General features: G+C 40.2%; 1 protein-coding gene across 1 annotated transcript; it reads right to left on the bottom strand.

Moving 5' to 3' along the window:
• Positions 1-11255: 11255 nt before the first annotated feature.
• LOC126175710 (tyrosine decarboxylase-like) lies at positions 11256-79249 on the bottom strand. Its single transcript, XM_049922643.1, has 4 exons — positions 79122-79249; positions 78399-78938; positions 26257-26446; positions 11256-11763 (listed from the first exon to the last, which is right to left on the bottom strand). The coding sequence occupies exons 1-4, from the start codon at positions 79191-79193 to the stop codon at positions 11462-11464; spliced, it is 1104 nt and encodes a 367-aa protein (XP_049778600.1). The 5' UTR covers positions 79194-79249; the 3' UTR covers positions 11256-11461.
• Between the last annotated feature and the right edge of the window lie 51647 nt (positions 79250-130896).

Here is a 130896-nt window from a genome sequence, read left to right as displayed (position 1 = left end):
ATTCGAACCTGCGACCATAGGAGTCGCACAATTCCAGACTGAAGCTCCTAGAATCACTCGGCCGCTCCGGCCGGCTTGCCATGAGGAAATGAAGTTGATGAAGTGTCGAGCATAAGTAAAAGTGATGTCATACAGATTCCAAATGAAGTTTCAAATTTATTAGTTATGGAGATTTTTCTAGTGGTACCAAAAATTGCAGTCAGAAGTCGGAATTAATAATGAAATAAAGAGCAAGATTTGGAAGAAGATAGGGCATTTGTCAGTTAAAGAAAAGAAGATCTTAGCGCCTGTTTTATTGGAGTATGCAGATCTTTTCCGAGAACATTCAAATTTACCTGTCACTCATCTGGTTCAGCATTATATACATACACCGAGTGAGGTGGCGCAGTGGCTAGCATGCTGGACTCACATTCGGGAAGACGACGGTTCAATCCCATGTCCGGCCATCCTGATTTATGTTTTCTGTGATTTCCCTAAATCGCTTCAGGCAAATGCCAGAATGGTCCCTTTGAAAGGGCATGGCCGACTTCCTTCCTTCACTAATCTAATGTGTCTGATGACCTCACTGTCTGGTCTCCTTCCCTAAACAACCCAACCCCAAATATACGTACTGTAAATGCAGTTGCGATCACTCAGAGACCTTATAGAATACCATTTACGTAGAGCTAGTAGAAGGAATGGTTAAAGAACAACTGGAAGCCAGAATTATAGAACCAAGAGATCCTACAGATCCACCATAGTGTTCATCTGGTTGTCATTGTTAAGAAGAAATATGTTTCTGGAAAATTGCAGTTCTGTTTTTCCGTGGGTTATCATACTCTGAATCCAGTACCCACACCAGATATTTACCCCATACAAAACCTGGTACAAACCCTGGATTACTTGGGCAGATGTTGACTTTTTTCGGTTTGTGATCTAACAAGCAGATGTCATCAGCTGACAGTGTATCCAGATGCAAAATTAAGTGAACTACCTTGAACAGCTTATAACTAGTGAAGGGGTCTGTTCTGATTCAAAATTAATTGAAGCTGTCAAGAATTTTCTGGAACCATAGATTTTAAAGGAATTACAATCATTCTTGGGTTTGGCAAATTTATATAGGCATTTCAAAGCCGGTTATGCAAATATAGCATGCCCAATGACACAGCTACCGAAAAACGGAACTACATTCAGTTGGTCAACAGAATGCAGGAGAGAAATGGGAGAACTTCAAAGTGCCCTGACCACATCTTCAGTGTTAGCCTATCCAAATTTCAGCAAGCCCTTAATTCTTTCAACAGATGCTTCAAATTTTGCTGTTGGTGCTATTTTGTCTCAAGAAATTGATGGCCATGAACACTGAATACTATTTGCTTCCATATAATTAAACAAAGCAGAATGCAATTATACTACAACGGAAAAGGATCTATGTGCTTTTGGTTTTTGGAATAACAAATAAGAGACATATTTTGACAGAAAGAGAATTCACAGCGATTATAGACCGTGCTGCACTGAAATAACCATTGAGCTTAAAGGACCCAAGTTCTAGATTAACAAGGTGGGCTTTCAGACTGAGTGAGTTTCAATTTAAAGTTGTTCATCGGCCTGGCAAACTACATGTAAATCCTGATGTGATGAGCTGAAAGGAACGTTTCTGTGTTACAATAAGTCACGTGAAAGAGTTAAAAGCAGCTCATGAGGAGGATCCACAATGCAAAATATGGAAAAATCCTCAATATTTTGTTGAAATAGGTGGGTTTCTGTACATGATCACTAGTAAAGGAATCCGCCTAGTTATTCCGGAAAGCATGAGAGAGCAAATTGTGATGGAACAATATGATTCTTTATGATCTGGAAGCTGTGGTAAGTAAGCAACAAACATTAAAATAGCTGAGTTATATTGGTGGCCAAGATGTAAAGCTGACGTTCTTGAGTTTGTTTCACAGTGTGATTCCTGCAACAGACAGGATAATTCGGGAAAAATTAAGGCAACCATTACAAGAACTGCCAGACACTAATGACAGACACATGGACTTGATGTCATTGGACCTTTGCTTAGACTAAAAATGGGAGTAAATACATATTGACCATGTTAGATAATTTCTCCAGATATCTTCTCATGATACCGATACCTGATCAGACTGCAAGACTGTGACTAAGGTTTTTATAAAAGAGTGGATTCTAAAGTTTGGATCATCATCAAGCATAATGAGTGACCAAGGATTAAATTTCATGAGTGAATTGCTTAGACAAACTTGTAAGCTAATGCAAATAAAGCAACAACTAAGAACTACACCCAGAAGGAAATGGCCACACTGACCAAGTTCACAGAACAATCATTAAGATGGTTAGCCACTACATAAGCAGCAAGCATGACAATTGGGATGTGTATCTTCCACACATCATGAGCACTAACAATGTGAAAATATGCATGTCAAATGGCCTAAGTCCATACAAAATTCTATATAAAAGGAGGTTACATCCACCCTTGGACTTTGCATGATCAACTATATAATAATAAATTAAAATATAACAATAATATATATGTGTATAAATAATAAATACGTCTTCTCTCATGAAAACAAATCAAAGGCAGTTTAGTCTGTCGTAAAATCAGAACTGGGGATGAGAACTAACAACAAAGTTATTTCCTAAATTAAGGTGGGAAATAAAACTATAACAAATCCTTCTCTGATTTTAGAATCTTTTAACAATTTTTTTAAATAAATGTATCAAAATAAGTTGCAGATGTGGATGGCTATACCAAAAAAGTACAATTAGGTCAGAAGGCAGAAGAATGCTTTAACAAATTTAACACCTCAAAAACAAAAATGGTGGGATGGCATACCTACTAAAGTAGTTAAATCAGCTGTCAGGATAATAACTCACCTCCTTTGCACATTAATCAATAAATCACTCGAAGAAGGCCACTTTCCAGACGCCCTGAAGCATGCAGTGGTAAAACCTTTGTTCAAAATGGCTCAAGAGAAGATATGGGGAACTACCGCCCAATCTCTATTCTCCCAAATTTCTAAAAAATATTTGAAAAGTGGTAGTAATGAAAATAAAAAATTTATAAAATATCAAAGACACTGTCAGATAATCAATACGGCTTTCAGAAAGGTAAAAACACAATAGACGCCATAAATCAGTTTGTGAAAAAAATTTGTTCCGTCTTAGACAAGTCTAGAAAAGTTGCAGGATTGTTCTGTGACCTCACAAAAGCATTTGATTGTGTAAACCATCAACTGCTCTTGTATAAAATGGAAAAATACGGAACTGGAGGTCGTGTTTTAGAGTGGTTCAGGTCATACTTCAGAAAGAGAAAACAAAGAGTAGTTATTATTTCACGAGGCGTTCCACAAGGCTCAATTCTGGGTCAATTTTATTCTTACTTGACACTAAACATAAATTCACAATGTTTTATTCGCTGATGATACGTCTGCCCTCATCGAAAGCAATCACTCAGAACAAAGTCCCTCAACTGTCACAAACCTACTAGACAGTTTAGAAGACTGGTTCCAACTAAATGGGTTAAAATTTAATATTGGAAAAACACATTTACTTCATTTAAAACTAAAAACCCTAAGATAAATTAAATTCATATTACCTGCAGAAACCAAAAACTGAAAGAATCACATTGTGTTAAATTTTTAGGAATACATTTGGATCAAAATTTATCCTGCTCTTCACATATAGAATACTTAGCAAATAAGTTAAACAGCCTTACTTTTGCTATGAGATTTTGTCATAATGAACTAGCATGGAGATAAGAAAAGTAGTTTATCACAGCTATTTTGAAGCTGTTATAAGGTATGGACTTATCTTTTGGGGTAATACAAGCAAAATCATTAGAATATTAAAATTACAAAAATCAATATGTGTAACGCAAGACCAAAAGAATCTTGTCGCCCACTGTTAAGAAATCTAAAAACATTAAGTGCCCCCTGTTTGAACATCTATGAACTGATTATTTTTGTATACAGTAACCCTAAGTTATTCACATACAACAATTTTAAGCATCAATACAGCACTAGAAATAAGACAAACTTCATGCTTCCTACTCACAGGTTAAAGTTATATGCACAAACCCTAGAATATATGGGCATGAAAATCTACAACATGCTAAAAAAGAAACAAATAAACAGCATTGAGCTAGGGCAACTGAAACCAAAGTTGCACAAGTTATTAGTGGAGAAATGTTATTCCTCCGTAGAAGAATTTAAGAATGATGATGTAGAAGTCTGAGCAAGGAAACATCATTAGCAGTTTTGTGTCAAATAAATCATTGTAAAATATGTTCACTATGTAAACGCATTATATATTACTTTGTAATACATGGAAACTGGAGTGTTTATATATTGTTTTTGTAATACTGTATATACAAATTGTAATTGTAATGTAAATGTAATGCTGACGAGTCCCCAGTACATCAGATCTGTGATTTGACTCTGTATGTTAGGGATAATAAAAATTCTGATTCTGATTCTGACTGCTGGAATCAGCAATGAATACCTAAAGGAATTAGTACACAATCTAAAGCAGGCATGGAAAGAAGTGAAATGGCAGAATCATCAACCTTTTTTGCAGGAAGCAAAAAAACATGATTGCCAAGCAGTTACACCAAAGTACTGAGTTGGAGTTCTTGTCTATCTGAGTAATGCAGTGTTAAAGAAGAGTCAAGTCGAAAGCTCCAGAAGTTTTGGAAAGGACCGTATCCAATCTTGGAGGTGCTGCCACGAGTCACTCTTAAGTTCCAACTGCTTTTGCGTTTGATTGTCATTCATGTCAACTTTGTAAAGCCATTTCTGGGTAGATGTCCTGTAGCATCATGAGATGATGACAAGGAGTGACCTAGGGGCTGAACAGCTGTTCCTGAATCCAGGAGACGAGCAGCGTGAGGTCACAATCTAGCCTTTGAAGCCAAAACATCACTATACACCAAGTAATCCAGTCCTAGAAACCCCTACAATCTTTGTAGACATGTGTAGTGTGAGTGGATGTAAAACAGGTGTTTATTTCTCAGCTGTGAGCATACATGAATGTGTTGTGCAAATACAGATTGCAGCTGTTGCATAAAGTGTGCAAGTGTAACTAAATCTTATTCCACATGTTACCACGAGAGACACATTCATATTATATTCATTGTTTAACTCTAGTGTTTAGAAATAATTCATCATGTTTATGGTAATTCTAATTTTTGCTATGATCATGTGTTCTGTTAATGATATAGTGGTAGTACCATAGACAAGAGGCGTTTTGTTTGAACCACGATCAGACATGGTAGTTTCAACAAATAATGCTAAGCTTGTACTGAAATACAATTTGAGTGAGATTCAACAGTAATTCAATTCTATTTATAAGCAAATTGATTTGATTCATTCAGTCAAAGATAATGCCATCGTTATGGAAATTGGAATATCTTGGTATAAAAATTACCACAAAATGCAGGTAGATTCTACATTTACTAATTATGAAAAAGAGATTAACTATTTCTTAAATTTTTTGCCACACAAAATCTTGATTAGGTGCAAATGTGCCTGGTTTGATTTTGGAAGAAGTGTCCTTTGTACTGTATTTGGGAATTTAACAAGCCGAGATCTATGAGACTTTAAAGACAAAATTGTAGCCTTTGAACAGCAGTCAAGTATGAATTCAATTAAACTGTCTAATGAAATAACTGTATTAAGGAATATCAAACCTCATAAATACCTTACAGTGCTTCTGTAACTGATCCGAAAACCAGGGCACTACTTGGAATGGCCCCTTAACTGCACGTCCTGTGAAGCCTTTGCTTTGTCGTAGCATGAAGTCTCAGTGACCTAAGTGAAAGCTGTTTTCAAGGATCATGCACATGAAGTACACTACTCAGCACTAACACTTAAGTGGCTCTTTCCACATTTATTCACACTGTAAACAACATGACTGCCAGGTCCAGTTTGAGATTCACAAGTCTTATACAGGTAGTCATTTTCCTTGCTTCTGTCTCCAGACACAAACTTAGTAACACCATCTCAGTGATGCATCACAGTAATCATCAAACACAATAACAGCTTGACACAGTGGTAACATGATGAATCAAAACAATGGAAATGATAATATTTTCAATGAAGCCCTACCACTGAATGAATCAAATGGTACATTAATCACTGTATAAATCCAAATGTTAAGTGGTAACTATTTGGACACATACTTTCGCATATATGCATTATTGTGCATAGGTGTTATATCAGTGGTTGTCGGTCAAGACTTTTCACTACAAAGATGTTGCTCAAGTTAATTCAGACAGCAGGCTAATTGGATGTGAAGGCATAGATTTTCACAGCTAGGTTAAACATAGATGCTTCATGGCTGCTAGCATGTCCAAGGTTTATTACATGCAAACTGACACAGATGTAACAGGTGTGATGCTTAGGCACAGGGAGAGATGACATCACAGTTACAAGTAGTCTGTGTGAGTCAGTTATGTTGGCCACTGATGCATTGTGTATATGGATGGTGTTAAGCCCCAGAGTTTAAACTAAGGCCTGAAGATGGTGCACTAAATTGCTGAATCTGGTAGCTACACAATAAGTGACATCATAAAGACAACTGTAGGTGTCTCATTTTCTTACATCTTTTGACATAGGTGTTGGCTGCAAACCTTTGGACCACGAACTGAGGATTTTGGGTAGGGATCAACTATTTAAAGACTAGCATATAAAGATATGTATTATTTTTGGAAATTACATGATTGTTTGAAAAATGGTGAGGTTAAATATGCTAATCCAAATGGATTATACAGGGTGAGTCACCTAACTTTACTGCTGGATATATTTCATAAACCACATCAAATACTGACGAACCGATTCCACAGACCGAATGTGAGGAGAGGGGCTAGTGTAATTGTTTAATACAAACCATACAAAAATGCACGGAAGTATGTTTTTTAAAACAAACCTACGTTTTTTTAAATGGAACCACGTTAGTTTTGTTAGCACATCTGAACATATAAACAAATATGTAATCAGTGCCATTTGTTGCATTGTAAAATGTTAATTACATCCGGAGATATCGTAACCAAAAGTTGATGCTTGAAACCTCCGACGTTCAGTTGCGTGTTGTAACAAACTCGGGCCACGGTCGGCGAGCAGCATCTGCAGGGACATGTTTACGATGAAGACCGTGTTTACGAGTGTGGCTGTAGTGCACTGTTGTGGTTTGGTCTAGCTGTCGCAGTGTCTGCATGTCGTGCTTGCTGCTATTGTTATTCTGCATTCGTCTCCGCACACAGACCAACTGTAGTACATCATGTTACCAGACGTCTGTGATAGTGTAGTGTTGTAGGAACTGTGACCACGGTGTATTCGAACTCTGAAAAGGCGGAGATGATACTCATCTATGGTGAGTGTCGACGAAATGCAGCTAAAGCCTGCAGGGTGTATGCAGAACGGTACCCAGACAGAGAGCATCCAACGTGCCGCACATTGCAAAACATCTACCGCCAACTGTATGCAACAGGTATGGTCGTAGCACACAAACGGGTCCATAACAGGCCCGTCACAGGAGAAGCTGGTGCAGTTGGTGTGTTAGCTGCTGTTGTCATGAACCCACACATGAGTACACGGGACGTTGCGAGAGCCAGTGGACTGAATCAAAGTAGTGTCATGCGCATACTGCATCATCACCGCTTTCACCCGTTTCATGTGTCGCTACATCAGCAATTACATGGTGATGACTTTAATCATCGAGTGCAATTCTGTCAATGGGCATTAACAGAGAATGTGTTGCAGTTCTACCTGTTTACTGATGAAGCGGGTTTCACAAACCACGGGGCAGTGAATCTAGGGAACATGCATTACTGGTCCGTGGACAATCCTCGCTGGCTCAGACAGGTAGAGCGACAGTGACCGTGGACTGTAAATGTATGGTGCGAAATCATTGGCAACCACCTCATTGGTCCTCACTTCATTGCAGGGGCCCAAACAGCTGCAACATACATCGCCTTTCTACAGAATGGTCTGCCAACATTGCTCGAAAATGTCCCACTGGAAACGCGATGTATGTGGTATCAGCATGATGGTGCACCTGCACATTCTGCAATTAACACTAGGCTGACCCTTGACAGGATGTTCAACGGGTGTTTCATAGGATGTGGAGGACGCATAAATTGGCCAGCCCATTCTCCTGATCTTACACCTCTGGACTTCTTTCGGTGGGGTACGTTAAAGGAGAATTTGTACCGTGATGTGCCTACAACCCCAGAGGATATGAAACAACGTATTGTGGCAGCCTGCGGCGACATTACACCAGATGTACTGCAGTGTGTACGACATTCATTATGCCAGAGATTGCAATTGTGTGCAGCAAATGATGGCCACCACATTGAACATCTATTGGCCTGACATGTCGGGACACACTCTATTCCACTCCGTAATTGGAAACGGAAGCCACGTGTGTACGTGTACCTCACCCTTCATGGTAATGTACATGTGCATCACTGAAAAAGACCAATAAAAAGGAGTTAGCATGTGGACATAATGTGCTGTTCCAGTCTCTTCTGTACCTAAGGTCCATCACCATTCCCTTTGGATCCCTACGTAATTCGGTGCTCTCCGATACACACGATCGAACAGCGGAGGAGTGGTTCTCAAGCGTCAACTTTAGGTTACAATATCTCCGGATGTAATTAACATTTTACAATGCAACAAATGGCACTGATTACATATTTGTTTATATGTTCATATGTGCCATCAAAACTAATGGGGTTCCATTTAAAAAAACGTAGGTTTGTGTTAAAAAACATACTTCTGTGCATTTTTTTATGGTTTGTATTAACCAATTACACTAGCCCCTCTCCTCACGTTCGGTCTGTGGAATTGATTCATCAGTATTTGATGTGGTTTACGAAATATATCCAGTGGTAATGTTAGGTGACACCCTGTAAACTGAGGTAGTAATTTGATTTGTGAAATAACGTAGGGATTATGAAATTACGAAAGTTAATAGAAGCATTTTAAGCATTCAAATCAGGAATGCCTTATCCTTTACTATGATGGCTGTTTTGGAAATTGTTTAGATTGTAATAAATTATGCCAAGTCTCAATTATCAATTTAATCAATTAGTAAAGTATTTCACATTGTTCCTAAAATTATAGCAATAAAAATGTAGTGTCAAAGTTTGGAATCTAACAAACATAGAGGCAAAATCTGTAATGGAAAATTAGGATGGGCCTGACCTTTATGTTAATTATTCTGAAACTTAATTAGCTTTGTGAAAATTAAAATATGTTGCTGAAAAGTTGTAATTCCAGCCTTTCTAATGGTAATTTACCTAACTATGTGGATTAGTTTACCAGAAATTTCACGTGAAAATTGTAGTATTACTTTCAGTTATGACTAACTTTTCATTATTCACTTCCATAATTGCCATGCAGGCAGGGTAGCCTGATTTGGTTCCTGATATTGCTAGGGATTTTCCTTTGGTGAGATGGACGGGATGGATTGCACTCATGAGACCAACTGAGAAGCTGATTGACTGAGTAACAATGGTTCCAAGGTCAAGAAACACCCCCCCCCCCCTTCCCAATGACTGGGAGAGCTGTGTGCTGACCACTTACTCCTGCATACCACGTCCAATGACACCACTGGCAGAGGATTACAACGCAGTTGGTCAGGACTAATTGGCCCATTTAGGGCCAGAAAGTGGAACTTTATCTTACCATACCGTAACTTCTAAGTACATTACAAGAATCAGCATCCTGAATAATGAATCAAAATGTGGAAAAAGCTTAGCTATGTTTTTGAATATCTGAGCATCTACCACATGTTTACTACTTAGAGAATGCAAAAATTCAGAACAGCAAGTAAAGGCAAGAAATTAATTACTGTCAGGAGTTGAAGTCATAAGAGATGGAGTAGTGCCAACTTACTATGGCTCAACATCCTTTGCTCACATAATACTAATGGCTTCAATCTCTGCTATTCCCATGACCCACACCCCCACCTCCACCATGCCCTGGGACCCAAATTTCACCCATCCTACATCCTATATTCTTCCACACAGACTCCCCTTCCTCTGTTCTGATATCCCTGCCCAATCCACCTCTGTGTGTCATTGACATTGAATGCTGCTCAATTCAGCTTGTGCACATTTTGCATCCTTCTGTGTGTGACCTATAGCTCATAAAAGGATCCATTTGAATGCTGACAAGTTTTCAGTGTTGTTTACGTACTGTCAACAACTCAAGAGCTCCTCTATTCAGTGAGTTGTTACCCTGTCTCCAAAGCTAGTTACTAGAACTTCCAATTACAATATCAGTAACAATATAATTTGGTAAGCTGATCGATATAATTTCATCTGGAAGATGATGGTACAAACGCAAATTTAGGCATTCCTTTACTTCCCTAAATCACTTCAGGCAAATGCCAAGATGGTTCCTTTGGAAGGGTGTGACCAATATCTTTCCCCATCCTTCTGTGCTCTGAGTTTGTGCTCATTTATGACGGGACATTAAACACTAAACTCCTCCTCCCTTATCCTTGGTATACTTTTGTAAAAAGGTATGTCATGGAGACCACTCTGTGTGCAGTTGTGACTGGGACTGTGCCTGTAACTGTGTATCTGACCTTGTTCTTTGGTTGTCTTATGTCTGAAAAGAAAATGAAAGAAAAAGTCTGAAGCAATGTTGTCAGATTATTTGGAACTAAAAATCCCAGAATCAGACAATTCTGCTCCAAATGAGTACTAAACAAGACTTTTTCTAAAAAATTAACATATTCACCACTTGCATGTATTGGGGGTGATTTGGTTATTCGGCCAAGTAAATCATCCACTAAATGACTACATTAAATTTTGGATGTGCAGCTGATAAGAAACTATAAAGTTGGTTGAATGGTATATGGCCAAAAATTAGAAGAAAAAATTGAATTAATGCAGCTGCACACCTTTAATTTAATCGAGCAGTTATAAAATCATGAACACATGAAGTTGCACCATCTGAACTAATTTTCTTAAATTTTTTAAAATTATGTTACATTTTGATGGAATGGGAAAGCCAGGCAATATCGTATGAATGTATGGCGCCATGACCATACTGTTTCAATCGCTGCATGTATTCACAAACAAAACACAATGAATAAGAAAAAAGTGTGCACAGAAGTAAGGATAAGTATTTTTAACCATTAAGAAATACCTGATTTTGGTGGGATTCTTCAGGCATACAACATGGTGTCCAGTCACCTCAGAAAAGGTTGGGATTCTTCAGGCATACAACATGGTGCCCAGTCACCTCAGAAAAGATAACAGTTTACCATGGATCTGTTTGATAAATCAATCTATTCAAAAAAGAAAAGAAACACAGGTTGTTTTGATGTTTATATTTACGGGATTTTTGTGGCATGATTTACAGTAACAGTTCAAAATTACTGCAATGTTACATTTGAAAGGGGCACAAAACTTGGTTAAAATTTTTTTGACACTGAACTACTGCCATTAGAAACTTCACGGTGCAATACTATCACGTTTGTCATTTATAAGTCCAGCAACATCAACCATCTTCACAATGTTTTCATTACTTAGTGGCACCAAAACTGGTATATGACAATCACTGAGTGATGGCTGCTCTGCTTGCTGCCTGTAATCTGACAGTGGAACAGTCCTAGTATGGGCATATTTACCCACTAAGTTTGTCAGGGTTTTACGTTCTTTAGAGTCCATTTTCCTTACACCTGGATAATCTTCCTGGTTTTTAATATGCATCTCCAGATGTGTGGTACTGTCTTGTATGAATGTCCAAGCAGTAACTGGCAGAGAAAGAAGAAGTTTTAAATGACAAATGTAGCACACATTAGGTTAGTAAAAAGAAATAAATACTTGTAGGCTATAACCAAGTTATACTGTTCCTAAAATATATTGATATTTTTACTGTTAGATCTTTTGAGAAGAAAATAAATATGTCTATTTAGTTAAAAGTGAAAATGTGGGCATTTATTATGAATGGGTGTTCAATAGCTATTATAAACTGATGAGACAAAACATTATGACTATCTGCTAATAGTGTGTCTGTTTGTCCATTGAATGCAATACAGCAGTTATTGACATTGGTCAAACAGTTTGAGTAAATTACAGATCAACTGGCTGTGGACGAGAATCTGGCACCTGATAACATCCCAGATGTGTTCTGTCATGTCCAGATAACATGAATTTGGTGGCTAGGACATAAAGGTGAATTCATCATAATGTTTCTCAAACCACTGTAGCAGGATTTCGGCACTGTCATTCGTTTGCATGTTTTATATCTGTGCATGACCACTGATTTGGTATAACAATAAACGTAATTAATCCAAACAGGAAACTTGTTTCCTTAAATCCACAAACCAATCTCTATGATCCCATGCCCAATGAAATCATAACTGACAATCTCACTGAGTCAAAACTGGAACATGTAAGAATCTTCTGGTTGCGAAGCCCCATGTTCAACAATGTGTGCTGAACAGTGCACTCTGAAACATTTGTACATGCACCACCATCATTTTCTTTATTTCAGATCCATGAGGGATCTCTGCCTATCCTGAACATGGAGCAATCACATACTGTGATGAGACATGGATGTCCAATACCTTGTCATCTGCTCATGATTTCATCTTGTTTCAGGCACTTTCTATTGATTCTCATGAAAGTAACTTCTGAACAGCTCATCAGCTTTGGTGTTTTCAAGATGTTTGCTCACAGACACCAGCCCATAACAATCTGCCCTTTGTCAAAGTTGCTTATCTCAGTGGAGTTCCAAATTTGCAGCTAATATCAATACTATAATATTCCTCATTTGTCCCTGCACCACCAATACACTTTATGTACTGCATCATACACTCATAATGCCACCAAGCAGCATTCAGTCTCTTGGTCAGCACTCATCATAATGTTTTGGCTCATCAGTGTATATCGACTTCAAGTTTAAAAATTTTATGTTCTACAGAAGTCCCCAGTAGAGCCTGATTATTTGTCAGATAATTTGTACTATAGATAAGCTTATTAAGAAAAACTTTGTATTGTGGTTACATAATACTTCATGACTCTCAAATCTTTTATAATTTTACTGCTTCAGTTCTCAAGTGACAGTGTCTACAGTTATTATATTCACAGTCAATGTTTTCCACAAAATTTTCTTGTAAAATTCTTTGTGTACCATTGAAGTAAAATCTTTTTGTTAGTGAGTAGCCCAGAAACAGCTAGTTTAACAAAACTTTAAAAATAAAGAAAAGAAAAAAAGTAATCTTACAGCATAGTAATGCAGCACTTAATTGAAACATCATAATGTATAGTTCTATAACACACAGATGACATCAGTGCTTTGTGAATGGGCTGTGTAACACAGAAGGCAGTAATAATAAAAAAATGTGCTCTGTTTGTTTGAGGGGAACATGTAAAAAACTGGCTAGTTGTACATTTTCAAGTGCTGCTGTTTCTGTGCAATTTTAATAATTACTTCTAAATAAACATAATGACTCCAATATAGTTGTAATGACAGATGGCTCCATTCTGTATTTGGATGAATGTGAAATAAGTGTACATATTGACATTTTCATTATTTCTTGTAATTCAACTGATAAACATTGAACATTTGTTGTTTGAGCAATAATGTTGGAAGTTATAGAGTAAGAATTGGCTAATTCTGGATCATAGACAGAAATATCAATCTGGCAGTAGTATGAATAGCATAAACGTTTAGCTATGATACTGTGTGGTGCATTTTTATTACTTTTCTATGCCTACTAATAATGTTGCTGTTGTTTACATTTTATTTGTTTTTGTCTTGTCTTGTTTGGAAGGAAACTAGTGATGACACTATATTTCTTCTTACAAACTCCAGTCAGTCATGTACTTCCTGTGTTATTTATGTTGTTTTAGTTATTTCTCATTCATCTTTAAGCATATAAAAGCAACCAAAAGAATGACTGTGAGTACAAATGCACTTATATGTAAAAATATATGTAAATGTTACGAAAAAGATAAGGTAAGATACGTATATTTATAGGCCAGTACATTTTCTTATCAAAATACAATTTGTCCACGAACATTGTGTTACATATTCATTACAAACACTATATAAATGAAACAACATTAGTCATCTGGAGGCCACTTTTCAAATTCTTCTATTGAATAAAATGTTTTTCTGCTGACTTATTTTTGTGTGATGTCTCTGTTTCTATGCTAGATACATGTTAAATAACTTAAACTCATATTTGCATAATGACCTTGAGTTTACTCTGAATCTGGCAACTGAAGTATTAGTATATTGTTTTTGTATGTATCATTTTGGTGAACAGACTGTCTACATTTATACTCTGCAAATCACTGTGAAATGCATGGCAGGGGGTACTCCCACTGTACCAGTTATTACAGTTTTCTCCTTTTCCATTCATGCATGGAGCATGGGAAGAATGTACTGTACTCATGGAGTCTTCATTTAAAGCCGGTTCTTGAAACTTTGTAAGTAGGCTTTCACAGAATAATTTACAACAATCTTCAAGAGTCTGCCAATGCAGTTTCTTCACTACATCTATGATACTCTCACAAGGATAAAACAAAACTGTGAGCATTCATGCTGCCCTTCTCTGTATATGTTCAATCTCCTCTGATAGTCCTGTGTGGTACAGTTCTGCACACTTGAGTAATATTCTAGGATGGATCACACAAGTGATTTGTAAGCAATCTCCTTCATAGACTGAGTAACCTAGAGTCTAGCCACTGCTTGGCTCATGTAGACTCTATGGTCTACACATTTTTTTAATCAGATTTGTATGTTGTTATGTCTATTACTGATGTGTAAATCTACATTCTAGAAAAGAGTTAGCGACCCTTTATATGGCTGTCACTCTTTGCATAATTAACGTGTTCCAATTGGCTTAATTTAATTTTATATACTGAGTTAAGAAAGAAAGAGACAAATCAGACAAGTGGTTCTGTAGACATTAGTACCTGTTTTACACCTGGTACTGAATCTCAAATGGATATTGCTGAACATAGAATCACATTTAAACATGGTATCTATTTTGTGATTAATAATGACTAGTTTGCATATTATTTACAATAAAAATAATTTTACAAACATATATTAGGCCTATTGAAAAATTAGTTTATTAAAGATCTTTTCTTTTTCTATGCACTGCTGACAACACTAAGAGTTGTGGTGACTGTTAAATAGCTTCTTCTGATTCAGTTCACAATTTGCAACACCTTCTAAGCTTTTCATGTTAATTTAGGTTATAGAAGCATGGATTTTCCTGAATGTACTTATAATCAAAATGAAATTCTGCTTTCATAAAACGTTTTATCCCACACTTCACCCCCTTAAGGGGTGAATTTCCAGAAACAATGAGACAAATATTTATCTATTTTCAGTCACGATTTCACATACACATTTTCATAGCACTAATTTTAAAAATGCCATCATAATGAAATATTTTCGTAAAACTTTTTGTCCCCTGTTTCACTGTGTTAGTGATGGAATTTTGAAAAACTTTTTCTCAATTATGCCTACAGCATAAGTCAACACCCTTTGTGATTTAATATAACAAAATATTTTCACAAAAATGTTCATAATTGAGGAGTTGAATTTCCAAAATCACTGAAACACGTATTTTTTTAATTTCCAACCAAGAATCCAAATACAAATTATCATATTTAGATTCAAAAATGCTTTAATAATGAAACAGTTCCATACAAACTTTCATCCTCTACTTCAGCCCCTTAGGGGTTGGATTTCCAAAAACACTGAAACAAGGATTTTTTTCCCCCCTAACAGAGAAGTCAAATCTCAGTTTTCATAGATGTAACCTTAAGAATACTTAAGTAGTTCTTTAGTGATTATATATTCAAAAGATTTCACTCCCTTAGGGGCTGAATTTTCACAAATGCTAAACCACACTTTTTTTTCTGACTGAGAAACAAAATACCAAGTTTCATACTTCTATCTTCAAAACTGCATTAACAGTGACATATTTTCACAAACGATTTGTTCCCTGTTTCACCCCTTTATGGCTGGAATTTTAAGAAATTCCATCTTAAACAATGTCTACAGTGTATGATCAACACCCTTCCAAATTTTGAGTTTCTATTGTTACTAGGCAACAATGAGTTGTTGTATCAGTCAGCACATTTCCTTTTGTATATGGAGATTGCATTTCCCCAGTAGTCTACCAATAAACCATATTCTACCAGCTGCTTTACTCATAACTGAGCCTGTGTGCTCATTCTATTTCGTATCAATACAAAGTGTTGTTGTTGTTGTGGTCTTCAGTCCTGAGACTGATTTGATGCAGCTCTCCATGCTACTCTATCCTGTGCAAGCTTCTTCATCTCCCAGTACCGACTGCAGCCTACATCCTTCTGAATCTGCTTAGTGTATTCATCTCTTGATCTCCCTCTACGATTGTTACCCTCCACGCTGCCCTCCAATATTAAATTGGTGATCCCTCGATGTCTCAGAAGATGTCCTACCAACCAATCCCTTCTTCTAGTCAAGTTGTGCCACAAGCTCCTCTTCTCCCCAAATCTATTCAATACCTCCTCATTAGTTATGTGATCTACCGATCTAATCTTCAGCAATCTTCTGTAGCACCACATTTTGAAAGCTTCTATTCTCTTCTTGTCTAAACTATTTATCATCCACGTTTCACTTCCATACATGGCTACACTCCATACAAATACTTTCGGAAATGACTTCCTGACGTTTAAATCAATACTCGATGTTAACAAATTTTTCTTCTTCAGAAACGCTTTCCTTCCATTGCCAGTCTACATTTTATATCCTCTCTACTTCAACCATCATCAGTTATTTTGCTCCCCAAATAGCAAAACTCCTTTAATACTTTAAGTGTCTCATTTCCTAGTCTAATTCCCTCAGCATCACCCGACTTAATTCGACTATATTCCATTATCCTCGTTTTGCTTTTGTTGATGTTCATCTTATACCCTCCTTTCAAGACACTGTCCATTCCATTCAACTGCTCTTCCAAGTCCTTTGCTGTTTCTGACAGAATTACAATGTCATCAACGAACCTCAAAGTTTTTATTTCTTCTCCATGGATTTTAATACCCACTCCGAACTTTTCTACAACCCTGTCTCACTCCCTTCCCAACCACTGCTTTCCTTTCATACCCCTCGACTCTTATCACTGCCATCTGTTTTCTGTACAAATTGTAAATAGCCTTTCGCTCCCTGTATTTTACCCCTGCCACCTTCAGAATCTGAAAGAGAGTATTGCAATCAATATTGTCCAAAGCTTTCTCTAAGTCTACAAATGCTAGAAACGTAGGTTTGCCTTTCCTTAATCTTTCTTCTAAAATAAGTTGTAGGGTCAGTATTGCCTCACGTGTTCCAACATTTCTACGGAATCCAAACTGATCTCCCCAAAGGTCGGCTTCTATCAGTTTTTCGATTTGTCTGTAAAGAATTCGCGTTAGTATTTTGCAGCTGTGACTTATTAAACTGATAGTTTGGTAATTTTCACATCTGTCAACACTTGCTTTCTTTGGGATTGGAATTATTATATTCTTCTTGAAGTCTGAGGGTATTTCGCCTGTCTCATACATCTTGCTCACCAGATAGTAGAGTTTTGTCAGGACTGACCCTCCCAAGGCTGTCAGTAGTTCCAATGGAATGTTGTCTACTCCGGGGGCCTTTTTTCGACTCAGGTCTTTCAGTGCTCTGTCAAATTCTTCACACAGTATCATATCTCCCATTTCATCTTCATCTACATCCTCTTCCATTTCCATAATATTGTCCTCAAGTACATCACCCTTATATAGACCCTCTATATACTCCTTCCACCTTTCTGCTTTCCCTTCTTTGCTTAGAACTGGGTTTCCATCAAAGCTCTTGATATTCATGCAAGTGGTTCTCCTTTTTCCACAGGTCTCTCTAATTTTCTTGTAGGCAGTATCTATCTTACCCCTAGTGAGATAAGCCTCTACATCCTTACATTTGTTCTCTAGCCATCCCTGCTCAGCCATTTTGCACTTCCTGTCGATATCATTTTTGAGACATTTGTATTCCTTTTTGCCTGCTTCATTTACTACATTTTTATATTTTCTCCTTTCATCAATTAAATTCAACATTTCTTCTGTTACCCAAGGGTTTCTACTAGCCCTCCTCTTTTTACCTATTTGATCCTCTGTTGCCTTCCCTATATCATTCCTCAAAGCTACCCATTCTTCTTCCACGGTATTTCTTTCCCCCATTCCTGTCAATTGTTCCCTTATGCTCTCCCTGAAACTCTGTACAACCTCTGGTTCTTTCAGTTTATCCAGGTCCCATCTCCTTAAATTCCCACCTTTTTGCACTTTCTTCAGTTTTAATCTACAGTTCATAACCAATAGATTGTGGTCAGAGTCCACATCTGCCCTTGGAAATGTCTTACAATTTAAAACCTGGTTTCTAAATCTCTGTCTTACCATTATAATTTATCTAATACCTTTTAGTATCTCCAGGGTTCTTCCATGTATACAACCTTCTTTCATGATTCTTAAACCAAATGTTAGCTATGATTAAGTTATGTTCTGCGCAAAATTCTACCAGGCGGCTTCCTCTTTCATTTCTTACCCCCAATCCATATTCACCTACTATGTTTCCTTCTCTCCCTTTTCCTACTCTTGTATTCCAGTCACCCATGACTATTAAATTTTCGTCTCCCTTCACTACCTGAATAATTTCTTTTATCTCATCATACAATTCATAAATTTCTTTGTCATCTGCAGAGCTAGTTGGCATATAAACTTGTACTACTGCAGTAGGTGTGGGCTTCATGTCTATCTTGGCCACAATAATGTGTTCACTATGCTGTTTGTAGTAGCTTACCCGTACTCCTATTTTTTTATTCATTATTAAACCAACTCCTACATTACCCCTATTTGATTTTGTATTTATAACCCTGTATTCATCTGACCAAAAGTCTTGTTCCTCCTGCCACTGAACTTTGCTAATTCCCACTATATCTAACTTTAACCTATCCATTTCCCTTTTTAAATTTTCTAACCTACCTGCCTGATTAAGGGATCTGACATTCTACGCTCTGATCCGTAGAATGCCAGTTTTCTTTCTCCTGATAACAACGTCCTCTTGAGTAGTCCCCACTTGGAGATCTGAATGGGGGACTATTTTACCTCCGGAATATTTTACCCAGGAGGACACCATCATCATTTAACCATACAGTAATGCTGCATGCTCTTGGGAAAAATTATGGCTGTAGGTTCCCCTTGCTTTCAGCTGTTCTCAGTACCAGAACAGCAAGGCCATTTTGGTTAGTGTTACAAGGCCAGATCAGTCAGTCATCCAGACTGTTGCCCCTGCAACTACTGAAAAGGCTTCTGCCCCTCTTCAGGAAGCACATGTTTGTCTGGCCTCTCTACAGATACCCCTCCATTGTGGTTGCACCTATGGTACGGCTATCTGTATCGTTGAGGCACGCAAACCTCCCCACCAACGGCAAGGTCCATGGATCATGGGGGAGTTACATCTAGGTATTCATATGAGTTGTCAAATCCCAACTGTGATTCATTGACATTATAGTCATATGATACTATGTCTTTTTATTTTGTGAAGTGCACAGTTTTACATTTCTGAATGTTGAAAACTAGTTGACAATCTCTGCACCACTTTGAAATCTCATCAAGATCTGATTGAATATTTACACAGCTTGTTTCAGACATTACCTCATAATAGGCAACTACATCATCTGCAAAAAGTCTGTAGTGCACACTCAAAGTTACATCTACATCTGTCAGTGACTCTCCATTCAAGATAAATTGCTGCGTCCTCCCTACCAAAAAATCGCCAGTTCAGCCACAGATTTCACTTGATACTTCATATGATTTTACTTTGTGCAACAAGTGTAGGTGTAGCACTGTCAAATGCTTTTCAGAGATCAAGAAATATTGCATCTATCCAACTGCTTTGATACAAAGCTTTCAGTATGTCATGTGAGAAAAGTGTGAGTTGGGTCTCACATGATCATTGTTTTCAGATTCTGTGCTGGTTGGCACAGTGGAGGACATTCTGTTCTTTTTAAAAAATACAGCTGGTATTAGAAAACATGATCATCATGATGGGGTTTGCGTGGTCTGCAACCAGTGTATGATACACCTTGGCCATCATGGTGCCTTGCATGAGCTCCACTGGGCCCATGAACTCCCATGTGAATGTTCCCCAGAGTATAATGGAGCTGCCACCGGCTTGTTGCCATCCTGCAGTACAGATGTGAAGGAGCTGTTCCCCTGGAAGACAATGGATTTTTGCTCTCTCATTGGCATAATGAAGAAGCTACCAGGATTCGTGCTACCATGCAATGCTCTGCCACTTCACAAATGTCCAGTGCAGATGTCACGTGCTCATTTCTGTCATACTTGCCTATATCAGCTGTGGAGGTCCTTTGTTAGGAATGTTCAGTGCACTGTGTGTTCTGACACACATCTAATCTGTCCAGCATTAACTTCAGATATTAGTTCCACCACTGTTTGGTGCTTTGCGTGTTTTAGTAGTCTGACCAGCCTATGACATCTGACATCTCTAATGAGGGGTGGCTGCCCTACCCCACGTCATCTGGATGTGGTTTCATCATGGTTTCACCACATGTTGAAGATACTCACCATAGAACTGCTCGAACACCTGAAAAGTCATGCAGTTTCTGAGATGTTCTTGCTGAGCCTCCGTGCCATCAAAATCTGCCCTCCATCAAACTCATATAGATCATGTGCCATCCCCATTCTACACATGGGCAGCACACTCACTGATATTATACATGTCATGCATATGTCTGGCTAGCAGTCATTCCTTGTCAGGTGATGCTAGTATCGTCTTGATGTGTTTATATCAACAGTCAGTGGTCATAATGTTCTGGGTGATCAGTGTATACTGCCCACTCAGCTATGGATGTGGACGTAGTCACTATTATCTGACATAAAATCAATATTAGTGTCTCCACAAACATTGAATCTTGAGTAACCTTGTTACAATTATTGCAAAGTATTTTATGAATATTAATCAAGCTTGAATCAAGCAGAAGTAAGCATTATTTAGAAGAGAAGATTTTCTCATAGTTGTGAAGTCAAATGTAGCACTAAGGCAGAAGTTATAAAAAGATTTACTGTGATGATTATGGTAACAGTTTATGAATTTTAATTGTAGAGATCTAGTAGGTCTTGCTGATGTTGAAGGTGCATGTATTTGAATTTTCCAGGTATAGTATTACTGTATGTGTGAATTATGTTATTTGCAACAATATTACAAAAAGGATGATCGCTACTCACTATATAATGGAGATGTTGAGTCACAGACAGGCAAAGAAAAAAGACTGTCAAACAAGTTAGCTTTTGGCCAAAAAGTCCTTCTTCTGAATTAGACAAGATACACATGCACACTCATGCAACTGCAACTCATACACATGTGACCATTGTCTTTGACTGGCGAGGTCAAACTGCAAGTAGCTGCACATGATGGCAGAAGCAATCTGGGCGGTGGGTGTAAGGAGGAGGAGGAGGGATAGCATGGTAGGGATGGGGGATGGTAAAGTGGTGCTTGTGGGAGCATATTGGGACAAGGCAGCAAGAGTGTAGGACTGCTAGGTGCAGTCCAGAGGTTAGACAGTGGGCAGAGGAGGGGGCAGTAGAAAAAGAGAGAAGTGAAAAGACTGTGGGTGCAGTGGTGGAATAGAAGCTATGTAGTTCTGGAGAAGAAACAGAGAAGGGGATAGGTGGGTGAAGGACAATGATTAATGCAGGCTGAGGCAGGAGGGTTAAAGGAACCATCCAGCCAACAGGAGCATTTCCCTCATCTACATCTGCATAGATACTCTGCAAGCCACCACACAGTGCATGGGTGGAGGGTACCCTGTACCACTACTAGTCATTTCCTTTCCTGCTCCACTCGTAAATAGAGTGAGAGAAAATCAATTGCCTATATGCCTCTGTCAGAGCCCTAATTTCTTGCATCTTATCTTCCTGGTCCATAAACGCAATGTATGTTGGCAGCAGTAGAATATTTCAGCAGTCAGCTTCAAATGCTGGTTCCCTAAATTTTCTCAATGGTGTTTCTTGAAAAGAAAGTCACCTTCCCTCCAGGGATTCCCATTTGAGTACCCGGATCATCTCAGTATTGTTTGAACCTAACAGTAACAAATTTATCAGCCACCCTCTAAATTGGTTTGATAGCTCTCTTCAGTTCAACGTGGTATAGATCCCAAACACTCAAGCAGTACTCCAAGAGTAGGCTGCACCAGCATCCTATACATGGTCTCCTTTATAGGTGGACTACTCTTTCCTAAAATTCTGCCAATAAACCAAAGTCAACCATTCGCCTTCACTACCACAGTTCTCACAAGCTTGTTCCATTTAATATCACTTTTCAACACTGCACCAAGATATTTTAATTACTTGACTGTGTCAAGCAGGACACAAGTAACACTGTATCCGAACATTACAGGTTTGTTCTTCCTACTCATCTGCATTAACTTCCATTTTTCCAACATTTAGAGATAGCTGTCATTCATAACCCATCTACAAATTTTGTCTAAGACATCTTGTATCTTCCTACAGTCACTGAACTTCGACACCTTACCATACACCAGAGCATCATCAGCAATCAACCACAGATTGCTGCCCACCCTGTCCACCAAATAATTTAAGTATATAGAAATCAACAACAGTCCTTCACTCTTCCACACTCCTGACAATACCCTTGTCTCCAATGAACACCTGCCATCAAGAACAACATACTGGACTGTATTACTTGAGAAGTCTTTGAGCCACTCACATATCTGTGAACATATTCCACATGCTTGTACCTTCATTAACAGCCTGCAGTGGGTTGCCATGTCAAATGCTTTCTGGAAATCTCAGTAACAGCCAGGACAGGTTTAACTGAATCACATTCTCTGCCAGGATTTCGACTGCCTCTTGTCATGCTCTGAAATGAAGAATGTCCTACCCACTATCCTCCCCACTCCTCACACAGTGGTATACCACCATCCACCAAATCTACACAATATCCTCATCTATCCCTTCACAACCCATGCTCCCAACCCATTGCCTCATGGTTCGTATCTCAGTAACAGACCTCAGTGCAAGACCTGTTGCGTACATCCACCCCCATCCTCCCAGACCAGTCACAAACATCACCTATCCCATCAGAGGCAGGGCTACCTGTGAAAGCAGTCACATGATTTACAAGCTAAGCTGCAACCACTACACTGCATTCTATGTGGCCATGACAGCTGACAAGCCATCTTCCCACATGAGTGGCCACCGAAAAACTGTGGTCAAGAAACAGCTGGACCACCCAGTTGCTGAGCACACTGCCCAACACTTCTTCATTTTAATACCTACTTCACAGCCTGTGCCATCTGGATCCTCCCTACCTACACCAGCTTTTCTGAATTGCACTGGTGGGAACTCTTCCTGCAATATATCCTACATTCTGGTAACCCTCCTCACTTCAATCTTCATTAATCATGGTCCTTTACCATATATTGCTTTCCATCTTCCTAATCCAGCACCACACAGCCCTCTACTCCACAAATGCACCCACAGTCTTTTTACTTCTCTCATTTTCTGCTTCCCCCTCCTCATTGCCTTACTGTCCCCCTCCCCTACCCTGCTGTCCCTGCCTCTCCCTGCTTAAGCCTCCTCCTTACCCTCACCACCCAGGCTGCTTCTGCTATCATGCACAGCTGCTCACAGTCTGGCCTCGGCAGTGAGACACAGTGGTCACATATGCGTGAGTTGCATTAGCATGAGTGTGCATGTGTATTTTTTATAATTCAGAAGAAGGTCTTATTGGCCAAACGCTAGCTTGTTTGACAGTCTTTTTATTATGCCTATCTGTGATTCAACTTGTCTGCTGTATGGTGAGCAGCAATCTATCCTTTACATAATATTGTCATTATGCCATCCTGGATTTTCCATTCTTATGTTATTTTTGTTGTTCTTAAATTTTAATACCACAAAATGCCCACTATCCTTGTAAAAGTAACCTATGGATGCATAAAACTATTACTTCCACTATTGCTGCTATTATGAGGTCTTGCTGATGTTGAAGGTGTGAAATGTTGCAATATTGAGAGAAAATCTCTTGAATTTAGCACAGACAGTAGTATGATAATGATGATACAAAACTGATATTGTGTGCTATGTTGAATTTGATGTATCCTGTATAAGTAATGATGTAATATTTTAATGCCACACTTCAATGGACCCTGTAACTGGAAAACACTGAAATTAATATGTTTGCTACATGGAGAAAAAGAAATAAATTCAGCAATGTAGAAAAAGACAGATTCCTACATACTATAATGAAAACATGTTGCTTGAGGCATACAATTCAGTAGTATATTTTATTTTAACATAATCTGCAACAAGCAGCTAATCCTAATGCTGCACTGGGAAATCAGTTAATTAAAAGTTATAACTAATTCAAAATCGTCCTCATTACATAGTAAGAAAATCCTTGTGAGCTAGTGCATATTTATGGACACAGTGACACCACTAGTTACCCAGATTGGAAAGGCAACCCTCAAGTAATGTATTTCAATTCTGTGAATGAAAGTAATTTATGAAACAATTAACATTCCTTTTCCGAAATAGCTATATTTTTCATTGCAGATTTTGTCTCTGTGCTTGTTAGGTTCCCACCTTTGTCATAATACTTTTGTAGATCTTAATTTTATGCACAAGGTGATATAGTTCATTAATTGATTAGGTCACTAATTAAGTTTTTCCATAATGTTCCTGAAATTTTCAATATAGAGGAAACTCCTGATGCTGTTGCCTATGTTGACCTCCAGCTTGTTCTCAACATACAGAGAGGCACATGTGGATTGTGACATTCATTCTGCAAACATTTTATGAAGAATGTATTGTCACTCTGATGTTTACTATTGAGATCAAGGACTGTCAGTGCAGCCTCAGTAGCCAAGGTTTGTAAATGAACATGTGAGGTTTGAAACTAATGACCTAATATAAATACTGCAACTGTTGACAGAATTGTTAATAAAAGCTTTATGAAATTTAAGAAAGCTGCTGGTTCCCTGTCAACAAAATGTTGAAACTGGAAAAATGGTAAATATTTATATGGATACAAGCCAAACCTTGGAATTATAATTTAGCAAGCAGGATCATTCCAATAAAAAATAATGTGCTTACAATAAGAATGAATACTAACTTAACAACCAGAAAAAGATAAGTAAAAAGAGTACTTTAAATTACTTAAATTTATGGAAAAACCACCTTTTTCTTTAATTTGTCGTCAAGTAGCTGACTGGAGGAATAAAGTATGGCCTCATGAGTTACAATTTCACCTCTTTTCAAATGCTGCAATGTGTCAGAGGCACCAATGGTCCAATTGCACACATAATCTGCATGGTATGTAGGGTATAGTTGAGGCTGGAAGGTCTTTCGTAATGCTTTTCATACCATGGCTTGGGCCCACTCATTCAGATGGAGAGAAATCAACATTTGGTGATCAAGTGCTGTCCTTTTTTCTACATCTTACTGGTGAATGTGCTGTGTACAAATTATTTAATAATATTCCTCAATCTGTTCAAGAATTACCTGAACAATTATTGAAACAAACAATTCGTGACTGGCTAGTCCTCCACCCATTCTATGATATAAGAGAATTTAGCAACTGTAATATAATGTTAACAACAAACTTTTTGTTTCTTTCAAATTATTAATTGTATTTTAGTATGTATATGATGCTGTCTATTGCTGTAATGGCCGAATGACAATAAAATTATTATTATTATTATTACTGTTATTATTGTGTACACCTTATCTTCCTATATGACATAAGCCATATGCTCATAGGGCTGCACACATAGGTTCTGGTTTGACAAACACTCAAGCACCCTACCACAGCCATCTTAATCTCATAGAAAATCTCTGGGACAATTTGGAACAGCAGATGAAATATAGTATTCAGAATTCACACAATTTGGTAATTTTGTGCATCCTAATCATCAATGAGTAGCTTCAACTCTACCTCTCTGCTCCTCAGCGCCTGCTCTGTGTGGTAAGTAGCAATCTATCCTATTTCATATTATTGTTATTCAGTGGTAGATTTCCCATTGTTTTGTTCTCTGTCTGTCTGTGTGTGTGTGTGTGTGTGTGTGTGTGTGTGTGTGTGTGTGTTAAACATATTTAAAATTAGTAACAAAAGAATGATAAATTATTATATCATAACTGAATTATTAAAAATGAAGAGAAAACTTTGTGTTCACACTAAAGTTGATATAAACACTCACGTATCATCTCCTCTGTTGCATACTCATAGACTACACAAAATCGGATTGAGAAGCAATCATGTATATGTGCAGGAACCATATGGAGTTCTCCTGTACTGTTGATATAAGCTAACAGGAGCTCTGTCATCTCATCTTCTGTTAGCGCTACATCAACATTCAGTTTAATAAGTCGGAAGCATACTAGACTCATCTGGAAATGAGAGTTACATCATACTTATCTGCAGCCATACACTCGGTTTACAAGTCAAATAATCTCTGAAATGTATTTACAACAAAATGAAGACAATTATAATATGCAAAATATTAATATTAAATAAATATGAGACAGAATTGCCAGTACTTACCTTAAGGAGAAGAAACATTTAATACATCAGATAGACATATATAAAAGTAATGTTGATCACAGTAACTTAGTTATCATAACTATTAGTTAATTTCTCGAAGAGGAGAGAGGGGCAGATTGAAAAGGTTAAAAATAAAGGATCGGCCACTCAGAACCCAGGATCAGAGAAGTCCACTTGTAGTGAAGATGAGAATTGACAAAGATAAGGACAGAGGCAGCTAAGAGAGTAGGGAGTCAAATATGGTATGTTGGTAAGTGTGTTACCAGCTTCAGTACAATGATGATAATGACAGGATGGGAAGTAATGATAGTGGGAAGAGAAATGAAACATGCAATTAACCCTTAACTTATGAGGTATGGTCTCTAAGACAATACGAGAATTTTTAAACTCACTATCCAAGGTCAAGTATTCTCCCTGCCCACCTTAAATCACCAAATACACTGTGGTTTATTGTCAGTTGCATTTTCTCTGTTTGTTACTGATATGTGTTGTTGCTACTTGGGGTTTACTAGACTGTGTTTCATGAACTACGTACCTATTTTTTTCAGTATGATATATAGTGCATTCACAGGAATGTGTCAATTTTAATGATCTTAAGTGTAATAAAAGTATTAGGTAGTTGATGAAGGAAGATGTCAAGGATACAGATAAAAAATAGGTGGAAAGATGACTTTGCAATAGACAGTGATCAGGGGGCCTTTCAGTTTCTCCAATAAAATACTTAAAGCGTTAGTTAGAATCACATTTGTTTAGATTAGATTAGATGTACTTTTCGTTCCAATTGACCCATAGTGAGGAGATCCTCTGGGATGTGGAACATGTCAAAAAACAAGAAAACAAAATAAATATTTACAAAATGTTAACAAATATACTAATGTACTTTCCACAGATCCCAAATAAAGCTGTCAGTTCTTCTAAGAAATTCATCAGTGGAGATGGAGGAGTTGGCCACCAATAAATCCTTTAGATTTTACTCAAACTGAACTTTAGTATTAGTTAAACTTTTTATGGCTGCTGGAATGTCAATGAAAATGTTTATTGCTGACTAGTGGACATCTATCTCAACCAAAGTAAGTGACTTTAAATCCTTGTAAACATATTTTTATTTCTAGTATTGATTCCATGAACTGAGATGTTGACTTGAAAAAAAGATACATTTTTAAAGATAAATTTCATTAAGGAATAAATATGTTAGGAAGCAGTAGTTACTATCCCCAGTTTCCGAAACAGCCCTCTGCAGGACATTCTTGAGTCCACCCACTAATAATTCATATTGTACATATCTGGGTTTGGAAAACTTTAGCTTGGCTTGATGAGTTAACCCAGAAAATAATCCTGTATGACATTATTGAATGAAAGTAACCATAGTACACTAGCTTTCTTATTTTTATATCACCTATGGCAAGCAACATTCACATTACAAACAAAGTTTTGTTATTAATGTCCATGAAAATTTCATTATCCAATCTTTCTAAGGCAATACTTGATTTATTATTTATTGCAATGTTTATATCATTTGCAAACAAAACAAACTTGGCATCTGGTACTATTACTGATAAAAGATCATTGATATACGCAAGAAAAACTAATGGCCCTAAGATGAAACCTTGCAGGAGACCACATGTTATTGATTCCCAGGTGGATGATACCTAACAGTTTAATACATGTCTCTTTCCTATTGATACTACTTGTTTTCTGTCAGAGGTATAGGATCTGAACCTTTTTGCAGCATTTCCTTTTACACCATAACATTCTAATTTACTTAAAAGGATACTGTGAGTTACACAGTCAAATGCCTTTCACAAATCACGACGTACATCAGCAGCCTGTAATTTATTGTCTAATGAATTAAGTACATTCTCACTGTGTGTGTAGGTAGCCTTCTCAATATTGAAATCCTTTAGAAATCCAAATTGTGACTTGGATAATATTTTATATGTGATCAGATCTTTTTCAAAAATTTTGAAAAAGCGGTGCTAAAGAAAACTGTAGAGGAACTCTGCACTGCATGTCAATTTTCACAGACTACTTTATGAACCTACTGAAAGCAATTTTTGTGCAAATTTAAACCCACAAATTTAGCATTATGTGAAAACTTACTTTCTACAAAGGTATTACAATTCTTCAAAGTTTAAAATTCAATTCTCTATTGTTCATTTACGTGTACTATTTAAAAAAAACATCACAAAAGTATGTGGTTTTGCATATTACTACATATAATCAACATGGGGTATTTAAATAACACTTATACAACAGTGAAAATAAATATTATATAACTTAACCCTTGAGTGGCACATTTTTTACAACGTGAGCAGGCACACAGTATACTTTGTACACATATCAAGAATAGCTGCCTTTATGTCACCAAAATAAATTTATATGAACAATATTATTGTTTCGTATTAGTTTCATTAAACAACAATAAAATAAACTTACATTATATGAGTTAAATCACTGTTTAATCAAACTATAATAAAATAAATTTTCATAATATCAGTCTATTGGCACATAGAAGAAGTGTTATCCCACAGTAACCACCCACTCAAAGAATTAAACAGTGCAACTGCTTCAGGTTTCAACCAACTGCTTATCTGATTGCCAATTATCTCATAGACAACTCCCTCATTGTGGGTTTGTGCTAATAGCTCAGAATGTGGGTAATTTTCTTGCACAGATCATAATTTTTTTACCTAGCATGCTGTTTATTTTACATTACTGCTGCTGTCTTGGATGTATAACAACACAACTTATCACAGTGTTATCTGAAGCAATAATGGAGGAGTAGATATGGGCTTGCAACTGTAAAACAATGTGGGATTTTGGTTGAGTTGTAGCCCAAGGAAAACACACTTAATATTGTAAGACTTGATATATTTCATATCGGTAAGTACAAATATCCACATTACAGCAAGTCATAGGCACAAGCCATTAGGTTAAAGAATCAAAGATCTTGTCATGGCAGACATATGTTGTTCGTACATATGGATGCCACACAGGAACCCCCCTCCCCAGATGTCCATCTGGATGTTCTTGCAGCAGGGACCACACTGGGAGGTCGATGTGGAACTCCTGTAGATGGTGTGGGTGGACAAGGCGTCAGCCTGTGCATGAGGATTGACTGGTGTGGGGAGAGACTGTGTCCCGCACATGATCAGCTGGCAGCATCCAAAGTGTAACCCTCCCTAGGGGGATCATCGTAGTGTGAAGGAGTGTGTGGTTGACCCCTCGCGGAAGTGGGTGGAAGCCAGTGATCCACTAATGAACCAGTACCCTGGTTGGGTGGGGTGAGTTGTTTTGCAGCAGGTGAAGATGTAGTTGTCGTTGATAAGGATGGTGACATCCTCCACACTTTCAGGCGGGAGGTCGGAATTGCAGAACCATTAGAGGGGGTAACGGGGAAGAGGCAGAGAGAGAGGGTGAAGACCTGAGAAACAGCGTTGATGGTGATGCAGGCACATGTTCAGGTAAGGGCCACAACAGTAGCTCTGAGGGGCCATAGGTTGAGTGCGAGTCCTCAAGGCTTGGAAGCTGCACAACGTCTTCGGGTGTGAGACACTGAGTCGAGGTGTGCCAGTTTCATGCGGTGGAGAGAAATAGTGAGTGATGAACCTTTAACCTGGATGTCCATCATGTTAGCACTGCAGTTTATGATCTTTATGATCTTGTATGGGCCTGAACATGATGGGGCAAGTGGAGCCCAGATGGTGTTGTTGGCCGGCTACTGTGGCCGAGTGGTTCTAAGTGCTTCAGTCCGGAACCGCGCTGCTGCTATGGTCGCAGGTTCGAATCCTGCCTCGGGCATGGATGTGTGTGCTGTCCTTAGGTTAGTTAGGTTTAAGTAGTTCTAAGTTCTAGGGGACTGATGACCTCAGATGTTAAGTCCCATAGTGCTCAGAGCCATTTGAACCATTTTTATGGTGTTGTTGTGGAGAAAACTTGATTGAAATATCAGAGGGCACGGAGGATCGTGGAGGAGGCAGAGGGGTAGTATGGCTAGAGGGGGGCATCAGGAAAATGATTGGAAAATGCATTTGGTTCCAGCTTATGAAGTCGGGAAAGGAGGCGGGTGCGTCAGGGGGGGGGGGGGGGGGGTAGGTTGTAACAGCTCCCCAACCATAGGCCGAGGAGTACCCATGGAAGGACCTTGGTCCAAAGACTGTTGTAACATGGCAGTGCTGTCTTGAAAGTGCAATGCCACCATTCTAAGAGTCAGTTTCCTTGGGGGTGGTAGGCAGTTATGTGACATTTGTTTATACCACACAGCTGGCAGAATTGGGCGAAGAGTGGTGATTAAAACTGCCAGCCCTGGTCAGTGGTGATCGTAGCAGGGCAGTTGAAGAGGGAAATACGAGCTCCAGATGTATGTGGTTAAAGTGGCCAGATGGAATGTCAAATTTGTGGAGAGGAGGAACAATGTGCCTGGTGATGTTGTTGTGCTGGCAGGTGATGCAATTCCAGGCCCAGGTCTGACAATCACGTTTCATGTCTTGCTACACAAATTGTTCGGACATGAGGTGTGTCGATGACTTAATTTCAGGGTGTGCTAGAGAATGTAGTGTAACAAACACTGAATGGTGGAAGGGGGTGGGTATGAGGCGGTGGAGGGTGCTGGTGGAGGAGTTGCACCTGACTTTCACTCAATTTTGCTTTGGTGTAACAGCCAACACAAGAGTGGGGTTGTGTATGGCATCTGCTACTGGTTTATCATTGGTCAGGTTGTGTGAAGGTGGTCCATCAAGGCAGTAGTGATTTACCACCTCATAAACTGCTAAAAATTTGTGGTCGAAGGCTGAGTATTTTTGTTGAGATTGGATGAGCAAGGGTGACGACTCATGCAAGAGAGTCATTCAGGGCCTGGAAGGTTGCGCACATTGGTTCAGTCCACGGAACAGGGTGCATCCCTGAAGTCTGCTTGCTGGTGAGGGTGTTAGTGAGGGTGGCCTGGGTGTCAGCTGCTGCAGGCAAATGACAACAGTAATAGTTTATTGTTTCCAGGAACAAACAGAGCTCTTTGTATGAGGTAGGTAGTGGCATGGACAAGATTGATTGCACCTTCAATCCAGGAAGGTGTATACCAGTGGCTGAGACTGTATACCCCAAGAATTGGACAGATTGTTGGCATAGTTGCAGTTTGGCAGTGTTAATCTTTACTCTGTTAGATGAGAGAGTGTCCTTTACTATCGTGATGTGGCATTCATGATCTTGCGCAGATTTGCTGAAGATCAGGATACCATCGAGATATATGAAACAGAAGTCATACTGGAGCAAGAGATAGTCAATAAAGCTTTACCATGTCTAGGCAGCATTTTTTAACCCAAATGGAATGAAATGGTACTTGTACAACCTGACAGGGATGATAATCACCGCTTTCAGAATGCCCTTGGCTGCAATTGGGATTTGGTGGTAAGTGCATTTGCAATCCAGTATGCTGAAAATTGTAGCACCAGCAAGAAGGTGAGTGAAGTCAGAAATGTTCTATACATGATAATTGTCCATCACAGTTCTAGCATTGAAGCATCTGTAGTTGCCACACATATGAAAGGAGCTGTCCTGTTTAGGGTTGAGGTGTATGAGTGATGACCAGTTACTATCAGACGGCTGTAAAATTCCCACCTCAAGAAGTTCCTGTATTTGGTGGCGTGTATTTGATGGCGAAGTGAGCATAACTTGAGTGGGTCAAGTCGGTGAGTCTTGTGGCGAATAGCTGGGCCCTCAGACATGTGATATGGTGAACAGTTCCATTCATGACAATGGAAATTGCATGTTCAATGGCTGCTTGTGGGAGGGCCATGGTGTTGGTTGAATTTTTAGGGGTGCACATGGCTTGAAAGCAACATAGTTGTCTGCTTGAGAGGGAATGGGAGCAAAAAAGTCACATGTTTATGCCAGCACAGTTGGCAGTTTGTGAGTGCCGAGCATGTGGTGAGTGTGAGCGGTGTGCATAGACTTCTATCATCTGTAGTGCCCGAGAGAGGCACGCCCAGTGGTGGTGGTGCTGCTGGCGTGCATAGACTCTCGAGCAAGCCTTGCAAGGAGGTGCCAGAGGGGAGGAATGTTTATCAACACACTGGGTGGGCACGAGTGTGGCAGGGGGGGCTTGGTTGGAGCCCAGATAGCTGGATTATCAAGAGGCGTGCGAGTGTCAGTTTGCAAAACAGGTGAGACATTGAGTGCAACACACTAGATGGGGGCGGGGGAGGCAGAGGTAACACTGTGTGAAGACTGGAGTCACACAATATAGGTGTGGTGTCGCTAACCTGTGTGCTGTTGTTGGCAAAGCTGTCAGGTGCAGCAGAAGAAGGCTCAGGTGTCGGCGCTGCCAAGCAGTGTGAGTTAGTGCGGGCTGTGATCACAGCAAGCTCATCCTTGTCACGTGCAACGTGATATTCCAAAATGGTGTTCTCACAGCAGAGGGCACACATCTTGACACTTTCTAGCTGGACACGATTCGTGGGTGCGTGAGTCCTGCTGGTGAGAGCCATGCACTGACTCAGTAAACAGTTAATAGCTTTTACATTTGGAGAAGCTGGCGGAGGACATACACACAAGATGTGAGAATTAGAAGTGTAGTGGAACAGAGAACCTCAAACAACATTTGCTGACAGTTGGTGGTGAGATAAGAAGTTGATTCCCAGGATTGGTTCTGCAATGTCCACCACATGGAAGATCTAGGGGAGGGAGAGGCTGTTAGAGAGGCAGAGTTGAAGCCCAATGGAGCTGCAGGTCTGGAGTGTAGGTGAGTTCACAGATCGCAGGAGAGAGTGTGTGCATGTGAGGGGGCATGGGACTATCAACTTAAGTAGAATTGAGATGTCAGCACTGGTGTCCATTAGGAAGTTGCGACTCAAAGAATAGTCTTTGACGTAAAGGCCGCCATTTGATGAGATGGAGGCATGGATGGAATGTAGCGTGGGTTGGTGCTTATTGGACAATTGGCTTTTCAGACGCTTGCATGGAGGGCGGTACTTTTTAGCATCATTGCCGAATATGGTGTGGTACCAACAATGAGGGTATGTTGGGAGAGGAGGTAGCCATTCGTCCTCGATGTGTTCAGTTTCGTAATTCTACATCTACAACTACATTTATACTCCGCAAGCCACCCAACGCTGTGTGGCGGAGGGCACTTTATGTGCCACTGTCATTACCTCCCTTTCCTGTTCCAGTCGTGTATGGTTCGTGAGACAAACGACTGCCGGAAAGCCTCCGTGTGCGCTTGAATCTCTCTAATTTTACATTCATGATCTCCTCGGGAGGTATAAGTAGGGGGAAGCAATATATTCGATACCTCATCCAGAAACACACCCACTCAAAACCTGGACAGCAAGCTACACCACGATGCAGAGCGCCTCTCTTGCAGAGTCTGCCACTTGAGTTTGCTAAACATCTCCGTAATGCTATCATGCTTACCAAATAACTGTGTGATGAAACATGCCACTCTTCTTTGGATCTTCTCTATCTCCTCTGTCAACCCGACCTGGTATGGATCCCACACTGATGAGCAATACTTAAGTATAGGTTGAACGAGTGTTTGTAAGCCGCTTCCTTTGTTGGTGGACTACATTTTCTAAGGACTCTTACCAACAATTAATTTTATATGATCATTCCACTTCAAATCATTCTGCACGCATACTCCCAGATATTTTACAGAAGTAACTGCTACCAGTGTTTGTTCCGCTATCATATAATCATACAATAAAGGATCCTTCTTTCTATGTATTTGCAATACATTACATTTGTCTATGCTAGGGGTCAGTTGCCACTCCCTGCACCAAGTGCCTATCCACTGCAGATATTCCTGCATTTCACTGCAATTTTCTAATGCTGCAACTTCTCTGTATACTACAGCATCATCAGCGAAAAGCCGCATGGACATATGACTGAGGCACAATATGCAGTGGCTCAGTGGCTGGAGAGTGCACGTGCTGAGTGTCAGGTGGCACAGCAGTCTTAGGAGCAGAGCGCAGCCTGCTCCTGCCAGCAGCCAGGTGAACTGCTGGTTCAGGTGTGCCAACCTGTAGCATGAGCTCCTGGTGATGGCAATGGTGTGTGAGTGAATAGACCTAGTCAACAATCCTCACACATGAACTGATGGATTCCTGGGTGTGGGAGAGGAGATGAGCCTGTACATATGTAGGCAGTTTTGATAACCACATGGTTTCATCTGGCATCATCTGCTCACTGACCAGGAGGCAAACCTGGCACCAAAGTTGGCATCGGGTGCAGTCGCCGAGATATTCCTGGTACAGTAGATTTGTGGGGAATAAGAAGAGGCGTTCATTGACAGTCTGTTTCTCGAAATCGTACTTTGAAGTTAATGGTAGCAGCAGAAGTTGGTTGCAGATCAGGTTTGTGTGCCAGTGCAGATGAGCCATGAGGCACAGGAATTTTGAATTGTTATTAGTGATGTGGTACAGTTCGAACAAGTTCTCCACCAGTGCACATCATGTTGTTGTGTTGTCCTTGGATAGCGAGGGTGGGGTCGGTAAGCAGCCTGGTGGTGGAGATGGGGGCACATCTATTTCTGTATCTGAGTCCCTCATATCACTTGTATCATGTGGATGCTGGACCTGTGCAGTTGACACCGACACCACCGCGTAGGGTGCGGGCAAGTAGTCTGTTGGAGCTGATGAGTATGGCACCAAAGCACTAGGAAATGATGTTGTAGAAATGTCTGATGCAATGTTCGCAGTGTGGAAGTCTGATGCGGAAGTCATGGCCAGTGCCATGTGAAAAAGTTTACTTGCAATGGCCGCAGGGAGGGGGGGGGGGGGGGGGGGGAGTAGAAAGAGCAGATGTGCACAGAGGAGCACAGTTAAATGTTACCACAGGGCTGTCGATGTGACAAGCCAGGGCATGTTTGGAGGTGTGGAAACTACAGTTAGTATCACTACATGGCACATTGTTCACATCAGGTGGGGGCCCATAAAGTTCACTGAGGGGCCGAATAGTCACTGGGGGAGGAAATGTACTTGAAAATTTTTGTGATATACATTGGGCATTGTCCACTTTGTAAACTGGTAAAGCGGTAAAGCACTTGGGTGTCGCAGTACACATAGCAGGCATACTTGCACTATGAGGAAACGGCATGTGAATTCTTACTGAGGGTCACCTCTGTGGGATTTTGGTTGAGTTGTAGCCCAAGGAAAACTCACTTAATACTGTAAGTCTCGATATATTTCATATCAGTAAGTACAAATGTCTGCATTACAGCAAGAGATATGGTGAACTGAACAAGCAAGATGGCATGGGCCGTTAGGTTAAAAAGTCAAAGATCTTGTGATGGCAGAGATATGTTGTTTGTACTTGTTAACACCACAACAACAGTGGAAAGGTATAAGACAATGTTATTTGTAGCTGGCACACTTTGTACACATGGACATCCCTCAAGGGTTAAAGTAAAATTTTAAAATGATTTATGCCTTCAATCTCAGTTTAAACATAGGGTCCCATTATAGAGAAGTCACCCTTGTGAGTTAAGGGTTCAGAATTACAACAGCAGATACAAAAATAAGGGAGGATGGGGAACAATGGTGATAAAAACAGTGGGTGAACTAAAAGAGGTGGGGGGAGGGGGGATGTGGCAACAAAAACTAAATTCAGGATGTTGTTGGAGGAAACATTCCTATCTCTGGAGTTCAGGGAAGCTAGTATCAGATGGGATGATCCAATTAGCACATGTGGTATTTATTTATTTTTTAATTTATTTATCTCCTGTTCTGTGATCCATGTTGTGACACTATCACAGGATATGGAACGTGTCAATTTTACAAGCTTTTGGCCAGAATTTATGGTAATACATACAACAAAACAAAAACAGTAAACAGTAACTTAGGTCCCACTACAAAAAAAAAAAAAAATACATTTTAGAGATAGATAGAGATTACAATACAAAAAACAGTAAACAGTAACTTAGGTCCCACTACAAAAATACATTTTAGAGATAGATAAAGATTACAAAATAATAGTGTTACAGAGAAATAAATATTGCAAAATATATGTTTACAATAAAAATATTTGGTATTACAAATACAAATTTGGCCATACATTTGCAATTTACAATACAAGAAATGTTAAACACTGTAGTTCAGGAACTCTTCTAATGTATAAAATGATCCTTGCAATAGGAAGTGCCTTAAGGTTTTTTACTTCCCTTGAGCCATGCTGTACAGCAGACCTGTTCACTGCTCCGCTCATGTGAGCAGGCTCATGCTCATGCTGCAACAGTGAACAAATGGGCATGACTAGTGGCAGAGGAAGGGGAGGTTTGGGAGGAACCAGAACAAGGTAGCTTCACATAAGAAATTGTTCACAATGAGTCTATTCTATGGCCCTTAATGTTCATTCTTTGCTGATATGTTGCTTCGTGGTGGCTTGTTATTGCTTTTGTCGCAAATTTATTTCCTAAGACTGCTGCATTGATGAGTAATAACAATGAAATGAAACATACTTTTCTGCTAATTGTCAAAACAAATAATGTGGGGTAGCTAAGTATGAAACATGATACTTGTTGATTAATGCAGCCTTATGATATATGTCTTTCCAAACAAAGTTTAAATTAACATCAATCTATATTTCATGATTATTTTATTCACATGTTACATATAATAATATTGGATGCCAGGAAATATTAATTATTTTTGCTTTTGTGGATCTCAGTTGTAAAGCTGGATCCAATCATTGAAAATCCACAGTGCAGAGTGACAAGTAAGAAGCAGGGTGACACATAAGAAACCAGTTATGGAAGCTTATTACAATGATTGATACTAAAACTCTTCATTCTTTTAAGCCGAGTAATCATCCAGATTTCAATTGAGATGATAATTATAATGTCACAACAATGATACAACCAGAGACACTGACCTTCTGGGTGATACAAAATATAAATAGCTATGAAACATCAACACATCTAACTTATGGTATCGATTGATAGGAATGTCAGACATTTTCATATTTAGTTGTAATTAACACTTAATGAAATCATGTAATAAAATGTTGCTCATTTTCGACTGTTAGCCAAAAATGCCTAGAGTAACATGTAAACTGCTACTGTCAATCTACAAAAAAATTTTGTACTGTACTTCTTTAATTTTCAAAGTAATTAAAATAGTTTGTTAAATAATGCAGCCTGAAACATCTCAGTAAAATTATCAAAAAGTACTTATAGTTTGAAAGATAGAACTACACTTCAATCTAATAGAAAATTACATTTCTATGTAAACTTCAGTAAAACATTGTAATTTGGATGAACTGTTAAGTGAATTTGAAACTATTATGAACATATGTAAAATTGTTTTGATGTGGTAACTTTTAATTGTCATTTAAAAAATGTAACTTTAACAATGAAATAATTGTTTGGAAACATATATAAGAATAGGAGTTGGCTTGTTGGACATAATTGTTGATCAGAGGTTTTGTGACACACCACCAATGTTGCTTTGTGCAACAGAAAGGAGTGAAAAGTATAAAGGTGTATCTGTTCCTTAATCTACATAGCACACTGAATGGACCTAAAATGTGAATCCAGTTTGTAGGAAGAACTCCAAGACAATGAGCAGATATCAAGTTAAGTAACCTGAGATTCACCACCCACATAGACTGTTCATATTTCCTCATGTTTAAAGTTGAAGCAAGTTTATATTATTTCTACTGTAGCAAGTTAACAATATATTATATTCTTTTAGAAAAGTAGATGTTATGTCACAAAGTGATTGGAATATTTGGAATTAATCAGCAGAAACATCTCAAGGGGAGAGTTGTAGTTGCCTTCTGCCTGCTGTCCCTGTCACATCTTGCATCTGGGTATCACATTTTGCTTTGATACAGCTAAGTATTCTCTCCACTGCCTTGCTGAGTTTGAAGCCTGTAAGACTGTATCTCTGTCTCAAAACTTATCAGTGGTAGCCAGGTTTGCTGGTGACTTGTAGGGCTGCAATAAGTGGTGATGGTGCTCATGTTCTATACATTAATCTTTAATTGTGTATATAATTTGTCTGACACAAGTTTTTCTGTATTCATACAGAGTGTGGTACAGCCCCATTTTATTGAGACCAAGATCATCTTTCACTGTCCTTAACAAAGAATCATGTTTTGGGTGGCAAGTGGAAAACTGGTGTTTTGTGGTATCTCCACAGTAATCTGCCATTTTTTTCAATGATTTATTGCCAGCAAATGGTATGAAAGCAGTGTTCTTATCTTCTTATTCCATGTTTTCATCTTCTGGATTGTCTTGGGGCTCTTGCATTGCAGAGCCATGCAGATCTGTCAGTTGATGTATCTAGTCTCATGGGAGATGGATTCAGGATGCCACAGCTCTGCCATCAGACTTTGTTCATCCGAAGTGGAGTGTGCTAGAGTGCTGAGCCTGCTGCTCTTCTATGAGGAATGGTGGCATCTGGAGGCATGGAGTTCTAAATCCATATGCATTGCTTACACTGCACACTGTGGGCAAGCAAGCCATCAGGCCTACACTGAACTACAATGTCAAGAAAAAGAAGTTCACTATCCTTTTCTAATTTGATGATAAATGGATGACTTTGTGGATGGATTTCAAATGTTCTAAGAAATTTTGTAGCTTTTCAGACAATGTGGCTACATGACAAATATCCGGCAGCACATCTGAGAATGGTGGTAGCAGAATATACACCAGAAAAGTTTTTTGCTTTTCACAATAGGATATTACTTTCTGAACACTTCTAATTTGAAGACAAACTTCCAAGTTAATGTGTGTCAGTAAGCTTCTGTGCATGCATGTCATTCCCTTCGCTGCAAAAAATAGTTTCTCACACCATTTTTTCAATGATTTATTGTCAGAAAATGGTATGAAAGCAGTGTTCTTATCTTCTTATTCCATGTTTTCATCTTCTGGATTGTTCTTGGAGCCCTTGCATTGCAGAGCCATGCAGATCTGCCAGTTTCTGTATCTATTCTCATGGGAGATGGATTCAGGGTGCCACAGTTCTGCCATCAGACTTTGTTCATCCAAAGTGGAGTGTGCTAGATCAGAGACATAGTTGCAGATAAAAACTTGTAAAACTGTGGAAATTTATGCTGAAGAAGATATATATGCAAGTCTACAAGACTTGTTTTATTATGAAACTTAGCCACTAGTCACTTGAATCAGCAGTTGTCTTGTGACAGCCAGAGCGAGAGCACCAGCAGCAGCGAGTACTGTTTGTATAAAGCGTTTATTTTGCATTTTGTTTACGACCTTCCACTAAGGAAGGGATTCTATTTGTGTTTATCTGCTCTGCATAGTAACTAACAGTTCTTGATAAAACTTTACGTAGTTTTCGTGTTAGATTTCTTAGTGTTTTCTTGATCGTTTAGAACAGAAAGCGCCCTAAAACCGTCTTTTGTTTGTTTCGCGGCCGTTAGCCACTAGTCACTTGAATCAGCAGTTGTCTTGTGACAGCCAAAGCGAGAGCACCAGCAGCAGCGAGTACTGTTTGTATAAAGCGTTTATTTTGCATTTTGTTTACGACCTTCTACTAAGGAAGGGATTCTATTTGTGTTTATCTGCTCTGCATAGTAACTAGCAGTTCTTGATAAAACTTTACGTAGTTTTCGTGTTAGATTTCTTAGTGTTTTCTTGATCGTTTAGAACAGAAAGCGCCCTAAAACCGTCTTTTGTTTGTTTCGCGGCCGTTAGCCACTAGTCACTTGAATCAGCAGTTGTCTTGTGACAGCCAGAGCGAGAGCACCAGCAGCAGCGAGTACTGTTTGTATAAAGCGTTTATTTTGCATTTTGTTTACGACCTTCCACTAAGGAAGGGATTCTATTTGTGTTTATCTGCTCTGCATAGTAACTAACAGTTCTTGATAAAACTTTACGTAGTTTTCGTGTTAGATTTCTTAGTGTTTTCTTGATCGTTTAGAACAGAAAGCGCCCTAAAACCGTCTTTGTTTGTTTCGCGGCCGTTAGCCACTAGTCACTTGAATCAGCAGTTGTCTTGTGACAGCCAGAGCGAGAGCACCAGCAGCAGCGAGTACTGTTTGTATAAAGCGTTTTTGTACTTATTTGCTGCGCTTAGCTTTTAAATAGTTTTTCTGGGAAAACCTAGCGTAGTTTTTGCGTCTCGTATTTCAGTGAGTGTTTCGTGATTATCAGAGTAGCTCATCAGAAGATTATCTTGGGAATTTGTCACCGTATAGGGTAGGGTAAACATAGTCATGTGTAGGGACTGTGGTTGTTGTGAGCGGACGCAAGGAGAATTGGCCACTCTTCGGGGGCAGGTGGAGGCTTTGTCTGTTAGGCTCATCGAGCTCGAGGCGCAGGCGTCGGCTCGTAGTGGCGTTGGGGCAACTGTGGTGAGACCTATGCCTACTTCGGTGGCCTTGGAATCACATGGAACCCCTGATGTCGCTGCGTCTTCCGGCAGTGAGCATCTTACTGGTCAGCCATCACTCCAGGGTGAATGGCGGACAGTGGTGGGCTCGCGCATGCCTGGCCGAAAGGCGAAGGTGGGATCTGGCCGCGTGGCAGCTGCCTTACCCCTTTCCAACAGGTACGGGGTGCTTCCTAGTGGTGATGACATCGTTTCTGAGCCACCACAGGATGCCTCGCCTGTTGGGCCAGTGGCCGATTCTCCGGCAAGGTCCCGACAGTCACAGAGGGCGGGCCTATTAGTTATAGGGAGCTCCAACATTAGGCAGGTTATGGAGCCCCTCAGGAAAATAGCGGGTAGGTCGGGGAAGAATGCCAGTGTGCACTCGGTGTGCTTGCCGGGGGGTCTCGTCCGTAATGTGGAGGAGGCCCTTCCGGCAGCTATTGAACGTACTGGGTGTGACCGGCTGCAGATAGTAGCACATGTCGGAACGAATGACGCCTGCCGCTTGGGTTCTGAGGCCATCCTTGGTTCCTTCCGGCGGCTGGCTGATTTGGTGAAGACAACCAGCATCACACGCGGAGTGCAAGCTGAGCTTAATATCTGCAGCATAGTGCCCAGAGTCGATCGCGGTCCTCTGGTTTGGAGCCGTGTGGAGGTTCTAAACCAGAGGCTCAGACGACTCTGCGACTATAATGGTTGCAAATTCATCGACCTCCGTTATTGGGTGGAGAACTGTAGGGCCCCCCTAGACAGGTCAGGTGTGCACTACACACCGGAAGCAGCTACTAGGGTAGCAGAGTACGTGTGGCGTGCACACGGGGGTTTTTTAGGTTAGAGGGACCCCCCCCTTGGGCGAAACGATAAAATACTTGACGGCTTACCAGAGAGGACATTATCATCGTTGATAAAGAACGTCCGTCCTCAGAGACCAAAAACAGGAAAAGTTAACGTAATATTGGTAAACTGCAGGAGTATCCAGGGCAAGGTTCCTGAATTAGTATCTCTTATTGAAGGAAATAGTGCGCATATACTATTAGGAACGGAAAGTTGGTTAAAACCGGAAGTGAACAGTAACGAAATCCTAGACACAGAATGGAATATATACCGCAAGGATAGGATAAACGCCAATGGTGGAGGAGTATTTATAGCAGTAAAGAATTCAATAATATCCAGTGAAGTTATTAGCGAATGCGAATGTGAAATAATCTGGGTTAAGCTAAGTATCAAAGGTGGGTCAGATATGATAGTCGGATGCTTCTATAGACCACCTGCATCAGCAACCGTAGTAGTTGAGCGCCTCAGAGAGAACCTGCAGAACGTCGTGAAGAAGTTTCGTGATCATACTATTGTAATAGGGGGAGACTTCAATCTACCAGGTATAGAATGGGATAGTCACACAATCAGAACTGGAGCCAGGGACAGAGACTCTTGTGACATTATCCTGACTGCCTTGTCCGAGAATTACTTCGAGCAGATAGTTAGAGAACCAACTCGTGAAGCTAACGTTTTAGACCTCATAGCAACAAATAGACCGGAACTTTTCGACTCCGTGAATGTAGAAGAGGGTATCAGTGATCATAAGTCAGTGGTTGCATCAATGACTACAAGTGTAATAAGAAATGCCAAGAAAGGAAGGAAAATATATTTGCTTAACAAGAGTGATAGGGCACAAATCGCAGAATATCTGAGTGACCACCATCAAACGTTCATTTCTGAGGAAGAGGATGTGGAACAAAAATGGAAAAAATTCAGAAACATCGTCCAGTACGCCTTAGATAAGTTCGCACCGACTAAGGTCCAAAGCGAGGGGAAAGATCCACCGTGGTATAACATTCATGTACGAAAGGTACTACGGAAACAAAGAAAGCTTCATCATAGGTTTAAGAGTAGTCGAATCATAGCTGATAAGGAAAAGCTGAACGAAGCGAAAAAGAGCGTAAAGAGAGCAATGAGAGAAGCATTCAACGAATTCGAACATAAAACATTGGCAAACAATCTAAACAAGAACCCTAAAAAGTTTTGGTCATATGTAAAATCGGTAAGCGGATCTAAATCCCCTATTCAGTCACTCGTTGACCACGATGGCACCAAAACAGAGGACGACCGAAGAAAGGCAGAAATACTGAATTTAGTGTTCCGAAACTGTTTCACTGCAGAAAATCGTAACACGGTCCCTGACTTCAGCCGTCGCACGGACGCCAAAATGGAAAATATTGAAATAAACGATATCGGAATTGAAAAACAACTGCTATCACTTAGTAGCGGAAAAGCATCCGGACCAGACGAGATACCCTTAAGATTCTACAGTGATTATGCTAAAGAACTTGCCCCCTTTCTATCAGCAATTTATCGTAGATCGCTGGAAGAACGTAAAGTACCTAGCGACTGGAAGAAAGCGCAGGTCGTTCCCATTTTCAAAAAGGGTCATAAATCAGATGCGAATAATTATAGGCCTATTTCGCTTACGTCAATCTGTTGTAGAATAATGGAACATGTTTTGTGTTCTCGTATTATGACGTTCTTAGATAATACAAATCTCCTTCATCATAACCAACATGGATTCCGCAAACAGAGAGCATGTGAAACTCAACTCGCCCTATTTGCCCAAGAAATTCATAGTGCCGTAGACACTGGCGAGCAGATTGATGCCGTATTCCTGGACTTCAGGAAGGCATTTGATACGGTTCCGCAGTTACGTTTAGTGAAAAAAATACGAGCTTACGGAATATCGGACCAGGTTTGTGATTGGATTCAGGATTTCCTAGAAGAAAGAACATAACATGTCATTCTTAACGGTTCAAAATCTGCAGATGTAGAGGTAATTTCGGGAGTACCGCAAGGAAGCGTGATAGGACCTTTATTGTTTACAATATACATAAATGACTTAGTTGACAACATCGGTAGCTCCGTGAGGCTATTTCCAGATGACACGGTTGTCTACAAGAAAGTAGCAACATCAGAAGACTCGTACGTACTCCAGGAAGACCTGCAGAGGATTAATGCATGGTGCGACAGCTGGCAGCTTTCCCTAAACGTAGATAAATGTAATATAATGCGCATACATAGGGGCAGAAATCCATTCCAGTACGATTATGCCATAGGTGGTAAATCATTGGAAGCGGTAACGACCGTAAAATACTTAGGAGTTACTATCCGGGGCGATCTGAAGTGGAATGATCACATAAAACAAATAGTGGGAAAAGCAGGCGCCAGGTTGAGATTCATAGGAAGAATTCTAAGAAAATGTGACTCATCGACGAAAGAAGTAGCTTACAAAATGCTTGTTCGTCCGATTCTTGAGTATTGCTCATCAGTATGGGACCCTTACCAGGTTGGATTAATAGAAGAGATAGACATGATCCAGCGAAAAGCAGCGCGATTCGTCATGGGGACATTTAGTCAGCGCGAGAGCGTTACGGAGATGCTGAACAAGCTCCAGTGGCGGACACTTCAAGAAAGGCGTTACGCAATACGGAGAGGTTTATTATCGAAATTACGAGAGAGCACATTCCGGGAAGAGATGGGCAACATATTACTACCGCCCACATATATCTCGCGTAATGATCACAACGAAAAGATCCGAGAAATTAGAGCAAATACGGAGACTTACAAGCAGTCGTTCTTCCCACGCACAATTCGTGAATGGAACAGGGAAGGGGGTATCAGATAGTGATACAATAAGTACCCTCCGCCACACACTGTAAGGTGGCTCGCGGAGTATAGATGTAGATGTAGATGACTGGCTCTGTTAATTCTAACTGGAGATAGGCACCCTACATTTAAATGTTGCAAATTTATGTTGATGTCTCTGATCTTTGGCTTGAAGTTTGTAATCTGGCCATCATGGTGCTTTCATTGATTTAAAATGAGCTGCACTCTACCTTAAGCACTACACTGGAAGTTTATATGCTTGTTTCTAAGGCTACAGCAAACCTGACAGATTGTTCATCTGGAGACAGCACTCAGTTTTTCCCAGGCAGCAAGTGAGTATGAGCACTCATACTCACCCAGCAGCCTCCTGAACAGACCTGTTGCAGAGCATGTTAGGTAAATGAGTAATGGCTGTTCCCAAAGTTCTTCTATGAGGTGCTTAGCCAGTTTGTACATGGCCATGCTGTGCAGTGGACACAAGTTATATGATAGAAACAGATGTGCTTACACAAGTAATTCTGATTTTGATATTTTAGGCTGGAGTAGGTGGTAATATATGGGGATGATTTTAAAGGATGGGTTTTGCACTAGCTATAAAGTGTGTATTCATGCAATCTGTAGAGCAGTTGCCATTAACTTACTATGGACAGTCAGTGATCATTCATTTCAGCCTAGCTATTTTCCAGCGTATGTAGCACCTTCACATACCAGCACATTATATACTGTATTCAACTTTTTCTGTGTTCTTTTATAGTTTATTTATTAAATTCAGTGGAAGTATTTGTATTTAAAAGGTGTAGTTTCACATTTCAGTAACTGTAAAGCATAGATTCACACAATCTGTAGCACCGTTGTCATTTGTTTCTTTTGGACAACCAGTACCATCTGCTGCAGAATAGTTAGATGCCAGCCACTGACTGTGATTCATCAGCAGAGCAGCAAGTTACATATTTAGATTTTTCAGTGTTTTTTGTAGTTTAATTCTTAAATTTCACATGCATTCCTTTATTGATGATGTGTAATATCACATTTTAGTAACTATAAAGTTAAAGGGATCACCAATTTAGTACTGGAGGGCAGCTTGGAGGGTAAAAATCGTAGAGGGAAACCAAGAGATGAATTCACTAAACAGATTCAGAAGGATGTAGGCTGCAGTTGGTTCTGGGAAATGAAGAAGCTTGCACAGGATAGAGAAGCGTGGAGAGCTGCATCAAACCAGTCTCAGGACTGAAGACCACTACAACAACAAAGTGTATATTCACACATTAGGTAGCACAGTTGTCAATTCTTTTGAATTGCCAGCTATCAGCTCAGTAAGGTGTTAATCTTCAATTGTAACACATCAGGAATGTAGCAAGTTACATGGGTCTACACCTGTGTATGCTTTTATAGTTAAATCTGAAGTTAGTAGTTCTAGAATGCATGTGCATGCCATGTGGTGACACAGGAGGAGCTGGTCTGTGTTTGTGAACAAGTGAGGGTGCTTTTGGCCATGGTCAGCCATTTTTGAGCTGCTGTCTCAGTGTGCAACAGTGGCAGAGAATCAAGCATGTCACATGGGATGTTTTACCCATGTCCTCTGCTATCCAGGCACCTTGCAGTGTATCCACACTGGTGAATCAGTGGGTGGTAATCGATTTGTTGGATGCAGACACTTACTGTGTTGCTCAAGGGAGTCAAAGTGGGGGCCAGCTGTCTGGTCTCACCCATTCACCCTGTGAGTTGACAAGTGCCCACTCACTCAGCAGGGTCTGAGCAATCAAAGCAGAATAGGATGTGCAGAGTGGTTGTGGGCAAGGAAAGCCTAGGAGATGTTAGTGGTGCAGGGGTTGGATTCAGTGGTGGAGCAGATAAATTTGTCACAGATGCCGAGGCTGTAGGGATGCAGACACTTACTGTGGAGCTTGACAGCTGTCAAAATCTAAGTATTGTTACTTATTGGTTGGTTTTATGTGGACTAAGGTTTGGATCTGGGATTCAGTGAAATGGGAGTTGTAATGGGACATCCTCATCTAACATCACTTTATCTCAACAGTAGTTGTCGATACAAGTATTATTTTTTGAATTTTGGACAGGTCAGTATTATCTCAGTTGCTTTTATGAAAATTTGCGTATAATTTTCTACACAGTATGTTATATTTCAAGCTCAAATTTATGAAAAGGAATTACTTGATAAAATATTTTAGTTTTGATGTTATAATTGATAAGTACTAGTTCTGAATGTACAGTTAAAATTATTTTTTAGAAACATTTGAAATTACAAATTTCTATTATTAATTACAGAATCCTGTACTGTTTACTATGTTTATTTCCTTATTCAGTTGTGAAATAATAATCAGAATTAATAATGTAATGAAAACTAGTAGGAATTCATTTGCTAAGAAAAATTGTAAACCCTCTGGAATATTGTTATTTCCGCAGAGTGGGGGTGTCATAAGCTTACCTCTGATATGATCATATGCATTTTTGTATATTAGGTGTAAATGATGTAATTTCAGCTTTGTTAATGTGAAAAATCAAAATACTCTATGATATACTAAAATGTGAAAAAATTTGTGGAATTTATTTAGTTCAAACCAAACTTAAGGACCTGATGTTAGATTTTCAGCTTCAAGAATCAGACCCCTAGACAAGAAGAACTGGAGCCATTTCAAGATAAGAAGCTGAGTAAACTTGAAAGTTTTCTGTAATCTTCACTCCACTCAAATCTTCATAAAAGACTTTGCTTATTAATTACTTGGATTGAGCATTATTTAATGTGGACAATAGATGGAAAAAGGAAGGAAAGGGGAGATTACAGAGTCTATATGAAGGAATGTGCTTTGGGTTTGTAAAAGGGCTAGATGAATTTCAGTTGGGAAAAGAAGCTATATTGTTGCTGTAAGTGGAGGAGATCTCCTTCAATACAAATCTAGACCACAGAGCATCATTGCTAAATCCATACCAAGATAGAGGTCCAGCCCCAAAGTCTTGAATAATGCATCTTTCAAAGACCCATGGTAAGGTCAGCATAGGAAGGAGTCAGCCTGGTTTCCGTGGCTGTCCCTTTAATATATTTATAGATCTGGTCCTGAAATGTGTAAAAATGAAGTTTGCTAGGATGACAACAAATGGGACCTGACAAAGTGCTTACCAATGTACTATATTTGTCCTCCTAATCACTGTGATACCTCGTCCTCATTTCGGTCTACTTCTGCCTCATTACAGGTGGATTCCTAACATCCTGATGTCTGTGTGATCTATCTTTCTTTTTTATTTTCCCAACTTTATCCCATCCCCACTCCATCCCATACCCACTCTATCCCTCTCTCATTCCCAAGGAAGGAACTAATAGTTCCAAAAACTATGATAACATCAGCACTTTTACATTTATATGTATCTATATAGTACTAAGCACTTGACCTCCTGAAGATAATTGTGGCAAGTAATGACAATTATTTAACCTTCACGTTTGTCACCTCCTGCTGCTGTTTGCTGAGTAGATTAATTATTTTTTGATAGAATTGGTTGTACTTTCCAAGATTAAGACTGAAATTTAATCACTCAAAAACTCTACAAAATGTTAGTAACCCTTTGTAAGTTAACAACTTTAATTTTATTTAACTTTTTACAGGAAGGAATATTGTTTTTTACTATTTGGGAAATATTTGGCATGCAGACTGCCTAGATCTAATTGGTAGGAATCAACAGCACCTGCGACAGTTAGTGCCATAGTGATTTCCTTATGTTTGTCGCCAGCTGATGTTGATTGCATTGTTGTCTGCTTTGTTGTTCAGCTGTGCTACCACTGTCTTTGTTCTCCATCTACGTTTATGTCTACATGGCTACTTTCCAAATCACACTTAAGTGTCTGGCAGAGGGGTCATTGAACCACCTTCACAATAGTTATCTGTTACTCCACTCTCGAACAGTGCATTGAAATAATGAACACCTACAGCTTTCCATGTGAGCATTGATTTCTCTTATTTTATTATGATGATCATTGACATTTATCTTTTTTGTGTTATTTTCATTGCAAATTTTTTGAAAATGAGTGGTGACACAGTTGCTGGTCCATCATGGGGGTCATCTTCTACTCAATCCCAGAAAAGGAAGTCTTTTATCAGGAGCTAATGGAAGCTAATGGAATGCAGGTTTCTGTTGCCTGCAGTGTCTACTTACAGTACATGAAGGTGGAGTTTGTTCCCTCCCACATACCACCTATCTTCACTTCATGAACTACCCTGTATCCCTGCTCCATGCAACCCCTGGTTGCCACGTTCCAAGTTATAGTTTGCAAGTAATATAATTAAAAATGTAATAATTCATTCACATATAACCAATAAACAGCATTTGACTGACAGAATTAGGTGAGCTCTGTACTGTGTTAAAGCTAGTATCACCAAGCATGGGCAAAAATTGCCTGTGCATTTTTATCTTATCGAAGAATCATAACAAATATCCTTCTATGTTTATAGGCCATTTTCCATCTGCTTTTTGCCTTATAAGTACTATAGCATGCATTTATCAAGTTAAAACATTAAAAATTAGGAAAAAATACAACTTTTATGCTTGAAGGCATATTTTGCCCTGGACTGATACTGTCTATGACCATAATTCAGATTGGATTAAATTTCATTTGGCAACCTTGAATGTGAGTTTTATAGTGCACTGTTGAGAGTCTAATTGATGAGTTTAATTTTCACTGAAAATTTATAGGCTAATAATTATTATTAGCAGTTTGTCACAGTAGAGAAAATGTGTTTCTTGTAGAGACAAATTTCTTTAATGAAATATAGAGGTTTGAATGAAACAGAAATTCTTGCTGAACTTTTAGTAAATGATGAATTGTAACAGTTCAATTATTTCAAATTTGATCACTCAGTAGCTGAAGAGGATTCAAAGGAAGAAGAAACAGAGGTCAATGAAGAAACAAACCACACAGGTAACACTCCAAATAAATATGTTACAAGTTCTGGTAGAGTGTACCTTGCCAAAGCTCCAAGACAGTGTAAAAGGGATTTTTCTCTCTTCAAAAGTTATCATACATTTTCTTCCACCTTCTTTCCTCCTGTTGCTATTATATTACTTAAATATAACTGGTTTTCTCCCTTTGGTCTGAGATTGGAATTTGTTCTTCTTTTCCGTACATATTTTTAATAATCGTCCAGATTTTTCCTGATGGGAATTAATAACTGCTTTCACCATTTTATAGCAATATTTTTAAATCAGTTGTGCCCTGATTACATATTCCTTACTCATAGTATTTATTTTTGATTCTATGTCTCTATTAGTTTTAATCTAATTTTTAAGGTCAACTTCATTTTTGTCCGTTTTTTAAATTTAAATTAAGATGTCATTTTTAAATTCCTTTTAAGTTTTCACCAGTTTCTACCTTACTATAGTTGTCCATTTTAAAATGTAATCTAATGAAGTCGCTTTTAATAACATTTAATATCATTAGCAGCTACATGGGTAGCAGGTCTCTGTGGCATGGATTTGGTGGTAATTTTGGTTAGAGGCTGTAAAGGAAACATAAAGGTCCTTCAGTCTCAAAGGGTGCAGGACAAACACAGGAAGAACATAGATTGAGGAACCATTGGTGTAACAGTTGTAAACTGTCATAACTGTGTTGGTAAAGTACCAGAACTTCAAGGGCTAATAGAAAGCACTGATACTCAAATCGTTATAGTCACTGAAAGCTGCCTAAGGACTGAGGTAAGTTCAGCAGACCTTTTTGTGAAGGACCTAATGATTTTTAGGATGGATAGGCTAAATACAGTTGGTGGTGGCTTATTTTTTCCTGGTAGAAGTAGTTTATCTTGTAGAGATATTGAAGTATATAGTTCCTGTGAGTAAGTATGGGTGGAGCTCATTCCTGGCAACTCGAATAAAATAGTAATTGGATCCTTTTTTTGACCTCCCTACTCGGATTATATGATTACTGAAAAGTTCAAAGAAAAATCTCTCTTACAGTTATAGTTGGTGGTGACTTCAATTTATTCTTAATATGTTGGCAAAAAATACATGTTTCATTATGGAGGTACACATAAAACACCATCCAAAACTGTGCTAAACACATTCTCTGAAAATTATTTGGAGCGATTAGTTCATGAACCGACTCAAATACACTCCTGGAAATTGAAATAAGAACATCGTGAATTCATTGTCCCAGGAAGGGGAAACTTTATTGACACATTCCTGGGGTCAGATACATCACATGATCACACTGACAGAACCACAGGCACATAGACACAGGCAACAGAGCATGCACAATGTCGGCACTAGTACAGTGTATATCCACCTTTCGCAGCAATGCAGGCTGCTATTCTCCCATGGAGACGATCGTAGAGATGCTGGATGTAGTCCTGTGGAACGGCTTGCCATGCCATTTCCACCTGGCGCCTCAGTTGGACCAGCGTTCGTGCTGGACATGCAGACCGCGTGAGACGACGCTTCATCCAGTCCCAAACATGCTCAATGGGGGTCAGATCCGGAGATCTTGCTGGCCAGGGTAGTTGACTTACACCTTCTAGAGCACGTTGGGTGGCACGGGATACATGAGGACGTGCATTGTCCTGTTGGAACAGCAAGTTCCCTTGCCGGTCTAGGAATGGTAGAACGATGGGTTCGATGACGGTTTGGAGGTACCGTGCACTATTCAGTGTCCCCTCAACGATCACCAGTGGTGTACGGCCAGAGTAGGAGATCGCTCCCCACACCATGATGCCGGGTGTTGGCCCTGTGTGCCTCGGTCGTATGCAGTCCTGATTGTGGCGCTCACCTGCATGGCGCCAAACACGCATACGACCATCATTGGCACCAAGGCAGAAGTGACTCTCATCGCTGAAGACGACACGTCTCCATTCGTCCCTCCATTCATGCCTGTCGCGACACCACTGGAGGCGGGCTGCACGATGTTGGGGCGTGAGCGGAAGACGGCCTAAAGGTGTGCGGGACCGTAGCCCAGCTTCTTGGAGACGGTTGCGAATGGTCCTCGCTGATACCCCAGGAGCAACAGTGCCCTAATTTGCTGGGAAGTGGCGGTGCGGTCCCCTACGGCACTGCGTAGGATCCTACGGTCTTGGCGTGCATCCGTGCGTCACTGCGGTCTGGTCCCAGGTCGACGGGCACGTGCACCTTCCGCCGACCACTGGCGACAACATCGATGTACTGTGGAGACCTCACGCCCCACGTGTTGAGCAATTCGGCGGTACGTCCACCCGGCCTCCCGCATGCCCACTATACGCCCTCGCTCAAAGTCCTTCAACTGCACATACGGTTCATGTCCACGCTGTCGCGGCATGCTACCAGTGTTAAAGACTGTGATGGAGCTCCGTATGCCACGGCAAACTGGCTGACACTGACGGCGGCGGTGCACAAATGCTGCGCAGCTAGCGCCATTCGACGGCCAACACCGCGGTTCCTGGTGTGTCGGCTGTGCCGTGCGTGTGATCATTGCTTGTACAGCCCTCTCGCAGTGTTCGGAGCAAGTATGGTGGGTCTGACACACCGGTGTCAATGTGTTCTTTTTTCCATTTCCAGGAGTGTAGTAAATGATTGTGGAAACACCTTGACATCTTAGCAACAAATAATTCTGAGTTAATAATAAGCTTCAAAATGGATGCAGGGATTAATGAAAACATAGTTGTTGTAGTGAGTATGAATAACCTAACTCCCAAATTTACCAAAAATAAATGAAAAATACATCTATTTAAAAAAAAGATAAAAATTTACTTGATGCCTTCTTGAGAGACGATCTTCACTCCTTCCAAATTAACAATGGAAGTGTAGACCAGATATGTCCGCAATACAAAGAAATAGTATCAACAGCAACTGAAAGATTTATACAAAATAAATAAACAAACAATGGAGCTGATCCTCCATGGTATGCAAAACAGTTCAGAACATTGTTGCAGAAACAATGAAAAAAGCATGCCAAATTTACTTGGATACAAAATGCCCAAGATTGGTGATCTTTTACAGAAGCTCTAAATTTAGCACAGACACTTATAATAGTTTCCTCAATGAAACTTTGTCTGGAAATCTAGTGAAAAATACAAAGAGATTCTGGTCATTTGTAAAGTATGCTAGCGGCAAGACACACTAAATGCTTTCTCTGTGCAACAGAGAAAGCAGAGTTACTAAACAGAACCTTCCAAAATTCTTTCAACAAAGAAGAAGAAGAAGTACATATTCTAGAAATCAAATCAAGAACAGCTGTCACCATGAATAACTTAAAAGTAGATATCCTTGGAGTAGTGAAGCAACTTAAATCACTTAACAAGTCTTCTGGACCTGACTGCATACCAATAACATTCCTTTCAGAGTATACTGATGCAATATCTCTATGCTTAACAATCACATATAACTGCTCGCTCAACGAAAGATCCATACCTAAAGACTGGAGAATTACATAGTTCACACCAATATTCAAGAAAGGCAATAGAAGTAATCCACTAAATAATAGGACCATATCATTAACTTCAATATGCAGCAGGATTTTGCAACATTGTGTTGATTCATTACCTTGTGAATTACCTTGAAGAGAACAGTCTATTGACACATAGTTAACATGGATTTAGAAAACATTGTTCTTGTGAAACAAAACTTGCTCTTTACTTACATGAAGTGTTGACTGCTATCAACAAGAGATTTCAAACTGATTCTTTATTTATAGATTTTCAGAAGGCTTTTGATGCTGTACCTCACAAGTGGCTAGTAATCAAATTATGTGCTTATGGAATATCACTTCAGTTATGCAACTGAATTCATATTTTCTGGTCAGAGAGGTCATAGTTCATAGTAACTGTCAGAAAGGCATCAAATAAAATAGAAATGATTTCTGGCAATCCCAAAGATAGTGTTATAGGCCCTCTGCTGTTCATCTACATCTACATCTACATGAATACTCTGCAAATCACATAATTGACTGGTACAGTGTTTATTGAACTACCTTCATAATTTGTAATTTATAATTTTATTTATGCTGTAGATCATAAATTATGTGCAGAGAAGCACATGATGATATAGGACTAGTCAAAAATGGAGATGAGATGATATATGGTTAACCTTCTAGTAGGCGTGCATTTTTTTATTGCACGAGCAGATACGCAGCACATTTTGTGTGCCAATTCTGCTGCTCATTTCAATAGTTACTTTCACATGCTCTCATGCTAGTATTAATATTATTTAGTCTATTGTTTTTAAGGGTAGCCACAGTATCACTCAAAATTATATTAATAATATCACAAAAACAAATTTTATTGTGCAAGTAATACAAATAATTTATTATGAGCACAGTGGAAAATACTAAGAAATAATGTTACATATCTATCCAAGAAATGTCTATACAATGTTGCTCACTTATAGTGGGAAAGAATGTTTTGTTATTTAACATGTTAATAATACTTTATTTAGAAAAGATGATATGCAGCTAAACACATAAACGACATAGTTCTATAAAGCCTGTGAGTATATTTCACTGTCAGCATTGAAAATTAACATATTCATAGTGAATGCCTACAGAAACCATATTATAACAGCTTGCAGACAGGCCATGTTCGCTACTTAATAATTTACAAGATGTTGAGGTTCAAATCACTAGTCATCTGAGTCTGCAGGTGTAACTTGACACTTTTCATAGGTGTAACAAACACTCGTATGTTTCCTGCAATCAGAATTATTACAAGAATCACACTTTATTCTTGTGTTAATATTCTTGGTCTTTCCACAAATAACATAACATGTCCATTTATTAACCAAATGCTTCTCAACTTGCTCAGCTGTTGTCCAGTACCTTTGAAGGGACAGCAATATGTCCTTGGGAAAGCTCTGAATTTTAGCTCTTTCTATTAGATGTGGTTTCATGAGTTCATAAGCCAGGTTCTTCAGAAATACTCTTCTTGGAACCTTTTGATTTAGTCCATCTGAGTAAAAAAGTATTTGGGGGTTGAGACCACCTATCTACAGTACAGTGAAAAAGATTACCAAAGGCCACCTTCTCATTATACAAGGCATGGAATGTGTACCACACATATGGTCAACTGTATCAATGCCACCCTTAGTGGCAGTGTAATCTCACGCAATCTCTGACTTTCGAGAATCTTCATCAATAGTACCTGAATCATGCATAGTTGACAACAACAAAACAACCTTGTTCTTCTTCAGTACGTATGAAACCAATGTCAAATCATTTTTATATTCAAAGAGAGATGAACCAGGCACTCAATTTTTCTAAGGCAGGAATTCCAAGCCACTTTCTCATTTATTCTTTCTGAGTGTCCCAACACATAAGCCTTTTACCTAATAGTGACATAGCCAAGGGGCAAATTGTATACCAACTGTCCAGAGTTATATTCCTATTGGATCCCTCTATATGACTCATAAGTCTATGAGCTACACTCCTGGAAATGGAAAAAAGAACACATTGATACCGGTGTGTCAGACCCACAATACTTGCTCCGGACACTGCGAGAGGGCTGTACAAGCAATGATCACACGCACGGCACAGCGGACACACCAGGAACCGCGGTGTTGACCGTCGAATGGCGCTAGCTGCGCAGCATTTGTGCACCGCCGCCGTCAGTGTCAGCCAGTTTGCCGTGGCATACGGAGCTCCATCGCAGTCTTTAACACTGGTAGCATGCCGCGACAGCGTGGACGTGAACCGTATGTGCAGTTGACGGACTTTGAGCGAGGGCGTATAGTGGGCATGCGGGAGGCCGGGTGGACGTACCGCCGAATTGCTCAACACGTGGGGCATGAGGTCTCCACAGTACATCGATGTTGTCGCCAGTGGTCGGCGGAAGGTGCATGTGCCCGTCGACCTGGGACCAGACCACAGCGACGCACGGATGCACGCCAAGACCGTAGGATCCTACGCGGTGCCGTAGGGGACCGCACCGCCACTTCCCAGCAAATTAGGGACACTGTTGCTCCTGGGGTATCAGAGAGGACCATTCGCAACTGTCTCCAAGAAGCTGGGCTACGGTCCCGCACACCTTTAGGCCGTCTTCCGCTCACGCCCCAACATCGTGCAGCCCGCCTCCAGTGGTGTCGCGACAGGCATGAATGGAGGGACGAATGGAGACGTGTCGTCTTCAGCGATAAGAGTCGCTTCTGCCTTGGTGCCAATGATGGTCGTATGCATGTTTGGCGCCGTGCAGGTGAGCGCCACAATCAGGACTGCATACGACCAAGGCACACAGGGCCAACACCCGGCATCATGGTGTGGGGAGCGATCTCCTACACTGGCCGTACACCACTGGTGATCGTTGAGGGGACACTGAATAGTGCACGGTACATCCAAACCGTCATCGAACCCATCGTTCTACCATTCCTAGACTGGCAAGGGAACTTGCTGTTCCAACAGGACAATGCACGTCCGCATGTATCCCGTGCCACCCAACGTGCTCTAGAAGGTGTAAGTCAACTACCCTGGCCAGCAAGATCTCCGGATCTGTCCCCCATTGAGCATGTTTGGGACTGGATGAAGCGTCGTCTCACGCGGTCTGCATGTCCAGCACGAATGCTGGTCCAACTGAGGCGCCAGGTGGAAATGGCATGGCAAGCCGTTCCACATGACTACATCAAGCATCTCTACGATCGTCTCCATGGGAGAATAGCAGCCTGCATTGCTGCGAAAGGTGGATATACACTGTACTAGTGCCGACATTGTGCATGCTCTGTTGCCTGTGTCTATGTGCCTGTGGTTCTGTCAGTGTGATCATGTGATGTATCTGACCCCAGGAATGTGTCAATAAAGTTTCCCCTTCCTGGGACAATGAATTCACGGTGTTCTTATTTCAATTTCCAGGAGTGTATTTCTGATGTTGAATTTGAGACTGCTTAAGGTCCTTTGGGCTGCTTTCCACAATATATCTCCAGGTTGCTAAAAAAAAAAAAAAAAATGCTTTCACATCACAATGCAAATATCTTAATGCCATATTCAGCAGGTATGTTTGGGATGTATCGCACAAATCCACAAAGACAACGAAAAGCTTGAAATTTCTCATCAATGGCTACAAACTCACCAATGCTGTACGTATTTTTGCAGTTGGTTACAAACTCATCCAGAAATGAATGCACTGTGGCCAACTTATCAGATCTTCTCCTCTCTTCTGTTGTGCTTTTATCATAGAAATGAATACACTGCAGCAAGAATAGAAACTGAATGAAGCTCATCACAGCTCTTTCAATTTCAATTCCTGAACCATCAGTATTCCACAGTTCCGTTACATTTGTGTGGTTAACTTTCTTCATTTCTAAGAGATAAAGTAACCCATGGAGTGCAAGTATTTCACTACTCGTTGTTTCTTTTTGGTCTCTTTCTCTCTGATAATCAGAAAATTCTGGTCTGAGCTAAATATATTTGTTTGTATATTTCACAATAGTATAGATCATTTCCATGTCAATTATCTTGAGGAATTCAGAAATCGTGGTTGTTACATCTCTGGAAATAGCCTTGGGTCCAGGAAAAATGTTTACAATATTTTTCCTTCTCGCTTTGTTGTGGCAGAGCTAGGACTTTTCCTCCATTTAGAAGTTTTGTCTCTTCCAACAAACAAATCACCAATAGAACCTGATTGATAATTATTGTCTTTATTTTCATCTGACTCATACTCTTGTTCACTTTCAGTGTCATTGTCACTATGAGTAATTACCTCCACTTCCTCACATCATCTGATATAGTGTTTACATCTATTGTAAAATCTGGATCTTCATTCAAGAGCCATTTGAGTTCCTCGTTAGTTGAATGGTTTCTTGCTCTAAAATAAAAATTTATATTGAACATAGGCCATAGAAATGTTGTTAGTAAAATAACCACTATGTTCAAAGGTGTAAAAAAGTACTTACACAACCAGTTGCACAGTGCACTGAGTGCGACAAAAGTGACAGCATTACACTGAATTCTTTGTTTAACAAATTACTTAGCATCGACAATTACTGCACTGCACTAACAGTCATCAGAACAATAATGAAGGAATACATTGGGTTTCAAAGGTCTCCACTGTGGCCAACATGTTGGATATGCTGATTATATATATTTGGCGCACTTTGTGTGCCAGCATGTCTGCTCAAGGGTTAAAATGATTATGACAGTGATGTTATAATGATACAAATGTACATACAATACATGTGTAGTACCAAAAAACAGAAGAGCGTATAGGTGGATATCTTGTGAAAAATTCAGAATTGCACACTATTTCTAAATACGTTCACATTATTAAGGGAAAGGAACATATAAGCAAATAACATGGAAATTCAAAAGTGTTGTGACTCGCCGATTATTCAACGTGCCGCCGCGCAATTACGCACGTCCTCTACGTGCGGCGCTGTCTGCCAGCCAGGCAGCAGCTGCGCCACCTAAGCGGCCAGCCGAGCAGCGGCCGCTAGACTGAGACGCAGTGTTTAATCGAATGCCGACTTGTACACAGGTCAACTTACTCAGTGACTTATATGTGTTGTAGTGTTGTCTGAAATATGTGTTAAATTTGAAGATATAAAATTGGCGACGAGGATGGGATTTTTCCTTTTCACCGTTGACTCACAGGGTTCCATGGCTACTGTCGAGCAGCTCTTGCAAAATCTCCTTGAACAGCAAGCGCTTCTAACAGCGGCGATTCGCGATTTCGTCGCAGCGTCCAATGCGGGGCGTTTCTCATCGTTGGCTGTACCTCCTTTTCCACCTTACGACGAGATGGCGAAAGACTGGTCTGATTATGAAAAACGTCTTCGACAGCACTTCTTGGCATTTCATGTCACGGACGAACAACCATGTAAGTCTCTGTTCCTTTCCTGGATTTCACCTCTAATGTATCGGTTGTTGTCGCAATTGGCTCCTTTGAAGGATCCTGCGTCTTTGTCCTTTGCTGAAATGTGCTCACTTCTGTCTGTCTATTTTCAAAAGCAAACGCATGTGGTAGCCTCTCGTGTTGCCTTTTATCGTTGTCAAAAACAACCAAATCAGTCCTATCGCACTTGGGCTGCTGAACTTCACGGCCTCAGCCGAAAGTGTCAATTTGTTACTGACGTTCACAAAGAATCCTATGCCAATTCCATGGTACGGGATGCTATTATCCCATCGGCACCCGACAAAGAAGTTCGGCAATGTGCCCTTCAGTTGGCGAATCCGACTCTAGATGAAGTTCTCTCCATTGCGCAGTCTTTTGAAATTTCTCACGCCGCTGGGGCGCAAATAGAAGCGTGGGGTGACGTCGGGGACATACAACCTCTGTGCGCTGTTGACGACGCGTGCAGCGCGTCCCCGCCGGCCGACGTGGCCGCAGTGCGCTCCCACGCGCTGCCTTGGCCTAGCCGTAAACAACCCACTAAGAAACTGCAGCAAAATCCCCGGCAACTTCCTTCATGTCCGCGGTGTTTAACAAAACATTCACACGAAGATTGTCCCCAACGTTGGGCTGTGTGTCACAATTGCAAAAAGAAAGGTCATGTGTCTTCCATTTGTAAATCCGACCGCATACATGATGTTCATGAACATGACGCTGATTCTGATTCTGTGTTGTCTGTCAATTGCACTTCTTCCCTTTCAGGGAAGTTATTCCTCACTGTCCAAATCCTTGGTCGAGATGTTCGCATGCAAGTGGATACCGGTTCTGCTGCCACTATAATTAATTCTCAGACGTATCTTCAGCTGGGTTCTCCACTCCTGTCCCCTGTCACTCGGCAATTACGGACGTACAATAAACAGAATATTTCTCTCTTGGGACAGTTTAATGCTGAGGTATCTTACAAATCGGTCGTTCGCACTGTTCCCATATTTGTGGTCGACCAGAGCACCGCAGAAAATCTTTTTGGTTTCGATGCCTTTCACGTTTTTGGGTTCTCCATAGATGACTCTGTCAATATTGTCTCTGACACTATTCCTTATGCTCATCTGGATTTCTTGTCGACGACATTTTCGTCCCTTTTTTCTCCTGGGTTAGGCCGTGCAAACGACTTTGAAGCTCATATCACGCTCAAACCCACTGCGCGGCCTAAGTTTTTTCAGGCTCGGCCCATTCCTGTGGCCCTTTGGGATCAGGTAAAACAGGAGTTGGATCGTCTCACGGCTTCAGGGGTCTTGCTTCCTGTCACTTCCAGTGAGTGGTCCTCTCCTGTCGTTGTAGTTGCTAAGCCCAATGGTGATATTCGTCTCTGTGGCGATTTCAAAGCCACTGTAAATGCTCAATGCCTCATCGACACTTACCCTATGCCCCGTCCTGAAGAACTGTTCACTAAACTCGCTGGAGGACAGTATTTTTCTAAAATTGATCTGTCGGAAGCTTATCATCAACTTCCTCTCGACGCTGCTTCCCGGCAGTTTCTGGTCCTTAACACGCCTTTCGGCCTCTATCAGTACCAACGCTTGCCATTTGGGGTTGCTAGCGCCCCTGCTCTCTTTCAGCGATTCTTGGAACAATTATTGCTCGCTGTCCCGGGGTGTATCAATTACATGGACGACATTGTTGTCACTGGCTCCACCACTGAAGAACATCTTCAAAATCTCCGCACACTTTTTAATGTCTTACAGACTGCCGGTCTTAAGTGTAATCTTCAGAAATCACAATTTTTTCAGGCATCTATCACGTACTTGGGGTTTCAACTCTCTCGGGATGGTATTCGTCCGCTTCAACACACTGTTGCTGCGATCGATGCCCTTCCTCGCCCTACATCTGTTAAGGAACTGCAGGCTTTCTTGGGGAAAATAGCATACTATCACAAGTTTTTACCGTCTGCGGCATTGGTGGCTCAGCCGTTGCATCGCCTGTTGCATAAAAACGTGCCTTTTCACTGGTCCGCGTCATGCAAAGCGGCTTTCCAGAAATTGAAGACTATCCTAAAACAGGCCCCGTGCCTGGCTACTTATCGACCTGGCCAACATCTTGTTCTTGCCACAGATGCCTCTCAATACGGGGTCGGTGCAGTCCTTGCGCACCGTTTTTCTGACGGTTCGGAACAACCCATCGCTTATGCCTCCAAAACGCTCACGGATGCCCAACAAAAGTATTCTCAAATTGAGAAAGAAGCTCTGGCCATCATTTATGCTCTTCATAAGTTTGATGTTTTTCTCTATGGCTCAAAATTTCATCTTGTTACGGATCACAAACCGCTTGTTTCCTTGTTTCATCCATCAACATCACTTCCCGACAAGGCTGCACACCGCCTCCAGCATTGGGCTCTTTACTTGTCCCATTTCAATTATGAGATTCATTTCCGACCAACGGCTCAACATGCGAATGCTGATGCTTTGTCTCGCCTTCCCATGGGTCCTGATCAGGCATTCGATAGGGACGAACTTTTGTGTTTCCACCTGGATGTTGCCGAGCAGCGGCTTGTGGACGGGTTCCCCATCACAGGGGACAGGCTGGCGGCTGCTACGGGTTCGGACCCTACCCTCTCCCGGGTTTTACGCTGTATTCAGAAGGGTTGGCCAGATCACCCATCCGCTAAGACTTCTGATCCGTTGCGGAACTACTACACTTTGCGCTACCGCCTCACAGCTAGGGATGGTGTTATCCTCCTCTCCACTGACAATGCTTCGCCGCGTGTTGTGGTACCTGCATCTTTGCGTGCTTCGGTCTTGCGCCTCCTTCACCAGGGTCACTGGGGTGTGTCTCGCACAAAATCTCTGGCACGCCGTCATGTGTACTGGCCTGGCATCGACTCTGACATCGCACACATGGTCGCTGCCTGCGGCCCTTGTGCGTCACAGGCCACTGCCCCGAAGTCATCTTTGTCACCGTGGCCTTCGCCTGAGAAGCCCTGGGAGCGCATTCATGCTGACTTTGCGGGACCCTTTTTAGGTACTTATTGGCTCCTCATAATTGACGCCTATTCTAACTTTCCTTTCATTGTTCGTTGCACGTCCCCTACCACCGCGGCAACCACCAGTGCTCTGGCCCGCATTTTTTCTTTGGAAGGCCTCCCCTCTACTCTTGTTACTGATAATGGTCCGCAATTTGCCTCTTCCAACTTTGCGGATTTTTGTGCTCGTCACGGCGTTATGCATGTCACGGCCCCGCCGTTACATCCACAATCCAACGGTGAGGCTGAACGACTGGTCCGCACATTTAAGGCTCAGATGCGGAAACTTCTGACTTCTTCTGCTGATGATGACGCGCTTCTCCAGTTCCTGGCGTCTTACTGCTTCACCCCCATGGGCGATCACAGCCCGGCTGAGCTCTTACATGGCCGACAGCCCCACATGCTACTTCATCTTCTGCGGCCTCCCACCTCACGGCCGCGGGTGCCTTCACTTGGCCGGTTCACCGCCGACAACCTCGTCTGGGTGCAGGGATATGGCAGGCGGCCAAAATGGAGCCCGGGCCACATCTTACGACACCATGGCAGACGCCTGTATGAAATCCAGACAGACACGGGCGTTGCAGTGCGTCATTCGGACCAGCTTCGGCCTCGGGTGCCAGCAACGCCTGTTCCGAATGCCGCCACACCACCTTTGGCTCTACCTGATGCTCGGGATCTTGGCATCTCTCAATACTCACAACGCAGCCCTCTCACCGTCATCACGATGCCAGCACCAGAACGGACGCCACCAGGAGACGTGCCCATGCAGGAACCGGAGGACCGTCCTCTGTCAGAGTACATCTACTCGCCTCCTCCTCCAACAGATGCCAACACATCGCCCATGTCTCCTGTCATATCAACTGGACTTGCCGCAATGGGCCGATTGGTGCAGGGGGCCCCAGCAGATTCAACCCCTACGTCTCCTCTCATCTCAACCCGTTATCATCGGGGACACTTCCGTCCGTACGGGAAGCCTCCTCCTCGAGACTTTACGGCGAGTCAAACGACGCCTATGGACGTTAGCCATCTCCAGGACACCTCCATCAAGACCAGTGCAACAATTTCAAAGGGGGGAAAAGCGTTGTGACTCGCCGATTATTCAACGTGCCGCCGCGCAATTACGCACGTCCTCTACATGCGGCGCTGTCTGCCAGCCAGGCAGCAGCTGCGCCACCTAAGCGGCCAGCCGAGCAGTGGCCGCTAGACTGAGACGCAGTGTTTAATCGAATGCCGACTTGTACACAGGTCAACTTACTCAGTGACTTATATGTGTTGTTGTGTTGTCCGAAATATGTGTTAAATTTGAAGATATAAAAAATAGTATTATGTACTTTTAAATATCCATTTCTGAAGTAAAACAGTAAAGTTGACAACTTCTGTATCAAGATGTTTGGGTCTACATACAAAATACAGAATATGGACAGAACAAAGTTTTATATTTCAAAATATTCATCTATACTGTAACAACACTTTTGCAATAAATATTTATAGTCAGTAGTTTTTAATTTTAAAGTGCCTTTTATTGTTTCAATGTTATTAGGTAGCTCATTGTACAGTTTGTTTCCTGTTTGCAGTGGTCCATTCTGTTTTAGTATTGTGTATGCATGTTGAACACCTATATCAGGGGTGGGCAAACATTGCACGCAGGTCATGAGTGCACAGCGAAGCACATGTGCTGCTGGCATGCAATTGTCGACCTGGGCAATGGCAACAGCCAGCATGTTGCGGCAGTGTAGTACCAGGCTAAAGCTGCAGAAATGATGTGAAGCGACCAATACATAGTGAATGTTCTATTTCAAGAACCAGAAAATGCAGAGTGAATCAAGGAAATAAAGAAGTGGAGATGTGCTATCTTTTAAAAAGGAATGAGAGAATCAGTTTTTCTTTGTGCAAAAATGTGAAAATTCGAAATGTTTAATATGTGGCAGTATTCTCACTCATCAGTGAAAGTTTAGTATTGAACACCATTATAATAAATTTCACAAGGATGAGTACAATTTAATGTTGGATTCTGAGCAGATGGGGAAATTGACTGAGCTTAAGAAGAGCAATCTGACGATGCGAGATGAATCTGACATAAGTTGCTGTTGTCATGAGAGACATGCAAATTTCTTTTGTCATGTCTCTCATCTAACTGATTTAACATTTTATGAAGCACTGTTTTCAATTTTTCAGGATGACAACAATGATGTCCCATGGTACGTGCAAGTTATAAGATCGCACTTAATATAGCAAGAGCTGGAAAACCATTTGCTGTGCATCAGTGACACTGCTGATTTACTTTGCCCGCTGAATCAAATCAGTTTTGAGCTATCTCTCTTTCTCGGCTGACTGTAAGCCATTGTATAAGTGCCATGGCAGGTTACATTTATTATCAATTAAGGAGCACAGTGCAGGAGTTTATTGCATTTTCCATCACACTTGATGAGTCCACAGATATTTCAGACACCGTGCAATTAGTGATTTATGTCCATGACGTGGACACTGCTCTGCACATAACAGAGGATTTTTTAGATATGATATCTTTAAAAAGCATGAGCACCAGTGTGGACATCCTAAAAGCCTTTGAAGAAACTGTCGATTCAGGTGACATTTGGTGTCAGTGACAACAGATGGAGCACCTGCAGTGAAAGGGGAACTAATGAGATATTTTGGATTACTTATATATTTAAAAAAAAAAAAAAACTACAGCATACACAAGACTCATTGTACAACATCCGCTGCATTTTGCACCAAGAAGTACTCTCTGCAAAAAGCAGCAAAACTGGGGGATGTCATGCAAGTGGTTATTTGAGCAGTTAATTATTTGAGATCCCATGGGCTTACACATAGTAAGTTTCACACATATTTAGCCAAAATTGGGGAAGAGTCCGGTGACATACCACACCACAGTGAAGTCAGCTGGTTTAGCCACGGTAAAGTACTCAAAAGATTTTTTTGAGCTGAGAATACCAATAAATCAGTTTTTAAAGGACATAGGAAGATACAACCCCAAGTTAGATGATCCAGAGTGGGATGCCAACCTTTCATTTTTAGTGGGCATTACCGGACACATGAATGCACTGAACACAAGTTTGCAAGGAGAAAATCAGCTAATTTGTGAAATGGCTGAAAAGGTGCAAGCTTTCATTAGCAAGTTTGAGCTGTGGGAATGACAGCTCTCACCAGGGAATGCAGTGCATTTCCCTACTCTGTGTACTGTGTGAGAACTGAATTGCAAAAAATATGTTTCCGTACTTAGTGCAATAATAGAGGTATTTCTCAAGTGATTTGGGGATATATCATATTTATTCCAAGCTTTTGAATGGTTCTCGAGACCATTTGTTGTTTCTGTAGATGATATTCATCTGAGTTTGCAAATGGAATTAATAGATCTACAGTGTAATTCTCATCTGAGAGACAAGTTCCTTTTGGCAGGATGTGTAATAGACTTTTATCATGACTTTCCACAGCAAGAGTTTCCTTGTCTCCATCGTGAAGCCGCAAAGATAATGTCAGTGGTTTGCTTGACATACGTTTGTGAGAGATTTTTTTTTCTTTTTTTTCTTCTTTTTTTGCTGTTATGAAAATTAATAAGTCTCAGTTAAGATCAAACATCAGTGATGAAAATTTATGTAACTGTTTGTGTTTGTCGGTATGTAGAAATTTTGTTCTAGACATTAAACATATTGTTAACTCCACCTGTGATAATTAAATAAAACATATTGTAGGTAATAGGTACTCTTTCAAACCAGGATTTCTTTCAAGCACTCCTACTAACCTTATTCCTTCATTCAAAAGAGCAATCTAGGAAACAAAACGCATTACAGAGGGAGGAACGGAGAGACGGTATGGTGGGGAGCGGAGAGAAGTGGGTGGCCAGCTTGCCCCTGTATGCATGCAGAGCACCTGTTAACTGCACACGTGGAAGTGCACTGAACACGTGCAGGATCGCGTTTTAGTACTCGAATAGTGTTAAATCGCGTAGTCTCCTTCCGCCGCCGAGCAGTGTGTCAGCAGTGCACAAGTGGCAGCATTACTGCATTTACTAGGCAATCTTGTATTTTAATAACCGTTTCAATTTTGTGTCATTTTGTTTGCGCTCTCTGTAGATTAGTTCAGACGTTCTTTGCACAGCAGTTTTTAGCATGGATAGGGACTGCAACTGCTGTGTTCGGATGCAGGCTGAGTTGGCATCCTTTCGCTCCCAGCTTCGGGCAGTGTTGGCTTCGGTCACACAGCTTGAGGCTGTTGCCAATGGGCATCACTGTGGGGGTCCGGATGGGGGTTTGTCGGGGACGGCCAGCTTGTCCCACGCATCCCCCGATCGGACTACGACTGTGGTTGCCCGGGATACTACCCGCATTGAGGCTGATCCCTCACCTGTGGTAGAGTGGGAGGTCGTCTCAAAGTGTGGCAGGGGGCGAAAGACATTCCGGAGGGCTGAACGGAAGGCCTCTCCAGTTTGTCTGACGAACCGGTTTCAGGCTCTGTCTCAGGCTGATACTGATCTTCGGCCTGACATGGCTGCTTGTCCTGTTCCAGAGGTTGCCCCTCAGTCTGCAAGATCCGGGCAGTCGCAGAGGGTGGGCTTACTGGTAGTTGGGAGCTCCAACGTCAGGCGCGTAATGGGGCCCCTTAGGGATATGGCAGCAAGGGAGGGGAAGAAAACCAAAGTGCACTCCGTGTGCATACCGGGGGGAGTCATTCCAGATGTGGAAAGGGTCCTTCCGGATGCCATGAAGGGTACAGGGTGCACCCATCTGCAGGTGGTCGCTCATGTCGGCACCAATGATGTGTGTCGCTATGGATCGGAGGAAATCCTCTCTGGCTTCCGGCGGCTATCTGATTTGGTGAAGACTGCCAGTCTCACTAGCGAGATGAAAGCAGAGCTCACCATCTGCAGCATCGTCGACAGGACTGACTGCGGCCCTTTGGTACAGAGCCGAGTGGAGGGTCTGAATCAGAGGCTGAGGCGGTTCTGCGACCGTGTGGGCTGCAGATTCCTCGACTTGCGCCATAGGGTGGTGGGGTTTCGGGTTCCGCTGGATAGGTCAGGAGTCCACTACATGCAGCAAGCGGCTACACGGGTGGCAGGGGTTGTGTGGCGTGGACTAGGCGGTTTTTCAGGTTAGAAGGCCTCGGGCAAGTACAGAAAGGGCAACAGCCTCAAAGGGTGCGGGGCAAAGTCAGGACATGCGGGGACCAAGCAGCAATCAGTATTGTAATTGTAAACTGTCGAAGCTGCGTTGGTAAAGTACCGGAACTTCAAGCGCTGATAGAAAGCACCGAAGCTGAAATCGTTATAGGTACAGAAAGCTGGCTGAAGCCAGAGATAAATTCTGCCGAAATTTTTACAAAGGCACAGACGGTGTTTAGAAAGGATAGATTGCATGCAACCGGTGGTGGAGTGTTCGTCGCTGTTAGTAGTAGTTTATCCTGTAGTGAAGTAGAAGTGGATATTTCCTGTGAATTATTATGGGTGGAGGTTACACTCGACAACCGAGCTAGGTTAATAATTGGCTCCTTTTACCGACCCCCCGACTCAGCAGCATTAGTGGCAGAACAACTGAGAGAAAATTTGGAATACATTTCACATAAATTTTTTCAGCATGTTATGGTCTTAGGTGGAGAGTTCAATTTACCAGATATAGACTGGGACACTCAGATGTTTAGGACGGGTGGTAGGGACAGAGCATCGAGTGACATTATACTGAGTGCACTATCCGAAAATTACCTCGAGCAATTAAACAGAGAACCGACTCGTGGAGATAACATCTTGGACCTACTGATAACAAACAGACCCGAACTTTTCGACTCTGTAAGTGCAGAACAGGGAATCAGTGATCATAAGGCCATTGCAGCATCCCTGAATATGGAAGTTAATAGGAATATAAAAAAAGGGAGGAAGGTTTATCTGTTTAGCAAGAGTAATAGAAGGCAGATTTCAGACTACCTGACAGATCAAAACAAAAATTACTGTTCCGACACTGACAATGTTGAGTGTTTATGGAAAAAGTTCAAGGCAATCGTAAAATGCGTTTTAGACAGGTACGTGCCGAGTAAAACTGTGAGGGACGGGAAAAACCCACCGTGGTACAACAACAAAGTTAGGAAACTACTGCGAAAGCAAAGAGAGCTTCACTCCAAGTTTAAACGCAGCCAAAACCTCTCAGACAAACAGAAGCTAAACGATGTCAAAGCTAGCGTAAGGAGGGCTATGCGTGAAGCGTTCAGTGAATTCGAAAGTAAAATACTAGGTACCGACTTGACAGAAAATCCTAGGAAGTTCTGGTCTTACGTTAAATCAGTAAGTGGCTCGAAACATCATGTCCAGACACTCCGGGGTGATGATAGCATTGAAACAGAGGATGACAAGCGTAAAGCTGAAATACTAAACACCTTTTTCCAAAGCTGTTTCACAGAGGAAGACCGCACTGCAGTTCCTCCTCTAAATCCTCGCACCAACGAAAAAATGGCTGACATCGAAATAAGTGTCCAAGGAATAGAAAAGCAACTGGAATCACTCAACAGAGGAAAGTCCACTGGACCTGACGGGATACCAATTCGATTCTACACAGAGTACGCGAAAGAACTTGCCCCCCTTCTAACAGCCGTGTACCGCAAGTCTCTAGAGGAACAGAAGGTTCCAAATGATTGGAAAAGAGCACAGGTAGTCCCAGTCTTCAAGAAGGGTCGTCGAGCAGATGCGCAAAACTATAGACCTATATCTCTGACGTCAGTCTGTTGTAGAATTTTAGAACATGTGTTTTGCTCGAGTATCATGTCGTTTTTGGAAACTCAGAATCTACTATGTAGGAATCAACATGGATTCCAGAAACAGCGATCGTGTGAAACCCAACTCGCTTTATTTGTTCATGAGACCCAGAAAATATTAGATACAGGCTCCCAGGTAGATGCTATTTTTCTTGACTTCCGGAAGGCGTTCGATACAGTTCCGCACTGTCGCCTGATAAACAAAGTAAGAGCCTACGGAATATCAGACCAGCTGTGTGGCTGGATTGAAGAGTTTTTAGCAAACAGAACAGAGCATGTTGTTATCAACGGAGAGACGTCTACAGACATTAAAGTAACCTCTGGCGTGCCACAGTGGAGTGTTATGGGACCATTGCTTTTCACAATATATATAAATGACCTAGTAGATAGTGTCGGAAGTTCCATGCGGCTTTTCGCGGATGATGCTGTAGTATACAGAGAAATTGCAGCATTAGAAAATTGTAGCGAAATGCAGGAAGATCTGCAGCGGATAGGCACTTGGTGCAGGGAGTGGCAACTGACCCTTAACATAGACAAATGTAATGTATTGCGAATACATAGAAAGAAGGATCCTTTATTGTATGATTATATGATAGCGGAACAAACACTGGTAGCAGTTACTTCTGTAAAATATCTGGGAGTATGCATGTGGAACGATTTGAAGTGGAATGATCATATAAAATTAATTGTTGGTAAGGTGGGTACCAGGTTGAGATTCATTGGGAGAGTCCTTAGAAAATGTAGTCCATCAACAAAGGAGGTGGCTTACAAAACACTCGTTCAACCTATACTTGAGTATTGCTCATCAGTGTGGGATCCGTACCAGATCGGGTTGACGGAGGAGATAGAGAAGATCCAAAGAAGAGCGGCGCGTTTCGTCGCAGGGTTATTTGGTAACTGTGATAGCGTTACGGAGATGTTTAACAAACTCAAGTGGCAGACTCTGCAAGAGAGGCGCTCTGCATCGCGGTGTAGCTTGCTCGCCAGGTTTCGAGAGGGTGCGTTTCTGGATGAGGTATCGAATATATTGCTTCCCCCTACTTATACCTCCCGAGGAGATCACGAATGTAAAATTAGAGAGATTAGAGCACGCACAGAGGCTTTCAGACAGTCGTTCTTCCCGCGAACCATACGCGACTGGAACAGGAAAGGGAGATAATGACAGTGGCACGTAAAGTGCCCTCCGCCACACACCGTTGGGTGGCTTGCGGAGTATAAATGTAGATGTAGATGTAGATGTAGGATTCCTCCCCGCCCCTGATGTATATCCTGCTTTCTCCTTGTGTTGTACAGGTGGATACTCTGGTTAGTCAATACAAGACTGGTTATTTTGTAAGCTTTCCCTAACAAATATTATTACTTTTAAGATATATAGATATGGTAGTGGAAGGTTGCAAAGTTTCTTAAATAAAGACTTCCATGAACTTCTTGCGGCAGCATTTTCTATGGCTCTTACATTTCTCTTTTGGCATATAAAACAACTTCTGCTGGCAGATGCATTTTCCCAAAAGATTATGCCATATCACAGTAAATATTCTGCCTGGGTGAAGTATACATTTTTAGCACATCTTTCGATGTGCAACCAGAAAGAATTCTGAATAGTATAACAAATGGTATTCAATTTTTTGTAATGTATTCTGCATGTTGGATTCATCTTGGATCTTCTTGGATTCATATTCCAAGAAAATTTGTAGAGCTTAAATTTTCAAGGGTTCTGGTGAACAACTCTATGTCTGGTGTTATTCTCTGTTATTCCACTCCCTAACACCACACAAAAAAATGAGCCCCTATATCTTTCTGTGCAAACTCTGATTTTTCCTATTTTATTACAATGATTGTTTCTCCCTGTGATGGTCAGCATCAATAACATATTTTAACATTAGAAGGAGAAAGTTGTTGATTGAAACTGCAGTGAGAAGATCCCACTGCAACAAGAAATGCCTTTGTTTTAATGATGTCCACCCCAAATCCTACATCATGTCTGTGACACTCTGTCCCCTATTTCTTGATAATATGAAACATGCTGCTCTTCTTTGAACTTTCCTGGTGTACTTCGTTAATTCTAGCAGTTCTCCAAAAGTGGATATACAAGCATAGTGTAGGCAGTTTCTTTAGTAGATCTATTGCATCTTCTAAGTTTTCTGCCAAAAAAATGCAGCATTTGGTTTGCCTCCCCACAACATTTTCTGTGTATTCTTTCCAATTTAAGTTATTTGTAAATGTAATTCCTTTCATTGAATTTACAGCCATTAAGTTCAATTTTTATCTATATAAGTGATTTAGGAGTCAATCTGAGCAGCTGTCAGGTTGTTTGCACATGATGCTGCCGTTTATCACTTAGTAAAGTCGCCAGAAGATCAAAATAAATTGCAAAATGGTTTAGAAAAGATACCTGTATGGAGCAAGCAATTGACCCTAAATAATGAAAAGTATGAGGTCAGCCACATGAGTGCTGAAAGGAATCCATTATACTTTATTTACAGGATAAATCAGTCAAATCTAAAGACCATAAATTCAACTAAATTCCCAGGAATTACAATTATGAAGAACTTAAATTAGAAAGAATACACATAAAATGTCATGGAGAAGGTGAACTGAAACTGTGTTTTATTGGCAGAATACTTGGAAGATGCAGTAGATCTGCTAAGGAAACTGCCTACACTACGCTTCTCTATCCTCTGTTGGAGTACTGCTGTACAGTGTGGGATCCTCAACAAATAGGATTAACAGAGTACATCAAGAAAGTTTAAAGAAGGTTAGCATGTTTTGTATTATCAAGAAATAGTGGAGAGAATGTCATGGACATGATACAGGATTTGGTGTGACATCATTAAAACAAAGGTGTTTCTTGTTGCATTGGAATCTCCTCACTAGATTTCAATCACCAACTTTGTTCTCCAAATGCAAAAAATATTTTGCTGATGCTGACCAACATAGGGAGAAATGGTCATCATAATACAGTAAAATAAATCAGATCTTGCATGGAAAGATATAGGTGTTTGTTGTTTCTACATGCTGTTCAAGAGTGGGGTAATAGACAATTATTGTGAAGGTGGTTCAGTGAACTCTCTGCCAGGCCCTTAAGTGTGATTTGTAGAGTATCCAAGTAGATGTAGATATATTTCACTCATGTTACTCAGTGGATTAAATAGCCAATCATCGTTAATATTTAAGGGTTTGTATCCTAAATGTCCTCCCAATTGTGCCATTGATGCTATTTAACTTCACTCAACATTCCTACATCAGTTTTTCCATTGCTAATGTCATAGTATTTGACATGTCCTATGTCCTTGTATAAAGAGATATACAGATGAATAAAGTTAGTACTACTACTACTACTACTACTACTACTACTACTACTACGTAGGTGATGCATTTGACATTTTATCAATAACCTGACTGGAATTTAATTTGTGATAAAAGGTAGATTGTTCTCATTTTGTCCCACTATCATCAGGAAGATCACTTTTAACTACCATATCTTTTTTGTCATCAAGTCCTAGTCTTTGGTCCCTATTTTCAAACACACCCTCTCTCTCATGTTATGTCCAGAACAATGGACTGCAGTCCATCCAATATGACTGCCATTTTGTTATTTCCCATTGGTTGGTTCCAAACATAACACCATCCTTATTTTCATATGTCTCTTTTATTACATACACAGTTTTAAATTTCAATAGTAACAGTTTGAGTTATTTATAAATATACACTTCACAAGTCCTTAAAATGTTCCTACCACTTGCATTTTGATTGACTGTACTGAGTCTCACACAGTAAGTCACTGTATCGGAATTTACTACCCTGACTCTAACATTAGTTCCTAGGTAGTCCTAAAATCTTGACACTGTAACTGGAAGGATTTGTAATCTGATTGTTCAGTGAATGATGCAACTGTATTGAGATAAACTTGAAATAATTCCACACGTATTGATTCCTTTACACAAATTGATGCTCAACTTCATCTATTAAATTCATGCATAGTTTACACAATACAGGCTAACAAATACAGATAACAAACTTTTAACAGTGGCACTATATTTAAGGAACATTTCCATAAAAGACTTTAGCTCCCAAGTATCTACACAAAACAAATCTCCATAAACAACAATCTAACCCTTTCCATGGTGCATTTTTTCTAGTAACTTAGCAAAGATAGTTTTTTGCTATCCTATTAGAAGTGTTTGAAACTGACTATATTTATTTTTTGATAATTTTATTTTTGTGATTTCGGACCAAAAACTATATTGGTAAATATATCACCATGCAACCATTGTGAGGTATTAGCACTATTGGGGTAAATGTATTTCCCACTTCCCTTTTGTGAGCTGTTATGTGCTGCCATTACACATAAAAAATAATGAACAGTGTTTTCTGTTTTCGTTTTATGTAGGCATTTTCTTTTACTTTATTCAAAAATAATTATTAGCAATGTTAAAGTTTACTTACCACAGTGTAGAAACAGTCCTTGAAACTTTATCACCCAGTAAAGGTATGAGTTGATACAGGCCACAATAATGTATATTGCAGAAGTGAAGCAATGTGTTCTGACAATAGTAGCGATCCCGTGACACTGACAATAGTAGCGATCCCGTGACAATCAGAAGCTGATTGCTGTAGCAGTTTTTGTACTACCACAAGAAGTCAGGCATAGATAGAGATGGTAAGATGCATTCCCAAAAGCTTTGGGATCCCCTAATATGGTGGTGAGTATGCTTTCCAAGGACCACAAATGACAGATTAATATTGTGTAACTATACTTCCCAAGCCCCTGCCAGAAAGTACTTTGGTGGTAACAATACTTACCAATAACCAGTCCAACACCATTGTTTATTGGGATATATACTTCCTACAGGCCTGAAGGCAATATTTCAAAACAAACAGAAACTAAAGCTGGTGCAGCAGACTGCCCCTAGATGCCAGGAGTGTACAGAAGTGGTAACACATATTCCCTTAAATGCTGTAAAGAAATATATTTAGTGCAAAGTGTATCCCCCACAACCTGTGAAAGGGTTAAAAGAAGACCATCAAGTGTTGATAGTTCTCAGAGTGAGTCATGCAAAAATTTAACAATAAGAAGGTAAAAACATGAATATCAATTGGAGACTGGTTGACACAGTTCATGTACATACTTTGTGAAGATGAACAGACAAACTGGTTACAGCACAAACTAATAATAGATTCTTACTTGCAATGATCATCAGATGTTAACCAGTTGATAACTGGATATGGACTGACTTAAAGAACTTTTGCAAAGATATTTATGATGACATTGTCTGTCTTAGAGATGTCAACAGTTTAGGTAACAGACACTGACTAGTGAAATTTGTAAATAAATTTGATTTAAGATGGAAAACAGGTCAACAGTGGTGGTGATGGAATCACAATGAGCCAAATAGCAATTTGGGTGGATAACTAGAAAGTTGAGAAAATGGGATGTACTATATTGTTTATACCATACACTTGTGTGGGGATATGCCAATATTCATGAGGAATTATGAATTTTCCTAATTTGATTGATTCCTAGATTAACACATTATTCCTACAACCAAAAGTATTTCCTAGTTCACAAAAAAATAGTGCAGCATAATTATGACATTAGTTCTTGGAATTAAACATGCTTAAAGCCAAATTAATGAAAGTATTTTCTGAAGGGTGGAAATTTTAATTACAAATTACTTTCTAATTAATAACTTTTATGGAAAAGTAAACCATTTATTTGAAACATGAAATTAGGGCTTTCAAATGAATTGTTGAAATAAGCAGTCATTAGGTCATGATATTTTTATGATCACATGGTTCCTGAACACAGTAAATTAGAAATTTGTCTTAAGCATTTACTGATAAGCTAAATATATTATTGGAATTCGTCGAGCTCAAATAAAGCTGTGCATTACAAATTTTAATGAAAGATAGCTTCGATAGGAATACTGATATTTTAAGGAAGTGTGGTATCATCACTGCAAGTATAAAAGAAAAAGGAAACAAATAAGTGAGGAAAGAGTATAATTATATAAAATGGAGTTATTCCATTTTGCTGCATTTCAACCTCCCCCTCACTTCTGTCCACCCTCATCCTCATCCTCATCATCCCAACATTTCCCACATTCTGGTGCCTAAATGACCTGCCACTCCTTTTTAGCCCTCTTGAATCTATACCTCGCCTCTTCCAGAGGAATGAACTATTAGTTTCAAAAGCTAAGACATGTACCAATTTTACATGTCTTCATGAGTTTGCTAGACAATTTGTCTCCTGAAGGTAAGCAACAATTCTGTCTCATAATTTACTAGTTTCCATGATTTAATATTCCTTTGATTGAGATACCACATTTCATCATTTAAGATGGTAAATAGCACATTAAATAACAAAAGAGAAAAAAGTTACAAGCATCTTAAAATTTCTTCGTAAGAACAGATTAAGAGGCAAATAACATATGCATACAGTTAATAATGAAAACAGTGCATTCTGGAAGTAATGTCACAGGATGTGATAAAGAGAGCTGGGAGATATAAGATTAAAAAATTAAAGAGAAAGATTTTTTAGAGATAGAGATAGAGAGAACACACATATTGTGAAAGTTTATCTAATTTAAGGAGATTTTTGCTAACTTCAAACCTATGACAAATGCCCTTTACCCTCCTTCATGAATTCCCTTCTACAGTAAAAGGGTGTCCTACAGGAAGTATGAGAAATGGAAAAACCTATTTCATAATTGCATAAATGGAAAATAAAACTGGCACATGTGGAAATATGCAGTTCACAGCTAGCTTGTTCCTTTTTGGTTGCTTGTGTAACTGTTCCAGTATTTTTTGTATGAGCAGAACACTGCTTTTTCAATTGGTCCAACATAATTCATTCATAACTGAAAGTTTTATTTGAAATGTGAATACCAAATTTGTTGGAAAATGGATATATTCCTAGGTCCCATATCTTTTCTCTGGTATTTTTAATTACCAGAAAAATTGCAAAAATTTGACATGTTAACATTTCCATTTTGGAAAAAATGAAATCTATGCCAAGCAGGTCTCCTTTTTAGTGACACTGATGCAAAGAGAATGGAAACAGTTTTAACATTATGTCTTTCACTTTACATTATTTCTCCAAAAGGAGAGGTATCATTTCAACTCATCAGTTTAGTTATGATTAAATCAGAGACCCATTTGACATTTTTCACTCAGACTAAGGCCTCATGTTTCACTCCAACTAAGGTCTCACTCACACTCCAAGAAAGCTGCTTGCTCATCTTCCTCCATAGCCAATAGATATTAAGCTAGTTCTCAGATATAACAGTTCACTCAAAGGCTGGCCTTTATAGCAGTGAGCTGATCAGCATTATTCTGCTGATGTTACTCTTTGGGTTGAACAGTGTGTTGGCTGGAAAGATGTCAAAAACAGGTGAACAATGCACTATTTTTGCCAATCAAAGAAAGTAATGCCAGGAGGAATCAAGTCATGTACAGTAAGTTATTCTGCTTCAGATATACACTGGTGTCCAAAATTAAAGCAACAAATGGAAATTTTACAAAGTTGCCTTTATTTTGCCACAAAATTATATAAACTGGCAACAGTGAAGTAGAAACAGTGTAAATAATACAGAAAATAATCAACTGTAACATGCATAATGGTAGACAAAAATCTTAACGGATTTGCACACACATTCTGACAACTGGTTAATATGCTCAGTATGAGGTGTGATCACCTCTGGCACCAATACAGGCCTGTGAGGCAATAATGTCCATTCTTCCCACAGAGCTACTCACAAGTCTTGGAGAGTGGTTGGTGGATGCTGACATGATGCAACCCATCCCCCTTGCACATTCCGGATATGCTGTATGGGATTCAAATCAGTAGAGTGAGCAGGCCATGCCATGTGTGCAATGTGCAACATTTTCCGTTTCCAAAAAAACATCAACCACCCATGCTCTTGAGGTAGAGCATTATGGTCCATCAATATGAATTCTGGGCGCATAACAATTTGCAACAACCATACTTGAGATCCCAAGATTTTCTCACAGTACCTGACAGAAGTTTAATTTTCCTGATTCACCCGTACAACTTTGTAAAGAGATGTTTGAGTGGTCAACATAATCCCTGACCTCACCATTAGGGATCCTCCTGAATATTGATCTCTTTCCACAGTGTTCGGGTCTCAAAATTATGATCCATGTGCCCTCCAGATGTGAATCTATCAAGAATCACTCTCCAGACCAAACTGGGACTTATCTGTGAAATGAACATTGGCCCACCATCTGACCACCCAGGTGTCATGTTGATGGCTTGACTCTAGAAGTTCCTCTCTGTGAAGAAACACCAGAGGTAAATAGACAGCAGGTCTCAAACAATAAAGGCCACTCTGCTGAAGCCTTCTGTACACTGTTTACCTCAATACAACATGTCCAGGGAATGCTGGAAGGTCAGATGGCAGTTGCAGTGCAGTACTGAGGCAGTACTGTCATGCCCTTGCAGCCGAATAACAGTCCACTCTTTCTGATGGCATACATGTTCAGCCCTGCTCAGAATACAGTTTTGGTCTCTATAAACTGACACCTCATCCAAGAAACAACAGAACAATTCACATTAAGCCATCAGGCCACTTCAGTTTGCACTCTCCTGCTTCCATTATTCCTATGGCCCTCCATAGCAGAGAGTCTGTACACGTCTTCTCTGTGTCATACTGCACCATCTGCGACTGCGTACACAGTGATTGTGGATATGGGACTACCCTGCAAACACTACCCCATTTGATAGATGCCCTGATGCCATTTCTGGTATGGTTGTCTGTTGATCGCAATGCCATCTTCTGTGTGGAACATTATTGTGATGACATCTGTTGACAGTTTATAAGATTATATTGTGAATTAGTAACAGGAAGGGGAAACAGCAGTTTGTTGCTTTAATTTTGGGCACTGGTGTAATTAACTATGGTACATTTATAATTTTCATATAGCAAAGATTGCAAAAAATATAGAGAGACATGTAACTGGTAGCACTAAAGATGCCTTTGTTAGAACAGGAATTGTTTCTTCGAACATTCTAGCACAAATAAATAGAACATAACAAAATGAAACAAATGACAACATTCAAAAGTGGCCACTTCTGTGCTACAGTACTATTTTAGCACAAAATATGGTAGTGACCAAAGAAAATCCCCAATGGCCTGAAGTTGTTAGCTTTCATTTATGTCCCATTCAATCCATAAAATTTTGAGAGTGGATTAATAAAAGATTGAGAAAAGTTAAGATGGTGGTTCTTTGCTTCGGGTGTTTTACTTTATCTGCCCACACTTGAGTAAAATGCACAGAACATTCATGCAACCAAGTAAAACTGTGAGATAAGATGTTGCTCAACTCACATGTCACACTGCACCGAATATCAGTCTGCCGTCAGAGCATTGGCACATCATTGGTTCTGCACATTGTTGTTTTGTGTTGAGTTCATATTGATAACACCAAGTCTCATCATTTGTGATCATTTTTAACAGAAAAGAATTGGCCACTTAGTAGCATAAAAAAGTAGGAATGAATACTGCAAAGATAGGTACATAATTACCATGATCCCCGAGGTGATATTTGTGTTTAAATGCAGGGAAGCAGTGCTGTCACTAAAACTTTTTACTGGAAAGCTCTTCATTGTCTATGGAGGTTAATCCACAGCAAACACAAATGAATATTAACTTTAAGCTTTTCCTGAAATACTGATGAAAGGTACATTTTTAGCCACTTCCACCAGTAGTTGATTTCTCATACTAATATCTTGGCTCAGAACTATTGTAAGACATTTGCACAGTTCATAGCAAAATATGAATGAAAGAAACACGCTAAAACCAAAATCAGCAGTAAAATTTAATTTATTATGAATAGGAAAGTCATCATTTATCATCATAACACTTAATGGTGCTAGAAAATTTCTTGCTGAGATATGAATGGGCTGTATTGAATAATCTGCTATCTAATACGGATTTAGATCTGAGGGGAGGAAGTTTCATCTATTTTGAGAAATGAAGAAGTGGATGGGAGGCCAGAATTTTGACAGAAAGAAGGTGCTGGAGGTAATTTTGAAGAATTGGTTAAACATTTAGTAACTACAGTGGTATAAGAAAACTAGTGCCACTGCTGAGATACAACATACTGACTATTTTATGAAGGCATGGCTTTAAAGGTGTGCCTAATTTACCTTGAAAAGAAAAAAAGGTGAACATATTACTCTGATGGACATTAAACAGATAATGTTAACTTAATAAAATTAGTAACAAATATGAAGAACTAACAGCTAACCTACCTTTACATCATTCATTACTTCAAATCGACTGTCTTTTCTGACAAGTGATTCAAACAATGATGCTAAATGGCAATGCCTTCTAATGTAGTGCTGCAAGCCTTTTATTCCATAGGATCGCATTACAAACCACAATTTCAGTACACGGAATCTACGGGAGAGAGGTGTTCCCCAGTCATGGAAATTAACAGTTCCATCCATCCATTCATGTTCCAAGTAAAGGGGATTCACAGAAAGTGCTTCAATAAATTGCTGATAGTCTTTTAACCATATACAGTTACAATCAAAATTCACAAGAAACCATTTATTTGGATTAACATTAATTGAATGAGCATCTTCAATTCCACTTAGCAAGTATCTGAATTCTCTACAAACAAATGAACTGCCTCCATAAGCAGCATCAACATGCAACCATATCAGAGGATATTTTCTGCAGACCATAGCAATTTCCTTCAAGTTATCAAATGCTGCTTCACCTGTTGAACCTAGTGTTGCTACCACACAGCACGGAATAAGCCCAAGCTGCAGATCTTTTTCTATTGCCTGCAAATACATATCAAAAAGGAAAAGAAATGTTTCAAACTCAGATAAGAAAAGAAGCATTATATATATGACATTATTCCCTCAAATAATAATCTAAGCACAATAAATGAGAAACCACACAATGGAACAGTAAATTTTACGATAACATACAAATCAGTTTTTTTCTTCATGAAATTTGCTGACCTGCTGTAATGTATCACCCCGCAAGGAACATTTTTCATCAACATCCAGAATACGCAGTCTTAAACAAGCCATTTTTGCTCCTTTTTCTGTAGATGAATGAGCTGCCTTTGATGTATAGGAAACTAGATTTTTCAGTACGTCCCATTCATCACTGAAATTATAATTTTCTTTATCTTCCAAACACAGTTTAATGGCTTGGTAACGAGCTGCCATTATTGCAGCAAAGATATTTTCACTTGCTGACCCCTGCACAAAACATGGCATTCAGAAACAAAATAGGAAGTGCTAAAACTCAAAAAGTGACTGACAAGTTTACTTATGACAAATTGTCATTCTGTTTCATTGAGAAAAATACCAAAAGTTTGTGAAACAATTTTTTTCCACACATGATTAGAAATCAGAGCTTTATTTACACATACACAAAAGCAGAAGCCTTAGAGTCTAGTCAAAGGAAGAAAAACCACTAAAACATTTTTATGTAGCATAGCCATTGTTTGAAAGACAGTGTGGCAGAAAATATAAGATACAGTGTATTAATAGAAACACTGATAAAGACACTCTAAGACAAAAAGCTGATGCACCATGAAGGAATTATCTGAATAAGATGGAAATCAGTGGATGTGGTGTACATGCACACACAAACAAAGATTACAATTTCAGAAAAAATAATCATTTATTCAGGAGAAAGAGCTTCAGAGACTGCGCAAGTTAATAAAGCTTTCCACCTCTGGCCCTTATACAAACATTTATTCAGCTTGGAATTGATTGACAGAGTTTCTGGATGTCCTCCTGACAAACATCATTCCAAAGTCTGTGCAATTGGCATGTTAGATCATCAAAATCATGAGCTGATTAGAGGTTCCTGCCCTTAATGCTCCATACATTCTCAATTGGAGAGAGATCCAGCAACCTTGCTGACAAAGGTAGGGTTTGGCAAGCACAAAGACAAGCAGTAGAAACTCTTGCTTTGTGTGGGTGGGTATCTCACTGAGATGTAAGCCCAGGATGGTGCCACTGTGCTGTGGATGACAACCAAAGAGGTCTTGCTATAAAACAAAATGGCACCCCAGATCATCAAATCTCATTGTCAGGTCGTATGGCAGACAACAGTCAGTTTGCTATCCCACTGCTGTCCAGAGCATCTGCAGACACTTCTATAGCCTGGAATTTTATTGCCTGTAATAGAATTTCCTTCATTAATTTCCCACTTTGAACTAAATCCCAATGACCAGAAAAGACATGTCTGGAGACTCCTCAGACAGCAGTGGGATACCAGTCTGAGTGTTGCCCACCATATGACCTGACAATGAGGAGTGTCATTTTATTTCATAGCAGGACCCCTTTGGTTGTCATCTGTAGCACACCTATGGCACAGAAGTATGCTGATGATATTACACAACTGCTCTGATGATACTGCTCTTCATGGCAAGCCATCCTAGGCTTACATTTCAGTAGATTACACATGCCTGGACATGGCAAGAGCTTTTATTACTTTGTCATAGAGTTGAGCAACAATGTCAACAGCTCTTACACAAATGAATGTCACAGCAAACTGATTTTATACAGAACCAGAGAGGCCACATTTGACTGAAAAGGCTTCATGCTTTACAGATATTTGTCATTCATCTTTAGTGCATATGGTAGTTACTCTGTGACAGCATCAGCCCTGTTTTATGCATAGACTTAATAATGTCATAAAATGACATACTGTACCTCATGTTTCTTGTTACTACCACAAGAGGCAACACTTTAGGACACAAGGATATATTCTTGTACTGGTGACACTGTTATGCGAGAGATGGCAAAGCCATTTGGTTAGACATTCAGTAATTATGTGAAGAATCCATGTACATTGGGTTTAGAAGTTATGACAATTGTTCTTGTGTCGCATATTACAGCTGGATCATTTGATATATAATATTTTTCACACAAAAGGTGAGTAAACACTTCCTTAGCATTCATTTTAAGAATATTTCTTGGTATTTAGGACTGTGTATTTATGATTACTGTCACTGTATACAGAATGATGTAACTCCTATCTTTCCATTCATTTCTGTTGACTGTAATATAACATGTAGTTCATTATTATTATTATTGTTATCATTTGAGTAACAATGGTTATAAATCATAAGAGAATCAGTAATGGCCAAGTCAGGAGGTTCAGTGAGCATGTAGAAGGCTCTTAATAATAAGCAAATGGGTTGGAAGTTTCCCTCAGAAATGTTCAGAGTTCCTCAAGCTAATTTAAGAAGGAGAGTACAAGACAAGAACAAGCACATTGTAGGGAGTCAATAATGGTTAGATGGAGTCCAGAAAATGCTCCAACAGAGCTAGAAATTGAGCAATTACATCACATTAAAGACCTTGAATCCAGGCTATGGAACCTGATATCTGAGTTAGCCACTCTCTCTCTCTCTCTCTCTCTCTCCTTCTCTGCAGCCAATAGGCATCACTCTAGGAGAATATGGAGAGGCACAGGGTCAGCACACTGCCCTTCCAGCATTTGTCAATTTTTGTGACAGGAGCCACTACTTCTCAGTCAAGCAGCTGCTCAACTGATCTTGAGGAGGAAGTTAGGGTCAGTTAAACCAAACAACATTCCCATTTTGCAGTATTTCATTTGTTCACCTAAACACATCAAAGGCTTACAAAGAACTGACGTGGTGGAACTGCACAAAGATAATGTTTAGCTTAGTTCAAAGACAATACTCAGGTTGATGCTTGTGTTGACCTCATCGGCGTCGCATAGGGCCTCCCCCCACCCCCACCCCCTCGCCTTGACAAAGTGTTGTTGGGGAGCTGTGTGGGTAGATATCGTGAAGGAAGGTTCAGCCACACCAAACAACACTCCCATTTTGCAGTAATTTGTTCATTCACCTAAACACATCAAAGGCTTACAAAGAACTGACATGGTGGAACTGCACAAAGATAATGTTTAGCTTAGTTCAAAGACGATACTCAGATTGATGCTGGTGTCGACCCCATCGGCGCCACAATCTCACAAGGGCAGTGTGCACCCTCCTTGCTAACAGTGCTCAGAAGACCTGGATGGTGACCTATCCAAATGCTAAGCAAGCAGAACAGCAATTAACTTTGATGATCAGACAGAAACTGGTGTTACCACTGTGGCAAGGCCATTGGCATCTGAGCTATCCAAGAGGAATGAAATTGGCAATCGATTCAGCAAGCAGACATTCATGGCAGGTAAATACCTATTTAATTTAATCACACAAACAATAAGCATTTAATAACCTACCTATAATTCATTAACCATATTTTTGAGATGTTTACATGTGATGTTTGAAAATAAAACTGAATATTTTTAAAAGCACTAAACATATGCCATTTTGTCAAACAACTCTCATGACATGATATTGTATAAACTTCCAGATAATACAATGTAATAATCACACAGGATATAATATAGTTTTCTTCCATAAATCACTGCGAACCTAATAGCTTTAATGTTAACTTCCAAAAAATGAAGCTTATGTGCATTTTCAACTTCTCGCAGCGTAATGAATAATCCATTAAATTTCGGGCATGCAGCCGCGCAAATAAAATTTCTTCTACTGATATTTCGGCCGCGTATCGTCCGGCCATCTTCAGAGCGAGTCACAAGACTGACGACAAGGTGCCAAGCGCGGCCTTATATGCTCCACTGCAGCGGTACTGCGCATGCGGATCACAGATGCTGCGCCGCCTGTGGCGAAGGTGTACGGACATTCGATGTGCTTATCGATCTTTGATCGGCGGCGGTGACACGGTGGCGACTTCTCTGCAATTTAATTACTCCAAGAGCCGGATTCCATGCTTTGTCCAAATTAAAACCATTATATCTGTTTATTAAATTGTTGGCTAGGAAGCCATAGAAATTTGATTACCCAACAATTTAATAAACAGAGATAATGGTTTTAATTTGGACAAAGCATGGAATCCGGCTCTTGGAGTAATTAAATTGCAGAGAAGTCGTCACCGTGTCACCGCCACCGATCAAACATCGATAAGCACAGCGAATGTCCGTACGCCTTCGCCACAGGTGGCTCAGCATCTGTGACCTGCATGCGCAGTACTGCCGCGGTGGAGCATATAAAGCCGTGCTTGGCACCTTGTCGTCAGTCTCGTGACTCGCTGTGAAGATGGCCAGATGATACGCGGCCGAAATATCAGTAGAAGAAATTTTATTTGCGCGGCTGCATGTCCAAAATTTAATGGATTAATGAAGCTTATAATTCAAAAAATGTACCCACAGTAGAAGTTTTCCAATATGATATGTCATTTTAGGAACACTTACCCTCTAATAACTAATTTTGATAATACATTATATATGTTATAAGAGACCTAATAATTGGAGAAATAGTAATGTAATAGTTATAATATTAATAATTATTACTGATGTTTTTGAAATTATAAGCTATGTTGACACATTTTTTTTATTACTGTTCTCTCTGAATCATATTTTTGTTAAATGTTTTCATATTTAAATACAAACAAATTATACTTGACCATCTGTTTGAACATAAATGAAAATTAAAATTTAGTGTTGTGTGAAGAATGTTATTGGGTCAGTTTGTCATTGTATTGGATGTGTCAAGTTCTGTACTAAACTAAAAGTATGTACCACTAACCAGTTCCTTTATAGGTCATTATTATTATATATCTCACTCTTTAAGAAAATACATCGTGATACAATGACCGATTACATAGGTAATTCATGGGGTCACTCTGCAATAAACACTATTTTTTAGTAGTTTGGTTACAACTTCATAATGTGAAAAATTACTGTTCTTTAGAGGCCTAGCAATTTTTGTGATTTTTTCTTGCAAAACCTTGTGTCTGTTCATGGAGTAAGCAATGTCTAAATAAATCTAATGGTTTTTCTTACAGTTGTTAATTATTTTATTGTTTGTTTTCTGTACCTTTTAGGAAGAATTTATTGAACTTATTAGCCAATGGTTTGAATCTAATATGATGTGTCTTGAAATTACCATTACCATGGAGTTGAACATCATTTGCCTTGACAGAGTTTATTCATTGCATGCCAAATATTATGCCATATCAGATTTGCTTTGTTTTCATAGATTTATATTTTTGTGTATAACTGATGGGTTTGTTTGTTGACCCATTGAAAAGAAAATGAGATTTATATTATTTTAATAATAGTTTAGAGCAGAAGTAACTTTATCATTAAGTATAAGCCCTTAGTAAATTTCTTTCATTGTTCATCCTGTAAATTCCCTCTGAATAGTATAATTGCATTTACATTTGCCATTCTGCAAACTCTTTATTAGCTAAATCTGTCACACAATCACAGCTGAGCCCCATCCTCATGGTGTATGGTATGGTGTGGTGCTCGTGTCTCAGCTGGGTTGCTGGGGATGGAGGATGCTCATAGGAAGGTTCGGTGGAGGACAGTGATGCAGTGATATCTTGATGCTATTGTACTGGCTTACATTGATTGATGTACATGCCTTTCTTTTCTCCTTCTAACTGGAGAGGCAGTTTCCGGAAACCATGCCGTATGACTGGGTAGAGATCATGGTAAGGTGCCTCTACAAGTTTACAGAATGGACCTTGATGAAAAAAGATGTGTTTTATCATAGCCAGATATGCAAAAACAAATTTGGTTTGTTTGTCTTGGTGCAGAGTAAGGTTTGGCTGTAATTCTTCCATCTTCTTCCTGAGGTTTGCTACAATTCCAGGCATGGCAGACAAGAGAAAGAATTCACCTGGCAACTGCAGATGTTCATCATACTTGAGTTCTGCTGTAGATACTTTACAATTCTCCTTCAATTCAATATACAGTACCTACGGAAAGTAAATACTCAGCAGAGTACTATTATTTTGAAACAGTCACCACAAAACTAACTGTTTCAAAAAAGTAGAAAGTATAAGAAATGACACGTTGTTACATAGTAGCCATGGAAGAGGTGTGCGACAGATCTTGCAGAAAAAATTAGCTAACAGTTACCAGGTCATAAGCTTTTTCAAACCTGGTGCTTGTCTTAGCCTAGTGACAGAGAATACAGGATCATTGTGCAAGGGTTTTACAAAGGAGGATCATGTTGTGATAGTGGGTGGAGTGGGAAACAGTATTGGTAGGAATCAGGTCTATGATATTGAGTCTGACCTGATAAAAACAACACCTAAAAGAAACCATACAAATATTGGCTTTGTTCATGGTTTGATGCAGTATGATCATCCCTAATTGAACAGCTCTGCCAAGAGGGACAATATGGAATTAGATCAGGTGCCTTGTCAGGCATTGGTTTGGTTCCTGATGGTACTATTGATAAGTGGGTATTTACAAGTCATGTCTTGCATCCCAATAGGAAAGCGTAAATTGACCAGGACGATAGTAAAATCTTTAAGTGGGGGAGGGGAAATGCAGCTCATGGGTGTACCTCTTTTTTATGCTAAGTGTTAAAATGTGTAGAGAAAGTAAAATCCAGCCATTCATTAGAATATGCAAGGCTGTATATGGAAGAGGGAACACCTATGCATTTTGATAAAACTGAATTTCAACCCATCTAGCCTACTGAAATTAGGGAAATAATACGTTGACTCAAAAATAAAAACTTACATGGAACTGATGGTATTTCCAAAAGAGTACTAAAAGCTTGTTCGCAACAGATAAGTAGGATTCTCAGCCACATATGAAGTAAATTACTGAAACAGGGCACTTTTCCAAATAGAATGAAATATGCTATTGTTAAACCATTGCATATAAAATGGCGTAGGTCTGATGCTAACAACTACTATCCAATCTCACTTCTGACAGCTTTATCCAAAATTCTTGAAAAAGTAATATATTCAAGACTAACATCACATATTTGTAAAAGTGAAGTACTATCAAAATGTCAATTCAGTTTCAGAATGTCCTTTCCACCGAAAATACTATACATGCTTTCGCTTTCACTGAGCAAATATTAAATGCTCTAAATAACTAAACATCATCCACAGGAATTTTTTGTGATCTCTGAAAGGCTTTTGACTGTGTAAATCATGAAATTCTTCTAGATAAGCTTAGGTATTGTGGTATGAGTGGGACAGTGCACAAATTGGTTAATTCATATTTAACTGGAAGAATGCAGAAGGTTGAAATTAACAGTACAGATAGTATGCAAAAAACCAGCTCTGACTGGGGAGGTATCAAGAATGATGTTACACAGGTTTCAGTGTTGGGTCCCTTGTTGTTCTTAATATATATTAATGACTTGCCACTCTGTATTCATGAAGATGCAAAGGTACATCTGCATCTACAGAGATATGCCACACTCCACTGTATGGTACCACTACTTGTCATTCCCTATCCTGTTCCACATGCAAATAGAGTGAGGGAAAAATGACAGTCTGTATGCCTCTGAATGAGCCCTAATTTCTTGTACCTTATCTTCGCAGTCCTTAACCAGAATATACATTGGCAGCAGTAGAATCGTTCAGCAGTCAGCTTCAAATGTCAATTCTCTAAATTTTCTCAATAGTGTTCCTCAAAAAGAATGTCATGTTCCTGGCAGGTATTCTCATTTGAGTGCCTGAAGCACCTTCCAAAAAAGTACATGTTGTGTGAACCTACTGGTAATGAATATAGCAGCACGCCTCGGAATTGTTTTGATGTATTCCTTCAATCTGACCTGGTACAGATACCAAACACTCGAGTAGTAATCAAAAATAGGTCACAATAGTGTCCCATGTCTGGTCTCCTCTACATGTGAATCATACTTTCCTAAAATTCTCCCCAATAAACTGAAGTTGACCATTCACCTTACCTATCATAATTCTCACATGTTTGTTCCATTTCATATCACATTGCACAGTAGCCTAGATATTTAAATGACTTCACTGTGTTAAACAGGACACTACTAATACTGTTTCCAAACATTACAGGTTTGTTCTTCGTACACATCCACATTAACTTACATTTTTCCACATTTAGAGTTAGCTGCTATTCATCACACCAATTAGAAATTTTGTCTAAGTTGTCTTGTATCTTCCTACAGTCACTCAACTTTGATACATTACCATACACCACAGCATCATCAGCAAAAACTGCAGTGTGTTGCTCAACTTGTCCACCAAATCATTTATGTACATGGAGAACAGCAGCAGTCCTACCACACCTCCCTGGGGCATTGCTGATTATACCCTTGTCTCTGATGAACACTCACCATCAAGGACAACATGTGGGTTCTATTACTTAAGAAGTTCACAAGCCACTCACATACCAGTGAGCTCACTCCACATACTTGTATCTTCATTAACAGCCTGCAATGGGCACCATGTCAAATGCTTTCTGGAAATCTAGAAATATGGAATCAGCCTGTTGCCCTGCATCCATAGTTCACAGTATACCATGTAAGAAAAGAGCTAGCCGAGTTTTGCACAAGCAGTGTTATCTAAAATCATGCTTATTCATCGACATAAGCTTCTCAGTCTCAAGAAAGTTTATTATGTTGAAACTGAGAATATATTCAAGGATTCTGCAGCATGCCAAAGTTAGAGATATTGGTTTGTAATTTTGTAGATCCATTCTTTTACCCTTCTTATACAGGGTGTTACAAAAAGGTATGGCCAAACTTTCAGGAAACATTCCTCACACACAAATAAAGAAAAGATGTTATGTGGACATGTGTCTGAAAACGCTTAATTTCCATGTTAGAGCTCATTTTAGTTTCGTCAGTATGTACTGTACTTCCGCCAGTTGGCCCAATTGAAGGAAGGTAATGTTGACTTTGGTGCTTGTGTTGACATGCGACTCATTGCTCTACAGTACTAGCATCGATCACATCAGTACATAGCATCAACAGGTTAGTGTTCATCACGAACGTGGTTTTGCAGTCAGTGCAATGTTTACAAATGCAGAGTTGGCAGATGCCCATTTGATGTATGGATTAGCATGGGGCAATAGCAGTAAGTTTGTATCGAGACAGATTTCCAGAACGAAGGTGTCTCAACAGGAAGACGTTCGAAGCAATTGATCGGCGTCTTAGGGAGCATGGAACATTCCAGTCTATGACTCGCGACTGGGGAAGACCTAGAATGACGAGGACACCTGCAATGGACGAGGCAATTCTTCGTGCAGTTGACGATAACCTTAATGCCAGCATCAGAGAAGTTGCTGCTATACAAGGTAACATTGACCACGTCACTGTATGGAGAGTGCTACGGGAGAACCAGTTGTTTCCGTGCCATGTACAGCGTGTGCAGGCACTATCAGCAGCTGATTGGCCTCCACAGGTACACTTCTGTGAATGGTTCATCCAACAATGTGTCAATCCCCATTTCAGTGCAAATGTGCTCTTTACGGATGAGGCTTCATTCCAGCGTGATCAAATTGTAAATTTTCACAATCAACATGTGTGGGCTGACGAGAACCCACATGCAATGTGCAATCACTTCATCAACACAGATTTTCTGTGAACGTTTGGGCAGGCATTGTTGGTGATGTCTTGATTGGGCCCCATGTTCTTCCACCTACGCTCAATGGAGCATGTTATCATGATTTCATATGGGATACTCTACCTGTGCTGCTAGAACATGTGCCTTTACAAGTACGACACAACATGTGGTTCATGCACGATGGAGCTCCTGCACATTTCAGTTGAAGTGTTCGTACGCTCCTCAACAACAGATTCGGTGACTGATGGATTGGTAGAGGCGGACCAATTCCATGGCCTCCACGCTCTCCTGACCTCAACCCTCTTGACTTTCATTTATGGGGGCATTTGAAAGCTCTTGTCTAAGCAACCCTGGTACCAAATGTAGAGACTCTTCGTGCTTGTATTGTGGACGGCTGTGATACAATACACCATTCTCCAGGGCTGCATCAGGGATTCCATGCGACGGAGGCTGGATGCATGTATCCTCGCTAACAGAGGTCATTTTGAACATTTCCTCTAACAAAGTGTTTGAAGTCACGCTGGTACATTCTGTTGCTGTGTGTTTCCATTCCATGATTAATGTGATTTGAAGAGAAGTAATACAATGAGCTCTAACATGGAAAGTAAGCGTTTCTGGACACATGTTCACATAACATATTTTCTTTCTTTGTGTGTGAGGAATGTTTCCTGAAAGTTTGGCCGTACGTTTTTGTAACACCCTGTATACAGGAGTCACCTGCACTTTTTTCGTTACTTGGAACTTTGTGCTGGGTGACAGATTCACAATAAATGCAAGATAGGTAAGGCCAGTGCCATAGAGTACTCTTCATAAAATCGAATTGGGATTCCATCTGGACATGGTGATACATTTGCTTTCAAATCTTTCAGTTGCTTCTCTATGCCAGCTATGCTTATTAATATTTTGCCCATACAAGGCTTTGTCTGACATCAAAGATGGTATATATTTGCATGATTCTCCTGCATGAACGATTTCTTGAATGTGAAATTTAAATCTTCATCTTTCGTTTTGCTATCTTCAAATGTCACACCAGTCTGGTCCACAACAAACTGAATGGAAGTCTTAGACCCACTTAACAATTTTACATATGAATTTTCCCAAGTTCTCTGCTAGATCTTTTACTAGTGTATGATGGTCGTAGTTGGGGTATGCTTCATGAATAGATCTTTTACTGGCACTAGAAGCTCTACTAACCTTTGCTTGTTGTTATTTGTGCATTCTCTTTAGATTTGTGAGTGCAGCAGCATCTGCTTTCTCAGCATCATATGAATTTTGTTATTAAACCACGGTGGGTCTTTACCATCCCTTATCCATAACTTTCCAGACCACAATTTGCAATGTGCTTAAACTTCACTCATAATTACTCTACATCCAGCTTACTGGAACTAAGTGATATCAGTTCACTTTCTAAGTGACATGCTAACAACTGATTATCTGCTCTATCTAGCACAAACACTCTCCTAGCCTTCTTGACTGATTTATTAACTTTTGTAACCATAGTTGATATAATTACATCATGATTGCTAATCTTTGTTTCTATATTGACACTGTCAATAAGGTCCAGCCTATTTATAGCTATGAGGTCTAAGATATTTCTGTTGTGTGTGGGTTGCTGAGCTAACTGCTCAAGACAGTTTTCAGAAGACTTGTTCAGAAGTATTTTGTATGACTGTCTGCCTGTTCCCCCAGAATGAATCCATAGGCATCCAAGTCACATCCCAGTTTATGCTTGGTAGGTTTAAGTTGCCTCAAACTAGTTTTTGCACACTACTGACAATAGACTATCTTTTAATGATTCTAGAAGCTAGTTATTTTTGTTGATGATACAAGTATAATAATCACACCCAACAAATAATAATTAGCTGAGGAAATTGTTAATAGTATCTTTCAGGAAATTAAGTGGTTCTCTGCAAATGGACTCTCACTAAATTTTGAGAAAACATGGTACATACAGTTCTGTACAGTAAATGGCATCACCATTGATAAATATAGACTTGAACAGTTGTTGTTAAGGCAGAGTATTCAAAATTCCTGTGTGTCTGCATTCATGGTAAACTGAATTGGAAGAAACACATTGATGATCTGCTGAAGCATTTGAGTTTAACTACTTACTTTGTTAGGGTTATTGCACATTTTGATGATAAACATATCAGCAAATTAGCCTGCTATGCCTGTTTTCATAGGCCCTCATATTTTCGGGTAACTCATCATTAAGAGAACAAGTAGCCATTGCACAGAAGTGTGCAATCAGAATATTAGCTGGAGCCCACCCAACATCACATTGCAGACATTTATTTAAGAAAAAAGGGATATTCACAATACCTTTGCAATACAAATGTTCACATATGAACTTGAACTTTGTTATTAATAACCCATCCCAGTCCAAAAATAATACCAAAGGGCATAGCTACAACCCTAGAAGAAAGTATGATCTTCACTATTCTTCATTAAATCTGACTTTGGCACAAATAGTGGTGAATTATGCTGCTGCAAAGCTCTTTGGTCATTTACCAGACAGCATTAAAAGTCTGATAGATGGCCAACCAGCATTTTTAAAAAATTAAAATAGTTTCTGAATGACAACTCTTTCTCCTCAATAGATGAATTTTTAGATGTGAAGTAACAATTGTACAAAGAAAAAAAATTGTATTGTGTAAAAAAATCTTGTGTTAAACTGACACATTCAACATCATCATCATCTTGGACAGTTTCCAGCCACTGGCTGGGTCTGTCGGGAACACAAGCCTCTCCATCGTGTTCTGTCTTTCCACCATTCCCCCTCTTCCACCTTCGTCCAGTTCTCTCCTCTTCTCGTCACACATTCCTTCACTCCCTTCACCCATCTATCTCTTGGTCTTCCTCTGGGCCTCTTCCCCTCCAGTTGCAGATCAAACATCCTCTTAGGAATTCTTCCCTCATCCATTCTCTTCATGTGTCCATACCACTGCAGTCTTGATTTTTCTATCCTGTCCTGTACTGGTTCCTCCTTTAGTCTTTCCCTCACATACTCATTTCGCAATCTGTCTCGTCTTGTTACACCCAACCTGCTCCTCTGGAACTTCATTTCGCTAGCCTGTATTCTACTTTTGTCGCTTTTGTGCATTACCCATGTCTCACTTCCGTATGCCAATATGGGGACAAAGTAGGTTCGGTATATAATTCCCTTGGATTTCTGTGGCACCTCCTTGCTCCAAATAAGCCCCCTAATGCATTTGTAGAACTGCCCTGCTTTTCTGCACCTTTCATTTATTTCCATTGCGTTTCCCCCCTTACTTTCAATCACGCTTCCCAGGTACTTGAAGTTCTCTACCACTTGTAGTTTTTCCCCTCCACAAGTTATATCCACATTTGGCCTATTCGTCTTCCTTGTTGTGACAATTATTTTACTTTTCTTTGCAGAGAAATGCATTCCATATTGTGCTGCCGCTGCCTCCCATGCATCTAACTGCTCTTGCACCTCCTTCTCGCAATTTCCCCATAACATCAGGTCATCGGCAAAAAGCACTGCTTTCATTTTATGATCTCCAATTGCATCTGACACTTGCTGTAGGATTTCATCCATAACAATAATAAACAATAAAGGCGAAAGTGCACTTCCCTGTCGCAGCCCATTTTCCAGCTTGAACCATGCAGTACATTCCCTCCCCACTTTCACACAACTCTCACTTCCCTCATACATTTTTCTGACTTTTCGTGTTATCTCTTCATCTATCCCTTTTGCGTTCAGCACATCCCAGAGCTTGTCCCTACAGATACTGTCATACGCCTTCTCAATATCTAAAAAGGCCATGATTAAGTCCTTCCCGTACTCATAGTGCCTTTCCTGCAGTTGCCTTACCGCAAATATGAGGTCCGTTGTTGATCTTCCCGGTCTGAAACCATACTGCTCCTCTTGCAGTCTACTTTCAATACTGCTTCTTATTCTCTTCTCCAGGATCTTTTCATAGATTTTTCCACAGTGGCATAGCAGGGTGATTCCTCTGTAGTTCTCACATCTCCTTTTATCCCCTTTCTTGAAGATCGGGACTATAATTCCTTTCTTCCAATCCTCAGGAATTCTGTTCTCCTTCCACACCACCCTCAGCACTCTGTATAGCCACTGGGTTCCTACTTCTCCTGCTGCTCGTATCATATCCACTGTTACTTCGTCCCAACCTGGTGCCTTGCCCCCTTTCATCCTCTTTATGGCTTCTTCCACTTCATTCCAAGTTAGATCATCAATTTCCCCACTATTATCATCGTCTGCTGCCTTAGGCTCTCCATCGCTGTTAGTTACCCGCTTGGCGGCATTCAACAGATCTTCAAAGTACTCCTTCCAAATCTTTTTGAGCTCATGCATTTCCTCCACAACTCTTCCATTATTATCCATGATCCTCAGGCACTCGCTTCTGTCCTTCCTCTTATTTCTTACCATGGTGTAAAGTACTTTTTTGTTCCCTTCACTGTCCTCTTCTAACATTCTTGTCCATTTTTCCATCCACTTCTTCTTCTCCGCCCTTACTATGGTCTGTGCCGCTTTCTTGCTTTCCTTATATTTTACCCTAGCTTCCTCTGTTCGGGTCTGGAACCATTCTCTGAAGGCTTTGTTCTTTCGAAGTACTGCCTCTTTACATATGTTGTTCCACCATGGGGTTTCCTTACTTCTCCTCTTTGTGCTAGTTCTTCCGCACACAATCTCAGCTGCCTCAACTAGGGCCCTCTTAAAATCTCCCCATTCTTCTTCCACTGTTCTCTGATCTTCCTTTGGCAGCTTCTTCCTGATCAGTGTCTGGTACTGGGTCCTCCGTTCATCCTCTTTCAGCATCCATGTCTTCAACCTTTTCTCCTGTATATCTGTTGCCCTCCTATCTTTTTTCTCTCTCAGGGTGGCTACCAACAGCCGATGGTCACTGTCTAAGGCCTCAGATGGAACGACCTTAACATCTGTGAGGCTGCTCATCATCTGCCTATCCACTAGTACATAGTCTACTACTGAAGTTTGGGACCAGTCCCCACTGTACCAAGTTATTTTGTGACTACTTCTCTTCTTGTACCAGGAATTTGCGATCGTCAGCCCATTCCTCTTGCAGAATTCCAGCAACAATTTTCCTTCTTGACACATTCAACATCATTACAAAATAACATATTCATGGTTTATGAAACAAATATTAATGTAATGTAATGCAAAGCCATACAGTCATCAAACAGTGGTGATCTATGATCAACGCAACCAAATGAGCTATTCAACTGAAAGTAAATATTTGCATCTCCCTCTGTTCTAGCCACTTCATGAACCTGTCAGTCACTGTCAGGTAGCAGTGCAAGTTGTAAGAAACAGGTAGGAGGTCAATGGAGTGGAATGGGTCCTGGAGGGGGAAAAAAACCCCTCATTATTCTCCTTATGTAAACAAATCACTTGGCCTATCATTCTTGTGTAAGGAAACTACATTCCAATAAGCCACTCCATTGCTTATTTATGACCCTAATGCAACCAGATAAGGTACATATGCTTTTAAGTTATGCTTATGCAAGTCCAAGTTATGACCAGATGCTTTTAACCCTGTCTTTTTGGTCATAATTTGTAACCACTATAATAACATAACTGCCTTTAGCGTTATATTAATTATCATAGTTTATGACCCAAAAAATGGCTGTATCTGCTACCCCACTTCTTTCATCAGGGATTGTTATCCTACTGGCACAATTTAACACCTAACACCAGCCCCCTCATCACTTACCATGGTATGGTGTCCCTCATCTAGAGACGGACTCTTCATTCATGCTCTGTATGTTGGTCGATCACTGTGAAGTGCCAGCAACAGCACAATTAGTCATTACCCCCAGACAAAATAAAAAGAAGAAGACTGACAATTTTGAAGGTATTACTAATCCTTCCATCTCTCTCATTATTGACTATGAGTGTTTTCATTACTATTATTTCTTCCACAGTGCAATGGGACCCTAATGATACAATGGACCAACAGCAGCTCACAATGAACCTGCCAGATTTAGGGAATTAGGACAAGCAGCAACTGTTCCCTGATTTCAGGCTTCCACTACCACAACAGCAGAGACCACTTGATTAATATCAATACCAGCCACTGCCCTTTAAATGGTTTTTATTTCATTAATGACTCACAATGAGCCCATTTTAGCATACTGGTATCATCAGGTGCTCTTACATGTAATATCATTGCTACCAGTAATTCTAAAAAAAAGACAGGTCATGACAGCAACATTAATAATTTAAGAGCACCTGATGATGGCAATTTGCTGAAATGAGCTCTTGTGAGTGTTTTATAAAATAAAAACCATTTAAAGAGCAATGTAGTTGGCTGATATTCATCATAATCATGTCATTACAGAGCATATTTTGCACTGCAGGCCCCAAAGAACAAAAGCAACCACCTGGTCTATCATTCAACTCTGAGTCTGCAGCACAGCAGCAACAGTGACCTGTGGTATACTGGAGCATGACAAACAAGAACTCTTCTTTCCAGACCTTTGAATTCCTGCTGTCATCATTCCTGACACCACTTATCAAATGATAATGAAGGCATATCTCCCCCATCAAAGTGCTTCTGGTTGCAGTGTACAATATAAATGTGAGTGGGAATTATTCTGTAAGCACACCTTCTAGTGTTGAGTTCAACATAATGTTAGTGTTTGAAGATTGTAATTTAGTGGCAAGAAAGTAGTGCTTTCCTATGAATGGTACAAATTATACCTTAATTCTGCCAAGATAACTGCAGTGCTCATACCTCAAACAGCTCCAGTGTTACTGGGCTGTTATACATTATGTGTGGGGGACTACCCAAGAACAATTAAAATATACAACAATGAGAATATCATGCTGTGCACTCACTTTCAATGATTGACAATCAGAAATGTGATGTGTAATAGGTCTGCCATCCAGTGTGTTCTGAATGACCATCTCAAGTGGTGGAAGTATGTACATGGATGTTTTGAAAATTTATGGTATGTACTCACGAAGCCTACCCATAAAACACTTGAAAGGACATTTTTGCTACTAATTTTGATGCGTTCTGTGCTTCTATACGCAGTATATATAGTGGGCGCAAGATACTGTGGCCACTAGATGTGCAGTCAACTGGGTAAGCATGGGGAGAGCGGCAATAGTAGTGGTTCACTCAGAGCACTGGAGGGGAAGTGCCATTGCAAACTGAAGCCCACACTCACACTTTTTGTAAATATTAAGTGGGATTCCGCCATGCCCACACTTGCATGGTGACTATTCAACAAGATCTATTGTCACCTCTGCTTTCATTAGTATCTAAAAGGAATTCCGCCAAAGATACAGTGATTTATTTTTGCCTGGCTTGTTAGCCATCTGTAATTTTCGAGAAACATCATGAGTGTGGCGAATTTGAGTAAAACCCACACATGACAAAATTTGTTTCTTTTGCCAAAACACATCATAGTTTACAGTGTCTCACCTTAATAACATGTTGGGCAGACACAATTTCGAGAGAATTCTGAAGCAGTGGTTTATTAAGTGAGGAACTGAGGAAAAGTAAAGTCCACTGAATAAGCCTGGAATTATTGGAATAACGTCTCTTTGCATGCTATCATTTACTAGAATCTCATTTCATTATCTGAAACTGTTTATGAAATATGAGGAATAATGTGGATATCACTGGCTTTATCACTGGTGCAGCATGATCACAAAGGAGTGTGCTACATGTGATCAGTTTTCTTGAGATTGGTGACTGGCAGATACCTGCACAAAAGTCTAAAGAAAAATTCAATATGTTAGCTCAATTTTGTATACAACAATGTATTATGTAATATGCACCAAGTGTAAAATCATAGCGACCTATGTTTTTCACTGCACACTTTTGCATATTTTGCACACTGTCTTTTCACATAAATATCACAATAACTATGATCATTAATGAAATGATGGGCATATAGTCATGAACATGATGTATAAAGCTATAAGTAAAGCAAAAATGATTTTTTTTTTACCAAACAGTTTCTGTAAAATCATTTGAGAAAGACTGCAGCGTGTGCACCTATGTCTGTCATCACTGACTGGCCAACAGGTGGAAAACACTCACCGGTCTCCCCTTCCAAACAAACAAATGAACTTGCCCAGTGCTTTGGTCAGACAATGTTTGCTGGCTGGCTTTGTAGCCATTTCCCAATCATGTAAACACACTGCTGCTGCAGTGGCAGTCCAGTATTAACAACAGCTTCATTCAGTTTGGATTCAGCAATGTCATGTAGAGGCATAAAACACTCTGATAGAATCAGGATAATGCCTTTACTTTTAGCAGGTCACACACAGGAATATGTTGCAGACTGGATACACGTCACTCAAAGTGGTGTGTCTAAGGTGTGGAGAAAGTACAGAGAGATGGGAAATGTGAATGACAGGCCTCACAGTGGTCGTCCTCATATGACAACACCAGCTGTTGACTCACAGGTGCCCAATATCAATGGCCAGAAATATTGGAAATGACTTCACCCAGACAACAGGGTTTCATATCTCAGATCAAACAGTGCATAGAAGATTGTCAGGGTGGTCTTCATTCCTGGAGACCAATGAGAAGTTTTGCACTGAACCAACAGAACGAACACAGTAGAAGGACCTGGGCTCTTGAACATCGACATTGGACCATTGCAGAATTGAATAACATCATTGTTGCTGATGAGACCAGGATTGGTTTCTAAACAGAATCTAGACATGTTAGGGTTTGGAGAAGCAAACACACAGGAATGCCAGTTCATTCAGGAAGTCCATCAGTTTACAGGTGGAAGTGTAATGGGAGGCAATAATGATGGGACAGCAGACCACTCTAATTCCCATGTATGGTGATTAGATGGGTCGCTGATATATCCAAGAGATCCTACAAAAGACTGTAAGGCCCTACAGACATAAAGTTGGAGACAACTTCATCCTAGCTGATGACAATGCAAGACCGGACTATACTCTCAATGTCTCGGTATCTTCAAGGATGCAACATCATGCAAATGCAGTGGCCAGCACAGTCTCATGACATGAACGCAACTAGGCATTCATGGAACCATTCAAAGATGGCCATTGCACAGTGCCTAAATCCTTCTGACAATCTTCAGGACGTTACTGAAGCTGAAGATGAAGTTGATGGTGTCATCCACAGCATGACTCGTTGAGTGGAATAACTCATTTGTGTGTGGGAAAGACATACTCACTGCGAAAGACTGACAATAAACATAATGAAATTAAGGTTTTCACTGTTTTTGCATTCGAGGTCAACACTTAGCAGAAAGCCTCCTTTGTTTTGTAATGAATTTTTTGTAACTAACCAAAATCATTCGTGTTTTCACAAGGAATTATGTTTATTTTATTAATAAGGTATTGTACAAACCTCAGTGGGTGTACTATAAGACGTCATTGTAGTAAACACTATGATATTCCAATTTTTGTTGAGGTAAGTAATCATAAAATCTGTGCATAATGTTATGTAAAGCAGGTGTCAGTTATCCTGGAAATAAATAATATTCAACAACGTTTAAATTATAGCACTCGTCCACAAGTTATTAATAAATTTCAAGAAGTGGCTTGCACACATTTTTAGGTTTAAGCCAATCAAACAATTACTACGCATTAACATTCCCCTTCTTGTCAAATCAATAGTCTTCCATTTGCAGCATCATGACATATTCAGAAATAATTTGCTCCACAATGTTTAGGACATTTGGGTTTAGCAGACTATTTGAAAACATCAGTGCACCACAGGCATTGTTTTCCTTTAGCAGCAATTTAACTGATGACTTCAAAGTGCTGAATGATGCTCCATTGTTCAATACTTGTAGTACTACACTTTTTAACATTACTTAAATTAACAACTAATCCTACTGCTGTGCAATAATCACCTTTATCATCGAGTACTATAACCTTATTCAATTCTTCAGCCAGAATTTACACAAGTAATAATGATGAAATGACTGTGGAGCTCAGTGTGTGCTTCTTGTATACCTGAAAGCAAAGATGGCATGCATTTTTTCATGTTTTAAAGTTGCATACACTGTTGTGAATGTTGTATATTGACAGCAGTTGAAGAAGGATTCTCCCTGTGGCATAAGAACTCTCAGTGTGTGAGCATGTCGAAACATACAGCATAGTTCTCCTTCTCCTTCACCTCAATGCAGGTAGCAAGTAAGTATTAGTAGTGATGGCTGTGATGTTAGTAGAAGAATGTAGCCACACATATAAGTATAGATTTTCTTTCCTTTCTTTTTTGTGCAGGTGAGGTGAATCCATTACAGCAAACCAAAGTAAAAAGAATGCTGTTTAATTCAAAATATGGTTTAAACAGCAGTGATCCCAAACACATCAGTATGGGTATTATGTTGGATTCTGAGTTAATTCCAATGGTGGTTTTTTAAAATCCTCAATACAGTAATATGAAAGTCACATTATCTCTGGTTGAGTAGGTTGATCTATGTGGTACCTCAATGCAAATTGTTGCCAGATTCAATTGCTAAAACTCTCTCAGTGATATTAGGGATGCTGAGGACTTCTCACAAATGGTTAAACTTTTTAACAGGAGAGTGCGCAGTCACCTGTGAGAGCAAACATTTTAAAAAATTTTGTGGGCCAATTATGCAATGCAGCATACACTAGACATGTGTGTACATACTCTACATGAAAATATGGACTAATTTGATGCAGTTAGTGCACCAGACTCTTCATATACTGAAATAAATCATTGGACAGCTCTATGACTCATGCAGTGCATAAATAGGTGGAATTATGTATGCCCTAAACTATGTTCTTATTTAAACATGTCCATATATCCAACTATATGACTGAATGCTTCCACACCACTGAAGGGACATCTCTACAGAATCAAGGTTGATGGAATTTAGAATAACTGAACTGTGAGATATGATGGATTTGCACATCTCCAATGACAACGTCATATGTACAGTCACTCTATCACAACTAGGCCAGGCCACATCCTGCAATATAATGAGACTGCTGTATATGCCATCCCTTGTGGGAATGGATGAATAATAACAGTACCACCTAATGGCAATGTCTTCAATGTGGGCAAGGGCCACAGTGGCATGGGGATGTCACAACATGGAAGCAAGTGACCCTTGTCACAGGAGGAGGTACCCACTGGAAATGGAAGTCCACCTGTACCTAGCCAGCCAGCACATGCAGCCTTAGCAGGTGGCCTTGCATTGTAAAACGCAATAAGGTTGTCAGCCCTTATCATTTAAAAGGCACAGCTGAACAGTGGCACAGACCATGGTAACATAGTGCAGAGCAGAGTAAAACTCGCTGTAACATTAGTTCAGTTATGTGCATGCTGCAAATAGCAGTTAGATTTGCTTTTAATTTTAGAATAAGAAATCAGAAAAATTAAAAGATGGATGACAGCAAAAAAGTTATTGTCTCATGGAATATGGATATATATTATTTGCTAGGGAAATAAATGATGAGGATGAAATTTGTCAGATCTATGGGAAGAAATGTCAGAATTAAACTCATTAGAATTACTTGGTTATAGTTCATCACTGTAAAATGTTTTGGAAGAGTCAAACTCAGTTGAAATTGCAGTAATGTCACTGATAATAAAGGAGGGAGCAGAATCAAAAAATAGATGAAAAATGGAGACTAAAGCATATGCAATCAAGAATTTTGTTAAAGAGACTAGACAAGCATTTAAAACAAACAAATATTAAAACTGACAAAGTGAAAGACAAGTCTCTTAGAAACCTCAACAGCATTTAAGAGACATGAAAAAATGCAAAATTTACTAATTAATACTTTGAAAACAGAACTGGATAAGAGTAGATAGAAAATTATTTGAAGGAGGTTAGCCTACGTTGTCTTGTTTAAGATCTAATGGGGCATCATTAGTGAATAAAAAGTCACTTAGAAACCTTAGTTGGCCATTAAGATAAAAGTTAACATCGTGTAAGAAAGTAATAAGTGAAGCATATGAGTTTCAAGCAATTGAAATAAGGGAAGAAAATGAGTTTCAAGTGACTGTTTTTAAAAGTAGTAACATTTATTAGATGAGGTGAATGGTGTTCAGATACTTAAAAAGTAACTGATAACTGAGAATTATCATGTCTCACATATGAAGCAGTGCTCCAAAGTACCTGAGGTAAAAGTTCACAGAGACTTTCTTAAAATCAAATGTAATGATAATGCAATCTAACATTCTTTTGACCTGAGAGTGTTTCATGGTAAAATAGAGAGCAGGTCAGTTGAAGATGTAGATTTGATGGTTGTTTTTACTAACTAAGTTCAAGCAGCTAAGCATGGTGTACTGAAAAATGAAGCATTATGCACATGTGAAATAACACATAGCTATCAGAAATTTACACATTGCCAGTGTAAAGCCATGAACATCATAACAAATGGGAAGATGAATTGAGACAGAAAACTGGGGACTAACATATCAAGTCCAGAAGAGACTCAACCTGTAATAGTGATGGCAAAGGAACTAAACAAAATAAAATGCTTAAATCAACCAATAAGAGTAACACTAAAATAGCACAAGAAAACAAATTTGGTTCAGAAGCATGAAAACAAACTTTTCATTTATGTGTAAAGAAAATAGACATTAAAAAAACAAAGATGATGAGACTTACCAAACAAAAGTGCTGGCAGGTCAATAGACACACAAACAAACACAAACATACACAGAAAATTCTGCAACCAACGGCTGCTTCGTCAGGAAAGAGGGAAGGAGAGGGAAAGACGAAAGGATGTGGGTTTTAAGGGAGAGGGTAAGGAGTCATTCCAATCCCGGGAGCGGAAAGACTTACCTTAGGGGGACAAAAGGACGGGTATACACTCGCACACACACACATATCCATCCACACGTATACAGTTGTGTCTGTATTTTGAGTGTAACACATACGTGAATTTTGGAGGCTATTTTTCAAAAGAAAAAGTACTTTTTATAGTCCATAAAATATGGGACATAGTTGGGTGCTATTTTACTTTTTAAATTTTTAGAGAACACAAATCCCAGTTATTCCTGTATTTGCTTTTACCATTAATAAGTGACAAGGACAAATATTTGAAAAGATGGTGTTTTATAAGACAATCAGTTTTTGCACATGGTCAGTTACCTTAGAAATACAATTACTTGAATTGGCAGCCAGAACTAGGCCACATTAGTTTAAAATGAACTCATTAGCTAGGTGACCAGGTAAGGTGCCCCTTTAGTAAGAAGTTAGTTAGTAGGTCAAACAATTCCACCATTAGAAATGAGGAAGGAGTGAGGGTGTTAGAACTGAGTTAGGAAAGTAATACTGAACATTTTGAGGTAAGTATAAAGGAAGATATCAGGAGAAATACTATTCATTGTGAGTCAATGTAGTAACAACTACTAGTGACCCCCTTGGTTCAAATTCAAGTAATTGTATTTCTAAGGTAACTGACCATGTGCAAAAACTGATTGTCTTATAAAACACCATCTTTTCAAATATTTGTCCTTGTCACTTATTAATGGTAAAAGCAAATGCAGGAATAACTGGGATTTGTGTTCTTTAAAAATTTAAAAAGTAAAATAGCACCCAACTATGTCCCATATTTTATGGACTATAAAAAGTGCTTTTTCTTTTGAAAAATAGCCTCCAAAATTCACGTATGTCTTACACTCAAAATAAGTTTGATTTAAAATTCCTACTATTCTTAAAAATTTATTTATTTATTTATTTATTTATTTATTCTTTGCCCATGGACTCCAGCTGAAAATCCAGCTGAGAGTATTGGGTGTGTCATACAATAGGCTATTAACATCAAACTTGATTTCATTATATATAAATGAAACAGATGATTAAACAGAAATAGTCCATAATCATACAAAGGTATTACATGTTTCACATTATATGTACACACAAATCCAAACAACATACATGATAATTTTAAAAGATAAATTTCAGTAATGATATAACGTATTAACACCATCTTAGTATTCACTCAAACTGTATATACATTTCTCTGTGAGATATAGTTTCAAATGATTTTTAAAACATTTTAGGTCTGTTTCTTTTTTAATGATTTTGGGGAGTTTATTAAAAAACCTTTTGCCTGCTTCTTCTGGGGCAGTCATAGACAGTTTTAGATTTCTGTTTATCATGTAGTAATTTTCATTTCCTCTTGTACCGTGTTTGTGTACATCTTTATTTAGGAGGTGTTTATCACTTGACCAAATGGTCATATATTCAATGCTGTGAGAAACCTATCCCTATCTGGAAACAATGGATTCAACTGGCAGCAGCAGTGCACATATGCAATGAACATGAATTGTAGGATTCATAAGGCTGCTAACACTGTCTCCCTCCTATCCTACTGCCTCAAACCCAGAGCACTGTCAAGCATATGATGCATCATTCCAGCCTACAGTGGAAGTGAACTCAAATTGAAAGTGATTTGTGTTAGCGGTAAAGTAAAATATTTTTGTTAATAGCTAGTTTCATAATTGAAAAAATAAAAGGCATTCATATGATGTGGGCTATAAATTCAAAGTAATACCATATGCTGGAGAACATGGAAAGAGAGCAGATGAGTGGCATTTCGGCCCTCCACCAACAGAAAAACCATTGACAGTTGGTGGTCTGCTAAAGAATAACTGTAAAAAAATGAGGAAAGCTAAATGTGCAAATAGAGAGCTGAATACGAAATATCCAAAGCTATAGAATGATATGTTGGAATGAATTCAAGGGCATAATCAAAAAATGGCACTGGAATTAATACAAGAATAATTCAATTACATGCTCATAAGCTAGTGTTACAGTGGAACTTAACAGACTTTAAAGGTGTAGTTCATTGGTGCTACAGGTTTATGAAGCATCATGGACTTAGTATGTGAACCAAAACCAAAATGCCACAAGAGTATGAAGAGACAATATCACCTTTCCTTAACTTTATAATTCAACATTGAAAGAAAACCAATGTGGAACTTAGCATAATAGCAAATATGGACAAAACTCTGATACTTGATGTGTCAAGTAACAATCTGTTGCCATGAAAGATGCTAAAACTGTAACTGTAAAAACAAATGTACATGAAAAAATGCACTACACTGTTGTCCTTTCATGTTGTGCTGCTAGTAATGAACTTAATCCAGTGACCATTTTCAAGCACACGACAATGACAAAATCTTCTGAAATATCACCAAGTATTGTTGTTCATTACACGACAAAGGTTGGTTGGATGAGGATGGTATGAAATTATGGATTAACAGAGTGTGGGAGAGAAGGAAAGGTGCTTTATAGAAGAAGTTCTCTTCTTGTGTTAGATCAGTTTAGTAGCCATTTGACAAATTCTGTGAAACAGAAATTGAGACAGGGAAATATAGAGCTTGCTGTTATTCTGGGAGGACTTATTTCACAGCTGCAGTCTCTTGATGTATTAATAAATAAACCATTTAAAGTGCATATGAGAGAGGAATTGAACAAATGGATGAGAGATGAAACCCAACATGAATTCATTCCAAAGGGAGATTTAAAACAACCTACAGTCAGAAAAGCGTGTCACTGGATGAAGCAGTTGTGGTCTCTAGTGAGAGAAGACATTATTGCTAAATCTTTCAAGAAGTGGAGCATAAGTAATGCTCTCAATGGCAGTGAAGACCATCTTATATTTGAAGAGGACAATGATGACAATGAAGAAGTAGAAGAAGAAAAAGAAAGTTCAGATCAGGATTTTCAGGGATTTTAAAAGTCAGTTTGGTTTTATAAACTAAGATTTCTTTTTTACTCTAGCTTTGAAACCTAATAATAGAAATGATTATTTTTTTAAATTGCTTAAAAATTAAAGTGTGTTTTATAGCCCATAGTGCTTTATAGTCTGTAAAATATGGCACATGCAGAATCAAAATTTGCTTATTTTGCATGATTCCAGTTAAAACTTGACAATCAATGGTATTATGATATAAAGATTTGACATGCATACTGGTTCCATTGACTTACCCTTGTTTTATATTTATATTTCTAATAAGAAGAACAATACATGATGAAGTTTTCTTGGGTTATCAGCTGAGTCAAGGTGTCTTTCTGTGGCAATGTTTCAAATTTCCTACTTTTCATCTTCAGGCAAAGTGCCAAGTTGATGCCCACTGCATGTCTTTATAGCTGCTGGACTGCAGGCTCCTCTGCCTCATCTGCAACAGTTGCGGCAATTGTGTGCCTCTGGAAAGGTAAGAAGAGCTGTGGATGTGGCAGTGAAAAAGGGGGGGAGGGGGTCCTCATGGCATGCTGGAGGGTCCAGGTGCCACCTTCTGGCACTGCCTATCTATTCCATCTGCCACCTTCATGTCCTTCACATCACAGCACTCTGACATACTCTTGTAACTGTCACATCCCATGTGGAGCTCAGCTGGAAAACCCTATCCCACTTAACTAGATCATCATGGACCAGTATCTCCACTGCCTCTTTGATGACCAAGTCACAGGACCTGTTTGCCCAGCACAGCACCTTGGTCTGTTCAACACTTAATGTATGACCTCCACTGAGCCTGTGCTCTACGATTGCAGTTTTGCCCATTTGGCTGAGGTGAACATTTTTCACATGTTCTGTGTGGCATTGGGAAATACATCAATGTAATTGGCTGATGTAGTGTTTGCCACATTTGCAACTGATGCAATAGACTCTAGGTGTGCAGAGTCTTAATTTGTCCTTCATTGAGCTGAGTTTATTTTTCTTTTTAACTGATGAACAGAAAATGTTTCTGATGTCATTTTCCAAAGTCCTGGTATTCTTGGCAGTGGATGGCCTAGCATATGGAAAGAATGCCAGATGCTTTGAATCTTCTTCTGGATCATCTTTTTTCTTCTTCTTGTTCAGCTGTAGAGTGCATCTTATCTTTGTCTCCAAGTAGCTCCTGCAAAAGATTTACCAAAGACACTGCAAAGCAGTGGGTAGATTCTCCTTGTTGCTTATGTCTTGTGGTCAGTGCACCAAGGTGGTGAGCATGGATTTCCTTTGGTCTGGATGTTGGTAGCTACTGGGGGTTAGGTAAAGATGAGTGTTGACAGGATGTCCCAGTGAGCCATCAGTTTTCTTCTATATCAGGATATATTAGAAAGGTAGGCATCCATTTTCTTCCCCCTCCATAGTGAACGTTATACTGTATATTCGTGTATGCTGTTGAGGTGGTCAAGAAATTCTTGCAGGTTTTCTTCACCATGTGGCCACATGACCAATGTGTTGGCCATATATATTGGTAAGATGTCTTGGGTTCCAGGCACGTGGTTTCAACAGCTGTTTCCTCGAAGTGCTCTATGCACTGGTTTGTGATGCCAGGCATCCCATGGTGATACTGTCTAACTGTTGGGAGAACTTTCCACCACATTGGAAACAGGTGGTCGTTAGTGAGCACATGGCAGAACAATTCCATGGTGTCTTGGCTGAAGTGGCTCCTGAATAATTTCAAGAGTCCTCTTGCAATACCAATGTGAATTGTGATGTGACATCAAAACTGACAAGGAGATCAGCCCTGTACAGATACAGTTCCTGAAGCATCTTGGCAATCTCCATTGAGTTTTTCATATGGTGGTAACAGTGACCTATGAGAGGCTCTAGTAGCTGCACCAAGTGTTTAGCTATCCCATATTTTGGTGATTTTATCATGTCCACTATTGGACATAGTGGAACTTCCTTCTCGTGTATCTTTTAGAGACCATGCGGACATCCGTGGATTGGTCCCTCCTGTGTGCCTCTGTTCTCCCACCACCACCATCTATGGCTCTTCCCACCACCATCTGCAACAACCCTCAAGAAATTACCAATTGGCACAGCTGCTGCAGATGAGGCAGAGGAGCCTGTGGTCCAGCAGCTATAAATACACGCAATGAACTTTTTGCCTTAAGACAACAAGTAGGAAACTTGTCATAACATTGCCACAGAATGACATCTTGACTGGGATAATAATGTAACAAACCTTCATCATCAATATTCATTGAGAAAGCCTGCATTCTCATATAAAAAGAATGCAATTAATTTTTAATTTGATTTTTGTGTTGGTGTACCACTTAAAGACAGAACATTCGAAAAATTTTACTGGATAGTAATTATTAATTTCATATTCATTATCACAAATTATTTTTCATAGCAGTGATAAATTTTTGCTTCACCTGGCATAGCGTTACTTACTTAGAGCAGAATCGGCATAGCTTTTCTTTCTTTTTTTATGCTAGAATAGTTGAATTTAACATGGATTGTGGTAAAATGATTTCTCCAATATTGCCATAAATATCATTAATGATATTATTTTGATAAATGACTAATGTGTGTGGTATTTCAATAACACTGTCACCGAACTGTGGAAATTTCATTGCCCGGAAAAATTTGTTGAAAAATCTCCACACAAAACAAAATTTTTACCTCCATAAGTTTTATGTTTATTACAATCATCTGTACACAAACTTCTAAATAATCCATGTGTAAGTTTCAATACTTCAAGTGGACAAATGGAAACTTCATCAAGTATCAATAAATAAAAATTAATTTATTGAGCATAGTTACTGTTTGATGTTATATTTGCCAGTGGATTTTCCTGATTGGAATGGATACTTTAAACATATTTTTCAAGGTTCTACCTCCATGCCACTAATTGTTGTTGCAATACAATGAAGATTCAAAGAATTTAATTTATTAATAACTGCAGTTTGTATGAATATTTTCCAACCTGCATGAGCAGTTAGGCAAAACACAAATAACATGGTCAAATGTAGTACATTGTTCCTAGTTAGCACCTTAATAAAGTTCATTGAGTTGTAACTATTTAAGGATTGGATTTAAAATATCTCCTTCAGAAAATTTTGGCTTAAACACTGCAACAGGTAACCCAAGTAATTCCCCTGTCAAATTATGACCATTCAAAATATCATCAATTTCTCATAGTGCTCTGTTGTAAGAAGATTCTTCATTGTATTCCCTTAAGAAATCTTCACAAAGAAATATTCTAGACTCAAGCCACAATGCTAAAGTGTCTGCTGGTATGCACCATGCACAAATTACACCAAATAAATGGTGCATTTGTTTTGGTGAATTCAATGCCTTTGCTTCATTTGAACATTCACACCATTCATTGTCACTTGAAGCAATACCTTACCACAAACGTTACATGCTTCTGTACAAATACTGCTCACAATTCCATCATAACTTCTAACATCTTCAAATGATTTAATACCACAAATGTGGAATAACAGCAAATGTAAATGGAAAAGTTCTATGTTTGTTGGAGACACTACATACATATGTATAATAATTTTATCTTTGATTTTCTTCAGCATCTACCAAACATAGTGTGAAGTAATGTCAGTATGATGGGAAACATTTGCCGATGGATCGGTTTCATTTAATACAAGGAATGATGATTTTTTTCAGATATTCAAGCATATTCCATTCATGTACTAATCTGAACTAAAAATTTTGCCCACATCATAAAAGAATATCAAACCTAATGATAATATGTGACTGAGAACATGGTGGAAATTCCCAAATATGCTGTACAGCTTCAGATAATCTGATATAACAGCCATTCACAAAATTTCTCACTTCACACATATAATTTTGGTTAAGTGTACCACATGGTCCATGTATCATACACTCCTGGAAATGGAAAAAAGAACACATTGACACCGGTGTGTCAGACCCACCATACTTGCTCCGGACACTGCGAGAGGGCTGTACAAGCAATGATCACACGCACGGCACAGCGGACACACCAGGAACCGCGGTGTTGGCCGTCGAATGGCGCTAGCTGCGCAGCATTTGTGCACCGCCGCCGTCAGTGTCAGCCAGTTTGCCATGGCATACGGAGCTCCATCGCAGTCTTTAACACTGGTAGCATGCCGCGACAGTGTGGACGTGAACCGTATGTGCAGTTGACGGACTTTGAGCGAGGGCGTATAGTGGGCATGCGGGAGGCCGGGTGGACGTACCACCGAATTGCTCAACACGTGGGGCATGAGGTCTCCACAGTACATCGATGTTGTCGCCAGTGGTCGGCGGAAGGTGCACGTGCCCGTCGACCTGGGACCGGACCACAGCGACGCACGGATGCACGCCAAGACCGTAGGACCCTACGCAGTGCTGTAGGGGACCGCACCGCCACTTCCCAGCAAGTTAGGGACACTGTTGCTCCTGGGGTATCGGCGAGGACCATTCGCAACCGTCTCCATGAAGCTGGGCAACGGTCCCGCACACCGTTAGGCCGTCTTCCGCTCACGCCCCAACATCGTGCAGCCCGCCTCCAGTGGTGAATGGAGGGACGAATGGAGACGTGTCGTCTTCAGCGATGAGAGTCGCTTCTGCCTTGTTGCCAATGATGGTCGTATGCGTGTTTGGCGCCATGCAGGTGAGCACCACAATCAGGACTGCATACGACCGAGGCACACAGGGCCAACACCCGGCATCATGGTGTGGGGAGCGATCTCCTACACTGGCCGTACACCACTGGTGATCGTCGAGGGGACACTGAATAGTGCACGGTACATCCAAACCGTCATCGAACCCATCGTTCTACCATTCCTAGACCGGCAAGGGAACTTGCTGTTCCAACAGGACAATGCACGTCCGCATGTATCCCGTGCCACCCAACGTGCCTAGAAGGTGTAAGTCAACTACCCTGGCCAGCAAGATCTCCGGATCTGTCCCCCATTGAGCATGTTTGGGACTGGATGAAGCGTCATCTCACGCGGTCTGCACGTCCAGCACGAACGCTGGTCCAACTGAGGCGCCAGGTGGAAATGGCATGGCAAGCCGTTCCACAGGACTACATCCAGCATCTCTACGATCGTCTCCATGGGAGAATAGCAGCCTGCATTGCTGCGAAAGGTGGATATACACTGTACTAGTGCCGACATTGTGCATGCTCTGTTGCCTGTGTCTATGTGCCTGTGGTTCTGTCAGTGTGATCATGTGATGTATCTGACCCCAGGAATGTGTCAATAAAGTTTCTCCTTCCTGGGACATTGAATTCACGGTGTTCTTATTTCAATTTCCAGGAGTGTATGTTTTGCAACATATTCATATTGTCTACATGTATACATAAAATATCTGCAATATGACTTCATCAATATCACAGATGTCTACTACCCGACAAATATAAAAAAAGTAATTAAATTGTAGGCATGTGGCAATGCTCTTTTTTGAAATTCAGTTGCGTTAATGATTTCCTGAACTTTACCAAAAATATGTCTCATTACTACTGCCTCAGTTAATTTGGTCTTGAATATCTGTACAATAATTTCTGTGAGTAAATTAGCAGTTTTGTATGGATCAATGTTGTTAACAATTTCTGCCCAGTTAGGATTGTAAATCATTGTAACAAATAATGAAGGTTCCCCAAGTGTTGGACAATGGACATATTTTTTAGAGAACCATTAAATGAAGAAGGCAAAATAACTCTTGTTCCAATATTTACAGTATCAATCAGGTTTAGTTGTAAATCGTCATGTAAGTACTGTATTATAAGTTTCTGACCTTAGAACAGACTGATTTTGCCTTATGAAATGGAGTATGGTATCTTTAGTATGTACATACATATCAACAAACCACTGCAAAAATAATTTTTCTGAATGATGTAAAAGGCTGAAATCATTGTCTAATTGAAAAGTGATAGCATCCATATCACAACATAGAACTTTATTTCCAGGCTATCTTAAACTTTTTTTTTGTTTTTTAGAAAAAAATGTGTTTCTTTTGAATGGCTACTCACAATCAAATGTATTAAAAATATTAACATTAGTTTGAATTGCACCAGAATATTCTCTAGGTCTAAATTTTACTAACTTGTAATAACAACACAAATTTCTCTATTTTCATTTTCCATTTTCACAGAGTAATCTTTCATTACAGTGAAAGAATGCACAAAAGGATTAGCACATTCTAATCCAATTGCAGTTTCATGCATTACATTGTTATCAGTATTGCATGACTGATTTGGTAGTTCATTAGTATATGGGGAACAGGTCGTACAGGCATCACATTGAAAACCTGAACAACACTTTACATATTAGCTGTGTATTTATTAAGAACAGTGTACAGAAACACCATCAAATGCCAAGTGGTGGAATAAGACTGAAGAACAAACTGCAATGGTGACACTAGTTTGAATAGTCAAAGAGTTTGTTAGTTCAAAGATAGCACATTCTGTCGACACTCAATTCTTGTAGCCGATGACCACCACAGGGCTTATACGTGGGCATGGCACATGGCATGCCATGAATGGCACAGAAGTATGAGAGGTTCCCCATACAATAAGTCAACCAGGGAGGCTTTTAAATCCTCTTTGTAGGCTGTACAGAGGCCATGCAGGACCCAGAAGAGAGCCTCTGCCCAAGACGTCCCATGGCAGATCAGTGTGGCTTTTAAAGTGTGGTGCCAGAATTTGACCAACCTGTAGCTCTGAGGGTGGTAGACCATTGTACATAGTCTGTTTGCACCACAGAGTTGGCATAGCTTTGAGAAACTAAGAGCTTCAAATTGTACCCCCCAACATCTTGACTGAAGATGGGCAGCCAAACCACACAATCCAGGAGGCAATAAATGCCCGTGGCAGAGTTACATCTGTGATTATCTGTTATATCTGTGATTGGAATGGCCTAAAAGTACCGAACAATGCAATCAATGATAAACAGAATGTATTGAAAACCCTCTGAATGGAGAGCAGGCTGACCAGATCGAGATGCGGAACCTGCCTTTAGGAATGTAAAACAAGCCCAATGGTGGGTATGCCTGGCGACCAACCTTGGAGCATGGGCAGGGTACACATGTACAGATCCAGTTTTTGCAGTCTGCCCGAACTGCTGTCCATACAAAAAGCTCCCTTATTAGGCACATGGTGGCCTGCATACTAGGATGTGTGAGATTATGCGTAGCAGAAAATATCTTACAGCACAGGATGGCTGGAACTAGGGAATGGGCCATGCCTGTGGAAACATCACAGAGGACTGGTAGGGAAGAACCCAGAACTTGGTGACACTCAATTGAGAGCAAGGTAGACTTGCAGTAGAGCAACTGCTGTGTGTCATCATCTGTAAGTTGCTGGGCCAATAGTTTGTCAAAGTCCCAAGAGAACAGGATCAAAACAACTCAAGACTTGTAGTCAGCACTGACATTGTCCATGCCCTTGAAGTAATGGACATCAGTGGTGAAGTGACATATTAGGCCCACAAGTAGAAAGCATCAGGGAGGGAGGTCAGCTGTGGGGTTACGCACTACTTCGGCCAACAACTTGTGGTCCATATTTATAGTCACTGACCTACCCTCAATGTCCTTGCAGAAATGTTGAACTGATTTGTAAACAGCAAAATGTTCTTGGTTGAAAGTGGACTATTTACACTGGAAGGTGGACAACTTTCATGAGAAGAAAGAAAGTGGTTGCACATTACCCTCGACCTGCTGAAGCAGCACCACACTAATGGCTGTGTCACTCACGTCAGCTGTGATCGATACTGGAGTGTTAGAGACTGTGTGCATGAGAGTGATACCATTTGCAAGTGCAGTTTTAACGTGTCGAATGCACATCGCATACCACCCCATCACAGAACCTTGTGAAGTCTCGAAGTGTTCTTTCCTGTATGTGCATTATGGGATAGATTACCTGGGCATTCAGTGGTCAGTAGGTGCCACACAAGTGAAATGAACCATCCTTCTTTGGAACTAAGTGGATCAATGAGGACCATTTACTGTTGGATGGGCAGACAATACCAGAGTCTAGCAGTTCTTGTACCATGGATTTTGCACGCTGCAATTTTCTGGCTTTGAGCCCAGTGGCTTACTGGGGAGGGGGGGGAGGGGCTTCCATGGTGCTCAATCAGTGGCAAGTACCACTGGTAATCATGCCTACCACCAATGGGATATCCTGAGCAACAACAGTGAGGGAGATGGAGATGTAGGAACACTTGCAACACTAGAGGCTGGAATGTCACTGATCTGTGGGAGTAGGCACTGCTACGAAGGTGTTTGTGGTGTTTGTGTCATAACAGTATTGGCATGGTGATGTCCCCATGGTGCAGCCACATACTCTGCAGCCTCAAGTACATGAGTCAGGTCAGCTGTCACAGCACTGATCAGCTGTTGTAGGTGTGTGTTCTCAGTGCGAATGTCAGTGGTCTCTTGGCACTGAGTTGTTAGGCAGACCAGTTTGGCGGTGGGCTCTGAGGTGAGGTAAGGTGAGGTGGGTACATTCAGCTGTAGCAGCAGACAGTACATCACAGTGTGTGGCAGGAGTTGGTGGGATGGTAGTGAAGACTCCTGGTATTGGCTGCCGGTAGCGTGGTGCAGGGGGGCTCTTGCTTTGAGGTCCAGTGATAACCCAAAGTTGCATAAGAAATCCATGCTGGTAACAGAGCACTCAACATTCATGACACGGAATATCCAGGTGCAGTGCAAGGCAGATGAGAGATGCAGTTAAAGTTCGGCTGAACCATGGGCATGAATTGTGGAGTTGTTGGCTGCCTGGAGTGGTATAGCAGATGGCAAGAGCACAGGTCGAGCACTTGACTTGGGAATGGCACCAGCATCAGCACCCATGCTCACAAGGAAATAGATCATGCTGATACTGTCATAGGTGTATAATCGCCAGTGTAATGGTTGATGGGAGTGGTTGGTCGAGTATGTGGTTTACACCATGAAGTGTTGGTGTGAGCTGTAGTGCCTATTTAGACTCGTGCTTCATGTTCTGATAGTTGCAGGATGCATGAGACGAACATGTGGTGTCCACAAATGTAATGTGATATGAACATGGTGGGCATGCTGTGTGCAGCACATGGACCAGTGAGCTGGTGGCATAGGGTGGAGTGTTCTGCTGTGGCATTTGGGTAGGTGGGCAGCTGGGTGAGGTGGGTGGGCCAGCTGGGCGAGGAATAGCAGCAGGTGTGGTGATTTGGCTGCCAGGTGGAACTGTTAGCTGCTGGCAGGCTGATGAAACACATGAGTTGGGGATGGCGCAGTGCTACGAACTTCTGGTGCACTCAAAAAACACGAAGATGTGAGCTGGCCATGTTTAATGATGGTGTATGTCTAATCCACCAGGTGCAGCTTTTCTTCCAGGGTGGCATGTTTATGAGCCAACAGATGTAGCTGAAGATCTGGCAGCAATTTCTTGAGCTATGAGGTCGGAGAGTTCATCCATGCTGACATGAGCTCGTAAGTGGCATCAAAGTTGAGGAGGCATACGGGCCTCTAAAGACACTTTATGGACAATAGATTGGATGGATTCTGCAGGAGGATGCATTAAGGGCTTGATGAATCAGGCTCTTGCAGTTGCATATTTGTATTGGCTCGGTGGTATGAGAAATGGATCACTGACCAAGTCTGGCTCATCATGTAGATGGCTCATCAAACAGATGAAATGTGCCTCATCTCTCAACACACCATGGATGTCCAGGATATTATCCACCATCACAAACCATGTTGTAGGGTTGTCCTTTTTAAGTTGTGGAAGCTTCAGAAACCACCTGACATGTGGCTCCTGTAGAGTCGTTAGAAGATGGCAGTGGGAGAAGTGGGGCGGTGGGTACCCAGAAATTGGTAAACAATCTGTATGTAATGCAGCACAAGTCTACACAATACATAAGGCACAGGAAATGTGAGAGACAATGTGGCAGGTGTGCGCACTGCAGTGGCTGCAAACGAGGTCGCAGGTTGTTGATGCGGGAACGTAATGATGTGCAAGTTGGGCAGGAGAACATGCTTATGTGTCAGGCTGGCAGAAGATGTGTTCCCTCCAAATGTTGTGGGGCACTGTGGCAAAGGCAGCTCCTGTTTCAGCTGTGAAACAAAATTCAGGGACTGCTGCACATGTAGACACGGTACAGACGCTGTGTGCCATGGCTTGTGTTAAAACTGTTGGCTGCTCATTTCTTCTTCTTCAGTTAAATAACTTCAGTATTTCAGGAGAGAAATGAGCAGCTTTCAGTTAAAACTGTTGGCTGCTCATTTCTCTCCTGAAATACTGAAGTTATTTCGACACACTCTGATGACCACCTATATTTTGTATGGTGGAAATTATTATGAAATGACTGATGGAACAGCCATGGGTTCGCCACTGGCAACCAGCCATAGCTAACTTTTTCATGGAGGAATTTGAAGAACGAGCATTGAACAGTGCTCCCTTATATCTATCCTGCTTATTGAGGTGTGTTGACGACACATTTTTAACCTGGCCTCATGGCAATGAGGCACTGCAGCAGTTTGTTGATCAATTAAATGGTATACACCAAAACATAAGATTTACACTGGAGTTGGAGAAGGGTGGGAAGTTACCCTTCTTAGATGTGCTGGTGGAGCAAAAATCAGATGGATGTCTCAGACGTTCTGTGTACAGAAAACCAATGCATACAGATTTATATCTAAATGCACATAGTTTTCACCACCCAGCTCAGAAGAGGGCTTTGCTGAATACGTTGGCACACAGAGCAAGGTCTATTTTGGATGAGGATCATCTTGGCTCCAAGATTAACCATCTGACGATGGTATTCAGTAAACATAGATATTCCGATCATGATATCAGATCTACTCTGGCGAAGAAACCTAGGAAGGACGCTGTTCGAACAGATGAAGAGGACCAACAAACCGCGGGGCTACCATTCTGCGGTACAATGACCAGCAAGATCGGCAGAGTCCTGAGCTGGCAGGGAATCATACCAGTCTTCTGGCCACCTAGGAAGATTAAGGAGATGTTACAACCCATGAAAGATAATCTTGGCCTGAGAGTGTCGGGAATTTACAGCATTACTTGCGAGTGTGGCAAAAATTATGTGGGCCAGTCTATAAGAACTGTTGCCGATCACTGTGTGGAACATCAGCGTCACTTGAAAAACACGTATCTAGAAAAATCAGAGGTGGCTGAGCACAGTTTGTTAAATAAACACAAGATTTTATTCAATGAAACAAGAATACTTGCTCACGCTTCAAACTATTGGGACTCTGTCATCAAGGAAGCAGTTGAAATTAGACTATGTGGAAATAATTTCAACAGAGACTCTGGATATGCACTCAGCAATGCATGGAAGCACACAGTTGATAAAGAAAGAGTGCAGAGGGAGACTTCTTACATTCCTCGCAGTTCTCCACCTGTTGTGTTGGATGGTGTTGCAAGCAATGCTGGATAAAGCACGCAAACAAAATCTATGGACATAGAGGCTGCCACCTCCTTACATGCAGTTTTCACCGTGACATCATCCACCTAATGAGAAGTCATCCACTGCTTATAAAAGCAGAAGCCTCATCAGTCCATGACAGTCAGTTTTACCCCTGCAAAGATGATGGAGGTAGTCATTGAAAGCTCGGGATTTTATTCAAATTTGACGTGGCTAGTAAACCTAGAATTATTTGTCCACTGTTAAATAATTATTAAATTTAAAAGTTTTCAATGGTGTCTCATGCTGTTTGTGGCAAAATAACAGTTTAATAAACTTTTGGAAACATTCACTCGCTGTGTCTTTTAGAGTTTTCTGTGTGTTGAACTTAGTTTCATGTAGTAGTTTTCAGCTGATGTTTCTTATTGTTTCTAGTGAAATATTTCAGTAAAATTTTCATTCACTGTTTTAACTTCATTGAGTGTTCCAGTGCCCGCTTGAATTTTTGGTTTCAACTAATAAATTTTGTGAATTTTTGTTGGTATTGGATTAGTTGTGGTTTGGTAGTAGTAATAAAAGTTGATGCTTTCTTAGTAGAGAGAGAATTTTGAGACCACTATTGCTAGTTCTATAAATAGTTCTACTGATGTAATTGAACTTAGGTAACATAGATATTTAGTTTTTTTCAGTGATTGTAAATTTTTACCATGAGTGGAAAGTGTGGGCTCAGTCATAGCTTTGTGAGTAATGGGTGATGTTGTGGAATTTTTTCAATGTATTTCCATTGTGCGGAATGCAGTGGGGAAGCCAGTGGGCAATCTAGCGAGATCCTCTCCTAGGAATGCAGAATCTGTAGTAGAGATAAGCTGATAGAGGAGCAGGAGCATAAGATCTGTACCCTTTAGGTGCAGTTACAATACACAAAGGAGGAACTAGATAGATTGAGGAGGGTGAAGGGGGCTGGGGAATGGGAACTGGCAGTTGGCAAGGAGGCAGCTTGGAGGAGGAGGTATTCAGACAGTTGTACTTTGCATATACACAGTAGATTTGACTAACTGTCAAAGTTGAGTGGAGAGGAGCCTCTTGTAGCTGTAGTTGTAGGAAACATACAGCAGTTCTCAGCAGTTAGGAGGCCTAAGTCAGTTGCAAATTCTAACAGAAAGAGGAAGGTTCTGCTGCTAGGTAGTTCACACGGTAGAGGTGTGGGCCAGCAGTTGCAGAAAGTGTTGGGGAGTGAGTACCAGGTCACCAGTATTATGAAACCTAGTGCAGGGTTAGCTCAGGTGACTGACAGCATAGGGGAGTTATGTAGGATTTTTATGAAAGAGGATCAAGTAGAGACTGTGGGTGGAGCAGGGATTTGATATGGATGGGGAATATGATGTAGGTGGTGACCTGGTAAAGATAGCAACTCAAACAGGTGGCACTAAGGTGCATTTAGTGCAACTGTTCCAGAATCACAATCGGCCTCAACTTAATGTTGCTGTTAGGTATGTTAACATGGGGCTGGAAAAGGCAGTTATGGAAGAGGGCATTGGTCACATTGCAGTGGTGCCAGCTGAGTCTATCAGTAGATCGGGTTTCACTAGGCATGGCCTGCACCTCAATAGGTAGGAGAAGGGGAGGCTGGCAAGGTGACAGTGTAGTGGGTGGTGGTGGGATCACTCATGGAAAAAATCCTGTACTATTTGGTGTCAGAGCTGCAACTTTTTTAGATTGATGTCAGCTTACAGGTATACCTGCTTAAAGGAAGTCCCTCTAACTAAGGAGTCACCTAAAAAGGATATCAGAAGGAATTAGCATATTTCATCAAAATATAAGACTTCTTAGAGATAATGTTAGTGAACTGCTTATAGGCGTTGACTCTGACATTATTGGTATACCAGAGCACCACTTCAATAATTTGACAGTTCAGAGGCTGCCTTTACCAGAATACAGATTAGCTGGCTGTTTTTCAAGGAGTTCCTTGTGCTGTGGAGGAGTGGCCTTGTACATAAGAAACAGTATTACATTTGACTCCATAGATGTATCACGGCACTGCACTGAACAGATAGTTGAATTTAATGAAACTAAACTTCTAATTGTTATTGTTTATAGGTCCCCTAACTCAGACTTCAGAGCATTTCTACTCAAGCTAGAGAGGGTTTTTAGTTCACTTTATAGGAAGTACCAAAAAGAAGTTATATGTGGTGACTTCAATATTAATTTTGTATATGAATGTGCAAGGAAAAGGATGTTGGTAGATTTCCTAAACTCATATGATCTGATGCAGACTGCGTTTTTTCCATCTAGGGTGCAGGGGAACAGTAGCACAGCCATTGACAATATTTTTATTCATTATTAATTACTAGATGGGCATTCTGTTTATAAAAGGGTGAATGGCGTTTCAGACCATTAGGCACAAATTTTAACACTAAAAGCATTTTGTACTCAAACAAATGTCACATATAATTACAAACTATGTAGGAAAGCTAATCCATTGGTAATAAAGAGTTGTTTTAAACCCTGTTAAGGAACAAGAGTGGCAGGATGTTTGTAGTGATGATAACATGGGTGACAAATATATTGCTTTCCTTAACACATTACTCATGCTCTTTGAGAGCTGTTTTCCATTAGAATGCTCTAAATGGCATACTAATAGTGCTGATAACATAGATTAACACATTTCTTATGCTGTTTGAGAGCTGTTTTCCATTAGAACATTCTAAATAGCATACTAACAGTAAAAGTCAGCCTGGGTGGCTGACTAGTGGAATAAGGATATCATGTAGAACAAAGTGGGAATTATATCAAAATGTCAGAAGCAGTCACAATAAAGCTACAGCAGCCCATTACAAACAGTTTTGTAAGGTGTTTAAAAATGTTATTCGAAAGGCAGTGTATGTGGTACACAAATAGAATAGCTAATTGACAGGATAAAATTAAAGCCACATGGTCAGTTGTGAAGGAAGTGTCTGGTCAGCAGCACAAGGTTGACACTATAAATTCATTTCATAATAAAAATATTTCTGTTACTGATTAAATTAGATTTAGGTAGAGTATTTAACAATAATTTTCTAAGCATTACTGGTGAATTAAATAAAAGTTTAGTTTCTGAAGGGAATCATATAACTCTCTTTGGAAAATACCTTTCCAAGATTGGTGCCTGAAATACTCCTCTGTGATACTGACAGGGGGAAGATTGGGACAATAATTAAATCATTGAAGACTAAGGACTCTCATGGATATGATGGAGTGCCTAGCAGAATATTAATGTACTGTGCTGCACATGTTAGCCCTGTACTTAGCCATATTTGTGATTTTTCCTTTAAGAATGGTCTGGTCCCTGAATGACTAAAGTACTCAGTAGTAAAGCCACTTTATAAAAAGGGAGAAAGGGATAATGTAGACAATTTTAGATCTATTTCTATGCTATCATTGCTTGCTATAGTTATTGAAAAGGTTGTGTATGTAAGGATAATTGATCACTTTACATCACATAATTTGCTATCAAATGTACAGTTCAGCTTTAGAAGTCATTTAACAACTGAAAAATGCTATATTCCCTTTTCTCTGCGAGGTACTGGATGGATTAAACAAAAGATTTCGAACACTATGCATATTTTTTGATTTAACTAAGGCATTTGATTGTGTTGATCACAAAATATTGCTCCAGAACTATACTAAATATGGTGAGTAGCTCACAACTAGTTCACCTCTTACTTCAACAACTGACAGCAAAAGGTCATTATTCACAGTGCTGAGAATGGCTGAGATGTGGGGTATGGTCAAATGGGGTGTGCACCAGAGGTCAGTGTTGGTATCATTCCTGTTCCTCATTTATATATGTAAAATGAAATGTCATGTGCCTAGGGCTTCCTGTCAGGTAGGCCAGTTGCCTGATGCAAGTCTTTATAGTTGAGGTCATTTCAGCAACTTGTGCGTCAATGGGGATGAGATAATGATGATGAAGACAACACAATGCCCAGTCTCTGAGCAGAGAAATTCCCCGACCCAGCCGGGAATCGAATCTGGGCCCCTTTGCATGGCATTCCATTACACTGACCCTTCAGCTATCAAGGTGGACATTTATATAAATGATATGCTCTCTAGTATTACAGGTAATTCTAAAATGTTTCTGAAACTTCCTGGCAGATTAAAACTGTGTGCCGGACCGAGACTCGAACTCGGGACCTTTGCCTTTCGCGGGTAAGTGCTCTACCATCTGAGCTACCCAAGCATGACTCACGCCCCGTCCTCAAAGCTTTACTTCTGCCAGTACCTGGTCTACTAGCTTCCAAACTTAACAGAAGCTCTCCTGCAAACCTTGCAGAACTAGCACTCCTGAAAGAAAGGATATAGAGGAGACATGGCTTAGCCACAGCCTGGGGGATGTTTCCAGAAAGAGATTTTCACTCTGCAGTGGAGTGTGCACTGATATGAAACTTCCTGGCAGATTAAAACTGTGTGCCGGACCGAGACTCGAACTCGGCACCTTTGCCTTTCACAGTTTTAATCTGCCAGGAAGTTTCATATCAGCGCACACTCTGCTGCAAAGTGAAAATCTCATTCTAAAATATTTCTGTTTGCCACCTGATGACCTTAACTTGGTAGTATGGGTGTTGTGTGCAATATTGACTCTGTTTCAAATAGTGCAGTTCATGACATCGGTTCATGGCTTGTAGAAAATAAACGAACACTAAATCACAGTAAGACTCAGTTTTTACAATTTCTAATGCACAAATCAACAAAAACCTGACACTTTAATTTCACAGAATGGGCATATCAGTGGTGAAAGTGAACAGTTCAAATGTCTAGGTGTTCAGGTAGATAGTAAACTGTCGTGGAAAATCCACGTTCAGGATCTTGTTCAAAGACTTAATGCTGACATTCAAACGGCATCTGAAGCAAGTGATCATTCGACATGAAAATTAGTCTACTTTGCTTATTTTCATTTGCTTATGTTGTATGGCATATTATTTTGGGGTAACTCTTCCCATTCTAAAATGGTATTTTTGAATCAGAAATGGGCAGATTGTACAATAAGTGGTGTAAGTTCGTGATCCTCTTGTCAACCCTTGTTCACTAGTCTGGGTGTTTTGACGTTAGCCTCTAAACATACATATTATTTACTGTCATTTCTTTTTAGCAATATCACCTTATTCCCAAGAATTAGCAGCTTTCACTCAGTTAATACTCGGCAGGAATCTAATCTGCATTTGGATTGCACTTCCTTAACTCTTGTGCAGAAAGGTGTGCAGTATACTGCTGCATCCCTTTTCAGTAAGCTACCACAAGAATTCAAAAGTCTTAGCAGTAATCCACACACTTTCAAATTGAAACTGAAGAGTTTCCTCATAGGTCACGCCTTCTATTCTGCTGAGGAGTTCCTTGAAAAATTAAGCTGATTCTTATATTATATTGTTGATTGCATTTGCTTAAACTTATGGCTTGACTTTTTTGGGTTCATATACATTTTATTTTATCTGCTATCACTTTTATGTTATAATTTCATGTACTGACATGTTCCATGACCTTGGAGATTTGTTCCTCAATTTGGTCCTATAGAACTAGGAGTGTAAATAAAATAAATCATTAAATTGTTATTTATGATTGTGTGGTCATGGACAGGTCTAGAGTGCAGTCACAAATGTGTTTTGGAAATACTTATAGTGTCATCTGCTTACAGTTGTGGAATGGCATTGATAATTAATACTGTGTAACATGTTAAATGTACAGTGAATGAAATGTGATGTAAAAAACCACAGGATTCGATAAATGGCATCTCTTAAAAATGCTAAACTGTGTGCTTTTTACTGTGAGCAAAGTTGTTAAGTGTATCCCATAAAAATCACTATTACAGCACTGCATCTACTACTTCTGGATGCAACCATGACAAGAATTCCACTGCAGTGACGGGACATCTTTGAACACATAAGGCTAGTGGAATTCAAATGACAGATTTGCACATCTGCAACAACAACATTGTGTGTATGGTCACTTTACCACAACTAGAGGCTGAGGCATATCTTGCCAATCAAAGGAGAGCGTTGTAGTTCCACAGGTGTTTTTTTCTTTTCAAAAGTTGTCTTCTAATAGCTAAATGAAATGCTCAAAACATCTACCAGAAGCTCCAACACAACCTTCTAAACACCACATCACTGACTGTCTTACTTGCTCCTGTATTTCAAGTGTCTGCTGTATCTGCTGAAATCCTTGAACAAGGTGGCAAAGAATTTCAACATTCACAATATGTCTTGAATACACTGTACCTTTAAATCTCCCCAAAACAAAAATCAGGAAACCAAGCAGGCCAAGATTTTTCTGCCCCACAACCTATCCATTTATTTGTAAAATGCTTTTAAAATTGTTTGTATTTGCAGAGCAATATTAACACTCTCAGTTTCTGGTATTTTTCCAATACTCCTGCTACTGTTTCCCTTAATATGATGAATCATATGGTCTTCTAAATCTGGTGTTCTAACAATATTTGGTATTCCATAATGAAATGACCTTTTCTAAAAATTCTGTTCCCGCAAGATGTTCATACGCTCTTTGAAAGGTTGTGTTGTATGCTAAATGCCCATTAGGAAATCTTTCAGCATACAAAATTCAGGCTTCAGATGCATTGGAATTTGAAAGTCCATACTTCAGAGTGCCATGTCGTGCTAAGTAGAGTACATTTAAGCCAGAAATTCACAGTACACACTGGTAAAGTAAGAGCACAACTCAGTGGGCATCACACTCATGTGCAGAAATCTGACACAATATGTCACTCTCCAGCTGAGGTCACTAAAGCACATTTGTTTGGTGATATCCCTATCAGAAATAGCCAATTTGATTTGTGTGTGGGAAGAATGTTGAGTACACACAACACATTAGTCCAATAAGAACTTATAACATGCACAGATAACATATAACAAATCAATAATTGAACAAAATCACAATGTGGATTTTAGTCAGTCATCACTATTTTGCAACGTGAATAATAATAATATTGAGTGCCTGTTCTATGTTTATATCAGTGCTTACATTTTGAAATGACTGCAGTCATCGATGGGTAGACTCAGTTTCTTTGTGATCTGATATTAGTTGGTCTGGGTCTTCATCTTGAAATGATTGAGAAGATTAATGCCATTTTAACATCACTGATTTATTGCCAGCTCTTTGTTTCAACGACAGTAACATTTTACATCACATTCAGTTCCATATAAATTGGCTCTTGATATCACAGTCTTATGACATTCATCAATTAACAGGTTTGGAGCAATATGTCCAATCTCCTTTTCTTTTCAAAACCAACTTCCAATTAACTACAAGCAGTAAAGATGCAAATAACAACTCCAAAGTAGCCACAAGTCAGAGATATGTTTCTGAGTACCTTCAGTAAAATAAATGGTCTCCATATTTTTGATGACGACGATGAAATTCGGATTTCATGTAATAGTTTGCTATATTAAAACACATTTTTACTTTATTCAGTATCATTCCATTAATTTTAAAAAAATCTATATCATGATTTTTATCTTTTTGTAGTCAACATATTTTTTTATGTAAATCATGTTTTCATAACTTACAAAATAGTAATGGAATAGCAAACCAGGATGAAAGTATGAAAAACTAATTTTTGAACAAAAATTGAAGAGTGCAAGAGTTCAACCAAAGTGTCATCAGATAATTCATCTAGTAGAAAGCCCGTATCAAACAATTTGGCTTAGAAGCCTTGGGTTCTTGTAATTCCCCTCTCACAGATTGTCATGCATAATACACTCCTGGAAATTGAAATAAGAACACCGTGAATTCATTGTCCCAGGAAGGGGAAACTTTATTGACACATTCCTGGGGTCAGATACATCACATGATCACACTGACAGAACCACAGGCACATAGACACAGGCAACAGAGCATGCACAATGTCAGCACTAGTACAGTGTATATCCACCTTTCGCAGCTATGCAGGCTGCTATTCTCCCATGGAGACGATCATAGAGATGCTGGATGTAGTCCTGTGGAACGGCTTGCCGTGCCATTTCCACCTGGCACCTCAGTTGGACCAGCGTTCGTGCTGGACGTGCAGACCGCGTGAGACGACGCTTCATCCAGTCCCAAACATGCTCAATGGGGGACAGATCCGGAGATCTTGCTGGCCAGGGTAGTTGACTTACACCTTCTAGAGCACGTTGGGTGGCACGGGATACATGCGGACGTGCATTGTCCTGTTGGAACAGCAAGTTCCCTTGCCGGCCTAGGAATGGTAGAATGATGGGTTCGATGACGGTTTGGATGTACCGTGCACTATTCAGTGTCCCCTCGACGATCACCAGTGGTGTACGGCCAGTGTAGGAGATCGCTCCCCACACCATGATGCCGGGTGTTGGCCCTGTGTGCCTCGGTCGTATGCAGTCCTGATTGTGGCGCTCACCTGCACGGCGCCAAACACGCATACGACCATCATTGGCACCAAGGCAGAAGCGACTCTCATCGCTGAAGACGACACGTCTCCATTCGTCCCTCCATTCACGCCTGTCGCGACACCACTGGAGGCGGGCTGCACGATGTTGGGGCATGAGCGGAAGACGGCCTAACGGTGTGCGGGACCGTAGCCCAGCTTCATGGAGATGGTTGCAAATGGTCCTCGCCGATACCCCAGGAGCAACAGTGTCCCTAACTTGCTGGGAAGTGGCGGTGCGGTCCCCTACAGCACTGCGTAGGGTCCTACGGTCTTGGCGTGCATCCGTGCGTCGCTGTGGTCCGGTCCCAGGTCGACGGGCACGTGCACCTTCCGCCGACCACTGGCGACAACATCGATGTACTGTGGAGACCTCATGCCCCACGTGTTGAGCAATTCGGCGGTACGTCCACCCGGCCTCCCGCATGCCCACTATACGCCCTCGCTCAAAGTCCGTCAACTGCACATACGGTTCACGTCCACGCTGTCGCGGCATGCTACCAGTGTTAAAGACTGCGATGGAGCTCCGTATGCCATGGCAAACTGGCTGACACTGACGGCGGCGGTGCACAAATGCTGCGCAGCTAGCGCCATTCGACGGCCAACACCGTGGTTCCTGGTGTGTCCGCTGTGCCGTGCGTGTGATCATTGCTTGTACAGCCCTCTCGCAGTGTCCGGAGCAAGTATGGTGGGTCTGACACACCGGTGTCAATGTGTTCTTTTTTCCATTTCCAGGAGTGTATGTGCATGCTTCTTCTGATATGTATTAGTCTCTCAAGAGATAGCATCCCGTACAACATTAGGTGTAAAGGTTTCACAAAATCACATTATTTCTCATGACATAATTTCTTTTTAACCAAGGACCTCAACTGTAATGATGCTAAGCTGGTCTAAGGCTTCTATCCAGTCATTCATTAGTAGTCTGTCATGGCAGCAGAAGACAGCAAAAGGAAAGTCAAACTTTTAAATTTCATGCTTAAGAAATCATTCATGCAGGAGAATTGTACAAACATAATGTTGCATGATTGTCATGCAGTCTCCCATATTGAAGACACAGTAATAAGCATCCCTGACATAGAGTAGCAGCTGAAAGAGTTGAGTGACTGTAGGAGGGTACAAGATGATGTGGACAAAATTTCTAGTTGGTTTGAAGGATAGCAGCTAGCTCTAAATGTAGAAATATGTAAGTTAATACTGATAAGTAGGGAAAAAAACCTACAGTGTTCAAATACAGCATTAGTAGTGTGCTGCTTGACACAGTCATAATGATTAAATGCCCAGGCATAACACTGCAAAGTGATATGTAATGGAATGAGCATGTTAGGTTTGTAGTAGGGAAAGTGAATGTTGAACTTCAGTTCATTGTGAGAATTTTAGGAAAGTGTGGTTCATCTCTAAAGGAAACCCATTTTTGAGTACTGATGGAGTGTTTATACATGTTGTATTGAAGGATTGATGGAAGACATCAAAGCAATTTAGAGGTGGGCTGCTAGATCTGTTACTGTATCTCAATGATTTTACTTCAGGAAATCAAATGGAAATCTCTGGAGAGAAGGAGATGTTATTTTCAAAGACCATTATAGAGAAAATTTAGAAAATCGGCATCTGAAACTCAATGTAGAATGATTCTACTGCTGCCAACATACATTCCGCATAATGACTATGAAGACAAGTTGTGAATGGAAAAGGAAACAAAATGACTAGTAGTGGTACAGGGTATCCTCCACCATGCATTGTACCGTGGCTTGCAGAGCATGTATATGGCTGCAGATGTAAGTGTTCAAAGCAACATGTTTAGGACTGTGTAAGTTGAGATTTGGATGAGGTGTCATACACTTAATTTTAAAAGAGCAATTATCAGTTTTATATGTGATAACTTTCCACCAATTGGTCTAAGCAGTGGGGTATGCTGTATTGCACTGATTGGTTTGGAAATGTATTGAAGCATTCCTAACGTCACAGAGGTGAACAATAAGCTACATTTAGGAAGCAGTAAAGTTGTGAAAATACCCACTGGCTCATACTATCTTGATAAATGTAAATGCACTTATAAAACAATCTAAATAAGGGTTCTGAGTTGCACATAAATGTTAATATATTTTAAATAGAGATAAAAACTACAGATCAGACTATAGTATTTAGCCAGAAAGTTGCAATAGGACCACTACAGGGTTTCTCAAGGAGTCATGTTTCAGAGAAGAATTCTGATAAATTTTACTTGTCAACACAGCCTGTGGATGTACAAGTGATTAGCATGATTCATGCGAGTTTAATAATTGCATTGAATTCATATCTGAATGATAGACTGATTTGCACAATCTATCAATTCTTCACCACAGTGGGCCCAGCAAATAAAATTGTTGAGGCACCTGCCAATGCCATATACACTACTGGCCATTAAAATTGCTACACCAAGAAGAAATGTAGATGATAAACGGGTATTCATTGGACAAATATATTATACTAGAACTGACATGTGATTACATTTTCACGCAATTTGGGTGCATAGATCCTGAGAAATCTGTACCCAGAACAACCACCTCTGGCCGTAATAATGGCCTTGATATGCCTGGGCATTAAGTCAAACAGAGCTTGGATGGCGTGTACAGGTACAGCTGCCCATGCAGCTTCAACATGATACCACAGTTCATCAAGAGTAATGACTGGCGTATTGTGACGAGCCAGTTGCATGGCCAACATTGACCAGATGTTTTCAACTGGTGAGAGATCTGGAGAATGTGCTGACCCGGGCAGCAGTCGAACATTTTCTGTATACAGAAAGGCCCGTACAGGACCTGCAACATGAGGTCATGCATTATCCTGTAGAAATGTAGGGTTTCACAGGGATCAAATGAAGGGTAGAGCCATGGGTCGTAACACATCTGAAATGTAATGTCCACTGTGCAAAGTGCCGTCAATGTGAACAAGAGGTGACCGAGATGTGTAACCAATGGCACCCCATACCATCATGCCGGGTGATACGCCAGTATGGCGATGATGAATACACACTTCCAATGTGCATTCACTGCAATGTCGCCAAACACAGATGCAACCATGATGATGCTGTAAACAGAGCCTGGATTCATCTGAAAAAGTGACGTTTTGCCATTCGTGCACCTAGGTTTGTCATTGAGTATACCATCACAGGCGCTCCTGTCTGTGATGCAGCGTCAAGGGTAACTGCAGCCATGGTCTCTGAGCTGATAGTCTGTGCTGCTGCAAACATCGTCAAACTGGTCATGCAGATGGTTGTTGTCTTGCAAACGTCCCCATCTGTTGACTCAGGGATCGAGACGTGGCTGCACGATCCATTACAGCCATGCAGATAAGATGCCTGTCATCTCGACTGCTAGTGATATGAGGCTGTTGGGATCCAGCATGGCGTTCCGTATTACCCTCCTAAAACCACTGATTCCATATTCTGCTAACAGTCATTGGATTTTGACCAATGTGAGCAGCAATGTTGCGATACGATAAACCGCAATCGTGATAGGCTACAATCCAACCCTTATCAAAGTCGGAAACATAATGGTATGCATTTCTCCTCCTTACACGAGGCATCACAACAACGTTTCACCAGGCAATGCCGGTCAACTGCTGTTTGTGTATGAGAAATCAGTTGGAAACTTTCCTCATGTCAGCATGTTCTAGGTGTCACCACCGGTGCCAACCTTGTGTGACTGCTCTGAACAGCTAATAATTTGCATATCACAGCATCTTCTTCCTGTTGGTTAAATTTTGCATCTGTAACATGTCATCTTCATGGTGTAGCAATTTTAATGGCCTGTAGTGTACCTCTCAGTGACTGTTCTGACATTAGACCATCTAGAGATGAATATTGTAGACTAGGACAGAAATCTAGTCAACTTTCATGATAAAGAGATTGTGAGACTCCTACACTTGAACCAGCAGCAGCAGCATGGGTATTAGGTATAAAACTGATTCACACTGCTGACAGTACACAACTTGCAGTGGAGTACCATGTGGTAACACAGGAGAATTATAAGTTCCTCAAACTAAAAGACTGAAACCATGCAATAACATCAGTCGATATAGCAGCTACAGCTCAAAGTAATGAGTGAAACATCTGCCAGGAATATTTCTTCTAAAACCTTTTGCTTTGGCAATGTTTAATAATAATGATGTGTAATGTTGACATTATTTTTTAGACATTACTTCAAAAAGACTACCAGTTCAGCCACAGCAGTGGAAAGCAGCTGACAGGCATTGACTTGTATGCTTGCCACTTGCAGCATCAGGGCTTTTATACAGCACACAGTGGACCAAGCCAAGCAACACAGTAATGTAATCAAATTGGGGAAACAGAGATGGAAACATCAGAAAATGAGCCAAAGCATGTAAAATTAACCATCAATTTCATAACAGGATGTCCATTCCAGAATTGCCGGTGGAGATGGGAGGGCCACAATGGATGACTAGGTTAATATTGCAGACTTCCACTGCCACAACTTCTAGTAGAGCCAAATCCTCCTCCTCATTGTAATTTGTACTTGTCCATTGGCAGGCTGCCTATTGGCTCACTACAGCAGCTGCCATACTTCTGCTCAGGAGGGCAGTTGAATTAAATCTGGATGATACAGTCTTCTGCGATGGTGCAGGCATCTAAATGCCACATGTTGCCACCCACTAGGGCAAGTACTACCATCAGTGGGTGACATCTACTACAAGTAACTTGGCAGTCTTCAGTACTACTGAATCAACAAGCAGCAGTGTTGGTGTAAGCCATGGTAAATTTGTCCCTCAACTGTATCATTTACTACAGGTTCAGAAATTAAGAACTAATCAGCTAACTGTCAAACCAATGGGACAATGGAGCATGCACATTGAACCATTGGTAAGAAACTGAATTACTGTGTAAACTCTCACCACCATGACTAGGATACATAACTATCATTTGTCATTTCAATGTGCAATTTGAAGATTACACTGGTATTGGGCTATCTTATCCTGACATATTGCATGGTAGCAAGATGCCCTTATCATTTGAAACAACAAAGATTGGAAGGGACAGAAAGCTGGTTCACAGTTTCACCAAGACGTTAAAAGGATATTGAAAGAGGTGCAGAAAGCAAACACCACAGCGCTAAACTGGAACAGAAAGTGGGTAAGCACATGGAAAGTTAGACTGGGGCACTGGGTAAATTTCATATGCCCTTATACACTCAACAGTAAAATAGAAAAGTCTGTGAGAATGTACCAGGTGTGTTATGGAAACTGATGACTGAAGTGATGGAATATGCAAAGGCATTGGTTGACACTGTGAATAGGAATTTTGTAATGATACAGACTCGAGTGGACAGTTACAATGATTGGCTGATAGTGTCTGGGATGCACAAGTGGTTTTGACAAACATGGAGGAAGCCCACTCTTCGTGCCATACACAGGCAGCTTTGTTCAACATTGTCAGCACTAGAAAAGGGACAAAGAAAGTAGAGTTGCATGGTAGTGGGTTAATTAATGAATGGGACAGCTTGTAACATAATTGGACCATCATTCCAACTGTCAGCTGCTATTTTTAGAAATTCTGATTGAACATAACCTGCCATAGATGTACTGAGCAGTAAAAGTAATGGAAATGTTTCCAGCCCAGAATTTATTCTGTCTCAATTACACCTGGAAACCTGACCTGATCCTCTCTCTGAACCAGCTCATAGCAAATGCAAGAAGGGCAAATTTTGGCAGAATAAATGCTACAGCAGGTCCAGAAGTATCACAAGAAACTATGTTGTGCAGTCATGACCTAGAGTGTCACAATATCTGGTATCCAAACAGCTCTGACACTTTTGTATAGCCTTTGTCTACTTGTGGGCGTACAGCTGACCAAACTACTGAACCTATGGCAGTGCAGATCCCAGTAGACTGCTTCACCAATCATGTGTGAATGACAGGAAAAGCAAATGGAGGGCATGAACATTGTTGTGTGCATGAAAATAGAAATAGGAGTAATTTAACAAGTGTATTCCCTCACATTTAAGGTTATGCTAAGTACTATTGCACAGGCATGGGGATCAAAGTGCCCTGATGGCATGACTAAGAGTAAGAGTATGATAACAGTTACCAGTTGTGTTGTAAAACTTTCATGAAAGTATTATTTGTGTTGTTTTAAATGAAAATAATCAGTTTTTGAAAATATAATGTAATTGAATAGATAAAAAATGTGTTCAACAAGTGGCAGCAAGTGAATACATATAAAGTTACTAAAATTTGCAACGTTTTCAAGCTAGTGGCTCCTGTTTCTGGCAGAATGGTTGAAGTGATAGGAAGTTGGGTGAAGGAAAAGTCAGTCAGAACTCTGGGTCAGGGAAGACTTATGAGATGGGATATAATAAGGAATAAGATGCATACAGCAAAATGCCATGGTTTTAAAAAAATGTACAGGAGCAATAATGAATAGAATACTGAAACCAAGATACTTCCATCCCCTCCCTAATTGGTGTTCTGCCACCCACCCAACCTTCACGACATCCTAGTCCATCCCTATGCTGCTCCCACCCCCAGTCCCCTGCCACTGGGATCATACCCTTGTGGAAGACACAGATGCAAGACTTGCCCAATCCACCCACCCAGAACCACCTACTCCAGTCCCATCACAGGCCTACCCTATCATATCAGAGGCCAGGCCGCCTGTGAAAGCAGCCATGTTGTATACCAGCTCTGCTGCAACCACTTCAACCAACAAGCTGTCAACCAGAATGTATGGCCACCACCTAACTGTTGCCAGAGACAAGGTGGACCACCCAGTGGCACAACATACAGCAGAGTACAACATGAGAGATTTCAATGGCTGTTTCACAATCCATGCCATCTGGATCCTCCCCACCACCACCAGCTTTTCTGAGCTGTGCAGATGGGAGCTAGCCTTACAGCACATCC

This window comes from Schistocerca cancellata, chromosome 3 (genome assembly GCF_023864275.1).
Source record: "Schistocerca cancellata isolate TAMUIC-IGC-003103 chromosome 3, iqSchCanc2.1, whole genome shotgun sequence".
Classification (NCBI taxonomy): domain Eukaryota; kingdom Metazoa; phylum Arthropoda; class Insecta; order Orthoptera; family Acrididae; genus Schistocerca; species Schistocerca cancellata.
Note: the sequence above shows the minus strand (reverse complement) of the source record. Positions and strands in the feature narration are given on the sequence as shown.

Bases quoted from the DNA above. Each gene is read 5' to 3' on its own strand.
- LOC126175710 (XM_049922643.1), bottom strand. From the start codon at position 79,193: ATGGCTTGTTTAAGACTGCGTATTCTGGATGTTGATGAAAAATGTTCC. The intron at 78,939-79,121 runs GTCAGCAAATTT...ATGTATTTGCAG, and splicing joins GGGGTGATACATTACAGCAG to GCAATAGAAAAAGATCTGCA. The intron at 11,764-26,256 runs GTGAGTGTTTAT...TTTCTCTGCCAG, and splicing joins TGCAACAGAGGAGATGATAC to TTACTGCTTGGACATTCATA.